We start from the raw sequence: 141,678 nt of genomic DNA, 5'->3' as shown, positions 1-141,678 counted from the left end.
GGAAACAAAATGGAGAAAATACAAGAAACATTCAACAAGAATCCAAAAGAATTAAAGAGCAAACAAACAGTGATGAACAGCACAATTACGGATATTAAAAATACTCTACAAAGGGCTTCCCTGGTGGTGCAGTGGTTGGGAGTCCGCCTGCCGATGCAGGGGACACGGGTTTGTGCCTCGGTCCAGGAGGATCCCACATGCCGCAGAGCGGCTAGGCCCGTGAGCCATGGCCGTTGAGCCTGCACGTCTGGAGGCTGTGCTCCACAACGGGAGAGGCCACAACAGTGAGAGGCCCGCGTACCGCAAAAAAAAAAAAAAAAAAAAAAAACTCTACAAGGAATCAATAAGAGAATAACTGAGGAAGAAGAATGGATAAGTGAGCTGGAAGATAAACTGGTGGAAATAACTGTCAGAGAGCAGAATAAAGAAAAAAAATGAAAAGAATTGAGGACAGTCTCAGAGACATCTGGGACAACATTAAATGCACCAACATTCGAATTATAGGGGTCCCAGAAGAAGAAGAGAAAAAGAAAGGGACTGAGAAAATATCTGAAGAGATTATAGTTGAAAACTTCGCTAACATGGGAAAGGAAAGAGTCATTCAAGTCCAGGAAGCACAGAGAGTCCATACAGGATAAACCCAAAGAGAAACACACCGAGACACATATTAATCAAACTATCAAAAATTAAATACAAAGAAAAAAATATTAAAAACAGCAAGGGAAAAGCAACAAATAACATACAACAGAATCCGCATAAGGTTAACAGCTGATCTTTCAGAAGAAACTCTGCAAGCCAGAAGGGAGTGGCAGCACATATTTGAAGTGATGAAAAAGAAAAAAAAACAACCAAGATCACTCTACCCAGCAAGGATCTCATTCGGACTCGATGAAGAAATTAAAACCTTTACAGATAAGCAAAAGTTAAAATAATTCAGCATCAATAAACAAGCTTTAAACCAAATGCTAAAGGAACTTCTCTAGGCAAGACACACAAGAGAAGGAAAAAAACTACAAAACCAAACACGAAACAATTAAGAAAATGGTAAAAGGAACATACATATCGATAATTATCTTAAAAGTAAATGGATTAAATGTTCCAACCAAAAGACATAGACTGGCAGAATGGATCCAAAAACAAGACCCGTATATATGCTGTCTACAAGAGACCCACTTCAGACCGAGGGACACATACAGACTGAAAGTGAGGGGATGGAAAAAGATATTCCATGCAAATGAAATCAAAAGAAAGCTAGAGTAGAAATTCTCATATCAGACAAAAGAGACTTTAAAATAAAGAATATTAAAAGAGACAAAGAAGCACACTACATAATGATCAAGGGATCAATCCAAGAAGAAGATATAACAATTGTAAATATTTATGCACCCAAAAGAGGAGTGCCTCAATACATAAGGCAAATGCTAACAGCCATAAAAGGGGAAATCAACAGTAACACAATCATAGTAGGGGACTTTAACACCCCACTTTCACCAATGGACAGATCAACCAAAATGAAAATAAATAAGGAAACACAAGCTATAAATGACACATTAAAACACATGGACCTAATTGATATTAATAGGAAATTCCATCCAAAAACAAAAGAATACACTTTCTTCTCAAGTGTTCATGGAACATTCTCCAGGATAGACCATATCTTGGGTCACAAATCAAGCCTTGGTAAATTTAAGAAAACTGAAATTGTATCAAGTATCTTTTCTGACCAGAAAACTATGAGACTAGATATCAATTACAGGGAAAAAAATGTAAAAAATACAAACACATGGAGGCTAAACAATACACTACTAAATAATCAAGAGATCACTGTAGAAATCAAAGAGGAAATCAAAAAATACCTAGAAACAAATGACAGTGACAACGACATGTCAACAACATGACAACCCAAAACCTATGGGATGCAGCAAAAACAGTTCTAAGGGGGAAATTTATAGCAATACATTCCTACCTTAAGAAACAAGAAACATCTCAAATAAACAACCTAACCTTAAACCTAAAGCAATTAGAGAAAGAGGAACAAAAAAAAAACCCAGAGAGCAGAAGAAATCATACAGATGAGATCAGAAATAAAAGGAAAAGAAATGAAGCAAACAATAGCAAAGATAAATAAAACTAAAAGCCAGTTCTTTGAGAAGATAAACAAAATTGATAAACCATTAGCCAGACTCATCAAGAAAAAAAGGGAGAAGACTCAAATCAACAGAATTAGAAATGAAAAAGCAGAAGTAACAACTGACACTGCAGAAATACAAAGGATCATGAGAGATTAGTACAAGCAACTATATGCCAATAAAATGGACAACCTGGAAGAAATGGACAAATTCTTACACAAGTACAACCTTCCAAGGCTGAACCAGGAAGAAACAGAAAATATGAACAGACAATCACAAACTTGAAATTGAGACTGTGATAAAAAATCTTCCACCAAACAAAAGCCCAGGACCAGTTGGCTTCACAGGCGAATTCTACCAAACATTTAGAGAAGAGCTAAAACCTATCCTTCTCGAACTCTTCCAAAATATAGCAGAGGCATGAACACTCTCAAACTCATTCTAAGAAGCCACCATCACCCTGATACCAAAACCAGAGAGAGATGTCACAAATAAAGAAAACTACAGGCCAACATCTCTGATGAACATAGATGCAAAACTCCTAAACAAAATACTAGCAAGCAGAATCCAACAGCATATTAAAAGGATCACACACCATGAATAAGTGGGGTTTATCCCAGGAATGCAAGGATTCTTCAATATACACAATTAGTGTGATACACCATATTAACAAACTGAAGGATAAAAACCATATGATAATCTCAATAGAGGCAGAAAAAGCTTTTGACAAAATTCAACACCAATTTATGATAAAACTCTCCAGAAGTAGGCATAGAGGGAACCCACCTCAACATAATAAAGGCCATATATGACAAACCACAGCCAACACTGTTCTCAGTGGTAAAAAACTGAAACCATTTCCTCTAAGATCAGGAACAATACAAGGGTGCCCACTCTCACCACTATTATTCAACACAGTTTTGGAAGTCCTAGCCATGGCATTCAGAGAGAAAAATAAATAAAAGGAATCCAAATCAGAAAAGAAGAAGTAAAGCTGTTTGCAGATGACATGATACTATACACAGAGAATCCTACCAGATTCTACCAGAAAACTACTAGAGCTAATCAATGAATTTGTTAAACTAGCAGGATACAAAATTAATGCACAGAAATTTCTTGCATTCCTATACACTAATGATGAAAAATCTGAAAGAGAAATTAAGAAAAGACTCCCATTTACCATTGCAACAAAAAGAATAAAATACCTAGGAATAAACCTACCTAGGGAGACAAAAGACCTGTATGTAGAAAACTATAATACACTGATGAAAGAAATTAAAGATAATACAAACAGATGGAGAGATATACCATGTTCTTGGATTGGAAGAATCAATATTGTGAAACTGATTATACTACCCAAAGCAATCTACAGATTCAATGCAATCCCTATCAAACTACCAGTGGCATTTTTCACAGAACTAGAACAAAAAATTTCACAATTTGTATGGAAACACAAGAGACCCCGAATAGCCAACGCAATCTTGAGAAAGAAAAACAGAGCTGGAGGAATCAGGCTCCCAGACTTCAGACTATACTACAAAGCTACAGTAATCAAGATAGTATGGTACTGGCACAAAAACAGAAATACAGATTAATGGAACAGGATAGAAATCCCAGAGATAAATCCACACACATATGGTCACCTTATCTCTGATAAAGGGGAATATACAATGGAGTAAAGACAGCCTCTTCAATAAGTGGTGCTGGGAAAACTGGACAGCTACATGTAAAAAAATGAAATTAGATCACTCCCTAACACCATACACAAAAATAAACTCAAAATGGATTAAAGACCTAAATGTAAGGCCAGACACTATAAAACTCTTGGAGGAAAACATTGGCAGAACACTATGACATAAATCACAGCAAGATCTTTTCTGACCCACCTCCTCAAGAAATGGAATTTAAAAAAAAAAAAAAAGGGACCTAATGAAAGTTAAAAGCTTTTGCACAGGAAAGGAAACCATAAACAAGACAAAAAGTCACCCCTCAGAATAGGAGAAAATATTTTCAAACGAAGCAACTGACAAAGGATTAATCTCCAAAATATACAGGCAGCTCATGCAGCTTAACATTAAAAAGCGAACACTCCAATCCAAAAATGGGCAGAAGACCTAAATGGACATTTCTCCAAAAAAGATATACAGACTGCCAAAAAACACATGAAAAGATGCTAAACATGGGACTTCCCTGGTGGCGCAGTGGTTAAGAATATGCCTGCCAATGCAGGGGACGTGGGTTGATGCCCTGGTCCGAGAAGATCCCACATGCCGCGGAGCAACTAAGCCCGTGTGCCACAACTACTGAGCCTGTGTTCTAGAGCCTGCGAGTCACAACTACTGAAGCCCGTGTGCCACAACTACTGAAATCCATGCACCTAGAACTCATGCTCCGCAACGAGAAGCCACCACAATGAGAAGCCCGCGCACTGCAAAGAGTAGCCCCTGCTCACCGCAACTACAGAAAGCCTGCGTGTAGCAACGAAGACCCAACGCAGCCAAAAATAAAAAATAATAAATAAATACCAAAAAAAAAGATGCTCAACATCACTAATCATTAGAGAAATGCAAATCAAAACTACAATGAGGTATCACCTCACACTGGTCACAATGGCCATCATCAAAAAATCTACAAACAATAAATGTTGGAGAGGGTGTGGCGAAAAGGGACCCCTCTTGCACTGTTGGTGGGAATGTAAATTGACACAGCCACTATGGAGAACACTATGGAGTTTCCTTAAAAAACTAAAAATAGTACTACCATATGACCCAGCAATCCCACTACTGGGCATATACCCTGAAAAAGCCATAATTCAAAAAGAGTCATGTACCTCAATGTTCACTTCAGCACTGTTTACAATAGCCAGGACATGGAAACAACCTAAGTGTCCATCAAGAGATGAATGGATAAAGAACATGTGGCACATATATACAATGGAATATTACTCAGCCATAAAAAGAAATGAAATTGAGTTGTTTGTAGTGAGGTGGATGGACCTAGAGACTGTCACACAGAGTGAAGTTAGAAAGAGAAAAACAAATACCATATGTTAACACATATATATGGAATCTAAAAAAAAAAGTTTCTGATGAACCTAGGGGCAGGACAGGAATAAAGATGCAGACGTAGAAAATGGACTTGAGGACATGAGAGGGGGAAGGGTAAGCTGGGATGAAGTGAGAGTAGCATTAACATTTATACACTTCCAAATGTAAAATAGATAGCTAGTGGGAAGCAGCTGCATAGCACAGGGAGATCAGCTCGGTGCTTTGCGATCACCTAGAGGGGTGGAATAAGGAGGGTGGGAGGGAGATGCAAGAGGGAGGGGATGTGGGGATATATGTATGCATATAGCTGATTCACTTTGTTATACAGGAGAAACTAACACAAAAATATAAAGCAACTATACTCCATTAAAGCTGTGGAAGGAAGGAAGGAAGGAATGGAGGGAGGGAGGGAGGGAGGAAGGAAGACACACTAAAAAAAACCTTACCTTACACCTAAAGCAACTAGAAAAAGAAGAACAAACAAAACCCAAAGTTAGTACAAGGAAAGAAATCATAAAGATCAGAGCAGAAACAAATAACATAGAGATGAATAAAAGAGAAAAAGAGAAAAGATTAATGAAACTAAAAGCTGGTTCTTTGAAAAGTTAAACAAAATTGATAAACCTTTAGTCAGAGTCATCAAGAAGAAGAGAGGGGGAGGGGAGCTTCCGGGCCGCGGAGGAGAGCGCAGCAACAGGGGTGCGGAGGGCAAAGTGGAGAGATTTCCGCACAGAGGATCAGTGCCGACTGGCACCCACCAGCCCAAGAGGTTTGTATGCTCACCCGCCGGGGCGGGCGGGTCTAGGAGCTGAGGCTCGGGCTTCAGTCCGAGCACAGGGAGAGGACTGGCAGCGTGAACACAGCCTGAAGGGATTAGTGCACCACAGCTAGCTGGGAGGGAGTCCGGGGAAAACTCTGGACCTGCCGAAGAGGCAAGGGACATTTTCTTCCCTCTGTTTCCTGGTGTGTGAGGAGAGGGGATTAAGAGCGCTGCTTAAAGGAGCTTCAGAGATGGGCGCGAGCCGCAGCTATCAGCGCGGACACCAGAGATGGGCATGAGACACTAAGGCTGCTGCTGCCGCCACCAAGAAGCCTGTGTGCGAGCACAGGTCACTATCCATACCTCCCTTCCGGGGAGCCTGTGTAGCCCACCACTGCCAGGATCCCGGGATCCAGGGACAACTTCCCCGGGAGAATGCACGGCGTGCCTCAGGCTGGTGCAACATCACGCTGGCCTCTGCCGCCGCAGGCTCGCCCCGCAGTCCGCACCCCTCCCTCCCCCCAGCCTGAGTGAGCCAGAGCCCCCGAAACAGCGGCTCCTTTAACCCCGTCCTGTCTGAGCGAAGAACAGGCACCCTGTGGTGACCTGCACGCAGAGGTGGGGCCAAATCCAAAACTGAACCCCGGGAGCTGTGCGAACAAAGAAGAGGAAGAGAAATCTCTCCCAGCAGCCTCAGGAGCAGCAGATTAAATCTCCACAATCAACTTGATGTACCCTGCATCTGTGGAATACCTGAATACACAACGAATCATCCCAAATTGAGGAGGAGGACTTTGAGAGCAAGATTTATTATTTTTTCCCCTTTTCCTTTTTTTGTGAGTGTGTATGTGTATGCTTCTGTGGGAGATTTTGTCTGTACAGCTTTGCTTTCACCATTTGTCCTAGGGTTCTATCCGTCCGTTTTCCTTTTTTTTTTGCTTAAAAAATTTTTTTTCTTAATAATTACTTTTTTATTTTAATAACTTTATTTTATTTTACCTTACTTTATTTTATTTTATCCTCTTTCTTTCTACTTTTCCTCTCTTTTATTTTGAGCCGTGTGGATGAAAGGCTCTTGGTGCTGCAGCCAGGAGTCACTGCTGTGCCTCTGAGGTGGGAGAGCCAACTTCGGGAGACTGGTCCACAAGAGACCTCCCAGCTCCACGTAATATCAAATGGCAAAAATCTCCCAGATACCTCCATCTTAACGCCAACACCCAGCTTCACTCAACGACCAGCAAGCTACAGTGCTGGACACCCTATGCCAAACAACTAGCAAGACAGGAACACAACCCCACCCATTAGCAGAGAGGCTGCCTAAAATCATAATAAGTCCACAGACACCCCAAAACACACCACCAGACGTGGACCTGCCCACCAGAAAGACAAGATCCAGCCTCATCCACCAGAACACAGGCACCAGTCCCCTCCTCCAGGAAGCCTACACAACCCACTGAACCAACTTTAGCCACTGGAGACAGACACCAAAACCTGCAGCCTGTAAAAAGGAGACCCCAAACACAGTAAGACAAGGAAAATAAGACAGAAAAACACACAGCAGATAAAAGAGCAAGATAAAAACCCACGAGACCTAACAAATGAAGAGGAAGCAGGCAGTCTACCTGAAAAAGAATTCAGAATAATGATAGTAAAGATGATCCAAAATCTTGGAAACAGAGTAGAGAAAATGCAAGAAACATTTAACGAGGACCTAGAAGAACTAAAGATGAAACAAGCAACGATGAACAACACAATAAATGAAATTAAAAATACTCTAGAAGGGATCAATAGCAGAATAACTGAGGCAGAAGAACGGATAAGTGACCTGGAAGATAAAATAGTGGAAATAACTATGGCAGAGCGGAATAAAGAAAAAGGAATGAAAAGAACTGAGGACAGTCTCAGAGATCTCAGGGACAACATTAAACGCACCAACATTTGAATTATAGGGTTTCCAGAATAAGAGAAAAAGAAAGGGACTGAGAAAATATTTGAAGAGATTATAGTTGAAAACTTCCCTAATATGGGAAAGGAAATAGTTAATCAAGTCCAGGAAGCACAGAGAGTTCCATACAGGATAAATCCAAGGAGAAATATGCCAAGATGCATATTAATCAAACTATCAAAAATTAAATGCAAAGAAAACATATTAAAAGCAGCAAGGAAAAACAACAAATAACACACAAGGGAATCCCCATAAGGTTAACAGCTGATCTTTCAGCAGAAACTCTGCAAGCCAGAAGGGACTGGCAGGACATATTTAAAGTGATGAAGGAGAAAAACCTACAACCAAGATTACTCTACCCAGCAAGGATCTCATTCAGATTTGACGGAGAAATTAAAACCTTTACAGACAAGCAAAAGCTGAGAGAGTTCAGCACCACCAAACCAGCTTTAAAACAAATGCAAAAGGATCTCCTCTAGGCAAGAAACACAAGAGAAGGAAAAGATCTATAATAACAAACCCAAAACAATTAAGAAAATGGGAATAGGAACATACATATCGATAATTACCTTAAATGTAAATGGATTAAATGCTCCCACCAAAAGACATAGACTGGCTGAATGGATACAAAAACAAGACCCATATATATGCTGTCTACAAGAGACCCACTTCAGACCTAGAGACACATACAGACTGAACGTAAGGGGATGGAAAAAGATATTTCATGCAAATGGAAACCAAAAGAAAGCTGGAGTAGCAATTCTCATATCAGACAAAATAGACTTTAAAATAAAGACTATTAGAAGAGACAAAGAAGGACACTACATAAAGATCAAGGGATCGATCCAAGAAGAAGATATAAGAATTGTAAATATTTATGCACCCAACATAAGAGCACCTCAATACATAAGGCAAATACTAACATCCATAAAAGGGGAAATTGACAGTGACACATTCATAGTAGGGGACTTTAACACCCCACTTTCACCAATGGACAGATCATCCAAAACGAAAATAAACAAGGAAACACAAGCTTTAAATGATACATTAAACAAGATGGACTTAATTGATATTCATAGGACATTCCAATTCAAAACAATAGAATACACATTTTTCTCAAGTGCTCATGGAACATTCTCCAGGATAGACCGTATCTTGGGTCACAAATCAAGCCTTGGTAAATTTATGAAAATTGAAATTGTATCAAGTATCTTTCCCACCACAATGCTATGGTGGGAAATGCTATGAGACTAGGTATCAATTACAGGAAAAGATCTGTAAAAAGTGCAAACACATGGAGGCTAAACAATACACTATTTAATAACGAAGTGATCACTGAAGAAATCAAAGAGGAAATCAAAAAATACCTTGAAACAAATGACAATGGAGACATGATGACCCAAAACCTATGGGATGCAGCAAAAGCAGTTCTAAGACGGAAGTTTATAGCAATACAATCCTACCTTAAGAAACAGGAAACATCTCGAATAAACAACCTAACCTTGCACCTAAAGCAATTAGAGAAAGAGGAACAAAAAAAAATCAGAGAGCAGAAGAAATCATACAGGTGAGATCAGAAATAAAAGGAAAAGAAATGAAGCAAACAATAGCAAAGATAAATAAAACTAAAAGCCAGTTCTTTGAGAAGATTAAACTAAATTGATAAACCATTAGCCAGACTCATCAAGAAAAAAAGGGAGAAGACTCAAATCAATAGAATTAGAAATGAAAAAGCAGAAGTAACAACTGACACTGCAGAAATACAAAAGATCATGAGAGATTACTACAAGCAACTCTAGGCCAATAAAATGGACAACCTGGAAAAAATGGAAAAATTCTTAGAAATGCACAACCTGCCAAGACTGAACCAGGAAGAAATAGAAAATATAAACAGACCAATCGCAAGCACTGAAATTGAAACTGTGATTAAAAATCTTCCAACAAACAAAAGCCCAGGACCACATGCTTCACAGACAAATTCTATCAAACATTTAGAGAATAGCTAACACCTATCCTTCTCAAACTCTTCGAAAATATAGCAGAGGGAGGAAACTCTCAAACTCATTCTATGAGGCCATCACCCTGATACAAAACTGGACAAAGATGTCACAAAAAAAGAAATCTGCAGGCCAGTATCACTGATGAACATAGATGCAAAAATCCTCAGCAAAATACTAGCAAACAGAATCCAGCAGCACATTAAAAGGATCATACACCATGATCACGTGGGGTTTATCCCAGGATTGCAAGGATTCTTCAATATACGCCAATCAATCAACGTGATACACCATATTGACAAACTGAAGGAGAAAAACCATATGAGCATCTCAATAGATGCAGAGAAAGCTTTCAACAAAATTCAATACCCATTTATGATAAAAACCCTACAGAAAGTAGACATAGAGGGAACTTTCCTCAACATAATAAAGGCCATATATGACAAACCCACAGCCAACATCGTCCTCAATGGTGAAAAACTGAAACCATTTCTACTAAGATCAGAAACAAGACAAGGTTGCCCACTCTCACCACTATCATTCAACATAGTTTTGGAAGTTTTAGCCACAGCAATCAGAGAAGAAAAAGAAATAAAAGGAATCCAAATCAGAAAAGGAGTAAAGCTGTCAAGGCTTGCAGATGACATGATACTATACATAGAGAATCCTAAAGATGCTACCAGAAAACTACTAGAGCTAATCAATGAATTTGGTAAAGTAGCAGGATACAAAATTAATGCACAGAAATCTCTTGCATTCCTATACACTAATGAAAAATCTGAAAGTGAAATCAAGAAAACCCTCCCATTTACCATTGCAACAAAAAGAATAAAATATCTAGGAATAAACCTACCTAAGGAGACAAAAGACCTGTATGCAGAAAATTATAAGACACTGATGAAAGAAATTAAAGATGATACAAATAGATGGAGAGATATACTATGTTCTTGGATTGGAAGAATCAACATTGTGAAAATGACTCTACTACCCAAAGCAATCTACAGATTCAATGCAATCCCTATCAAACTACCAGTGGCATATTTCACAGAACTAGAACAAAAAATTTCACAATTTGTATGGAAACACAAAAGACCCCGAATAGCCGAAGCCATCTTGAGAACGAAAAACGGAGCTGGAGGAATCAGGCTCCCTGACTTCAGACTATACTACAAAGCTACAGTAATCAAGACAGTATGGTACTGGCACAAAAACAGAAATATAGATCAATGGAACAGGATAGAAAGCCCAGAGATAAATCCACCCACATATGGTCACCTTATCTTTGATAAAGGAGGCAGGAATGTACAGTGGAGAAAGGACAGCCTCTTCAATAAGTGGTGCTGGGAAAACTGGACAGGTACATATGAAAGTATGAGCTTAGAACACTCCCTAACACCATACACAAAAATAAGCTCAAAATGGATTAAAGACCTAAATGTAAGGCCAGAAACTATCAAACTCTTAGAGGAAAACATAGGCAGAACACTGTATGACATAAATCACAGCAAGATCCTTTTTGACCCACCTCGTAGAAAAATGGAAATAAATACAAAAATAAACAAATAGGGCCTAATGAAACTTCAAACTTTTGCACAGCAAAGGAAACCATGAAAAAGACCAAAAGACAACCCCCAGAATGGGAGAAAACATTTTCAAATGAAGCAACTGACAAAGGATTAATCTCTAAAATTTACAAGCAGCTCGCGCAGCTCAATAACAAAAAAACAAGCAACCCAATCCAAAAATGGGCAGAAGACCTAAACAGACATTTCTCCAAAGAAGGTATACAGGCTGCCAACAAACACATGAAAGAATGCTCAACATCATTAATCATTAGAGAAATGTAAATCAAAACTACAATGAGATATCATCTCACACCAGTCAGAATGGCCATCATCAAAAAATCTAGAAACAATAAATGCTGGAGAGGGTGTGGAGAAAAGGGAACACTCTTGCACTGCTGGTGGGAATATGAATTGGTACAGCCACTATGGAGAACAGTATGGAGTTTCCTTAAAAAACTACAAATAGAACTACCATAGGACCCAGCAATCCCACTACTGGGCATATACCCTGAGAAAACCATAATTCAAAAAGAGTCATGTACCAAAATGTTCATTGCAGCTCTATTTACAATAGCCCAGAGATGCAAACAACCTAAGTGTCCATCATCGGATGAATGGATAAAGAAGATGTGGCACATATATACAATGGAATATTACTCAGCCATAAAAGAAACGAAATTGAGCTATTTGTAATGAGGTGGATGGACCTAGAGTCTGTCATATAGAGTGAAGTAAGTCAGAAAGAGAAAGACAAATACCATATGCTAACATATATATATATGGAATTTAAGAAAAATAAATGTCATGAAGAACCTAGGGGTAAGACAGGAATAAAGACACAGACCTACTAGAGAATGGACTTGAGGATATGGTGAGTGGGAAGGGTAAGCTGTGACAAAGTGAGAGAGTGACATGGACATATATACACTACCAAACATAAAATAGATAGCTAGTGGGAAACAGCCACATAGCACAGGGAGATCAGCTCGGTGCTTTGTGACCACCTAGAGTGGGGGGATAGGGAAGGTGGGAGGGAGGGAGACGCAAGAGGGAAGAGATATGGGAACATATGTATATGTATAACTGATTCACTTTATTATAAAGCAGAAACTAACACACCATTTTAAAGCAATTATACTCCAATAAAGATGTAAAAAAAAAAAGAAAAAGAGAGGGCTGAAATCAATAAAATTAGAAATGAAAAAGAAGAAGTTATAATGGACACCACAGAAATACAAAGGATCATTAGAGACTACTACAAGCAACTATATCCCAAATAAAATGGACAACCTGGAAGAAATGGACAAATTCTTAGAAAGGTACAATGTCCCAAGTCTGAACCAGAAAGAAACAGAAAATATGAACAGACCAATCACAAGCACTGAAATTGAATCTGTGATTTAAAAACTCCCAACAAACAAAAGTCCAGGACCAGATGGCTTCACAGGTGAATTCTACTAAATATTTGAGAAGAGAGTTAACAACTATCCTTCTGAAACTATTCCAAAAAACTGTAGAGGAAGGAACACTCCTGAACCCACTCTATTAAGCCACTATCACCTTGATACCAAAACTCGACAAATATACCACACAAAAAAAGAAAATTATAGGCTAATATCACTGATGATCATAGACGTAAAAATCCTCAACAAAAATTTGCACAAACCAAATCTAACAATACATTAAAAGGATCATACACCATGATCAAGTGGGATTTATCCCAGGGATGCAAGTATTTTTCAACATCCACAAATCATTCAGTGTGATACAGCATGTCAACAAATTGAAGAATAAAAACCATATTATCATCTCAATAGATGCATAAAAAACTTTTGACCAAATTCAATACATATTCATGATAAAATCTCTCTAGAAAGTGGGCATAGAGGGAACAAAACTCAACATAATAAAGGTCATAGATGACAAACCTACAGCTAGCATCATACTCAATAGGGAAAGCAGAAAGCATTTCCTCTAAGGTCAGGAGCAAGTCAAGATGTCCACTCTCACCACTTTTATTCAACATAGTTTTGGAAGTCCTAGCTATGGCAATCAGAGAAGAAAAATAAATAAAAGGAATCCAAATTGGAAATGAAGAAGTAAAATTGGCACTATTTGCAGATGACATAACACTATACATAAAAAATCGTAAAGATGCTACCAGAAAACTATTAGAGTTCATCAATGAATTCAGTAAAGTTGCAGGATGAAAATTAATACACAGAAACCTGTTGCATTTCTATACAATAACAACAAAAGATCAGAAGGAGAAATTAATGAAACAATCCCATTTACCATCACATCAAAACCAATAAAATACCTAGGAATAAACCTCCCTAAGGAGGCAAAAGAACTGTACTCTGAAAACTGTTAAGATGCTGATGATAGAAATTGAAGATGACACAAAGAGATATAAAGATATACCATGTTCGTGGACTGGAAGAATCAATAGTGTCAAAATGACTATGCTACCCAAGGCAATCCACAGATTCAGTGCAATCCCTATCAAATTACCAATGACATTTTTCACAGAACTAGAACAAAAAATTTTTAAATTTGTATGGAAACACAAAAGACTCCAAATTGCCAAAACAATCCCGAGAAAGAAAAACAGAGCTGGAGGAATCAAGTTCCCTGACTTCAGACTATACTACAAAGCTGCAGTCATCAAAACAGTATGGTACTGGCATAAAAACAGACATATAGATCAGTGGAACAGGACAGAAAGCCCAGAAATAAACCCACGTACCTATGGTGAATTATGCTATGACAAAGGAGGCAAGACTATACAATGGAGAAAACATAGTCTCTTCAATAAATGGTGCTGGGAAAACTGGAGAGCTACATGTAAAAAAATGAAATTAGAACATTCTTTAACATCATACACAAAAATAAACTCAAAATGGATTCAAGACCTAAATGTAAGACCAGATACTATAAAACTTTTAGAGGAAAACATAGGCAGAACACACTTTGACATTAATCGCAGCAATATCTTTTTCAATCCATCTCCTACAGTAATGAAAATAAAGCAAAAATAAACAAATGGGACCTAATTAAACTCAAAAGCTTTTGCACAGCAAGGAAAACCATAAAACAATGAAAAGACAACCCACAGAATGGGGGAAAATATTTGGAAACAAAGCCACTGACAAGGGATTAATCTCCAAAATTTACAAACAGCTCATGTGGCTCAATATAAAAAAACCCAACAACCCAATCAAAAAATGGGCAGAGGACCTAAATAGACTTTTCCCCAAAGAAGATATACAGATGGGCAAGAGGCCCATGAAAACATGCTCGACCTCACTAATTATTAGAGAAATGCAAATCAAAACTACAATGAGATATCACTTCACACCAGTCAGAAAGGCCATCATCAAAAAGTCTACAAACAATAAATGCTGGAGAGGGTATGGAGAAAAGGTAACCCTCCTACACTGTTGGTGGGAATGTAAATTGGTATAGCCCCTATGGAGAACAGTATGGAGGTTCCTTAAAAAACTAAAAATAGAACTACCATATGATTCAGCAATCCCACTCCTGGCATATATCTGGAGAAAACCATGGTTCCAAAGGATACATGCACCCCAATGTTCACTGCAGTGCTGTTTACAATAGCCAAGACATGGAAGCAACTTAAATGTCCATCAACAGATGAATAGATAAAGAAGGTGTGGTACATATATACAATGGAATATTACTCAGCCATTAAAAAGAATGAAATAATGCCATTTGCAGCACCATGGACGGACCTGGAGATTATCATACTAAGTAAAGTAAGTCAGACAGAGAAAGACAAATATCATGTGATATCACTTACATGCAGAATTTTAAAAAAATGATACAGATTAACTTGTTTACAAAACAGAAAAAGACTCACAGACTTAGGGAATGAACTTATGGTTTATGGTTACCGGGGCGAAAGGTGTGGGGGATAGATCGGGAGGTTGGGATTGACATGTACACACTGCTATATTTAAAACCGATAACCAACAAGGACCTACTCTATAGCACAAGGAACTCTGCTCAAGATTCTGTAATAATCTAAATAGGAAAAGAATTTGAAAAAGAATAGATACATGTATATGTATAACTGAATCACTTTGCTGTACACCTGAAACTAACAGAACATTGTTAACCAACTATACTCCAATATAAAATAAAAAAATTTTAAAAGTCACAGTTAAGAAAACATAAATTTTAATAAGTGTGTGTGTGTGTGTGTGTGTGTGTATAGCCCAACTAAGCCTATTTTTGCAATCTAGAACCTGCCTGCTTTGCATACCTCATGAAACTGCACCAAACACTGTGCTAACCACATAGAGGATAAAACCCACAGCTATAAAAGATTCCAAACGGTCTTGGTCTCTGCTGCCCTTCAGAGCTCTCTGACCCAGAGATCCCTGCCTTGCTGCTGAGTGACACGACCTAGCCCCTTCTCCAATTCCCCTCTCCCCGAGAGTTCCCTGGCCCTTTCCCCTTCTGGGTGGTAGCCCTGCACCAGTGTCTCTGGAAGATCTTCTACTGTTAGGGACGTCCTGTCTCATGTAGCCCTGTCCTAGAACTGCCCAACAAGCATATTTTCCAATACTACCATCTCCTGGTCTTGGCTTTTCCTTGATCAGCCCTGAAATTCTCAGACACACCATAGCACCTTACCTTATCTTATCCATTATTCAGAACTCCTCCAAGATCAGGACTAAATTTCAACTCTACCAAGGGTTAAATAGGCTTCTGTGTACTAATCTGGAATCATAACCACCAGTAATAAGTAGAGTAACCAGTTGTCTTGGTTTCCCAGGACTGAGGGTGTTCCTAGGATGTGGAACTATCAGTGCTAAAACTGGAAAAGCCCCCAGCTAACCTCAATTAGTGGATCACCCTAAGAATAGTTGTTTCTATGGGAAAATACATTCTGCACTCCAAACAAGTAATTTCAAATTACCTTAATGAATACAATCTCTGGCACCAGCCTGTTGGAAACTATTTGGTTCATCTATACAGTGTGATCTGGCTTGTAAATAGGGCAGACATGGATATCTTAGTATGATTTTCTGACAGCTTTCACTGGAAGTCTTAATGTTCAGGAATATTTTATAGAGGCCAAACCTAGGGTACCAAGGATGTAAAAGAATATCCATGACTTGGCTGAGTCAAAGGAATATTTTACAGTGGCTTAAGAAAAGAGCCAACAAATGGTTAGTGTCTTTCTTTAGAAATTTTTCATTAAAAGTTTGATTATTTCTGGGGACTTCCCTGGTGGCACAGTGGTTAAGAATCCACCTGCCAATGCAGGGGACATGGGTTTGATCCCTGGTCTGGGAAGATCCCACATGCCACGGAGCAACTAAGCCTGTGCGCCACAACTACTGAGCCTGCGTTCTAGAGCCTGAGAGCCACAGCTACTGAAGCCCGCGCACCTAGAGCCCGTGCTCTGCAACAAGAGAATCCACCACAATAAGAAGCCCCGCAACGAAGAGCAGCCCCCGCTCACCACAACTAGAGAAAGCCTGCATGCAGCAATGAAGACACAATGCAGCCAAAAATAAATTAATTAATTTTTTTTTTTTAAGTTTGATTATTTCTGGTTCCTGGTCAAAATTCATTGCAATCAGGCTGGTGAGACAATGCTGGCCAAGAGCCTGGTTGGCAGGGCAGCTGCCCTTAAAGTCTTGTGGGAAATTTTGTCACCAACAAAATTTCAAGGTCAGCTCTGCAGGTGGGAAAGACTCATGGCTGGAAACTGCTAACACCAATGAAACCAACTCAAAGACTTCTGAGTCATGCAAATCAATTTGGGGGAAGGTTCATATTTCCAGGAATTTCTGAATCTATTTTCTTTCTGACTAGAAAAAATAAAAACAAAACCCATAAAACCCCAGCTCTATGAGTGAAGAGTACTTCTTCCCTACATTCCTACATTTAAAGTCCTTGCTTAATATGTTTTTAATAGAACATCATTTGAATCTGTGGAGGTCAAGCTCATCATGATGTTTGTGTATGTTTGGGTTTTCCCTAAAAACAGAGCCTGAGAAAAGAACATGGGTATAAGAAGTTTATTGAAAGGTGACCCAGGAAGCAGGAGTGAAGGAACTAGGAGTGTGAGTGTGAGACAGGGAAGGGAGAAAAGCAAATGTAAGGGTGCATTATCAAGGTTACTATCATGAGCAGTGTGGGCTCAGTCCTGTTGGGAACACTGAAAAGCATACAGTTTCTGTGGATAGGGAAGCTGGGAGCAGCTTGGCTGGGCTGTTTTGGCTGGTAGTCTTTCGTAAGGTTGCCATTAGATGTCAGTTGAGGCTCTCCACAGGGCTGCTTGAGCATCCCCACAGCATGGCAGCACCATGGATGGTGCTGGCTTCTCCAAAGCAAGTGATCCAAGAGACCAAAATGTGCGGTACGTTTCATGATGTAGCCTTGAGAGTCACACGTGGTCTATTCCTCCATATGCTATTGGTCACACAGACCAGCTCTGATTCAATATGGAAGAGACTACATGAGGGCATGAATTCCAGGAAGAGGATTACTGGGGTCATCTTGGAGGTTGGCTTCTTCTTAGCCTCAGTTTCCTTATCACTGGGAATAATTATAGGACAATCTCATAGGGTTGTTAAGAAGATTAAATGAGATAATGCATATGAAGTCCTTAAAACATTGCTTGGTATAGTAAATGCTTAATAAATATTAGTTATTATTATTGTTATGAGCCTCTTCTCTTCCTTCTACTCAGTGGCAAACCATCCTCACAGAAGCCATACACTAATTTACAATCATTACTGACCACATTACCAAAAGAGCTTGAGATTGCTCTCTAACTGAATTAAATAACCTAGTGTAAAATTTACGTTTTTGAAGAGCAGCAGGTTACCTGAAGGCTTGAGAGCTCTCTCAGCTCAAGAGCTGTGGTATGATTATCACTGCATTCATAGCTCTGCATTCAGTTCAAACCATCCTTGCTTGGAGGGCTTAGCCATACTTTTCTCCTCTCCTGGCACCACCCTGGTCATGCTAAGTAATGATCACCTGAGAGCTGGGGGAGCTTGTACCAACTCACCTGTGTTCATCCCACAGGGTCAGGGGGTGGCAAAGAGAGTGCTTCCTTGTGGGCTTGAATCCCTCTCTCCATTCCCACTCCCATGGCTGTAATCTGGCTTCTTTGGAATCAGAATAGCATCCTGCTGACTTCTTTGATTTGATTCCTATTCTTTGGGGACAGCTCTGTGGATGGATTTTATTACTTTATGTCCCCGGAAGCTGCTCAAATCCTCACCAGGTCACATGTTAATGTATTATTCTTTGTCCCATTCTTGGCAAGAGAAAAAGCTTTTTGTCTGATTGCTAGAGGTGCAAAATATCCCCCTTGTCCTGTTGTACTTTTGGGGATAATGTGATAAGAGTGATTGCTTGTTGCTTTTCTCCCGCCACTCACTATTAAGAATTGTATTTGCTCTCCCATTACTTGGCCATGGCTGTGCTTGTTTTGATATCCAGCAAAAGTCTTTAGCCTAGAGCAGTGGTTCTCAACCCTGTCTGTTCATTAGAATTGCCTGAAAGCGTTTAGAAATCCCAATACCTTGGCTGTACTCCAGACCAATTACATAAGGATCTCTGGGCATGGAATCCAGGCATCAGTATTTTTTCCAGGTTCCTAGGTTGACTCCAATATGCAGCCAAGGTTGAGAGCACTGATTCTCAAACTCTTTAACCTCAGAACCTTATCATTCTTCACCATTATTGGGGCCCCTGACGTGTTCTTGTTTATGTGGATTTTTATCTGTAGATATCTGTTGTGTTAGAAATTAAAATATAAAAATTTTATGTATTAATTTACTTAACAATAACAGCAGTAATAAGCCCATTATATGTTAACATAAATAACATTTTTATGAAAAATAGCTGTATTTTCAAAAATAAAAAAAATTAGAAGAGTAGCACATGTTTGCAGATCTTTTTAACGTCCATCTTAATAGAAGACAGTAAGATTCTCAAATCTGCTTCTGTATTCAATCTGTTGAGACTTCAGTATGTTATGCAGCCCCTGGAAATTTCCTCTCTATGCTCATGCAAGAACGAGAGTAAAAAAGGCAAATTTTTATGAAAACAGTTTTGACTTCATGGAGCCCCTCAGGGTCGCCAAGCCACACTTGGAGAACTGCTGCTCTAGAAGGCTAGAGAGTATGTGACACCCCCTACCCCCGCCGCGGGTTAGTTAACAAGCCCTTTCTACCACTTCACCCTCTTTCCTCTTCACTTTCAATTACCAATCTGTTCTCTTTGCCTTTATTACTATTGGCCTCTAGAGGGTGCCCAAGGCCGTTTACTCCAACACAATCAGGTGTGCTCGTCAAGTTGAAGAACATGTATTGAGCTTATAAGATTAGGGCAGGGAGATCTTGGTGGGCTGTGAAAGAAAAGGAGTAAACATTCTGACTTCTATCACAGTCTCTTTCTCATGTTTCATTCATGGTGACTGTGACAGACCTCGGACGTAAGTTGAGCCAGAACCGTATACATGGTTGGATTTGCAGGCAGTGAGTATCCTCCATTGTGAGAGTTCAAGCGTTTGCTGGGCATGCTGCACACTATCTTCCATCTCTATGCTTGCAGAGTCTTTAGAGCATTGTGCTCAGAGTGTGGTCCCAGGACCAGCAGCAGCAACATCAGCTGGGAGCTTCCCGAAAATGCTGAATCTCAGGCTTCTTCTGTTAGGAGAAGAATAGGGATTTATTCATCTTTGCGGGCCTTGCACATAGCAAACCCTCAGTATGTGTTGACTTGAAGTAGTTTACAGAACTAGTTAAAGAAAGGACGAGCAGTGATTGTAGCAGGAGACAGTAAGCCGAGATGTCAGGATGGGGATCTTGGAGGAGCTATAAAGCAGTAGAAGACTCAAATAGTTTTGGAAATAAACTTGATCTACTTCTCTCTTTTGCCTTGAGCTCATCAGGGTCTCCATCCAATATTACTGCTTACGGCTGGCCCCATAGGCCCCACCAGGTAAGGTCAAATTACCAGTTTGTCAAGATGTGGACTGATGAATAGCCACCCTGTGGCAGGGTCAGGACCTGGTCCCTCTGCTCTCAGGTATCTCTCCTATACCCAGAACTGCTGCCCTTCCTTATCCTGGATTAGTTAGCTACTGCTGCATAACAAATTAGTTAAAAGTTTAATGGCCTAAAACAATAACAAACATTTATTATCTCACATACTTTCTATGGATCAGGAATCCAAGAGCAGCTTAGCTGGGTGATTTTGGTTCAGGTCTCTTCAAAAGCCTTTGGGCTTTCATCATCTTGACTGGTTAGAGAATCTGCTTCCAAGATTTTCACTCACATGGCTGTTGGCAGGAGGCCTCAGTTCCTCACCACATGGACAGCTTCATAAGCTGCTTGAGTATCTTCATGGTACAGCAGTGAGTTTCCCTCAGAGCCAGGGATCCAAGAGAGAGTAATGCAGAAGCTGCAATGTCTCCTATGACATAGTTTCAGAAGTCACACTCCATAATTTCTACAATATCCTATTGGTTACACAAATCAGCCCTATTCAATGTGTGAGAAGACTACACAAGGGCATGAATACAGAGAGGTGGGACCACTGAGGGCCATCTTGAGGGCTGGCGACCACATGCCCTTAGACTCCGATTTTTCACTTTCGTCATTAAGACAGACTTCTTCTCCAACACATGTCTACATATGTAAACAGTATGCTGAACAAGCCTGGGTCATGGCACAATCAAAACACAACGTTATTTAACTCACCTGCATTCCTGCAAGATTATTCCATGGGGGTGATCGTCCCTAGTTCCTGCCAGGACCATGCCTTCACAGCTCACTCTTAAGCAACAATTAGACCCACTGTCATTCAGAAGCCAAACCTACTCTTGATTCAGAAATTAGAATATCTAGTTCAAAGTATAAATTCGAATACTGAACTTGATTTAACTTTGAGGTATTATATGTAACCTGAGTTGATAAAATCTTCGTCAACTCTCAGCGAATTCTCAGGCCCATGCAAGTGGAAAACCACATGTAAAAGAATGAAGTTGAACCCCTTAACTTACACCACATACAACAATTAACTCAAATTGGATCCTAGACTGAAATGGAAGTGCTAAAACTATAAATTGTCCTTTTTCAATACTGTTTTGTCTATACTGGGTCCCCTGATTTCCATACGAATTTTAGGATCAGTTCATCAATTTCTGCAAAAAAAATGCAGCTAGGATTTTGACGGGGATTGCATTGAATCTGTAGATCAGTTTGGAAAGTATTGCCATCTTAACAGTAAGTCTTCCAATCTAAGAACACGGGATATGTTTGCATTTATTTCCATTTATTGGGACCTATTAACACTTTAATTCCTCTCAACAATATTTTGTAGTTTTCAGTGTACAAGTCTTGCAACTTTTTGGTTAAATTTATCCCTATATATTTTATTCTTTTTGGTGCTATTGTAAATGAAATTATTTTTTTCAGATTGTTCATTGCTAATATATAGGAATACAACTGCATTTTGCATATTGATCTCATATCCTGCAACCTTGATGAACTTGTTGATTAGGTCTAATAGTTTTGTGTGTGTGTCTATTACTCATGATTTTTAATATAAAAGATCATTTCTTTTGCAAATTGAGATAGTTTTATTTTTTCCTTTCCAAACTAGATGCCCTTTATTTCCTTCTCTTGGCTAGAACTGCAAGTACAATGTTAAAAATTTGGTGATACAGGACAGCATTGTCATGTTCCTGATCTTAGGAGGAAAACATCCACTCTTTCCCCATTGAGTGTGATGTTAACTGTAAGCTTTTCACAGATGCCTTTTATCAGGTTTAGGAGTTCCCCTGTATTTCTAGTCTGTGGAGTATTCTTATCATGAAATGGTGTTGAATTTTGTCAAATACTTTTTCTGCATCTATTGAAATGATTGTGTGATTTTTGTCCTTTATTATATCAATATGGTATATTACAAGATTGATTTTTAGATGTTACATCAATGTTGCATTCCTGGGGGGAAAAAAAATCACACTTAGTCATGGTGTATAATCCTTTTTATATGTTGCTGGTTTCAGTTTGTATTTTTCTGAGGATTGCACATAGTGCCTTTGATAAATATGTGTTGAATAAATGCATGCATGCATAAGTGAATGAATGTTTAGAGAGGGAAGGCATCCCTCATAGAGGCAGGCCCTAAAATACACGCACACAAATTTTGCACATGATTTTAGGAAATTAAAGGATACAAAATTAGTACCTCTGAAGAGTTTGGTAGGATATATTATTGCAGGATCACCGTGTGGAAAGGAGATGGTAATACTGGAATCAAAAGACAGGGATAACGGAGGCAAGAATATAAAATGGGAAAAAAGTCTCTTCAGCAAGTGGTGCTAGTAAAGTTGGACAGCTGCACATAAATCAATGAAGTTAGAACACACCCTCACACCACACACAAAAATAAACTCAAAATGGCTTAAAGACTTAAACATAAGACACGGCACCATAAAATTCCTATCAGAGATCACAGGCAAAACATTCTCTGACATAAATTGTACCAATGTTTTCATAGGTCTGTCTCCCAAGGCAATAGAAATAAAAAAAAAATAAACAAATGGGACCTAATCAAACTTATAAGCTTTTGCACAGCAAAGGAAACCATTAAAAAAAAAAGAAAGAAAGACAACCTATGGAATGGGGGAAAATATTTGCAAATGATGCAACAGACAAGGGCTTAATCTCCAAAATACATAAACAGCTCATACAACTCAACAACAAAAAAACCAAACAACCCAATCAAAAAATGGGCAGAAGACCTTAATCAACATTTCTCCAAAGAAGACATATATACAGATGGCCAGTAGGCACATGAAAAGATGCTCAACATCATTAATTATTAGAGAAATGTAAATCAAAACTACAATGAGGTATCACCTCACACTGGTCAGAATGGCCATCATTTAAAAAGTCTACAAATAACAAATGTTGGAGAGGGTGTAAAGAAAAGGGAACCCTCCTACACTGTTGGTGGGAATGTAAGTTGGTGCAGCTACTATGGAAAACAGTATGGATGTTCCTCAGAAAACTAAAAATAGAACTACCATATGATCCAGCAATCCCACTCCTGGGCATATACCCAGACAAAACTGTAATTCAAAAAGATACATGAACCGATATGTTCACAGCAGCACTATTCACAACAGCGAAGACATGGAAACAACCTAAATGTCCACTGACAGATGAATGGATAAAGAAGATGTGGTACATATATACAATGGAATACTACTCAGCCATAAAAAAGAAAAAAGCCATTTGCAGCAACATGGATGCAACTAGAGATTATCATGCTAAGTGAAGTCAGTCACAAAAAGAGAGACAGGACTTCCCTGGTGGCACAGTGGTTAAGAATCCGCCTGCCAGTGCAAGGGACACGAGTTCGAGCCCTGGTCCGAGAAGATCCCACATGCCGTGGAGCAAGTAAGCCCATGTGCCACAACTACTGAGCCAGCGCTCTAGAGCCTGCGAGCCACAACTACTGAGCCTACGTGCCACAACTACTGAAGCCCGTGTGCCTAGAGCCTGTGCTCCGCAAGAGAAGCCACCACAATGTAAAGCCCGTGCACTGCAACAAAGAGTAGCCCGCACTCGGCTCAACCAGAGAAAGCCTGTGCTCAGCAACAAAGACCCAACGCAGCCAAAAATAAATGAATAAATAAATTTAAAAAAAAAGAGAGAAAGACAAATACTGTACGATATCACTTATATGTGGAATCTAAAATACGGCACAAATGAACCTATCTGCAAGACAGAAACAGACTCACAAACAGAGAACAGACTTGTGGTTGCCAAGGGGGAGGGGGGAAGGGAGAGGGATGGACTGGGAGTTTGGGGTTAGCAGATGCAAACTATTACATTTAGAATGGATAAACAACAAGGTCCTACTGTACAGCACAGGGAACTGTATCCAGTCTCCTGGGATAAACCATAATGGAAAAGAATATAAAAAAAGAATGTATATATTCTGAGTATAACTGAGTCACTTAGCTGTATAACAGAAATTAGCATAACACTGTAAATCAACTATAGGTCAATAAAAAGAAATTTGAAAAAAAAGATAGAGATGATAGCTTTACTTTGATAATTCCTGGATGAGAGAACTTGTATCGTTATCTTATTTAGATAGGCTCTGTTTCTTCATCTATATAATGGAAGTTGGCGGTGGGGGGAGAAAGCTTGGGGAAGGGGTGCATTTGAACAAATAATCTCTCAGATACCCTTTAGTTCTAATAATCTATGATTCTCTAAAATACCATGTGAAATTCATTTTTAAGGAGAACATTTTGGGAACTCCCTGGCTGTCTGATGGTTAGTACTCGGCACTTTCACTGCCAGGGCCCAGGTTTAATCCCTGGTCAGGGAACTAAGATTCCACAAGCTGCCTGGTGCAGCCAAAAAAAAAAAAAAAAGGAGAACATTTTACATGTTTTTGTAGTTCTCATTTGATGTCTCTGCAGCTTTGGGGAGAAAAATATATCGATGATTTCAATATAGTATGATAAACGCAAAACTTATTTACAGTAGCACAGAAAAGAAAATAGCTAATCGTCTTTAAGGGAGTATGATTAAGCTTAAAGGAAAGAAGCCATTTGAGCTGGGTCCTGTGAACAGGAGTTTGTCAGCTACAGAAGGCAGGGTAAAAAGAGATGGTTTTCTCTATTTCTGCCACTGTGTTGGTCTCTGAGTTTTTATTTTAAAATTTTCAAGAGGTAATTTAAAAAATTTGCTTCTAAAGTGTTCTCATAAATAATTTATGAAAGAAAATCCCTTAGTCTAAGATAGAATTTTATATAGAGAGAGAACTCAGTAGTGTGGTCTTATCTTATTCCTGAACTCTGAATTTTCTGGACTGAGTATGTGATTGAAGTTAATCTGAACAGGCAGCAAGACCTGTAATTTTAGGGTCTTTAAAAGATAACTGAAGTCTTATGGGTGTCAGTCAGATTGGGCCTTCAACATAACTGCACAGTTCCTCCCAATTTTATTTCCAGTTGTTATGTCAACACTACTCCAGCAGGGGGCAAGCTTTTAAAATTAAGCGCCTTCACAAATAAGATTCCATAACCTTTTTACTTTTGGTTCACGGACTTTAATTTTTGTGCATTTATCTCTACCATAATTTGCTTAGGGTACAGGAAATAGAAGTTATTTAAAATGAGATTAATCCTTAAATCACAAAACAACAAGAAGTCATAGAACACTTTAAAACAATGAAAATAGGTAGTAATGAGCACTTAGCTTTATGGAACTAGCAACAAAGACTGTTCAAGCATGCAGGATAAAATGAAGACAAAGCAACTACCCAGAAAGCAGAGACAAAAAGAATGCCTTTTGAAAACATTTTGGGAACATTTATGTTCAACTGAAGGTGCTTTAACTTAGTCCAAACAATTGTTTACATTTTTTTGCCTTTAAACATCTTTGCATTGATGAACAACAAATGAGCAGTCTATTAATTATGACTGCATGCATACATCATGCTGGGTTAAGTAGGTCATTAGACAAGGACTCAAGGGACCCAACTTCTATTTTTATCTCCCACACCCCCCTTGCTAGGCTAATCACTTCCCTTCTTTAGGTCTCATTTTGCACAAAATAGAGACTATCATTTGCCTGCCTCAGTGTGTTGTTGAGCTAATCAAGGATAACACATATAAAAGAGCCTTTTAAAACAATTAAGCTGCATGCCAGTTAATTTTTAAAACAAGAAACACTTGGTTTTACAACTCTCCTCCTGACTGTAGAAGACCATACATTCAAAGGCAAAAAGTCTGTGTGAGTTCCAGAGCCTTACCTTTTAAGGGCAGAGGCCAGCTTCACTCACAATTTTCACGTAAAAACCTTAATCATTGAGGCACAGGGTCTGATGCTAACAAAATACTTTTTCTCATTGGAATGGTAAGCATGGGCCTCATTAGTGATTGTCCTAAAAGTAAATTATCTGTGGAAAGTAGCTCCCACATTGCAGCACTGACTTAGATATACATATTAATTCATTTTATTTAACAAATATATAATGAGCACTTGCTCTGTGCCAGGCACTGGGTTAGACACAGGGGATTCGTCAGTGTATAAAACAGACAAAAATCTCTGTTGTGTTGGAGCTTCCATTTCTGTGTGGGGCAATACTTACTAAGGTTTTTGTTTGCTCATTTAATAGGATATAGAAATATTTTAAGGGAAGCTGGATTTTCATTTATCTAGAAACGATGACCAAATTTCTGGGTCCTAAAAATAAAATCAATGTTTTTATTTAATTTCATCTTACTCTTGAGGGAAATTTCATGAAGAATTCAGTTTTATCCAGTAATCCCACTCCTGGGCATGTATTGGGAGAAAACCATAATCGAAAAGATACAGGCACCCCAGTGTTCACTGCAGCACTATTTACAATAGCCAAGACATGGAAGCAACCTAAATGTCCATTGACAGATGAATGGATAAAGAAGATGTGGTACATATATACCATGGAATATTACCCAGCCATAAAAAAGAATGAAATAATGCCATTTGCGGCAACATGGATGGATTATCATACCAAGTGCAGTAAATAAGACAAGGACAAAAACCATATGATATCATTTATATGTGGAATCTAAAATATGATACAAATGAACTTATTTACAAAACAGAAACAGACTCACAGACATAGAAAACAAGCTTATGGCTACCAAAGGGGAAAGGGGGTGGGGGAGGGATAAATTAGGCGTTTGGGATTAGCAGATACAAACTACTATATATAAAATAGATAAACAACAAGGTCCTACTGTATACCACAGGGAACTATATTCAATATCTTGTAATAAACCATAATGGAAAAAAATATGAAAAAGAATACATATATATATGAATCACTTTGCTGTACACCAGAAACTAACATAACATTGTAAATCAACTATACTTCAATAAAAAAATTAAAAATTCAGTTTTGTTTATGGTCAATACTATTTATTCAGCACCCACTGCAAACATAGTCTAACAGGTAGAAATTAAATACTTAAAGTGGTTTCTGGTTTAGTCTGTATCATTTTTCCCATTTATTTTTCTCTATTTTTTCTGAAACTTCTTCCCTATCCTCTCTTACAGAGATTTGAAAGCAAACAGCCTTGTAACGGGCATTTAATAATAACTAATATTTTTACAGGATTTTTAGTTTACAAAAAATTTTTATCATACATAGTCTCTTTTGAGACAACCAGCAATCCCACCCATAGATGCTACTTCTGCTTTGCAATTGAGGAAACTAAGATTCAGAGACAGTAAGTAACCTACTCAAAGTTGCGCAGCTAATGAGAGGCACTGCTGGGATTCAGATTCACATTTTCTGTATTCAGATCTCTAGACCTTTCCTCAAGGCCATTTCTTTCCTTTCTCTTTAGAAAAAGAGAAAATCAGACAATATCACCTGACTTTGGTGTTCAATACCTCCTTGTTAATAAGCATGCCCAAAGTCAGCCTGTCAAGAAAAGTTTTATAGTTATTAGGCAGATGAAGGCAGATGAAAAAGAGAAAATCAGACAATATCACCTGACTTTGGTGTTCAATACCTCCTTGTTAATAAGCATGCCCAAAGTCAGCCTGTCAAGAAAAGTTTTATAATTAGGCAGATGAAGGCAACTAGAATATTTTCTTCTTTGTTTGTGTAAATTCCTGAATCCTAGAGTCTAAAGGTTAATGAAATCAATAATTAACACCTCTGGTACAAACTACACTCGAAGTCTACTTTGAGTGATTTACCTTCATTTCTAACTTAAGCTACAAAAACGCATTAATATAAGGATAGGAATGGGAATTTCTTCCAGACACTCTACAATGAAAGCTATGTTAAGGTGAAGAACTCTTATTAACACTGATTCTGGCTTAATTTCTATTTAAAGGAGATATTAATATGGACTGAGGTAGCAGATATGATCTGAAAGCAAAGAAAAGCATTGATAATCCATTAAAATAAAACATTAAGCAAACTACTCCAAAAGGCTAGGAATGGCCAGCTTTAGGAAAAGAGAACTAGAACAATGCATGGGCTGGTTTAGAATGTGACACAGAGCTAGGCATTTATGCCCATGGGGGGATGTGTTGCTGGGTAAGTAATTCACGTTTTTCTAATTCTGAGTGACTGTGTTTCATCTTCATGTACCTGTTGGTGATCACCTATGTGGTGCCCAAGGTGGACACTGCCTGATCTTCCAGTCTGTGCAAGGGACACATTGGATCACGAGGAAGAAAGTAAAAAAAAAAAGAGAACAGAAAGACATGGAGTTGGTGGTACACACAGCACCTACAGGCCAAATTTATGCCACGGACTTCCTAGCCCTGGATTAAGAGGAGATGGGACTCAGAATTTCTATGTCCTTGTCTTGTTGTGCTTTCTGTCAGACTCTTGTGTCCTGGATCCACCACAAGCATTTGTGGGCCCACGGTAAGAACACAAAGGAGACCCACATACCTTATGTCTAAGTATTTAAAAGTTACACGTGGACAATCAGATAAATGGCATACCTTGGCAAATGTACCTTTATAGTGACCTAGAGGGCCAGTCTGGAATTTAGAATTTTCAGACTCCCCAAACCTCTTCGTTGGAATATAGTGGCATAGGGAGAGCTGGGCCCTGACACTTGCCCAATTCTCCCACCCACCCTGGCCCTGTCCTCAACTCTGAGGGACTTTATGCCAACAGTGTGGACAACCCAGACTGTCCAGCTGGTCCTTGGTTACCCTATGGCCAGGGGTTTTCCCACCAGTGGTGCCATTTACTCCCTCAAGGATAGACTTGGGGTGGAGGTCTGCAGAAGCCCTCAAAAGTGGCAGGAAGCCATTGGTCAAGGTGGGGAGGGGACTGCTGGATTCCAGATGGGCACAGTCCTTTGGCCCCATGGATCTCTCAACCCATAAGCAGGGATGCCTCATGTGGCAAGCCAGAGCAGAACCGTCTAAATTATGCGTCCCAGGTCAGGGCCCCTCTTGCCTGGGTCTAAGAGTGATACTTATGTGTCCTGGTGTCCACTCCAATTTACTAATCATGCAAAATGCACAGAATGTTCTGTTTGAACCAGGCTTGGAGGCAGGAACTGATGTGCCACCACCCAAAATGTGCAACCATGCGTGTGTTATCCTGCTGTTTCGGGTGGACTAAATAAATAAACCCAGTTCCCAGCATTCTGTGTGGTCAGACATCACCTAATAAAAATGTGCTTTTTAATTGTCATTTTTATTGTCTGACTTTTGCTGGTGGAGTGTTTAAACTCAGAAACCACTAGGTCTTAATTTGTTTTCATCCATCATGGCTGGCTTCCTTTCTCCTGTCTCATTTTGAAACTTTTGGACTAGCTTCACCATTGGGTTAATGTAAAATTAATTGCACATTTCTCTGTTTGCTTTGGTAATGTGTAGCTTATCGTTTTAGACACTATCAGGTGGTAATTATGTAAAAGCACACTAAGAAATACTGGTACATTTCTATTCTCCCCGACTATTTTTTAAGCTGTTTAGAACGGGGCCTAGAACCAAGATACCGATTCCCTTCAGCCCTCGGGCAGCTGGTGAGGCCTGGCGGCTAGAGGCTGGCCTAGCCTGTGACTGCTGATTCCATTTTCTAGAAGCCTCATTCATTTACCCCAATGTGTCATCAATATCTTACCATTTTCTAAATATGCCCTGAAGTTAAAGAGGTTTGGTAGCTTTACAAAAGTTGTTTCACTTTGAATGTATCTGGGGATACATGTATTCAGGGTCACTCTAAGTTACTAATCTAAACAATACTGGTATTTCCTCCAATTTAGCAGTTTACTCACTCACCTTAATCTTCTGAAATGCTTTTCCTTCCTCCTCCTCTTAATTTCTCCCAGTCCCACTTATTCCTCAATGTCTTCCTAAGTTATTCAATCATCAAACAGTTACCAAGCTCATAGTTCCAGCTTCTCCATGAAGCCTTCCTTGACCACACTGGTCGGCCACAAACTCTCCCACTCCCTCTTTGAGACTCATAATGTATATTCTCTCCACTATTTATTTACACACAGCACCTTGTTCTTTCAGTTCTGCTTCTACATACATAGATCCAGTCTTCCCAATGAGATTATAGATCCCTGAAAGAAAATACTAAAGTTTTGTATTTCTCACTCCACCTACTGAAGTGCATTTAGCATCTATATAAAATCTATTGACTAACTGATCATGACTACAGTAATAATAAATATCACTTACTGAGCACAGTGCTTAGAGCAGAGTCTGTGAAGAGTCCGAATGAACTGGACTGAATCCTTATTAACTGTGCCACCTCGGGCTACTGACAATTGTTTCCTCATCTGTAAAATCAAGATCAGAAGCGGACTTCCCTCATGGGATTGTTTGAGAATGAAATGTCATAATACCTGAATGCAGTACCTAGAAGAATTAGTATTCAGAGAACATTAGATGGCAATGATAAGAATCATAGTGTTCAAGGCACGGGGATGAATTCTTTACATGTCTTACCAATTTAATTCTTACTATAATCCTATGAAGTAAGAACTTTTACTATACCTATTTTACAGATAGGAAAACCGAGGCTTACGGAACATAAGTTTCCAGCCCAAGGTCACAGAAGAGGATTTGAAGTCCAGGCAATCTGACTGCAGAGCCCACCTTCTTAATCACTATAGGATGCCAATGGCAAAGACAGCAGAATCAGAAACTAATGGCATTGCCCCCTTTAAGCCACTTGCTGAATAAACATGTTGGGAAAGTGCAAGAGTACATGTAAAGCAGTCCTGTGCCCTAAACTGGAATTGGGATTCAGATTTGTCCGAGCCTGTGAACAACCCGGTAGGGAGGGTCGCCAGAAGTCAACGTCAATGAGGTTTTTGGCTGAACCCGGAGTGGGAGGGGTGGCGTGACTTGGTGCCTCATGTTGAGAGACTAGGGAAGGGAACAGAGCATGGCATTTGATTCCATACTGTCTGAAGCCTCCTGGGCAAGAGGCTGCAGACAGATGATGGAACAGATGTTTTCACAAGGGAAGCTGAGACACAGAGGTATAAGCAACCTGGCTGCAGGCCAGGTGACCGGCCGTGATGCAGAGCAGGGTGAGTGGTGTTCTCCCCACAGTTAGGGCCGGGCTGTGCTGCAGTGCAGGCTGCAAAGGGGGCTGTGCTGCCTGGGCATCCTCAGCACCAGGCAGGGCACCTTGGGGGCAGACATCTTGTCCTCACTGAGGGTTCAGGCAGGAGCGGTGGTGGAGAGGTTCCTCAAAGTGGCTTCCTGGGCAGAGCAAGAGTGGAAGAACTGGAAAGCCATGAACACCTATAAGGTACCTTCTGGGATTTATATTGAGCTACACTCCAGTATTACGTAGATGAATGCAACACAGTAAAATCCAAGTTACTATCTCTTATGGGCTGAATTGTATCCCCATAGATTTGTATGTTGAAGTCCAACTCCCAGGACCTCAAAATTTGGAGATAAGACCTTTAAAAGAGGTGATTAAGTTAAAATGAATCTGTTAGGGTGGAACTTAATCCAACATGACTGGTGACCTTACATGAAGAGGAAGAGACGCCAGGGGTGCACTTGCATAAAGAGGCAACCACGTGAAGAGGCAGCAAGAAGATGGCCATCCACAAGCCAAGGAGAGAGGCCCTGAGGAAATCAACCCTGCCCGCACCTTGATCTTGGATTTCCAGCTTCCAGAACTTTGAGAAAATAAATTTCCACTGTTTAAGCTACCCAGTCTGGGGTATTTTGTTATGGCAGCCCAAGCAAACTCATACACAATCACTAAGACGATCAGTTTCATGCCCTCAGGCTGGCAAGACCTGGGGCAACTTGAAGTAGACCCACATTTAACTCTCACCATATGTGAGGCAGGCAGTATCACTCATTTTTACAAAGTAGGAAACCAAGGTTCAGAAAAGGTAAATAGCCTGCCCAGGGTCACAGAGCTCCTAAGTGATGGAGGCTGGATTCAAATCCAGGTCTTTGTGACTCCCCAGTTCGTACTCTATGTGACACTGCTCTCAACCGTGATGTGTTTTACGCACATACTAATCACTAAGTGATGAGCAGGACAGGCACATCTCCTACTGCCCTGATGATGCAAAGAAAACTGGTTCTTCATTTATGAATTCACTGGAATTGACTGTGTGGTAACATAAAATCCAGAAAGATCTGCTAGCAAAGGAATATTTGATTTTTCAAAAACACTAAAAAGAAAAAAAATCCTAAGTAATTGCTGCTCCCTGCCATAAAATGATTCTACTAAAATGATGTCGAGTGGAGCCTGAGGGGGTAACTAGATCCACAGGCCTATTCCCAAGTACGTGTGTATTGGGCAACCAGGGGAAATAAAGGAAATGGGACGGGGAGGAGAGAAGATAGGGATTTCCCTCCATTTCTCAAAGACTACGTTCTCATCGTTGTACCCCTAGGGCCTTACGGGGCTTGGAATACAGGACTTTCAATGTATGCTTGTTGACTGACTGAACAAATGAGCAAACAAATGAATGAACTCGACTCCTTAATAAGAGAAAACTCCTTAGGCCTTTTCAATGACCTAAATTTGTCTAAAGTATTTTGGGCTTTTCCTAATTTACTTTCTGTTTCACTTAATCAAATAAGATGTCACTTAAAAGGGAAGTAAAGATTAGACAGAAGAATTCAGCCATAGACCAAAGCAGGGCAAAAAAGGGGCTCCTGCCTGCATATTTGAATAGTATAAATGAAAATGTGTCTCCTTGTCACCCTTTACAGTCATCTTAGGAATCAGCTTCACCCCACTGCCTCAGTGGGTAAGCTCGGATATATTTGTTTCAGGTGGATGTTGTTGGCCTGTGTATGGTGAACTATAATCAGAGATGCTGATAGCTCAGAAAATGGAATACAATGGTAAATATAGGCCACAGTCATCCAAATCTTGTGAGCCGCATAGAATTTCTTCAGGCTGATGATTTTTAAGAGCTGTCTTCAGAGCTTGCTGTTATTATAATTATGGTATTAAAAATAATTATCTAATAGGCAGAGCACAGAGGATTTTTAGGGCAGTGAAACTATTCTGTATGATACTATAGTGGTGGGTACATGTCATTATACATTTGTCCAAACCCATAGAATGTACAACACCAAGAGTGAACCCTAATATAAACTCTGAACTCTAGCATAATGACATGTCAATGTGGATTCATCAGATATTACAAATGTACCACTCTGGCGGGTGATGCTGATAATGAGGGTGGTCTGTGCATGTATGGGGGCAGAGGGTACATGGAAAATCTCTGTACCTTCCTCTCAGTTTTTCTGTGAACCTAAAACTGCTCAAAAACACTAAGTCTATTAAAAAAATTATCTGCTAAAATAATAAATAATATAAAAGATACCCCCTCTTCCACACGCTAATCAAAAAAAGTGGCTAGAAAGCTTATGAATGGGAAAACAAAGCAAGATGTCCTTAAAGTTTTTAGGTACTATTCTAAAACCAACACTTTACTTTAGTACCCTTTACTATAATAAAATGCAAAACTTCCTGTGTACTCTATTCAGATTTTGATAACATCTGAATGTTATCAACATTTGCAGGACAAAAGAAGTGTTTTTTCATCCTACCTTGGCATATTACAATTATTAGTGCAGTAGCTAAAATAATTTTGCTTTTATCTTAGATGTTATTTATCTATTAGTATGAAGAATGTAATACATTAGGGTGAGTTACTTTGTGTTGCTACCCGCCCAACGTTCATTGGGGACAGAGATGCTTCTAGCAACTCAAAAAGTTTAACAAATAGTTTTTCCTCTTTTTTCAGTAAAATCATCAAGTTATTATTAATTTTTAACTCTATCTGGGAAAATTTTAATGAGCTTTCAATTACAATGTTTCTATTTAACTTGCAAATGGATGATACCTCCATCCTACTGTCTGCTATTATTATAAACACAGCTTTGAGTCTGAACAATCCAATGCTGATTAGAGGTTTTCAGCATTAAGCCTTGGCCTCATTTCTAAAGTTTAACAAATAACACAATACATAATTCTCTGGCATGTCCAGTCCTTTTGTGTCAGGCAGTTGAAGCTCTCTCTACTCACATGACAAGCAAACAGAAAGCATACTATAATCAACTGAGCAGCCTATGATCAACTTTGCTCAGAGCTGTCCCTAAACTCCCTGTAAGTCCTTAGTGGTTCTCAGACAAAAATATGGCAAGGCATTTTTCTCTAATGAAGAGAAAATCTCTGATTAAGAGCATCTGATGTTTATTTGTTAAGTGATTATGAATTGAATTAGCACAGGGCCTAGCCACAACTGTCTCTCCTGTATTATTTTCACTCGCTTCTGCTACACAAAGCCAATCATTTGTGAGGTGCTGGCCTTTATAATGTGATCATTATAATACATAATGGGACCATTATGTTAATTAATTAATTGAGCAATAATGCAGACAGCCCATTCCCATTATCCTGAAATAGGACACATTCCAGCCACGTCCGTGAAATCAGTAGATGCAGCAGTTATTTCCATGTTTCTTGCGTGTCTGCAGATAGTCAACCAAACATTAATAATGCACTTGAAAATACGAAGTCACAGCTGGTAGCTAACAGCTCTGAACTCAGGGCATCTTCACAAGCTTGGTTACTTTCTCTCTTCATTGACAGCACATGTTTAAGTTGCAAATAGTAGCAACTGAGCAGCATCTCAGCTGCCTTCCCATGACAGACATTTTCAACCATTTGGTGCCCCCATACATGCAAATATCTAAGTAAGTTAACAGTATGCAAAGCTTTTAGACCACTCCAGTGACAGGACTATCACTCTGTCTGACTCCAGAATCAACTCCAAACCACTTTGCTCTAACGTCAGTAATTTCTTTCTTATCCCAAGCAAGGTTATCTTGTGGCTAACATGTTCCCCCCTCTGGGAAAATGTTCTTATTAGATGGATGAATAAGGTGGCTAAGAATGAAGAAGCTTACTGCTCAAGGAGAATCTGTCCAGGAGAGTCACTCTGACCCCCCAATAGCCCTGGGGGGGGTAATATGTCTAGAGCATAACTAGATTAATTGAATTTCAAAACCTTAACTAATTTCTGGTGGTATGGATGCTGTGTGCCATGCCACAGATCCCCCTTCTAGGATTGAAGGATCTATTCCTCTAGCTGTTTCTGGGAAGGATGTCAACTGACTGTCCTCAGGGCTGTTCCACCCAACGTCACATCCCTTCCTGGGGCAGCCAGCATCCAATGATTGGTCCATGCTTCCTCCTCTCAAATAAGAACAACTCTGAAAAGCCATCCTGGATTCAGTGCTCCCTGTGGGGTCCCCTAGACCTTGATTTAGACGACATGACAACCCTAATGATTTCCCTTCCTAATCCCGCTTCCTTCCCGTTCCCTTCCTTCCACAAGTTTTGATCCTTAAAGCACTCCCTAATAAACAATTTGCATACTAATTTCCACCTCAGAGTCCATTTCCTGGAGAACCAACATGCAATATCTGGCTTTCCCGTTTCCTTACCTTATACGACATACTATCACTTTCTTGCAGTTGTAATTAGCCAGTGGAGGATGTGTTAATCATATATATGTATGATTTCCACATGGAATTTCTGAGGGTGTAGATCCTGCCTACTTTACACCACTTACACTACTCTATACTCGCTGAAAATCAAATACAGTTACAATTTAATGAATGTTCACTGAACAGAAGAAGCTCCAGGGTAGGGTGGGGTGGTAAGTATTACTACTCACAATAAGTGGCAAATATCCTATTTGGGGCTAACTAGTAACTTCAGGGGACTGCGAGTGAGTTAAATTCATTTGGGGCTAGCATTATGCACAGGCAGCTACATTAAACACTGGGAAGTGCCTGCATATTGTTTCCCTTTGGGTATGCTTGGGGTTGGGGAAACTGACTTTTTGCAAAGCAGTAAAGTGAATAGTTTGTTGATTTTAAAATTCCTTATTTCGAGAAATTTTTGGAAAATGTCTTCCCATTATCTGTTTTTCACTCTGTACACAGAATTTTGTATGGTAGCCTTTTGGATTTGTTTAGTTGATCCAAAGTTAGAATTAGTTAAGAAAATTATTACTAGTAAGTAATGTTATTGTCAAACAAATAGACTTAGGAATAATGTAAGCCATAATTAGTTGGTGTCATCTTACCCCTTAAGATCCAGGGGGCATAGGCTCAACCCTTTATCCCATATGGAAAGTCCAAGGCATTCCTCAACAATTCTACGAATTTCTGGAGGGCTTATATTCACAGTGTCAGCTCTGACTCCAAGTTCCTATTCTGTTGAATTTGCTGAGTTTGGAATTGATCTTTTCATCATCTCGTTTTCCTTATTTCGTACCATGTCAATACAATGTAGAACCCAGTCTTTCTTCCTCCCTCCCTCTCTCTCACACACATACAGTCCACACAAGGCATTCTTGTATGTAGCCAACTTTACTAGAGTTTTGAAAAGATGAAAGTTACTTTACGAAGATTACAAAAACATATATATGATATTCGTCATCCTTGCTTTTTAAAAACGTCTTCCATCCTTTTCTACAACAATTGGCACTCCAGCCTCCCTCTCTTCATTCCTCCCTCCCTGTGTGCGCACTCTCTTTTAAAAGAAGGAAAAAAATCCCCTCATTCCGTTATAGAGAATAATTCAGCCCTAACAGACACCTATTAGGTCATTTTGACTGCAAGTGACAGAAAACCCAATTCAAACTGCTTTATGCAAGAGAATCTGTTGAGTCTTATAATAAAAGTTCAGGACTAGATCTCGTTTCAGGTATGGTTGGATATGGGAACTCTGCCCTGCTTGCAGATCAGCGTTCCTTCTTTCAGTCCGTCGGCTCCATTCTCCCTAGTACTGACTCTCTCTCAGATATCTTTTGCTCATTGTTGCAAGATTACTGTACTAACTTTTCACATCTTTCAGCATTCAACACCAACTTAAAACATGGGCCTGCCTCAATCCCAGAAGTCTCAGCAGTCTCAATGCATTGCACTGGCGCGAGTGAATCACGTGCCGATCCCTCAGCCTATCATTGTGGGTAGGGGCATGCAGTGCTCCAGGGGTAGGATTAGTCTGATTCAAACCACGTGGAAAGGGAATTCTCTGGCGGTCCAATGGTTAGGACTACTGTCACTGCTGAGGGTCTGGCTTCGATCCCTGACTGGGCGAACTAAGATCCCACAAGCCCCACAGCTCGGCCAAAAAAAACGAAAGAAATGTCCAAACCACATGGAAGGAGTGACTGGCTCCTCAGAAGGAAACCAGTTACGAGAGACATGGAAGGGTGAAACATCACAGAGCAACAGCCGGAAACATCAAGATCCAGTAAACGCCTGATGCACCCACACAGTCAGCTTAGGCATCCCTCTGAATACCTAAGGACTCCCTGCAGTTTTAAAATAATTACCTGCTCAGTTAAGTCTGTATACAAAGGCCATCTTTCTACTCACTGATAGTTTAGAGAAGGAGAGTTCATTTTTACAGGTACTCTAAAAAGGCCTGCAGGCGCCAGAAATGTTCCATGTCTTGATGGTAGTAATGTACATGGGTGTATACAGATGTAAAACTTCATCAAGAAGTACACTCAAGGTTTGTGCATTTTACCACATACGTGTTATTACACTTCAGTTAATTTTATTTTCAAATTTTCTGCAAGATGACCAACAAATGTCCAGTGTGATTTGGAGTGCAACCAAGCCTCTTATCTTCGGTCTGCCTTTATACTAAGCCTTATTCACCCAAGGTGAAGACACAGCTTAGCTGAGGTCACCAGGATAGGAAATCCAATATGGGTTTGGGCTTAAGTCTTAGCTGGTATTAATACAGTTGTGTTTGTCTGAAGTCTCTTTTGGGACATATATATCCCTCAGAAACTTAATATATTTACATAAACATTTAGAGGCTGAAGATAACCTGAAAGATAATGTCTATAATTAAGGCTTCTAAATATTTTCCTAAATTATTCAGGTTAACATATTCAAGGCAGAAAAACAGTTTGCCTTCTATCAGAAACAGAGTTAATCAAAGTCATTAGTCCTTAGTGAAACCACATCAGATTTTCCCTCAGAGCAGATTATAATGGACTTTGAATCCTGTACTACCTATATGACTTTGGGCAAGTCACTTGCTTGTGCCTGAGCTTCAGTTCCACATTTGTAAAATAATAAGTGAGGTTCCCCTCTTCCAAGGCTGCTCTGAGAAACAGAGATGGCATGCACAAAAGGTGTTTGTGAAATGGTTAAGTCTTATTACTATTCTGATCCCCCCCACCAACTGTTTTTGATAGGATTAATCACATTTTTTTCAGTGCCTCTTTTGAACTTATCTTCTTCGAATGGATTTTTCCTTCATAATTACTTCTAAGTTTAAGTGATTCAAGGGGTTGGTCCAGCAACCCCTTCCATTTTCCAATACCTTAGAACACCTTGCTTGAATTTCATCTTACATTTTTCAGATGCTCTATCTATATGGTTTCTTATCTTTCTAGATCTTTTGCAGTTCAATCTTCTAATTCAGTCTGCTTACAATATTATTCCTCTTTGAAATTTCATTGTCAACTGTGGCCAACCTGAGTAAGGACAGTTCTTGATTTCTCTTCATCTGTTTCAATCATTGTATACTTCTCTGACTGTACAAGTACGATGAATAAGGAATAATTGTTGGTACAGAGAAAGTGGCAATTTTCTTTTTGAAAGGTGGGATTATTCTTACATAAGGAAAAGCTTACTGTTTTTCATAAGCTTCTGCAGAGAATTATGAGAAAGGAGATTTAATGAGAGTTGTAAGAACATTTTACAGATTAGTTCACTACCTCAGGTCTATGTACAGAGTGTCTAGCAAGTAGAAAGCATAATTTTAGGTACTTAACTTATACTTTTATCTAATTTAATCCTTCTACAAGTTTGCTATTGTTTTCTTCCTTTTACACGTGTGTTAACTTGTCCAAGATCACATGGTAAGTTACATGGAAGAGACATATTTGGATAGAGATGCATCTAAATCTAATGCTTGTGCTTTTTCCAAAAGATATTCTTCAGAGGCCCTTATCTGGTAGAGTTCAGTGGATCTCCAACCAGGTAAAGATAAGACATAAGCTTTGGTAATAGAATACTGACTTGCTAGCCACATGGTTTCTGTACAGGATTCATATATTTCCTTTTAACTAGGGTGTAAGTCAGGAAGGAAGGAACAAAGAAAGAAAAACGGTCACTTTACTTCTACTGAGGACTGCTCAATAATAATAATTTATAAAATGCCAGTCTTAGATTGCTTCAATAGGAACTTCTATTACTTATAAAGAAGGTATCCTAGAAAGTGGGTTATTCAGTGTAAGGATGGATCACCAAGCAATTAATAGAATTAGCCTTAATGAAAATTACAGTGTCTAAGATCCAAGACCAGTAATTGCCACCTTCCAGGACAGTAAAACCTGGACTCAAAAGCCTTCTGGGAAACTGTAATTTTATAATGTAATTACTTCTTTTAATATTAAAGTGTGAAATTGAAAAATTTGAGAAGACCATCTCAGTATGTCCTCATGGGGGCACATCTGTATTATAAGTTTCCAAACCCAAATGGCTAGAATGATACAGTTATCAGCATTTAAACATGCTAACATGCACATGACTAATATTATTGACATGTTGAGCTATATTCAGGTATTTGTTTATTAAATTAGCATATTGCTAGGAAAAATATATAATTAAAAGTAGATACTAGTGCCTTCCCCTTCCATCCTTCGTCATTCTTTTGGAAAAGCAGACATTGTTAGTCACTATAAAGTCAAAGATGATCCTTATCCTAGACTCAGAGGCCCGGAAAGTATTACTGGGTCAGGGAGTTACTCAGATTTACAGTACAAACAAGTTCCTACTCTGAGTGGCTGTGTGCATCACAGCTTTCACATCCCTGCTGTTGAACTATAGCAGCTACTACTGCATTTCTGGGACCTTTTTTTGTTGTTGTTACTGCTTCTCATCTGTGGTTCTCCAGAACCATTGCTCAAGATTAACCAAACATAACACACAAAGATCAATGTTCAGCTTTGAAATATAAAAGCATTACGTCCAAATGTTAAAAACAAGGTCGGCAATAAATCATGTTGGAAAGAAGCAGAATGTCATAAACGCAAGAGATTATAAATCATAATTCACAACACAGGGCTCCACCATCCTAAGAAGTTCGGAAGAAAAAGGACAAAACGTTCAGAGGGTTCAGAGAGAAAGGCAAAGGCCAGACAGACTAACAGAGAGAAAGGTCACAAGCCCAGACAGACTAACTAGGTGTCATAGTAACGTTGGTTTGCACGTTTATTGTTTTTCATCCTGGTGAACGCGGTGCTGATAATACTAAACTTTTTGTTTGTTTGTTTGGCTGGTTTTCAAAGGTCACTCTAGGAAGTGTGATATCAGTTATTTAGAGGACCCTAAATTTCATGTGCTCAGTTAAAGATGTTCCTAACATCTTAAGGGCAAAACACTGAAAATCTTATAGTAGAAAGAGTAAACTTACATTGAGTTCTTCTGGTATCCCTTGGGAATGTGGCATCATCCTGACTTCTTTCAATACGTGGTAGCAAATCACTGACACGAAGAGAAGAACGATTCACTATAAGTTAGAGAGAAGCCACAACCACAAATCTAAATGTCAGCTTTCTAGGTCAACTACAAAGCTAATAATGGTATAAAACTACTAATGACTGTACATCATATTTTCCTTGTGATGAAACGTAATTACAATATGTTAATATTTACAAATCACATTGAGGCTCACAGATGAAGTGAAGTGATAAGTATATAAATATTACGTAAATAAGCGATTACACAAGCAAGTTATGCCTCTGAAATTGTGTACTGTAAATCTGAAAACACTAATTGCTTTACAGGACCCAGGCCCATAGACAACATGGGAAGCGATGCTGTTTAGAATGAAATCAACTCCTCCCTACCAAAGAAGAAAATAAGGTTCCAATCTACCTAATTTTTTATATACCACTGGAGAGATTCTGAACACACAGTATCAGTTCAGGATAGTTGATTTGAGAACATGTATAAGTAAATGGCCTGATCTTTTTCTATTATGTGTTCATGTGCAGGCAGTACCTAAAAATAACTTTTAAATATTTAAAAATATTTGATGGCCAGTATAGTGAGAGGGAAATATATGTGGGGGTAACTCATTCTTTGACTCATATTCAGGTGAGATGTAAATATAAAGTACTGCAAATATCCAAATGTGATTATGGAAAACTTGATTTTCATGAATTTTCTTTTTTTAAGTATAGTATTTTAATCTTTTATAAATAGGAAGGAAAATGGGGAGAAATGGGGAGCAGGAAATCACATTTCTAGTTAATTTTTTTTTTTTTATTTTTGCGATACATGGGCCCCTCACTGCTGTGGCCTCTCCCATAGCAGAGCACAGGCTCTGGATGCGCAGGCTCAGCGGCCATGGCTCATGGGCCCAGCTGCTCCGCGGCATGTGGGATCCTCCCAGACCGGGGCACGAACCCGTGTCCCCTGCATTGGCAAGCGGACTCCCAACCACTGCGCCACCAGGGAAGCCCCCTAGTTAAATATTTTTAACTCACAGCTTTGGAAACTCAAGATTCCAGATCAGTTTGGAAGTTTAAAGAAAGCAAGAATCCAGTCTGCCATATTATACACAGCATTAGGGGATGTGATAAGCTTACTTTTCCCCCCATTCAACAATTCTCTACAGACTCAACTGTAACAATGAGGAGCAGAGAAAATTGTCTTTTTTCTCACTTGATTGCTTTAAAATGACTTATGGCAAAATACCTTGAAATTGCCCTAGAATCAAAGGGCTTTTCTTTGTAGTTCTTCACAAAAATAACTGCACAGGTATTAACTAACCCAAAAGAGCTTTGGTTCTGGGCCCAGATCACACACTAGGAAATTTAGCCCTATTTTACTGGCTTCTTTATTTTTTTATAACATCTTTATTGGAGTATAATTGCTTTACAATGGTGTGTTAGTTTCTGCTTTATAACAAAGTGAATCAGTTATACATATACATATGTCCTCATATCTCCTCCCTCTTTACTGGCTTCTTCCATATTTTCTGAATTTCCTACAAGGGACATACAACACTTTTATAATCAGAAAAAAAATCACATAAAGAAATTTAGTTCATATCCAAAACTTGCTCAAGGTCAAAAAAAATGAGAGGATAAGCTGGATATCGTGTTGTAAGTTCTATAAGCTCCACCACCTGAGTCTGTGTATAGCCTTAACAACTATTTCTTATGTTTAGTAGCAAACATTTTGGATGATATAAACAAACACTATTACTTCTTCGCCCCTTACTGATGAGCACTGAAGCCTGTGTGCACTTACATAATTTTCTTCAGCATGGAGGTTAAAAAATAAATTATCCAGCAGCTTTACAAACAATGTGAAGGCTGTGTTAATAAATCTGAAGCTCTGGACAGCGTTAAGCCATCTGCGATTTTTGCTAGGGGGAGGCTGACAGGCCTATCAAAGAGAGCAAGGATGAACTTCTCAACAGAAAATTATTATTTTAGGGTGTGTAAGGCGAGGCAACACATTCTCATAAAAATTTGGAGAGACTGAAGCAGCAGGAGGCTGAAGATTTACCACCAGCTCTGATACTTACAAGCTCTGTGACCCTGGACCATTTACTTAACCTCTCTGACCCTCTGTCTCCATTTATAAAATGATAATAATAGGACCTATTTGGAGTGTTATGGCAAGGATTAAACTAGTTTAAGTGCTTAGGACATCTACTAGAACATGGAAAGTGCTCAAATGTTAACTCTTATAGAAACCAGAACGGTCTTCTCCACTTACATAACAATGGTGTAAAAATGAAAAGCAGAGTTTGAACGTTTTAAAATATATTCATTACACAGTAGACTAGGTTGGACCACTAAGTTCCCTTACCTTCACGCTAACAGTACTATTTGGTATTCGAATCTTCAGCAGCCCCTAAAACGATGCCACCTGAGTAATGGCAAATGGAAATTCCCTGTGCGAAATTAGAGAAAGCCTATGCTTGCGTTTAAGGCTCTAGAAGGTTGTTTCTAGAGAGAAAATCATGTTCCATTGGAGGATAAGAATCTGCTTATAACATTAATGGTAAACCATTCCCAAATATTCACTTAGAGTGAGAGAATTGCTAATAACTTGCCCCACGTTGATTTTTCATGACTGCCCCATACAACAGGTATTGTTTTAATCCCTGGAGAAAACTGAGGCTCAGGGAGGTTTTGCTCCCTGTTACACAACAAGTAAACGGCAGCCTGGGCACTCTGCTGTTTAATTGTAAGTGGGGACATCCATTTATTTGAGAAAAAACCACGTTAGTCTCACCCTTTAAAAAAAAAAATTGCTGGTGGTGCGGAGGACACCACTGAGAAAGAGAAGAACAAGGAGGAAAAATTCAGTCAGCAGTTTCTTTCCATGAAGGGCAGAGCCAACCACAATTGCCCCAGAAGCAAAGCCGGAGTTGGCAGACGCCAGGGTGAAAGGACAATCTTCCCGGGAATCTAAGGAGAAGGTGTGCCTTCAAAAGGTAGTCGCCGCGGTACTGCTCCCCTCCCCCACTACCCACTAACCTGTGTGTCGCTAGTTTGGGTTTGCCAGCCGTCGCCAGGGAGTGGAGCAAGACTCTGTGCTATAAACAGGAGCGAGTGCCAGAGCCCCCGGCCAGCCTCTCCAAGGCCGGACTACCAAGGAAACCTGGCGTTGTGACAGCAAGGGCAATGCCGCACGGCCAGTGGTCACCGAGGAGCCACTCTGGGGAGGACAACCACCCCGCCCCTCAAGGCTCACCTTGAGTGAGGTCTCTCCCATTAGTGAGTTGTGTAGGCTCTTAAAATTCCTCTAGCCTGAGTGTTTCAGGAACCGCCGAGAAGTCAAATTGTGTGTGCGCGCGCGCGTGCGCGCACCGGTGTGAGCGTGCCCGTGTGTGCGTCCACGTGGGCGCGCGCGCACAAATGCCCCAGGTTTTCTAGAGAAAAGGTCGAGCTCTTGACCCTCATGGGAAAAACCATATTCAGGAGAAGAACATACCCCTGTCTTCCAGAAAAGAACACCGAGCTCACCACTTTTATTTCTGGAGCAAATGAGCCCAGGCTCTCAGCCCAGTTACCTCTTACAAAACCCTAAGGCACTTAAGAGAGACCACAGGGGAAAAAAAAACTCAACCCCTTTTCTAATCTAAACCTAATCCTCCTTAAACCTCGCCTGACCCGGGCTACCAGGAATGCTGCCAGTGCCAAATGATATGATGTTATTCAGCTTAGGTTTTAGCCTGCTGCTCCTGAGCCACAAAATCAAAGGGGAATGTTCCAGCCACCACCTGCTGATGAATGGGTAAACAAGGGCCCGTCAAGAAAGAGGAGCCCCAGTGTTTGAAGACAATGCCTTTGTGTAGTTCTGGCTCTCATAAGGGCACAGCTCCTAAGGAACAGGCTTGAGACATGCATAAATGCCGTGCCAACTAGTTCAGGAACCGGGGTGCAGCTGTTCCTAATGCACCCTTTGCCCCCTGCTACCCCTCAAACCACAAGAGAGTACCCAGGACACCATGTCCCCTCTCCCAGAAGAAGCTGGCAAGGTACAGTTTGTGAACCAGTTAGGTTTATGTTGGAAGAGCATTTCCCACATCATTTTCTGAGAAGCCTCAGCTCTGTAAGAGCAACGTAGAGCTCAGAACGCATGACCTGACTCCCATTTTACCAGAGCAGTGGTTTTGATCTGTTTTAAATCTGGGGGACCTGCATGAGATTTGGGGGGTGGGGGGAGTTCTGTTGCTAAAAACAGAATGTTTGAAAAACATTCTTGTAGTATCAGATTTGGTACATCCTTACACAAGAGGGGTTTAAATGAAATAAGTCTTATAGATCCTGAGATCCAGCAAGCTGGTTTTGTTCTGTTTTCTCTGCTTCCTTCCTCTGAACAAATGTCTCATTACTCTTTAAATGTGTGATCGGATCAGCATCATCCTCTCAGGAATCATAACCCTGGGAAGAGTAGCTAACATTTATTCAGGGTCTGTTGTGTGTCATGTGATGTGCTGGGAGTTTTCCTGCATTATCTTACTGGAACCATTGCAGCGCTCTGGGTGGAGGATCGCTCTCCTTGGCTCTCAGGTGAGGGCAGTGAAGCAGAAACACAACTACAGCAATGACAACATTCACAACAGCAGCTTGCCTCTATGCACTCAGGGCTCTTAAATGATGGACCAGAACTGTAACCCAGGTAGTAACTCAAAACCTGAGTTCTGATTCTGTATAATGTCACCTCTAATGTTTAACAAGCAAGAGGTGTGTGTAAGCGTGTGTGTGCGTGTGAGCGTGCATGTACGTGTGTGTGTAAATCAGATGTAAATTATTTTTACATCTTAAAAATAAATCTCAATAGAGAAAGTCTGAAAGTAAAAATAGGAATAAAAAAATTACCCATCATTCCACCATTCCAAGACCACCAACTGTTAATATTTGGGCATATTTCCTCCCAGTGTATTTTTATGTATAATTTTTAGTTCTGCACATTTAAAACAGCTGTGATTGTCTATGCATATTTTATTTTGCATTTGTCACTTAATATGACAACAAAATATGATGATTTTTTCATAACATTTCAAATTCTCTGCCATTTTTACTGGCTAAATAATAGTCTTAGGTGGAGCAATTCAGTTTAACAAACATTTATTGAGCACATAGTATATAATACTGTTCTTTTCTTCAAGGAACTAGCAGTCTAGTATAGGGAAAATAAGGCACATAGATAACTATATGGTTATAATAACTAACACTACTGAACATAGACTGTGTTCCAGGCACTATTCACATGAATGAACTCACTGAATTCTCTTAGCAACCTTATGAGTAGGGACAATCTCTCTACTCTTTTAATAGTTGTCAAAGACTGAGGCACATCTCGCTAACAAGATGGTATTTCTAGGTAGGATAATAGCTCTTTGAAGATGTCCACCTCCTAATCCCCAGAACAAGTTTGGGATAACTTGTTATAGCAGCCATAGGAAATGAAAACACTAGGATTCAAACCCTGGCAGTTTGACTTCTAGAGCCATTATTCTTAACTATGGTCATATATGTTGGGCAAGGCAATTAACTGTGCTCAGGGCACTATAAGCGCCTAAAGAAAGGACACTTAACAGAGCACTAGGGAAGAAGAGGAAGACAAAAACCAGGCTCTTTAAAGCTGGACAGGAGTTCTGAAGGCAGTGAGCGAAGGAAGGATGAGGAATTGAATTACCATACGAAGCTCTCCATGCTTTCATAAGTGAAAAAATTCTAATATTATGCACAATAGTTTTCCCATTTCTGTTTAAATATATGTGTGAGTATATGTTTATAATCATAAGTAAAGGGAAGATAACTCCCATAGTTACCTCTAGACAGTGCGTTTGTGGGAAACGTAAGGGGAGATTTTTACTTACAAATTTTCGTATATTTTGAAAATTTCGCCAGACGTGTACTTTGGGTTAAAATTTTTTTTGTAAAATAAGTAAAGTAGTATATATATAGGCCATTTTTCTAAGTTGAAGAAAATAAAATGCATCGCTGGGATGCAAATCTTTGTGCATAAAGCACTGTGCTTCTGTAGAATGATTTCCTTAACACAGAAAATTCCTGGAGGTAGAATTGCTGAACCAATAAATAGAAACATTCGGAAAACCTACATATATTTTAAAAATAAAATATACCAGAGGTGGTACCTAGTTAGTAAACCAAACTGTGTGAGAGGAGAGGAGATATTTAACAGGTGAACAGAAGAGATGATAGTTGTCTACTCATATGTGAAGGTTGATACGTGGTATTCAATATATTAGTCTGCTAGTACCACAGACTAGGTGGCTTAAACAATAGAAATTTATTTTCTCACAATTTTAGAGGCTAGAAATCCAAGATCAAGGAGTTAGCAGGGCTCACTGAGGGTTCTCTCCTTGACTTATGGATGGTCTTCTTCTTGTATCTTCACATGGCCTTTCCTCTGTGTATTGGATTAGGGTCACTCTAAAAACCTCATTTTAATTTAATTACCTCTTTAAAGACCCTATTTTCAAGGAAGATACCATGTTCTGAGGTACTAAAGATTAGTACTTCAACATATGAATTTGCTGGGCGGTGGGGGCGGAGGACACACAATTCAGCCCACAACACAAAGAAGGCTGTAGAAGAACAAATCAATACCATTGAAGAGAATTTCTGTTCACTGCGAGAAGGAAACTTTGTAATATTTTAACATCTCCCGTAATGGAACAGAGCTAGAAAATGACATGGTGGTTATGCTGATTTTAGGCTCACTCTTTATTCCCAGCCCTGCCCCAGTGCCGGCCTAGGTCAGTTGGGCTGGGCCACATGAAAACTGCATACACCCTGCTTGGACCTTTCTCTTTGGAAACTTAAACCTAAATCTGCCCTCAGCAACTGCATGACTCTTTCCCAGTACCCATCATGGTCCCACTTTGTTTCTGCAATCTATCTCCAAAGACAGCAGGATACAGTACAGCATAAATCATGAATAGGAAAAGAGTCTGGTTCCTTTCTCCTCCCAACAAAAGCTCCACTGTAATCTCTGTGTGCCCTTCACCTGTCTTTGATTCAGATCACAATCCTCTCCTATTGGAGTGAGAAGAGAGGGTGAGGATAGTTTCTTGAGCTTTTTGTTAAGATGACAGTACATTGCCAGTAAAGAGAGTTGTAGAGTCTAAATCAGGAATCAGCAAACATTTCTGTAAAAAGCCAGATAGTAAACATTTTAATGTTGCCGGCCACAGGATTGCTATTCTGAGTACTCAACTCTGCCATTGTAGTACCAAAGCAGCCACAGACAAAACAGTAAGGAAAAGAGCACTGTCATGTTCCAATGAAAAAAGCAGTGGACCACCTTTAATCTATGGGCTGTGGTTTGCTATAATTCAAGAAAACTGAGAATATTTACTAGGTTGAATGAAAGTATGCAGCGAGCCCAGACTGATAAACTATGAATTGTATCAATTTCTTTTGTTGATTTACTTAATACACTATGTATATCTGGGTTTAAATTATAGTCTGGTTCCTTCTGAACACTCTCCGTTCATTTTTTATTATAAAGAGGGAAGCTCTGAAAATTAGTTTAATAATACATATTTCTGAACCTGAACTTTAACTTTTTAAAAAAAGGTTTTGCCACATAATGCTTAGGTTAAATCTGCCACAGAAACAACACAAATGCAGGCTATAATTACAAAATAAGGCACAGAGATAAAGGTCAAGATAAGTCCCAAAGAGCTGGTGTTTCATTCTGTTATTCATTCAACCAATATTTGCATATGTGCTATGTGCAAGGCACTAGAGCAAGTACTTCAGAGAATTCCAGGATGAAATAGACATGAACCCTATCTTCAAAGTCTGTTTAATAAAGTGACAATAGAACACCCTGGCCATCAGTTGTTAGCCTAGGGAGAGCACGTAACCAAGTTACAATAAACAGCTCTTCCTGTGCAATTTGAATCTAAAGTAGAATACCATGGCTGGGAGAGCATGCAACTATTTTATCAAGGAGAGTTCATTGCCTCATTCTGTGACGGGCTTATTTCATTTAGCATAATGTTCTTAAGGTTCATCTCTGCTGTCACAGATGGCAGCATTTCCCTTTTTAAGGCTGAATAATATTCCATTATATGTATGGAATATGTAATGGGCCTTCAAAGACCCATCCCTTCTCTGGGTCAAGTTATTTTTAAATTAGATTAGGAACCAATTTATATTTAAATAAATAAATTAGTTAAGCAGAATGAGAGAATAGGAAAATTTTTCAAAATGATGCCCCTTCCTATTTTATGCTTGCTATATGTAAGAACATACATGTAAGCATAACAACTTAGGGATTCGTGGGGAAAGTAAAGAACAAAATATAAAAATTTCTTTGCAGAGTGCAGTTTGGATCCTTCATTTTCCCACCTCTTTAAATCTTAACTGCATAGTCCTGAGTTCCATTGAAGACCCACAGATTCCAATTCAACAGGGAGCTGTTTTCTCCTTCATGGAAAAATCTCCATTTTAATGGTTGCTACCCAGGGCTGCCTTATTAACTAAAGTGGGCACAGAGACTCAACTCTCAATTGTTGGTGATTATTGTAAGGTAATTCTTGCCATTTTTCCCTCCCCCAAGGGGCAGTTTAGCAGAAAATGTCCCACTATTTTTTTTTTTTTTTCGGTACGCGGGCCTCTCACTGCTGTGGCCTCTCCCGTTGCGGAGCACAGGCTCCGGACCCGCAGGCTCAGCGGCCATGGCTCACGGGCCCAGCCCCTCCGCGGCATGTGGGATCTTCCCGGACCGGGGCACGAACCCGCGTCCCCTGCATCGGCAGGCGGACTCTCAACCACTGTGCCACCAGGGAAGCCCAGTCCCACTATTAATTTAACCAATTGAAAAGAAAATAAAACTAACAACCAAATAAATCTGGTTTTGGTTGGTAGAAGAATTGGCTGCCTATATGGTGCATCATGAAGGTTGAAGAAAGGCTCATATCTGCCAGTATCTGTGTCCCACCAGTATGCCAGGGGGCAATTCTGTGGCTTGGGTTCTCCTAAATTCCAAATACATTACCTACAAGGTATAATAAGTTATACATTAAACTGTTATTTATTTCAACCACAGCTTATTCGCCTTTAGGCTCCTTATGCTTCTGCTAAAGCAGGTGTCTACAAGCTTTTTCTGTAAAGAGTCCAATAGTAAATATTTAAACTCTTTAGCCATTATGGTCTCTGTCACAACTACTCATATCTGCCATTATAGTACAAAAGAAGCCATAGACAATATGTAAATGAATATGTAGCTGTATTTCAATAAAACTTTAGTTATGGACCCAGAAATATGAATTTTATATAATTTTTACATGCTGAAAATTCTTCTTCAATCTTTGGGTTTTTTTCCCGCAGCCATTTAAAAATATAAAAACCACCCTTAGATCGGGGGCCATACAAAAACAGATGGCAGGATGGTTGGGTCATAGTTTGCAGACTCTTATTCTAAGCAAAAACCATTTGCTATTGTAAATACGTTTCCTATGCTATTCCACTGCTCCTGCTGTTTCTTCTACTTAGAATGTTATTTTCCTGTCCCTACACTTCCATATTGTACTCATAACCTGGTTCAATTACTCTCTCCCTTCCAAAGTAACTGCTCATACTCCTAAGTGCCTTCGTCTGTACCTCTCTGATAGCCTCAATCACTTCTGATCTGCATTACTTTGTGGTACAAGATGCTTTATGTTTTTAGCCTCCATGGCGCTGAACTTAACATAGAGTTAACACTCATAAATGTTTCTCGAGTCAAGGCAGCACCATTAGGGAATTCCCTGGCAGTACAGTTGTTACGATTCTGCGCTTCTACTGCAGGAGGCACGGATTCGATCCCTGGTCAGGGAACTAAGATCTGGAAAGCCACATGGCATGGCCTAAAAAAAAAGGCAACACCATTAGCATTTAGGAAACAATATAAGAGTGGAATAAAAATAAAGTTGAAAGACAAGTGAAAGGTATGCTTAACACTTGTAGAGGGTTGAATGGTGGCCCCTAAAACAATATGTCCACCTTCTAATACCTGGATCCTGTGAATGTGACCTTATTTGGAAAAGGATCTTTGCAGATGCAATTAAATTAAGGATCTTGAGATAAGATTATCCTGGATTACCCAAATGGGTCTTAAGTCCAATGACAAATGTCCTTATAAGAGAGAGAAGAAGACATACAGAAGAGAGGGCCATTGAGGACGAGGCAGAGACTGGAGTGATGCAGACACAAAGATTGCCATTGCCACCAGAAGCTTGAAGAGGCAAGGAAGGAGTCTCCCTTTGAGCCCCCAGAGGGAGTACAGCCCTGCTGACACCTCAGTTTTGGTCTTTTGGCTCCAGAACTATGAGAAAATACATTTCTATTGTTTTAATCCACCCAGTTTGTTCTAATTGCTATGACAAAGCTCAGAAGCTATAACAACCTCCTTCTCCAAGTTAATATAGAAATAGCTATTATTTATTTAGCACTTATTATGTGCAGCTTTACACAGATTATTATATTAAATATTCACAGCTATCTGTTGAATTTGGCATTATCCTTATCCCTTGTACAGATGAGAAAACTGACATTCAGAGAAGTCAAGTAACCTACGTAAAGAGCCACTCAGCTAGTAAGTGATGGAACCAGAATTGAACCCAGCTGATCTGACTTCAGAGTTCCCTCCTCTTAATCACTGTATCATCTGTGAGAGTCTTCCTAATTATTCTTCTGATATTTCACATATGGTAAAAAAGATGGGGGAAATATTGGTTAATGGTTTCCTTCTTTGGGGGATGAAATTCCTCAAACTTGATTTCTACTATACCAGGAACCCATTCTTTTTTCTTTTTTTTCTTTTTTTTGCATTAAATAATTCTGTATTATCTCACCTGTAATTATCTCACCAGATAATTTCAATAAAATAAAACAGATATTTAAAAGTTTTTACATATATTTTCCTGTTTTGCATTAAATAATTTTCTATTATCTCACCTGTGATAAGAAACACCAGATAATTCCACTAAAATAAGATATATATTTTTAAATTTTTACATAGAATTTTTATCTTGCTAAAGATTATATAAAAATAAATGTACATTTATCCCCCAAATTTCAAGAAAAATTTTTAGTATTTGCAATAAGCCCAGCAGCTCATTCTTGATGAGCAAGGATAGGATAGTATGCTGCTCAGGTCAGGACAATAAATCTCTCTCTCTCTCTCTCTCTCTCTCTCTCTTTCTGTGTCTGTGTATGTTTCCTTCCTTCCCCCCTTCTCTCTCTGATTTTCAGGGGGAAAAAAATGGTTTCTGATCGCTTTTTAAAAGGTATGGCCTTCACAAAGTCTGTTTCCCTAAGCAGCCCTATTTGAATGCATTTAACAATCTTAGCTTCTAGTTTCCATTAAGGAAAATAAACACGAGGAAACACAACTCCAGGCAGCACTGGGAAGATGCCAGCAATGGAAACATTAGGCTGTTGCTGGGTGAGTCAGGGGGAGCAAAGTGCCCAGCTGCCACTGAGACTGGCCGTAGGAAAAGGCTCTGTGCATCAATGCCAGCAATACACAGTGACCCACAGTTAGGATCCACTAGGGAAGCCAGACAGCACAATGTTTAAAAGTATGAGTGCAGTTGAGTCTAGATTTGAGTGTCTTGGTATCATCACACACCAGCTGTGTGACCTGGGCCAACTGAGCTCAGTCTTAGTTTTTTCATCTGAGAAGTGGGACGATGATAGTACTTATTTCATAGGTAATGGTCATGTAAGAAGCTGGCACATGAAAGCACCCAGTACTATCAGAGTGTTGGTGATTAAATTGTTTCTATTGAAGCCTTGGAAGGAGTGAAGGGTATTTTAACTCACTGCCTTTCCTTTCACCATCCTCCACCACTGGTTCTCAATTTCTCATTTACTAGGTGTGACTCTGCTACTTCATTAGCTTTTGCATAACTATCTGAAGGTTAAAAATAAGTTGAGAAGAATAAAAATAAGAATGTCCAGAGCTGACACAAACTCTCTTTTAAAAGATAATTACAAAATAAAAGATGCTTTCAGAGAAGAGAGATTTTTACATGACCAAAATTAAAATCTTTACCCTGTATACTAACCCAAATAATACAGATTATTTCATAACTCCATTATAGGAAAATCTAGTTAAGGCCATTTTCATCACTTAATTCCTCTCATCCCCCACTCCTGCTGCCTCCTAGAAGCATTCATTATCTCAGGATAATTTCACTGATTATTGAGGCATTATTATTCTGCTGCGTCTACTGTGAACTTTTTATTCCTAAAATCACTCCTTTGCTTCAAAGATGACACACTGGTAAGAATACCAATTTTTCCCTAGACCTGTATAAACGAGGTCCCATAGCCCCAGCATTTGAAATTTGAAAAACCAGAATGTATGATATCATCAGTAGAGAGTAGCACATAGTAGCAGTCATTGTAACACTCATTTTGCTAATAACACTTAGCACTTCCTTACCACCATCTTCTACTACTCTTACTTTCAAAGCATTTTCTATCTTCTTGATATAGATTATATATGTATGCATTACTATACACATATTTTTATGGTAATGGTTATGGACTACAGTATTATACACTCTTTATGTTTGGTATTACTTGTTGATGGACTGAGACCCAGGGAAAGTGAATTAGTTGCCTAGGCTGGCATAGCAAATTCATTACAGAACCATAAACCCAGACTGCAGATTTTGATTCCTTGGAAGTCCCAAGTTTATGTATTCTTGAGATGACGGTAGAACTATATGCCTTAGCCCTTCCAACCAACTTTTAATAGCATTGTGTCTTTTTTTTTTTTGGCTGCGTTGGGTCTTCGTTGCTGTGCACGGGCTTTCTCTAGTTGCAGTGAGCGGGGGCTACTCTTCGTTGTGGTGCATGGGTTTCTCGTTGCGGTGGCTTCTCTTGTTGCGAAGCACAGGCTCTAAGCGCACGGGCTTCAGTAGTTGTGGCACAAGGGCTCAGTAGTTGTGGCACACGGGCTTAGTTGCTCCGTGGCATGTGGGATCTTTCCGGACCAGGGATCGAACCTGCGTCCCCTGCATTGGCAGGCGGATTCTTAACCACTACACCACCAGGGAAGTTCCCCGTTGTTTCTTTATATGGTTACCATACTAACTTTGTTTCCTTAGTCAGCTTAATTCTGCCCCATCCTAAAGAACTTTACCTTGATCTGTCCTGATTTCCCCTTCCTGGAAAATTTCCCTTCACGCCTTCATTCTTTCTCTTAGCCCACTGGAATCTGATTCCAACCTCAGTAACTCATTGTTATCTTCAAGGTTACTAATGAACTGCTTGCCAGATATAGAGACCCTTTCTCAATCCTCATCTTTTTTTTTTTTTTTTTTTTTTTTTTTTTTTGCGGTACGCGGGCCTCTCACTGTTGTGGCCTCTCCCGTTGCGGAGCACAGGCTCCGGACGCGCAGGCTCAGCGGCCATGGCTCACGGGCCCAGCCGCTCCGTGGCATGTGGGATCTTCCCGGACCGGGGCACGAACCCGTGTCCCCTGCATCGGCAGGCAGACTCTCAACCACTGCGCCACCAGGGAAGCCCTCAATCCTCATCTTAATTGATTCTGTATCACCTGAGATGACTGGGCATGGTCACCTCCTCAAAATTCTTTACTCCTTTTTTGGGGCCATCCTCGACTCTCCTGACACACCCTGGGATGGTGCCGTCCTAAGACTCCTTTTTGTTAATGAAGATTGCTTGAGCACTTACTATGGGACAGACATCATGTTAAATACTTTACATGAGTAACTCAAGGGTCAGCCTTTTTGTCTTTCCAGAATCATCTTCCTCTAATTTATTTTTGAGGAAATGGGTTTGTGTCATGTTCTGTTCCTTAGTCTGAGCTGCTGTCTGCTTCACTTTTGTCACTCGTACCTATAATGTTATTAAATATGACTACAGATAGTTCCCACTTTGGTGGGTTCCAAAATTTGTAAACTAGTTATTTGGAGTTTTTTTTTTAATTTTGTGTGTGTGGGGGGGGAATGTGGGAAATGGTAGCCAGGTCCTTATGATAGCACTCAAAAGACAATTTCACCCGTAACAAAATTGATCCATGATATTATAGATCCCAACCATTATTCCTAACAGTTTCTCTGTGAAAACTCATCATTTTCAAAGATTTGAAGGATGTGTGGATGAGTATGTAGAGTTTATTTTTATATGGTAAGATGTTGTCCTTCACTGCATTTCTGTCTAGAAGCAAAAAAAAAAAAAAAAAGTCCTTGTGTTCCAAGAGTGAGCTCCTTTCTTAACGGGCAACTATGTAATGAAACTTAGATGGGAGGTTGAGTGTCCCCAGTCTTCGGTCACTGCTCAGAGAAAGCAAGCTTTCAGGGATGTGGTGCTCAGTCTGTTATAGAAAACCCCATGCTGCAGGTTTTAAAGCGCCTTTCTTTCCCCCCAGTTCTTCCTTCTTATTCTTTGCTACCTCGACTGCCTGTCCTTTTTAATAATGATTCCAATATTCCCTGGGCCTGGGATAAGTATCTGTTCCTTTAGAGTAGAAGAAGCAATTATTTCGTCATGGGACTGGCTTGGGATTTAGAGGACCAGGTTTTAACACTGGTCTTCTCTCCTTCCAGCTTCTCCACCCCCTCATTCCTTAAAAAAGGGATGTGGACAAAAAAATGCTGCCTGCCATTTCAGTAAACAAGGGATGCAATGGCCATACAGCCACCAGCCCTTGTAGCCAAGCCTGACGGTGCACCCTGAGGGGAATTCAGGATGGAGAAAAACAGGATAACGGCCCTCGATAGTTAAGATGCATATCAACAGAATGATTTCAGTAAGTCCAGACTCTTGCATCTTTCCATACATAGGAAAGTACTGAAATCACTAACCTGAGATGTCTGTTTTTTTGTGACTAGCAGTAATCTTTTGATGTTTGACTACATTTTTTTTCAGCAAAAACACCTATATATCCTGGCTCCTCCCTTACCTCTTTGGAACAGACTGTCAGAGCTGAGAAGCTGATTCTCCAGGCTACAGTCCTTGTAAGGTTCCCGAATAAAACATAATTCTCAACTTTTAGGTTATGCAGTTTGTTTTAGTTGACAGGGTTCTTGCTCTTCACCTCTCTGGAGTCAGACTTTCGATGTAGGAGGGCAGTTTGGGAGAGACTGTGCAAAAATGGTTTGCCCCTGGTCTGGATTCTAATGGAATCTAGGTTTTCCTACATATACCATATATGTGTTTTCCAATCATTACCATTATGCAAAGCCACATGAAGGAGAACAGGCATCACTATTATTCAAAGCCATATAGAGGCCCATTCTCCTTTATGTGTTCTTGTGCCCTTTTACAACTTTTCCCCAAAGCCCGAATGTGCGGACTTTTACCTGAGCATGTTGTGACTTGGTCCAGCCGTCTGCCCAGGTTAAGATTGTCTTCCTTCAACATTCTCTTCAATCTAAACTAACCATCTGCTTCCTTTCATGTTTGGAACCATCTTAGCTCTCCTTTTTGTTGGGTAATCATGAAATACCCAGGATCTTGCCCAGTTGATAATTTGCCTTGGCTTCTTTGTCTTCTACTGATTAAGATCAGAAGCTACTGGTCTCGGTGATATTCTCTCTGCTTTGTTCTAACACCTAGTACAAGTATTGTTCACTCATTAAATCATAACCCCCTTCGGCTGAACTTGTTCAAAGAATAAAACAAATGCTTCATCTGCATATAAACCTGTTATTTCTTGGCCAGTATAAGATTTAAAAGACATTTTAAAAATCACATGTATCGTCTTTATCAACCTTAAAAATTTCAGAATTGTATTTCATTTAGTCTTCTGTCCTCTGTAAAAATATCAACAAATAACACTGGAAGACAGCTTTTCTTCAGTTTGTTTTGCATTATCTTTAATAGTCCCATTTTCTTATTTATTGTTAGGGCTCAAGCACAGTCAAATCATCATTAATTAAAATGCTCGGGCTTCCCTGATGGCACAGTGGTTGAGAGTCCACCTGCCGATGCAGGGGACACGGGTTCGTGCCCTGGTCTGGGAAGATCCCACATGCCGCGGAGCGGCTGGGCCCGTGAGCCATGGCCGCTGAGCCGGCGCATCCAGAGCCTGTGCTCCGCAACGGGAGAGGCCACAACAGCGAGAGGCCCGCGTACCGCAAAAAAAAAAAAAAAAAAAAAAATGCTCAAGGTACTCACAGAAAGCATAAATAAAACAGAGTGGAGAAGGCAGCCTCAACTTTGTATTTTTCGAGGTGGGTTAGCTTAAAAGGAAAGGCATGTTCTCTAGCTTGAAAATCAGAAAGGAGATACTTTTTCTACCCCATTAAAAGGAAATATGAAGCCACTGATTTTCCAAGAGAAAGGTCTTTTTCAAGCCCCTCTGAGGGTTAACTTTATGACAAAATGGAAGATTATCCTCTGCCATCTGTCACTGAAACCTAGTCTCCATTCTATATCTAAGCCTCAGAGCAGGGAGAAAGTAAAAAAAATTGAGAGACATCAATGTTCTAGGAGCTATTTCACAAGTTTATTTCTCATTTGTCTTCATCAGAAGGATTTCAAGACTGAAACATTTAATAGATCTCTCACTGACAGCTGATGGGAAGATCGGTGATCAAAGGCTGGAGATATTTGGAAAAGGAATGTGTTTTGCTGTGGGGATTGATGGGAAAATGAGGAGGAGAGAGAACTTGAGTTCTTGAAGTGGAGAGTGATTAAGCTAAAAGCCCAAGAAACCTCTCTGGGGGAAGGAGAACAATGGATTTCACCTCCTCTTAGAGGCAGCATGCTGTGTCCATCCAGGGAAAGGCAGGCTACCTGCCCTTCAGAGAAAAGTGTAGTAGCCAAGTGGTGCTCTTGAGAAAGTCAATTGCAGGAGGCTTCTCACACGTGACAGGTTCAGCTGTGTCTGAGAGTGAATGTCAGTGAAACAACCCATGTGAGGTAGTCATGGCTTTTGTGAAGAAACAGGGCATTCAAGACATGATTCCTTTGGTTCTGTCAGAATCATTTACCAGAAGTTCATTTCACTTGTCTATTTTTCTAGCCTCTATGAATCCAGGCCCTTCCACAGTATTTCAATCGAGAAATGGGACTGCAGAGATTTTTGTCTTTTCAGTTCATAGACTACTTATGAGGTCAATGAAGCTATTGATTCCACTCACATGCATTTATCACTTGCTCCCCTTCTCACCCTCCTCCCTCGAAGTTTACTGATTCGTTCCAGAAACAAAGGTGGAGGCATTGTCAGATTATATACTTGAATTTGAACTGACCCACAGTTAAGCTTGAAGCAAAAATGAAAGACTCTTTTTGCTGGTGGATAGTGCAGGAAAGTGCAAACAGAGATGTCTGTGGCCAGGAAGAATGCCTCATGGTGACCCTTAAGACCAGCAGATGTTCAAAGTGGGGAGAGTGTCACGGAAGAGAGTTAGTGGCTGAACCTCTAACTTCCTGCAACCTCTAAATCCATCCTTCTATTTAAGAGGAAATGAGGCCTGAATGAGAGTCCTTCTCCCCTTCTGGAATCCCCAAATGTTAAAGCTGGAAAGGTGAATACACACCTTTCATTTTACAGGTGCCCAGAGATAAAATGACCTGTCTATGGTCATGGAGCTGCTTCACAACAGACCCAGAAGCACCCTGTGATTTTCCCGAGACCCAGTTCACTACAGTCCAGTGATAGAGATTCTCTCCTTGACCAAACTCTATTCAGGCTTCTCCGAACTCACTTCTGAAATAAGCCTTGACTTTTGGGCTTCTGTGATTGTCTCTGCATTGTCCAGTTTTAGTAAGAAATCCTAAATCATTTTAACCAAATCTCACACTCTGTCTGATCTCCCTGGCCTACCTTTCAGCAAGAATCCTGTTAGGTTGGTTTAGCCAGAATCCTCCCTTGCCCTTAGTGATTTCTATTCACTGACCACTCCCCCGCCCCCAATTCTGCTGCTGGACTACAAATTCCCACTTTTCCTTGCTGTACTTTGAGTTGAGTCCATTGCAGTGGTCCCTACATCTATCATGATGGTCCTGAATAAAGTCTGCCTTGCCATTCTTTAACAAAGTGTCATGAAATTTTTTTTTCTCTAACACTGGTCTGGGGAACCATTTATTTTCTAATCATCATATGGGGGGGTGGAAATATGGATTCTCCATTCTCTGTTCTTACAATTACAAGGGGTGGGGGAAGAGGACTAAAATCCTTAACTGAAAATGAAGAATTTAAGATTTCTATCAAAAATATATCTTCATTGTTGACTAAAAGGTTTCTTTTTTTTTGCAGTATGCGGGCTTCTCACTGTTGTGGCCTCTTCCGTTGCGGAGCACAGGCTCCGGACGCGCAGGCTCAGCGGCCATGGCTCATGGGCACAGCCGCTCCGCGGCATGTGGGATCTTCCCAGACCGGGGCACGAACCCGTGCCCCCTGCATCAGCAGGCGGACTCTCAACCACTGCACCACCAGGGAAGCCCGGTTTCTTTCTTTTTAATGAAACCCTGTCTTATTTCTAGAGGATGGGTAGATGACACATAAACTCTCAGACGGTCTGCTCCTGATCCCATCCCCATGATTCACATTATTCTTATCCCCACCCTCAGTTACCCTATGAAATTTCCCAATTCTAGTAATATTACTTTTGAATGCTAAGGACATGCAAATTAATTTTTTAAATTCCTGTACACATTAGCAAAATATTACTAAAACTATAATTTAAAAACCTCACCAATCTGTTTAAAGAGAAAAAAGGCGACTGAATTATCAATTATTTTGAAAAAAATTAAGTTAACATACTAGCAACAAACGAGTTTATAGATTAAAAAAAATTATATGTGGGGCTAGATAAGAATGAACTGTAATCAGCATAGGAGGTTTTTTTTTTTTTTTTTTTTTTTTTTTTGCGGTTAGCAGGCCTCTCACTGTTGTGGCCTCTCCTGTTGCGGAGCACAGGCTCCAGACGCACAGGCTCCACGGCTTGTGGGATCTTCCCGGACCGGGTCACGAACCCGCGTCCCCTGCCTCGGCAGGCGGACTCTCAACCACTGCACCACCAGGGAAGCCCAGGAGTTATTTTTTATTTTTCCAAAGGAATTTGCAAAATTTGTTTGCAGATGGAGCACAGTCTTTGAAACCTTTGCTGCACTATTGAACCACTTAGCAGACACAAACCATTCTCACCTCCACCAACTCCAGACTCACACTTGGAATGATTTACCCAGCTCTAAAGAAGTGTCTTCCATTTCAAGAATATGAAAATGAGGTTTTATTTTTATCAGCAACTTATTGAAGCATTTGAAAGTTAAAATGTACATAAAACAATCATTTGCTAAATGCATCAACCCCTTGGGGGCTCTAATTAACAGTTGTGTTGATCTAGATGCATAAAGCTTTCCATTTGTTGTCACTTCCAAAATTCTTGTCAAAGTTGTCATCAGACTGAAGGTCTGACTCATTTTTAGCTTATCTGAGCAGGCTGCTCAGATCTGTCAGTTATAATTGTCCTTCTTACTTCTCTACTCATTTTGGTTAAAATTCTTGCCTGCACAGCCCACCAAACCTCTCCCCCGCCAGTTGTCCCAATTGTCACAACTGGATTTAGTATTTGCTAAGATTTCCAGTTGTAAATTCTACTTCATTCTGGATCTGGTTAGTCATAAAACAGCTTCTGCGCTGGATCAGCCTGAAGTGGGGCGAATTTTCATCCTTTTAAGAATATTTTATGAATTGGTAAGGTTTCCTCTAGATAATTTATTTTCTATATATTGATAACCTTCTCATTAATAAAATAACTAATAACTCCCTGGTGGATATTGCAGGATGTTTTGGGAACTTTATTAGCTAGTTTCCAAAACCTAGTGTGCACTGTCGCTATATTGTCCTCTAAAGTAAATATGTTCTACCTATTTAATGAGAGAGAGGTGACACGGGAGCTACTCACTGTTTTTTTGCATTTGTTGTTGCTGCTTATCTTTCTCTTCCTTTTAAGTAGTTAAAAATTAGAGGATGCCAAATAATGAGTTTTCATTAGAAGCATTATGAAGGGTGAAAAAAACACATACTGGCTCTTGAAGGAGATCGATTCCTGATGTAAAGAAAAACAAACATCACGATGAACCAGGCTCTGTGAAAAATGCTGGAAATCAAAGATGAATTCATCACAGTCAGTCTTTGTATGCCAAGGGCTTTAAAGGCACCAAACTCTGTTTTCTTTTAGTTAGATGATGTTATATACCTGCATGAAACAAAACAAAACAAAACAAAATCAAACAAAACGACACCAACTTGAGCCAGAGGTTGCATTAGCAAGCTGGGCCATGAGGCAGTAGCACAACTTCATTCATTACTCTTGTCCCACTGTGATACATCCAGGTAGCCCTCCTTCATCTGGTAACTATGCCACTGGAAAATGTGATCCCAAAGTCACCCTAACAGGGAAAGGGGAGGAAGGAGGCTTAAGCAGAATGCTTTCAAGGGCTAAATTGAGAAGTGGCTTACTTTGGTTCTGCCCAGTTTGTTGGTCAGATTGTGACACATGGCTAACTGCAAGGAACCTTGGGAATAACTGTCTTCCCATGTGCTGGGGAAGAGGAACTGGGGTGGTGAGCACTTAGAGCACTGTTTCTGCCATGTAGCCAGAGATCATTTTCTTTGGAATCCTTCAAAATAGGTATCAACATTGAAAATAAATGCCAATATTTCTCACAAGAAGAAGGAAATGAAGCTTTTTAGGATCATCATGATACTTCTCAAAGAGAGCTATCGGTTTCTTTATGAATCTGTCATGTCAAGGAAACAGTATACATTAATATAATTTTTATCTGTGGTAAGACTGTTGAAGTCAATAATATTCATGTAAAAACATATGTGGATCACAGTCAACATAATTGCCTTTTCTGCATATTATAATAGTTAAAGCAAGGCTCCTTGGAAACATATTCTAATCTAAACTTTTTATGGAGTGAGTTGAATTGTGTCTCCCAAAAAGACACGTTTAAGTCCTAATCCCTGGTACCTGTGAATTATTCGGAAATAGGGTCTTTGTGGCATAATCAAGTTAAGGCGAGGATATTCTGGATTAGGATGGGCTCTCCATCCAATGACTGTTGTTTTTATAAGAGAAAGGAGAGAGAAATTTGCACACAGAGACACAGACACAAAGGAAGAAGGCAGGCCATGTGAAGTCAGAGGCAGAGATTGGAGTGATGCAGCTACAAGCCAGGGAATGTCAAGGATTGCCAACAACTACCAGAAGCCAGGAGAGAGGCACGGAATGGATTCTCCATCAGAGCCTCCAGATGGAACCAGTCTTGCTGACACCTCAATTTCAGACTTCTAGCCTCAAGAACTGTGAGAGAATAAATTTCTATTGTTTGAAGGCACCAAGTTTGTGGTAATTTGTTATGGTAGCCCTAGGAAACTTGTACACTTGATTTACAAAGAGCCTGGTCTTTAGGAGAGAGGTACCATCTTTAGGCTCCTACTGTGTACAAGGTACTGTTAGACATTGGTGATACAAAGGTGGGTATGAGGAGCTTGCAAATTAGTGGAGGTGAAAAACATGCAAATAAACATATTTGAATTAGACTGTGGGAGAACATTTTTGTCTTTTAGAATCTTCAACTAAAAAAAGCTAACAATATCAAAAATTATGTTTTACATTGTCCTTATTCCTCCTCCAATAGTCAAAACATCCAGTTCATTTCAACAGATGTCTGGGCTTAATGGTGCTCTTCGAAGACATCAAGTGTATTACTGATATTGTACAATGCTATGGTATCCCATTTGTGAAGTTGTAAGGAAACGATTATTTGATGTTTTGGTATTTGTTAAGACTTATGCTTTAGAGTTTTGCTACAAGCTAAAAAGTATACAGCAGTCCATAATTCTTGGAAATCATTTCATATCAGAAAAACAAGGGCAAGTGAAAACCAGTTCTTCATGAAGCAGGTTGATTTTTTTTTTTTTTTTTTTTTTTTTTGCGGTACGCGGGCCTCTCACTGTTGTTGCCTCTCCCATTGCAGAGCACAGGCTCTGGACGTGCAGGCTCAGCGGCCATGGCTCACGGGCCCAGCCGCTCCGTGGCATGTGGGATCTTCCCGGACCAGGGCACGAACCTGTGTCCCCTGCATCGGCAGGTGGACTCTCAACCACTGCGCCACCAGGGAAGCCCAAGCAGGTTGATTTTTGATGCCAAACAAAACAGTTGTTTTGTGTTTGACATGGAACATCCAACTTGGAATACCACCAACTAGAAATCATTTTTTGAGGAACAGCAAGTGTCAGTAAACCCCTGAGTACATGCTGGGAAGTACACTCATATAAATGATGCTGATAATCGTCTGACTGCATTTGGAATTATCCTTTGTGTTAAATCTGCTAAATGTGAGACCAAATCATTGTCAGTTCATTACTGAAGAACCACTGTGATACTATAATGGGGTCCAGACTCCATGACTGTGTAACTCATGGCTTTTTAAGTTTTCATTATTGACCTAACTTTGCTATAGAAATGATTAACTGCTGTTTTCAAGACCTAGGATTCTCTAACGGACTAAATAAAATGACCTCAATGAATCTCATTGGCTCAGTTTTGGTAGTACAGGTAGAAAATGCCACATTAAATTTGTCATGTTCAAATAGTTATGTGCTGTCATACAGTTCCCTAAGCGAGAAAAAATAAAGAGGAATTTTTTAACAAGTTGGTTCTGGTTTGGCACATGAAGTCAAATCTAGTTCAACTCCATTCATGGGAGAATAGAGAGTCAGCTACAGACAATTTACAACAACAGGTAACACTGAAGTTCATTTGTAGTCACAGGTCACCAAGGAGGTGCTATAAACCTAAATTACAAGATGGCCCAGCACATAGCAGATACTCAGGTCAAAGGATACCAAGAAAACTGCCCAGTAGCTCATCCCTACCTTCTCTCAGAAGGTCCCCAAAGTCATTACATCTCAAAGAGAACTTTATTGCCTCGTATATGGTCATTCAGCCTACTCTGTCTACACTCGCCACTATGTGAACCACTTCTTGAAGTCTGCTGCTCTTTGCAAGAGGGACCTCACAGATGCTTCTAAATACCTTGCAGAGGTCTGTATCTTCCCTAGACTCCCATAACTCCGCCCATCTTGGGCTACAGCTGATGACCTGTTCTTGCAACATAGGTAATCTGGCTTAGACAAGTATTAATCTGAGGGGCTCCACTATCACAGTTCATCTCAATGGTTATAGTTCTCTCTCTTCCACAGGAGGGAGATAAACCATTCTGCTTTTGTAATAATCATTGAGAGCTTGGCATTGATATCTCCTCCACTACTTTCCAGCTCTGGTCTTTCTTAACTTGGCTGAGATAGTTTGGGTTGATGGTGGGGGGCAGAGTGAAGGTGAGATGGCAAAGAAACTGTGCAAATATTTTTAGGCATCAGCATCAGTTCTGTGCTAAATGCTGTGCTCACCTCTTTTGATTTTGTTTCATTTAATTGGGACAAGAATCCTGTAAAATTGTCTTGTTAGGCCCACTTTCCCATTGAAGAAATAGGGGTTAAATAACCTGCCCCAAACTACATTGCTATTAAGAACCGAAGCAAAGACTTGAGTCTACTTTCAAAGTCCTTGATTTTTTTCCTACTACGTTCCTTTTTGAGACACGATTTAAGCATCCCCAGCCTTTTCAGTTAAGGTCACCTCTACCTCACTCCAGCCCTGGGGCCCTTCCTCTGTTCCTGGGAAGATCACAAGGCACACTTCTCTAAATGACTCTGTCCCATCTCTCGGGACCAAAAACTCATTCTAGTAATCCTTCTGTATTCCCTTAGCATAGGCTCATGTGACCCTGGATTGCATTTAGAGAGATGAAGCCAAGACCTTGGTAATAACTTCATACTCATACCTATCTTATGATTACTGTACTTACATTAACATAAATGGGTGCCTACTGTTCTGAAAATGCTTTTGAACAAGATTCTGAAGTTGTGCCAGGGAGCACTGGCTAGGTATGCTGGGAGCTGTCTGATTTCCTTGTCTTGGATTCTTGCTAACCTTTTCTCGACAATTCACACAATGAAGAGGAAAAGTGATATTAATGAAATATTTATCTTCACTGCTGTTCCTTTACTCTTCTCCAGAGCCAGAGAAATGCAACTTTTTTTTTTTTTTTCCTACTACAGCTTTAAATAGCCTTCCTTCAAGGCTGGTTGGTAAATAAAAGGTTATCAACGAACAAGTAGGTAATATGGGTGGAGTACCCAGGCAGAGAAGTTGTAGAAAAACGAGCAAGTGCCACCAATGAATTTTAAAGTGAGATTGGTAGATGGGCTCCAAAGTCTTTAAAGCAACAGCATTTATTGAGTTTAATTGTTGAGTTTCACTGAACTCCAAAGAACAATGCGATTAAGTGGTTACTTTGGGGAAGGATTTTCCAGGTGAAATGTCTCAGCTATATGTTAAGGAACCATGTGATTACAACCAAAATGGATCTACTTCTACCTTAGCATTTTGCAAAATAATGTGGTATTAGAAATCATGGATAGAAAATACAAGAGTTCTAACAAGAGACAACACATACCAGTGCTTTAAAGTGAGGATAATACATAGAAACCGAAAGCTCCATTTGCAATAGTTCAAGTGAGTGAGACACTAAACTGTCCAAGCTCACCTCTCTTTATACTGCATGGGCCTACTTTGTGGAAGGAGACATACATTCTAAACAGTGTTTTCCAAATCTGATTAACAAAATAATGTAGGAGAGAGCTGTCAAAAATACAGGTTCTCCCAGATATTCTGATTTAGTGAAAATGAACTGAGACCCAAGTATGTGTTATTGCTGCTGCTGTTGTTTTTAGCTCACCAGTTGATTTTGGTGATCCACAGGTTTGGGAAAGACTCTGCTAAAAGATTTAGGCTACTTTGCTACTCTTAGGCATGATTTAGGCAACTCTCACCCATTTTCTGTGTCTGGATCAATGGATTGGGAAATATGCATTGGAAGAGTTTCAAAGATTGAGTCTAAGATATTCTTCCAGCAATAACAGGCTGGGATATGGGTTCAGGGAGATAATATGCACCAGAAGAGGGATCACTCAGTAATAAAGTGCTGTTGTCCTGAACTCAGAGTAACTTTCAACTTCTCTACTATTTTAGCCTGGAAAATAATAGTATACAGATGCTTTAGTTTCTCTCCAACACACATAACAATACCCTGACAATTCAGCCAATGCTGTGAGAGGACATTTGGACTTATAAGGTTAAGACCATCACTGTGTAAGATAACATGTTTGAAACTCACATTTCTTGGCTTGCAAGAGTGTGTATCATGCAAAGCATGTTGTCACAGACCCTGGTCTGGTTTTGAGAAGAGTAGGAGAGGGGTATCAGGAAAATCAAACTAAAATGGCAAGGCAAGATTATTTTTTAAAAGACTGGAGGACTATGTTTGTAACCGACAAATTCATTTCCTCCTTCAGCCCATGGAGCCGCCTTTGCTATTGCTTCTAACAAGAGAAAAGGTACTTTTTCTTTTAATATTGTCTGAGAGGCAGCAGAACAAGGTAGATTTGGTATTTCCAGCTTGTATAATAGCTAGCTCCCTCTTAAAATACTCAAGGATCTTCCCAGGAAGGCCATTTAGATTCTGAGTCGTCTTTGAGTCATGGATCAATTTGAAAATCCTACCAAGAAACACAGGGCTTCCCTGGTGGCGCAGTGATTGAGAGTCCGCCTGCCGACGCAGGGGACACGGGTTCGTGCACCGGTCCGGCAAGATTCCACATGCCGCGGAGCGGCTGGGCCCGTGAGCCATGGCCGCTGAGCCTGCGCGTCCGGAGCCTGTGCTCCGCAACGGGAGAGGCCACAGCAGTGAGAGGCCCGCGTACCGCCAAAAAAGAAAGAAAAAAAAAAAACACAGACAACAGACTGCACGCAATTTCAGGGACACGTGTATCACAGCTTAAGAACTGTCAGCCTTGCAGAGAGAAAACTAGCAGTTGGATTTTGTTTCCTTTCCACCAAATGAATTTTAGTTGATTGCAAAATGACTGTTACACTGCACAGATCATAATCTGGCCTCTTAAACATCTGTGAATAGACTTTTTCAGGGGTTATTAGCTGTGTAAGTAATGTTGAAACACTGAGTCTGTATCAAGCACTTACAATGTGCTTGACATTACTAAGTGTGTTACAGTCAACATCATTTTAATCTTTAAAGTTTGCACAGGTAAAGACACTCAGTTACTCAAGATTAAGTAACTTTTCCAGAGTCACAGTTTTTGAGTCACAAACCTGAACTGACTTTAAAGCTATTGTCTAACCACCATCTACTCAACTGTTTTCCCACCTTGGAATGAAAAATTTACTCTCCACTTCCAACAGTGACGAATTTTGAAAGGGGTATTGTTTCTGGGAGAAGAGGCTTCGAATAATGATGTATACCTGATGATATCCAACATTAATTCTGATCACCCATCCTCCTAAAACTCAAACAAACTTACTTTCTCAGCTGTAGAATCAACATGACCAATACAGTAATTCAGATCATTATCTATTGTACTAGATCATAAGCTCCTTGAAAACTGAAACCATGTATGCCTCACTTTTCCTGCTCACAGCATGCCTCAGGCATAGGCGGAAGTTCAGTGTCAAATATAAGAAGCTATTGGCTCCTCCCAGTTCTCAGTAGAAGATGACAGTCTTCCATGCAACCCTCTTGCAGTAACTTTAACGGGCCCGTTTCATTTGGTTTCTACTACATGTCATACATCCAGCTCATTGTAAAAAGCAGCCATTTGTCCTTAAGCCTTACAAATACATGACACTGAACAATTAACTTTACTACAAAGTTTGAAATGCTGTGATTCAGTACTAAGTATTATGTTCAATACAATCTGGGACCTTCTGTGTACGGGCCATACATCACTGGGCAGATTTTGATTATTGGTTAGCTGTGACAATTTGTCTAGGGTCCTTAAAGACACCTTTCTTAACAGTCTAGAGAATTCTTGGTCCCCCATTAACCAAGTAAAAAGTGCTACCCTTAATCTACTTTAAAAGCCCCACTTTTTAAATCAAAGACCCAAATTAACATAGCTAACACTTGAATGCTAAAGGGCCATGTCTGGATACGAATGCATGATATTTTGATGTCTGTAGGCTGCACTTTTTTTCTAACAGGTATTATTACTTTGTTAAATCTCTGAAGTCTCATATTTTTGTCACCTGATATACAATCTTGCCACTGAAAAAACTGGTTATGCTGTCATAGATATTCACTAATTTTCATGCCAACCAAATAAGCCACAGAATAACTAAAAATGAAAAATGTGCAAACATGGATAATTTTAGCAGGCATTTAAATATAACACAGATGCTAATGGGTAATGGGTGGGGTGGCATATTACCTATTCATATTTAAGTATTATAATTTTTACAGAATTACTTTTACAGTAGTAATTAGTGCAAGACAACATTAGAAGCCAAATATTTTTAGTATGTGGGTGATATTTCTAAGTACATGGGGTTATGTCTAGGGAGGGTTTCCTTAAGAAACATTACCCTAGTAAGAAGTACTTTTCTCATAGGGGTGGACATGGAACGAGAACACCAGGGTGCATACAAGTTTAAAAAGAAATGCTTTAAAAAAATCTAAACCATATTTATTTGCATGGTATTCTAATTTTCATGTTTGAATGCATTTTTAGTAATGGGGAGGCAAGAGAGAACAGAAACATATAGGAAGAATTTGCTACCATTTTTTAATTTGCCATGGATTATACACACAAAATCAATCTGAGAAATTACTCAGACACTAGTGTTTGAGCTCATCTAGGCTAGTTTGGTTATATTTTTTTCTGGTTGATTTGTAAGCTCTAAAAGAATAAGGGCTTAAGTAATTGCTGTTTTGTGAACAGTTCCTGCATTCAACTAAAATTTAAGAAATGTGTTAGAAAGATTTCTTATTAATTTTTGAGCAGACTAATAGATTACCCTAATTCCTGAATAGCCTTCGTGTTATCGATGATTTCACATACATACAATCTGAGGTTCTGTGGTGATAATTTCAGTCAAAACCATCAGGAAAGAATATATTCAAAACAGGTTGTTAACCAACTAGAAAATAACATATAACTTCTGTCATCTTGCTGTTCACTTAAGTGTCACATGTGAAATACAATAGCAAGTCAGTACATATACTAAAAAGGAAAGTAGCACTTAGTTGTAGACAAAATTGAGTCTTACATTTATGCCACAAAATGGTTTAACTTTTACTTCTAGGACTAGAACAGAAATGTACTCTAGGGGAAAACACAAAACAATGCTCTTTGCTTTTATATGAATTAAAAGCCAGAGTTTGTGTGTGAAAATAGTAATAACCATTAAATGACACTTTTGTATTCTGTCGTACATGTACGTTTGCTTTAAAGCAGACTGTACAAACATAAGAAACTGCTTTATCAAATTTCAAATTACTTTTCATTAACAACATGCTATTTCACCCATGGAAACCCATCTATGTAGTTAAAGGCTATATCATCTTACTGCTAATCAATCAGAAACCACACCCATCATTCTCTCCAAAATTATAAGCTAAATTTATGAACAAAAATCACTATGAGAACTTTGAATTCAAATAATTAAGCAAATGAGAGTCAAATTAAGGCTCTGCACACAAATGTTTACACGATGTGGAGGAGATAAACTTTCCAAGTTATGACAGTTACCTAAAATGTATCTTTGGAATGGGGCATATGCAACAGGATGAGAGAGGCTTTGCTTCTCAACGTATATCAATAAATTCACTTTTGAACCCTGTGAATGTATTACCAATTCAAATACAATCATAACAGTAGTATGCTTAATACGTTGCTATTACTTAGTAGACGTTTGCCCATTTTTAGTTACTTGCAAAGAACTTCATTTAAGGCAACTGAAAAGAATGATTCTAATCACTTTAAACTGAAAGTTTTAGTTACAGATCTTTACCTTTTCATTATACAACTTAATGTAACCAATCTTGTTATCAAACAATTCTCTTTCAAGTTCTAGAAATCATTACTCTAGGACATTAAAATTAATAATAGCCCAAGAGAACAAATTAGACTGCAAGAAAATATTTGCAAGACACATCTGATAAAAAACTGTTATCCAAAATACACAAAGAACTCTTAAAGCTCAGTAGGAAAACAAACCTGATTAAAAATGGGCCAAAGACCTTACCAGACACCTCACCAAAGAAGATATACAGATAGATGGCAAATTAAGAATACTAAAGATGCTCCACATCATGTTACTGTGACGAGATTTAACTGCACACCTATTAGAATAGACAAAATCCACAACACTGACACCACCAAATGCTGGTGAAGATGTGGAGCAACAGAAACTCATTCATTGCTGGTAGGAATGCAAAATGGTACACATTTTGGAAGGCAGTTTGGTGGTTTCTTACAAAACCAAATATATTCTTACCATACTATCTACCCAAAGGAGTTGAAAACTTTATTCCACACAAATCTTGCTCACCGATGTTTTTAACAACTTCATTCATAATTGCCCTAACTTGGAAGCAACCAAGATATCCTTCAGTACGTATATGGAAATAAACTGTGACACATCCAGAAAATGGATTATTCAATACTAAAAAGAAATGAGGTGTCAAGCCATGAAAAAGCATGGAAAAAACTTAAGTGAATATTATTAAGTTTAAGAAGCCAATCTGAAAAGATTACATACATACTCTATGATATTTTGGAAAAGGCAAAATTGTGGAAGCAGTAAAAAGATCAGTAGTTGTCAGGGGCTGGGGTGTTGGAATAGGCAGAGCAGACTTTTAGGGCAGTGAAAATATTCTGTATGATACTATGATGGATTTGTCAATATAGATTTGTCCAAACGCACAGAAAACACCAACGGTGAACTATAAACTATGGACTTTGGGTGATTATGGCGTCAATATAGGTTCATCAGTTTTAACAAATGTACCATTCTAGTGGTAAGTGTTGGTAATAGACGAGCTATGTATGTGTGGGGGAAGAGAGTGCATGGGAAATCTCTGTATTTACCTCTGTTTTGCTGTGAACCTAAAATTAAGTCCTTAAAAAATTTAATAGGGAACACTATGTGCCATGCATTTTTACCATCCTTATTTACAGATCAAACTTGGTCCTAGGGTCCACTATCTTCTTAACCAATATGCCATTCCACTCAAATTTTTTCCTTTTCAAATTCGTGCTGTGGGAAACACACTTCCCCTCAAACCAGAGGCCCTAGTTTTGCAGAGAAAGCCCACTGAAGAATAGACTTAATAAAAGGACTAGTCCTAGGCCACGTAGCTAATTCATGTCATCAGTGTCTGTCCTCTCAAAACATTTCTGGAGTGGGCATGTGCAAAATGAAACGTGATACATTCTTGACATGCTTTATATCTCAGTGTACATTCCAAAGATAATACCCACTTATAGTCTTGCCTGAGAAACATTCAGGTTTGAATACAGGAGTCTAGGTAGAACTGAATCTTCCTAGCTGCCTTAACACTTTGATCCCTTCTCCCTGGTCAATGTTCCAGACAAATCCAATCCTTAAGTCCAAATATGTTCTAAATTAGTGTTTCTCATAAGAAATGATTATGGAAACATTTATTACCACAATCTCATGCTGCTTATTTCAAAGACCACTACAGAATGAAGTCGAAAGGTCCATCATCTTCCCATGTAAGTCTTCTTTATCCCCAACGTACCACTCTTGGACTTCAAAACCTTAAGGTTTAAAAATTTATTAAGCAAATGTCTGACAGTGGTAGCACTGAGGGAAAATAAGTCTTATTTAAACTTTGAATAAAAATTAAGTTTGCCTTCTAAATACCATAATTTTCAACCCAATTTTGGTTCTTCAATATCCTTCATATTTCAGGAGACACTACCCTCATCATACTTCATATAGTATACATTTCCGCTCACCTGAAGCAAAAGTAGCAGCACTCAAAATACTGTGACAGGTGATAGTGAATCATCTGGGTATTTCCATTTCAAACTCCCATCACTGCGAGGTCATGGTTCTGCTTTTTGGGAGTCAGCATGTCGTTATCCCTTATTCTTTATTATCTCACGTGACACCTGCAAAGACCAAGCCCACGGGTCCATCTCAACATTAGAACCAAACCCCAAACAAGACTATGTCTGTTGTAAACACACTGTCATGCCTAAAGTGTCATTTATAAAGCAAAAAAAAAAGGAAAAGGGAGATAGGAGGATTGAAAAATTATGACCTAAGTTCTAAGACTGTTTTAACCCTAAAAGTGCCTATTCATTTCTTCAAAATTAAATTGCCTATTATGTACCACACTTACGATGTTTTACAACACTCATCTCATGGCTCTCACTTGAATATATCATGTTCAGGGATGGCAATGGAAAAAAATTTACAATATAGCCATGCAAAGTCTACAAATGCAACTAAAAAGTTCAATATGAAACATTTTCTAATTATCCCCCTTTAGGATTTCTAACTATGGCTTAAAAACCCAATGAACAAGTGGAAGTTTCCCTCTGTACATGGCTTTTATTATTTACATAATACAATACAGCATCAATGCTGAATAGCATGATTATGTGCAATACATAAATATGAACTATCTGTACACATCTGCAGATCTAACTCAGAACTAAGGTACATAAAATTGAAAGCAAAACTGAATGCTTTAAGAGTAAAAGTAAAAACTAAGACTGAACACTGCAATAAATCAGAAGTAGTGCCTCGTGTACATACTTAACTATTTACAGATGAAAACAGGCATTACCACGACACCAATCTAACTATACGCATTTATATATAAAAAACACAAGTTTCATACATCACAAAAAACCTTCCATTATAACACAGAAGTGATATTACCAGACAAGCATCAGTGAAGTATACTGCCTCTTCTAGTTGTTATTGTACAATGCTGTAGATAATGCAGCCCATGCAATACACCCAAGAACACTAGAGTCCTACACCCAAGTACAATTAATATGATAAAGCAGCCCTCTGCAAGTGGTGCTGGATACCACTAAGAAGTCTACCGCAGCCATGTTGGTTATGATTTTCCATGCAGAAGGGTACAGTTACATTAAGAACTGAAGTCTTTAAAAAAGCTTTAAACATTCTTTCTTGAACCAAAACAATTCAACAAAATATGCACATGAAAAATTAACTATTCAGATACCCTTGCAAATTAAAATTCAGATGCATGTTACTCAATAGAGCTGCTATATGTGAAAACCAAACGTAGAGTTTTAACTTCTTCTTGTAGACAAATTAATCTTAGTGCAGTTCTGTGCTACACAATATTGTTAGCAATGAGAGTAATGCAGACATCTTCTGGTGCAGGCCAGCACGATAAGCTTCAAAGATAGCTCAAGACCCTGTTGGCTTGATCTGTTTTACTCTTTATAACCAGTTATGATGTGTACCTTCCAAAGAATGTCTTATTTGACAGCTTTTAGAAGACCAATTAGCCAGGCTTACATATGGCACCAAAACACTGGTTTCACGGAAAGGTCTGATAGCTTTCTTTATAGCTTTCTTCCCGCTTCCAAGGAAAATGTGGAAATTAACAGGGTAAAGTTTATGGTAGAAGTAGACTGCCAGTCCTTTTCTGGTGTACCATTAAAAAAAAAAAAAAAATACAGGCACGTAACACTAGCCAGAGATTATACCTTGATTACATTCTCAAAGGCAGATATGCTGCAAACATGCAGATATTTCACGTACTTTGTTTGGCACAAGGGAACTAAATTTTGTCCCTATTATCTGTGTTTTCAACTTGCTGTGCAGATTTTCATCCAATTTAATTCAGGGGAGGGCATATACATTTTGTAGGGCTGTATCTATCCAATTCTGCCTGTAACAAACACCCACACATCCTAAAATATCAATTATAAGACAGACAAGTGTAAAGTAAAACTCTGGAGAACATCAAAGGAAAATGGCCATGCATCTGCTCTTTAATGTTTTCCTACGATATATTAAAATAAAAACAAAGTTATCAGTCTCTTCACAAGTAGTAATTTATATTCTCTGGATTTTTTCAGCCACAACAACTGGATTCTCTTTTCTGATTTTTGCTGCAGCTTCTGCTTTGTAATCATATGGACAGTTGTGCTTGTCAGAGTAACGGTGAAGTCCACAAAACAAATTTCCACACCGGCAGTCAAACCCTGTACATACAAGAGGAAGTAGAGTCACTTGGGAACTTGTAGCAATTAAAAGAAACAAAAGCATTAGTCAATACAGAAAAGGAAGCAGATTTTCATGACTCTTTGCAACATTAAAGAGTCTGTCACTTTACACTGAAAGTGCTCTTAACCTCCTCTGACATGGTGAGAAATTTAAGTAACTATCCTTCCATAAACTCCTGTAGGTACCAAACAGGGTAGAAATTACACAGGCTCTGGAGTCAGGCTGATTTGAATTTAAATTCTAGTCCTACCGTATGTTAACTGGGTAATGTTTCCTCAAGTGAAGGCTAGGAAAAGACAACCACATACAGTTCTGAGATTTAAAGGAGAACAATTAAAAAGTATCTAGAACATTTTGTGCCTGGTTCAAAGTAGGTGCTTACTATTTAATTCAGCTATCTTTTTCCCTGGAGAACAGAACAAAGGAAAGAATCAAAAGGGATTAATTTTTATCAATCCGATAAAGGAAAGTAATTCAGAAGGCCTGAAGTTAGGAAAGGGTTTCATATGATTAGACAAACCAATGGAAATCAAACTCGACTTCTCTTCACTGTCCTCTTTCCAGTCTACTCTGGAAACTTTCTATTCTTCAAAGTCGGGCATTTTGTTTTATGTGTAAGACTGACCAGTCCCTTAGGGAGTAACTAGGAGCTCCCTGAATACCTGTAAGGCCAACTTTCTTTCTGCACATGAAACATCTGTTCTTCTTTGGTTTGGGCAACTCAGGGGCTTTTTCTTCACTTTGAGAAGTACTGGGCTGAGAAACTGATGGACTGGGCTGAGTGACAACTGAAAAACAAGGGTAAAAATTAGAAGTCTGTCAATTGTTTGGCTGATAATTATCTAAGACCAGACCAAAACAAAACAAGAGAAACAGTAAGATTCTTCCTGAAAATGTTTAAGAAGTCTTTCTTGAAAACATGTACTTTAAAAACAATCTTCTACTTTAATATCAGAACTTCTTTCAAATCTGAGAATTTCTTGCCAATTAACATAATACCACTTGTTCCTGTAAATTTTATTAAATTATCACTCCACTCAAATTCCTTTAAACTCACTCTAGTCCTGGCAAACAAAATCCTAATTCTAAATTTTAAAGACCTGAGAGATGTGGTCATCTGCTCAGTTTTTCCATATTCCAATTGCCTAAATGCAAACTTCTAAATTAGGGCAGTTCAAATTCAGGAAATAAGGTTACCAACTTCTGAGGTAATTAGATATAAAGTCATTTTGCTTTTATACTGATAGAAAAAAGAAAAATTGTGTAGATAAACCCAATAAATTTTGACAAGTAAAACCCAAGTCATTAATCCCCTAATTAACTTTAGGTTCCAAAATTTCACAATTATTATTGTGCCATTTTAATAAGTGCTTTATATTGTCTTACATAGAAAACCTGCAGGATTAAAAAAAAAAAACTTGAAATATCAGCAACGTTGTCTTTAGGACAGTGTAAGTACTTGTGAAGCTTTGATTTTAGACTATTAAGGATTCCAGAGGCAAAACAAGAATTTTTAGAGCACAGCTGTAATTTACTTTGTGATACTTATCTAAAATGGGTATGGGGATTCCCTGGTGGCGCAGTGGTTGAGAGTCCGCCTACGAATGCAGGGGACACGGGTTCGTGCCCCAGTCCGGGAAGATCCCACATGACGTGGAGCGGCTAGGCCCGTGAGCCATGGCTGCTGAGCCTGCGTGTCCAGAGCCTGTGCTCCGCAACGGGAGAGGCCACAACAGTGAGAGGCCCGCGTACCGCAAAAAAATAAAAAATAAAAAATAAAAATAAAATGGGTATGAAATTTGGACAGTAAGAGATATGACCTACTTTTAAAAGTCCCTGTTTCTCCACCTAAAAGATCTAAGTTTACTCATGACATCAATGGAATTTGTCAATATAAAGATAAAATTGCAGATTACTCTTTTAAAGTTCACATTACCACCAGGTTATTGAAAACAAAACAGCAAAATTTAATTCTACTTTTATAAAACTCAGCGAAACCAGAAGCACTATAAGCTGAGTTTTAATATTAATCCAAACCCCAATAGCAAATTAACGTATACAATACTAAAATTATTGCCTAACAATAGGTCAACACTAATGCTATCAGCATAAATCCAAACCAATTGGTTTAATAGGTACTGTAAAATTACCTCCAAATTTATAACTCATTTGCATTAGTAATATATCCAGTGAGATTAACAGTCTAATATTAGACCAACAGTAATATTCTAGCTACTACTTATTCCTAATAATCTACTATGGCAACGTTAATGTAATTTTTCCTGATGGTATAACAGTAAAGAACAATCTGTGGAATAGTGCTGGGGAGGTGACAGCTATATTTCCTTGGCCACACCTGAAAATTGGACAGTGGTTCCTAAAACATACAGGGAAGAGGGGCGGGGGTCAGTCAAGAAGAGAAAAATGATACAGAAAAGACAGAGCAGTGAACTACAGAACGCCTACTAAGAAATAATAAATGCACAGAATAGCTACAGAACTAATCCAAAAGAGTATTGTTCCAAGGTCAGTGTCATTTTGTGTTTTAAAAAAACAAAAACAAATGAAACAGAACAAAAGCCTCACAAATACTAATTTGGTCAGTTTTTCATAAGGATGGAACTTAACTTAAAAATACCAAATATGGATTCACCTGCCCAACTTAAGAATTTTCATCTTAAATGTATCAATTAAGAGTGATATGGTTCACATAAGCTCGGCTACGTACAAAAGCAAGCCTCCAAAACAGATTACACATCCACTGACACTATTAGCTCACAATAAAGTTTTATATTGTGTTCAGTCAACACTATACCAGGAAATCATGAATTGATCAAATGCACTATGTGCACCATAGAGTATATAGATCATTGTTCCAGGGTCTAGCGCAGATAAATCAAACAAGTCAATCTTCTGGCAACATTAAAGCACTTCTGGTTGTGCTATGTAAGTTCAGCATAGACTCAGTCACTAACTAATGAAAACCAAAATGCCTTTCCACACTGAGTTTTTAAACTCCCATAGGGATCCCACACTTCTTCAATTCAAAAGTTTCTTTTAGTGTTTGATATGTTCTTTTGATTGAGTATTTTCTACAGTATTGACAATATCGAGACTGAATAGTTAATGCTTTTGATTATTGAATTTTTCTCCACAGCTTTGGAATTTAGTCCGTATAATTTCTTCCGTTTGTGAACAATACCTTCTTTAATGATTTAGATACTTTTAAAATATATTGGTGAACAGTTCATTAAATTCTTGACATTTTCAGTCTTCATATTATAAACTTTGCTGATTTGTGGATGCAGGGGCAAGGGGGGATGGGCAGAGAAGAGATTAAAGAGTGACTATTTTACACTTCAAGGTACTTTAAAGATAGTGGTTTGCTTGGCCTCTATTTTATAGCTCTCTCTCCTCTTTGGTCCTTCAATGGGAAGGAAAGAATCCCTCCACCAACCCTTTCTTGTACTACCAAATCCAGAACTGAACTAGTATTAAACAAAAAGCATACCTGGCTCTGACACCTCTGTTTTCGCGGTAGTTATTTTGTCCTCTCTTGAAATGCTCATTTCTGTCATTTGCTGAGTTACAGGCAAGGCAGCCACAGGCACATTTCTATTTAAGTTCAAGCAAACATTTTTAAAGATGTTAAGGGTACTTCTTGGAAAGATAAGAAGTTGTCAGTTCAACATATATTATTTCCAATGTGATCAAATGGAGCTAAATAATCTAAACAAGATGCCCAGCACAGATGGATGAGAATAAGGAAAGCAATTTGATGAATGGCTCATCAATTCAAGCCTGCATATTTATATAGGTTACGATGTTCTATTATAGCCAACTAGAAATTTTTAGCTGTGCCTGTGATTTGTTTAAGGGCAAAAGGGGTAGCTTTGCCAGAATGCCTTACGTGGCATTACAATATAGTCTGCAGAGCCTCATTCTCTACAATTATTACGCCTCAATTACAAGGAAATAAAAGCACAGCATCTCAACACAATATCCTTGAGGTTGTTCAGGAGTACATTGTTAATACATAGCTTTACTCAATGACCTACACGATCATATATTAAAGGACACTGGAATAATCACCAATTGTGCAACACATGTAAAGCCAAGGGCATCTAATGTATTAACATCCTTATTATAAGGCAATATGTATGATGTAATACATCATTATTTATTAACATTCATAATTATAATGTCATTTATCTTTATTTCCTCCCTGTATTATTATAAAAACCCAGAAATGTTTAATCTTACCTTGATTTTTCAGATGTGCTGCCAGCAGCACCTTCACAGTTGTTTAAACTAGCATCTGCTCTTTGTACAGATGCAGAGTCTGAGGTAGGACTGTTGGAACCACTAGCTGTCCCTATTTAGAAAAAAGGATTGGTAAGAAACAAAGCAACACTACAAACACTCATTACCAAAACTATTAATAAGTAACAAATACTTGCATTTAATTAGATTAGTGACTTAAGTACTTTCACTGTGCTGCAGAATCTTACACTTAAGTGATATCCAAACAACAAAAAAAATATATTAAAAAGTCATATCCAGTGAGTACATGTACTCAAAAACGAAAATGAAAAAGCTAGAAGATGCTTGTAGACAGTCACTCATTCCTCATGTAGTCATTCCAAGTATTTGGGCTACTATTGCTTTAAATTTCAAGCTTTTCTCGAGTCTTCTCTCCTTGGACTTTCAGGATTCATTCTCAGTCTTAGGGCCCAACTCTTGGTTCTATATTTTCTGTCCACCAGGTCTTCAAATGGGTTATTTCTTGGAACCAACTTACCCATTGGGCTCATTCTGCCACTATTCTGCTGCCTCTGAAGATGTTCTTTGTAGCAAACAGAACACATTCCATTTGTCCTAGGATTCCCATAAAAGCCACATCCTGTACTACACAGCATGGGCCCTGGGGTCTGGTTAGTCTCCTGAGCCATTTTTCTCCTGTAAACAAAACAAAACAAAAATTTTAGAAACTAGCATGTAGTAAAAAAAAAAAAAAAAAAAAAAATCACTAAAATTAGTATGATAGTCATTATTGTACCTTTGTCATTTCTAACCACTGAGTCTGTTTCTAACAAAGCCCCCAATTGTGTTAATCTTTAAGAGAATAGGCTAAATTATGAATATTTTGTTGCCTTTATAAAACAAGGGACATGAATGGAACTGTTTTAGCTTGATAAACAATGAACTATCATGACTTCACATTTTTAGGACAAAAAATTCTATCATTAAACATTAAAATGTATTATTTTACCTGTCACTGTTTCTGTAATTCGTGAAAAGGTCACCCTTCCCGATACCAGAATTATGTTTAAATCAATTTTGGCAATTGGTATCTTTAAATCACTTTCTACTCTCCTACACTACAGGCAGATTATTTCAAATAATCACAATTAACTACTGACTCTTCATATCTACTAGTTGTTCTTTAAACTAGCTGTATATTGGATGTAGCTCTAGAGCTTTCTTAAAACTAACATCTGAACATACGTGAGCCCTGTAGTAATTCAGTTCTGCTACGGGGCAGAGCATCTGTACTTTTTAAATGCTGCAACACCTTTACAGAAGACTGAAAAGAGAGCTGGTAGATCATCTAGCTTTTCCTGTTACCCTGGCACCAAAAAGTGAAGTTCTTTAAGAATTTAGGAAAAAGCTGCTTAAGAAATTCCTTTTGTTCTACATTTGACATGAGAAATCTGGGTCTGAGTATACTTTAAAGTCAGTGCCTAGAAACCTATAATGTACAAATTATTAGCCATAGATTTCTCAGCCAACGGCTCTATTAAAACTTTTAACAAGCACTTGTCTGCCTCATGACAGAAAATAATGAAACCTTTCCAAGCTCAATTTCAATATGGCAAAATAAAGCAATACACACAACCTTTAGTAATGGTTAATATTTAATGCTAGGTTATCAGAAAGAGCTTTATATAGCAATCATACCCTTGCTTTTCCAGAAGCCTTCTTAAAATTAGCACAAACAGTAATGTTTTGCTAAATTTAGTAAAATTTCCTGAGTTAACAGACATAAATATTTAAGAAAAAAAATTAAAAACCTGGAAGGTTTCCATGTCACCTTTAAATTATGTATGAATGTACCAAAAGCGTATTTCAGAGCATTTTATCAAGGGGAGATTATGTGCAATAATTCTGGTCATTCTCCTTTAACTGTACCTTAATGTTGACTATGAAGGTGACTTATAAGTTATGAACTTTTCAAATAAGTGCAGGAAAGTACTTTCAGCTACAGCTTGTTACTTCCTAGAATTTCATACTGCTTTTTTCAACCACCACATACTAGGATACACTCTTTAGTGAGTTATTAAAAGCAATGTTTTAACAAGTATTAACACTTTTTACCAAAAGTATAATAAGGGGGGGAAGAGGACTAACCAAACTTGACCTGGCCCGAATCCTGTCAATTATTCCAACAATCTAAATGATAGTAATCTTTCCTTTTGTTAGCAAAAAGCCATTATATTTCAAGCTTGAAAATACCTCAAGCCAATCAAACTTGTACAGAAAGTGACCAATACTTGCAACTTACTTCAGATAATAGTACTAATTTAGTTGACACTATCTCTTTAAATAGTAAGTGGAATTTAGCTGACTCATTTTGGATCAGGGTAGTGTAAACATTTCAACATCACTTAGGAAGTTTATTAATAAACACTTTCAGCTGGGTTTTTAAAATTTTGAGTATAACATGTACAAAAAATGCTTCAAATAACAGTGTATTTGCATGCCTACCATGCAAAGTATGTGAATCTTTGCCCTGCACAAAAAGCAGGGCCATTCCTTGAAGCCAGCTTAAGAATTACACTAGCTCACTTGCTATACTAACTTCTAGTGTCATCTAACAGTGGCTTTAAAAGTAAATTGGCCTAAAAGTCAACCCACATTAATATTAATCTGATTCTTAAAATCTTTTGTTTATATAAATGGGGGTGGGAATTTCACCCAATGATTTCACATGCAAAGTATTCCACCTTTCTTCAGAAAACACATCTACCTTCAAGTCACGATAAACAGCCTCCAAACTGAAACACAAGAGACACTGGGACATCAGTCTTCTACATGGCATCTCATCTTGTAGACTCCCCCCCCCCCCCCAGAAAGCCAGCTTTTAAATGCCACCACAAGAGCAAAGCTTGCCTTAATATTTCTCAGAAGCTTAGATCACATGGGCGGGCGCTTCAGCCTGTCACAAGGCTGCAATGTGACAGGGTGAGCGGGATGGAGGCTCTCACATAAAGCCTAGTCAACAGAGGCCTCTGAAATCAGCTTCTATTTTTATCTCAGAGCCTGCCAACTCCTACACAACCCCAAGAATTAAGGATGCAGCGCTCATATAAGAAAACAAAACAAAAAGATGCCATTAAGATTGCTAGATTTTTTCTAACACAGGGAATGATCTCACATTAAATCTAGAAAATGCAAGCATCATTAATCACTCATGAAGCCAAATGGTCAGGGTTGTTTATAAAAACCAAGCACAGCGAAGAGCATCAAGGCAGAAAGAATCCTCATGATCAGTGGCAATTTTTTTTGAGGTGGGTGTCGGGGATGAGTGCCATTAGGTACTGTGTTTCCCCACTTGTATTTTAGAAAAATATAATACCATTATTATTTACTACCTTTAAAGTTGCTAGAAACTTGAGCATTCATCATGTCAGCTCTATCAGGTATAGCTAGAATGTTTATTTTTATAGTTTTTATAGCTGAAATGTGTATTTTTTTTTAACAGTTTGTGGCTTCCTATAATTCATAGGAAAATCAAAACCAAAAAGACAGGAGCATGTAACTGAAAAATTCTCCAGCCTCAAATATGAATAAAAAAGGTTTTCATGCCTATGGAATTTACTTCTCTTAGGTGCACAAAATGTTAAAAGACGTTTAAGAATGCCTGCCCACCTGGAGTTGAGACCAGAGTTCTAGTTTCTAATCTACCTCTAAGCCAGTGACCTTGGGCAAGCCCTTACTCTCCAGATCTCAGTTCCCTTTTCCTAAATGGACATTAGTGTGATTTTAAAGGCTCCTTTTCAGGCTTAATACCGGCCCTGAGAGATAGAAAATAGGGAAGAATTAAACATCTTTTTGAGGGGGACATTTTTAGAAGAAAAACTTGAAAAATGAAATTGCAGTATTTTCACCAATTCAGTTCTAAAACCCTACTTTTAAAAATAAGGAGTAAAATAAAATCCATTTAGATTTTTTAAAAAGTCTGTAAATTACCTGAATGGCCAAGCTGAAGAACAGTGGTTCTATGACCTATATACTACTTTACCCTAATGTGCCCTTAGACTAGATTATTAGAAGGCAGTCATTCAATAAAGATAACCCGGACCTTTTCCCAAAACACAGCTCCACGGAGTGCGTGGAAAGCGAGCAAAGAATTTCATGTTCCTCAGCCTAAATGCACGAAACAAAGGAGAAGGTGCTCCATTTCCTTCATGAAAGGCATCTCGGGCGAGAAACGCAGCAACATCGGTAAAACTAAAACACGACAGAGAAGACCCCTCTCACCCAACGTTCCAGCGGATTATAAAACAAGTTCGGGTCCCACTGGTCCCCCATCCCTACTGCCATGCCCTTTCAAGCAAAGGCCTCGTTCAGGAAAGCACTGCAGGGCCTTTTCCAAAAACCACTGAGTCATGCAGAACAGCAGCTCCGCAGGCCAAGCCGGCCCCTAACCCTGCCGGTCCCGCGCCTACCCCCAACCCTGAACGGCCCCTCCGAGAAGGCGGAGATAGGGGGTGCGGCGGGCAAGGGGCTGGGGGCGCGGCCGCCGCGACCGCCTCTTTGTCTTTCCGGGTTTGGCCGCCCACGCCGGGCGCCACCGCGGAAGGCGGCCGCGACGGACTCGAGGGAGGCCCAGAGCGCGAACCCCCGGAGGCCGCACGCCGGGCATTGTTTCCCCGACCATGAGTGTGCGAGTGAGCCCGGGGCACAGGGAACTAGGCCTCCGGCCTCGACGGCAGAATGCCGCCTCCGTCTTTGTGCTTCCTGAGCTGGCTGGCGGGCTCTCCTCCCCCGGACGCCGCCATACACTGGCCACTCGGCCTTCGTCGGAGGCCTGCGGCGCCCGAATCCGTCACTCCCAAGCCCGGCCGACCACGAGTAGCCGGGTGCCCTCCCCAAGCCCCGTGCTACTCACCCTTCGGCGGCAGGAACCGGGCTGGCGCGCGACGCCGGCGCGGTGGGACCGGGCCGAGCCCTCACGGAGGGGCGAGCCGGAAGCCCTGAATTCGCCGCCGCCGCCGCCGCGGGCCGGGAGCGGGTCAGAGCCGCAGGCGGAGGTGGCGCCGCCGCCGCGGGGTCTTCCTTTGTTCCCGCAGCAGCACCGAGCGTGGCCGGGACACGCCGGAGCTCGGGAAGTGGGAGGAGGGAAGCGAGGGGGGGCGGAGAAGGAGGCGGAGGGAGGGCCGAAGGCCGCGGCGGCTAACGCTGCTCGCGCCGCCGGCCCGTCGTTGCCTCACGCCTCCACCAGCGGCGGGTTTGGCCAACTCCGAGGGCGAGCGGGGCGCGCGCAGCTAGGCCTGGGCGCCGCAAGGGCCCGCGGATGGCGCTCTCTGTCGCTTTGCTACTGCCGGGGAAGGTGTGCGGCTCCAGGGAACGACGAACCCCAAAAGGAGATGCACGTAGGCCTGCGCTCCAGTCAACTGACGCGTCTTCTCCACCCGGCGCTCAGGCAGTGAGGGAAAGGGGAGGGGGTGCGGGGTCTGTGCGTCAGCGAAAACCCCGACGGCGGCCGCGGCGGGGAGCGCGTTGACGTCACGTGCTCGACGCCGCGCCTCCGCCTCCAGTCACCCGGCCGGGGAGGCGGGGCCGAGCCTGAGCGCGCTACCTATGCGCGGAGCCGAATCACTGACTCGGCTGCTGGCCCCAGGGTGGAGTTGGAAAGAAGTAGTCCTGTGGAGGATGCGTTTCTATTTTTAACCTGATTGTCCGCCCTCCGCCTCTCTCCTTCCGATTTTCTCAGTAAAGCCGACTTTTCGCCATCTGAGTTCTCGCGCTTTGTCTAAAGCCTTTGGCAGACATTTCCCTTTCCTCCTTACTCCCCACCCCTTCCCCACCCAACAAGAACGTGTTAGAAGGATTCGGCTCAAGAAGAGAAAATGAACTGCTGTTTAGCTTCTGGGTCTTCTCGCCTGTTTATGAAGTTTCCCCCGTCCGGTTCCCTCACACTCGCCTTCGGTTCTAAAGTCCAGCCTGAGCATTGCCCCTGATGCTCCCAGGAAGGAGCGGGGCGGGTGGCGCTCGCTTCCTCGCTCGCTCGCCCAAGGTCACGGATGGTTGTGCCGAGTCAGGAAGTGCTCCGCCGACTTGCTGCCCTTCTTCGGCCCCGGCGACACCGTTCTGAGCAAACTGTTTTGGCCAGCCTGTAAAATACCTGGAAATGGACTATTCCAGCAGAGCCTCGTGAACTGGGAAAGCACCAAATGTTCTACCCGAGATGAAGTTAAGGAACAAACAAGCTAGACCCGAGGGAGAGATCAAAAAGGAGACGTTGCAGGAGGAAGTTCAGAAGGGGGCAATTCAAAAATGAGGCACAGGCCCCGACTAGTTTGAAAGGGTGAGTTAACTAAAAACACTGAGAAGCTTTTCAAAGCACCAACAAAAAAACCCACTTGCAACTGGCCTCGCCAGGTGACTTTAGTTCAACTCAAAAAACACAAGTAGTAAGACAGAAAGGACTTAGGAAATTTTCTAGTAAACAATGGCCTAATGAATAAATAGAAACGATGTTTAGGGCTTCTAATAGCCACCATTAGACTGGAGTGAGAGGTCCCTTCGTTGCTTCCCAAACTTGGTGATAAGAAAAATCACCTGGAATAATTGTTTACTTTTAAATAATCACCTAGGACTTTCCCCTGGAGATAGTTTTGGTAGTCTGGGGTGGAGCTCAGGAACTTGAATATTTAAGTAGTACTCCAGGTGATTCTTCTTTATAATTTTGTGTATTTGGGAGAATGCTGTCCTGGTGCCCTGTGCCAAAATTTCCAAATCAAACAGTTCTCTGCCACAGTAAGTGGAATCCCTAGAACATAACTGAACATTTTTCTTTGCAATTTAGAGTTATTGCTGTAGGCAATTAAAGTGTTAGAAATATAAGTGTTGATAGTTTCAGACACTGATAGTTTCAGACACTGGTCCCAGGACCATTGAAATTTACTTTCTTGAGTGAGTAGACAAATTAGTAAAAACATAGCAGCTACCATTTACAGACCATTTGGGGGGCTAAGTATTTTTCATTTAGGGTTTCATTTAATCCTCACAGCAATTCACTGAGATAGGTACTATATATCCATTTTTTACAGTTAAGTGATAAAGTGACTCCCTTGCGGCACTGAAGGACAGGGAATCAATGGAGGTGGTTCTTACTGAGGACAAAAATAACTTAGAGATTTCCCCCTCCTCCCATTTTAGTTATTAAAAGGTGAAACGATAATTCCTGAAGGAGTGAAATTGAAAGAAAAAAAAACCCAGCTAAGTAATAAGGCAAGCTGGTTATTTAATAATGTATTGCATAATATGTAGCCCCTTCTGATAACTTGTCTTCTCTACCAACCATTTATAATTTTCTCTATGAGACTATTTCAACCAGGAATATACCTGGTATTGAACCTAGTTTTAGCAGGTTACCCTTCCAGCACCTACACTAGTTGTTCTCAAAGTGTGGTCCCCAGACCAGCAGCATCAGCATCACCTGGGCACTTGTTAGAAATACAGATTCTCAGGCCCCCACACCAGACCTATGGAATCACAAACTCTGAGGGTTTGTCCAGTGATCTGTGTTTTAACAGGTTCTCCGTGTGATTCTGATGCACGCTCAAGTTTGAGAACCACTGACTTACCCACCATGCTGTAAGAGATCTCTCAATCAGATGTTCACACCATGTGAAGGGAAAAAGTTAAAAAAAATTTTTTTTCTCATATTTCTGGTGTAACAGATTAGGGGATATGCTTCTAAGGAGTATTTTTGTTTTTGTTTTGGTGTTCTAAATTATCAGTTGGTCTGTAAAGACAAACTATAGAACACAAAATATATAGCAGAATGCTCTTAATATAGTATGCAAAAGGGCTGTCACCATGGTCATCAAAGAAGGTTAAAACCAGCCTCTGAAAAATACCGGAGAAAGTGGTGTGTGCTCAAAATGTGGTGTTATTGATTGTTCAAAAAATACCTTTTGTAGAATTTCATTACATGGAACATACCAAGTGACTGGTACTGATCCATTCCTAAATACTCCTTGAAAATAATACTAACTCAATTATTTTTTTATTCATTTTTTCCATAAAAATGTTTTGCACACTTGCTACATTCTAGATACCCACTAAACTGGGTGCTGGAATATACATTGGTGGGAAAAAATTGATCTTACCCTTGTTCTCATGGATCTTACTGTCATATTAGGGAAAAGGACGTTAACAATATTATCATGCAAATATGTAATGAACTGGTAAATATTTTGAAAGAAAGGTGCAGAATGCTATGGGAGCATATAACCAATGACAATGGATGCTGAAAACTCACCCAAATCTGAGTTCCATTGCCAATCATCTCCATCACCAGTGGAACTAGGCTTATTTCCTTAAAGTAGTTAACTATAGCAAACTGGCATGTCATATGAGAAAGTTGGAACAGTTTGTATTCTGCTTAAGAATTCAGGTAAAGTCATTACAAGTTCACTTACATTTTTCTTTGTAATCTAGGGATGAGCCAAAAAGGGGATTGATAATTGGAGAAGAGCAAATTAATTCAATTTCTTAGAAAGTAGAAAACTGACATCTTTTAAAAATAGCAATAGAGGTTATTAGTCCACTGTAAAATATAAAAGACCTGGAGTTATTTTAGTTTGACATGGAGCTTTCCATTATGGAATAAGAATTGCTTCTATGTATGGCATGATTGTAACACCCTGTCATGGGTATTACATTTTTTCTCTGTGCTTGAGTAGAGCTTGGTGAAGCACAAAGTCTTTGCTGGGGTTTTAAAAACTGTTAGGTGTCATTTGATGTTCACATAGTACCCTTCTTCTCTCTCCTTCTTTATCCCCTTCCCAGATCTCAAAGGTCAAGGTAACAAGATTCAATTGTATTTTTATTATTTTCAGAATGATTGGCTGAAAGGATATAATATTGTATTTAGAGCAAATCAGCTAATTAAAAAATTAAGAGTAGAACATACCATTACTTAATTTAAAATTTTTCCTCTAATAATTAGTAATTAAATAATAATTAAAATATCAGTGAGTCCAATAATGGATTGGTTTTAGACCTAGCTCAACAAGTGACTGGCTGAGTATTTTTCCCCGGGGAAATGATAAAACAGTAGCAGTTTAATTACTGTGTAGACCTTTTGATAGTGTTAAAGCCATACTTAATTTCAGTGAAAACAACTTGATCAAAGAATCTTCAAATAAATGGCATGGATGGCTTACCTAATTAGATAAGACTTTTAGACACAATCCAGATATTTTCATCATAACCATAAACAATTTTTACGACTATTTAAATGAACAAAAGCCTTTATTACTTATGCACATTAAGAACTTAAGGTGAAGGAAATCGATGAATATCTATGTGTGTGTGTGTGTATATATATATATATATATGTATTGCTGTGGATATCACCTTTGTAAGACACAAGGTACTTTGGTCTCAAGAACTTTAGGAAATCTTTGTGACTGAACAAACAATCTAGGTATAGATGTTAAGTATGTGATTTGAATCTCAGTAGTTGTATGTGGGGTTGGCTCTGAAACAACACTTTGGAGCATGTCATAACTTGGGTTCATAGCTGGTGGGTGGGCCAGAAAGACAGTCAGGAATGGGGTCAGTGATTTGGCAAGTGCCCCATAGCAACTAGAATGGTACAGAGCTGGGGCAGTGGCAGTTGGCACTAAGGCCCTAGCTGTCAGGCAACAGAAAAAGATCACAGAAAGCAGGTAGATACCATCAGGGTGGTCAGGATTCAATCAGAAAACTGGTAAGAGAGAAATGGGTAGGGTGGGCCCTTGTCCTGGAAGAATGTAAGTTCTAGAAGGAGAGCTTGTGTAACATTTTTTCATTTACAGTGTATATTCGAATACATTAATTCAATGAACTCTTACAACAGCCCATTGAGATAGGTATTATCATCTCTCCTTTTGCAGAGGAGTTGACTGAGGCTCAGGGCAAACTCATGTGTCCTGTCCAATGTCATACATCTAGTAAGAGTCAGAGCTGGGAATTTAACTCTAGCCTTCTGTCCCGTGGTTCAATGTTCTGCTGCTCTCCAGGAGCATTTCCTCTTTTAATTTACATCATAATTATATTTCCTGTTAGAGTGTGAACCACACTTGTATATCTTGTATATCACTCATCTCACCCAAAACTGTGACCGTAATAGAAACTCTGATTAGATAGTTTCTGCCAACCTAACAGGCAATTCCTAAGTCTCATTTGCCGGTTCTAACCTCTCTATCCAACTTCTAAATGTGGCATTCCTTAAGTCTAGCACCCAAGCACTCTTTGTTTCTCTACTGCACATACTCTCAGAGTGATTTCACTCACTTCCATGGATGTAAATGCTATCACCTGGTGCAATGGTTCTGCTAGAAAGAAGTAGGTGCTGATACTCCAGGTACACTAGTGGCTTCTCTTCTAGTCCAGCTCTTCCTTTCAAAAAGACTTCTCTGCCCCCATTTTTTTCTGGCTTAGAGGTTAAGAAGCATGCTTCTTTTTGAGAAGCCTTCAGGAGTAGAGTATGAAATAAAGGATTCATGCAATAGGAGTTAGATTCAACCAGATGACTTCTTCAGCCCCTGGCAATTATAAGACCCCATGATTTCTTTGAGTGCATATTTGAATGAGTAAATTTCTGTTCATTAACTGTTTTTAAAAGCTTTATTCTTTTGTAATCATTTGACCTTATAGTTAAGGTAGAATTTTAAAAAAGGATAAAAAGCCAGAAATTCATAATAAATTATTTAAAAAAATGAAAACCAGTACAACAGTGTAACTGCATAAGGATTAAAGGAACTATATAAGTTACAGGCAAATATATTTAGTATTTATTTTGTGCTTTGTGCTTTTATATACCTTATTTCTAATTTTTACAATAATCCTTCGAAGTAGTGATGATTATGCTTTTTGTCAGAGGTAGGGCAGAAGTACAAGGAGATAAGTAATATATCTCAAATCATATAGTTGTTATTGAAGAGTGAAGTCAAACCCAGGTCAGTCTTTGAGGCTCAAGTCCTTTCCAATGCAGTAATACCTTTCCTAAACTAGTCATAGTTACAAACTTTTAGAGGGTCCTCTTCAGCTGTCCACCCAGCACAGAAGTCTTCTAGACAGCATCTTCAGCATTCAGGTTATGCGCTGATAACGCTAATGCTATGAAAGGATGTGCTCACACAGTAACCCATCCCAACCTCCCAAAAATCGTGATACAAGATTTAATCCAGATAATTACCATTATCTAGTTTGCAAAGACCTCAAAAAAACATAACTTTAGTCTTCCATTTAAATGTATTCTATGACTATTAGGATGCCATTGGTTAAAAACAGCCATCATTTTTTTTAGAACTTATTGCTAAACATATTCAACAGGGTGGCTGTTTCTTTCAATTTGTACTTGGGTATAATTTTGTGGTCTGTTTACTATTGTCAACTCTCATTATTGGTTAGTGGATTATATGCCATACATCTCATCCGCAGTAACTTGGATGCTTTGCCATTTACAGCAAATTTGTTTTCCTATGTTGGAGGTATGTTGAGGATGAAGGAAAAAGAAGAAGGAGAAAATAACAAAAGAATTTTGGGGTGGAAATCTATTCTACATCTGTTTTATTATGCTATTTAAAAAAATTACAAAGTATTAATAGTATATGAATATATTCTCTTTGGAGGATAAATTTCAAGCAGCACACGATTTTAACATAAGAATGAGTCTCCTGTTCAAGCAACCCCCAACCCATTCTCCTCTTCCCAAAGATAATCCTTAGGTACTTATGTGTCTATACTTTCAAACCTTATTTTATGCATTCATGTACTTATATTTATATATAGAGAGAGACAGATGTCTTTGTGATTTGTTCACATACATGGAATTGTGCTGTATATATTGTTCTGCAACAGTATGCTTTGGGGATCTTTTCCATATCAGTGCATAAATATTGACCTTATTTATTTTAACAAATTCAATTAACAAAATTTGAGTATGGATGTAACATAATTTATGTTAATCATTATCCTACTGGTGGATGGTCAGATTTGCATTTCTAAACTATGATAAACAATGTTGATAAGAGCAGTAACTTATTCTGAAAATGCCATATATTAATACCAATTGTTTGCATTTAAAAAAATATTTTTCATATGGCCTTTGACCTTGCTCAAATGTCAGTCCTTGTGGGTAGAATTACTTTTTAAGAAAGCAGATAAATCTTAACTGACTTTACTAACTGTAACCTCTCCTTCTTTCCTTCCTTCCCTCCTTCCTCCCTCCCTCCCTCCCTCCTTTCTTCCCTACCGCCTTCCCTTCCTTCTTTCCTTTCTTTCTTCCTTCCTTCTTTCCTTTCTTCCTTCCTTCCTCTCTCTTTCTTTTTTCACTTTTTCACTTTTGAAAAGATAATACGCATAAGATGGTTAAGATTCACTAGGAGAGAATCAACTACAGTGTGAAGTCCTGCATCATTTCTCTCCCATCCAGAAACTAATGACCATGATGACAGTAGGTAACATTTGTTAGGCACTGATTAAATGCCAAGCTTTGCTGTAAGCACTTTATACATATTAATGTTAACTTAATTATTTCTCATAGAAGAATTAGGAAGTAGGCACAATTATTATCCCCATTTTGCTAATGTGGAAATTGTCAGAGGTTACCCTGGTACTGGACAAATGAGAGGACTTCTACATGGTGTTCCTCAAAGGCCTGGACAGTGAGGCCTTACCCTGGGTGTGGTAAAAGGGAGCAGTGCAACTCCACCAAGGCCCACTGTCCACAGCTCCTAGTCAAGAGCTGCTTCATACTTTGTGGGCATCCAACTTAGGGGGAGCATCTCCTCTGCTTCACCTGGGACTTTCCCAATTTTAGCACTAGAAGTCCCAGGTCCCTGTCAATCCCTCAGTTGTGGGCAATCCTAGATGGTTGGTCACCCTAGTCCAAGTACTATTTATTTTGAGGAAAGGTGAGGGAGATCATACCTGGAGCAGGTGAGTGGATGACCTGCCTCATGGTCACCAAGGACTTTGGCAGGACCTTCATTGTGAACTACTGGCAGTGAATAAATATCTTTTCATAAATCCAGCTGTATAAATGGTAAGGTCAGAGCTGCTGACTTACCCTATCCACAGGGTCAGTACCTTTCCCTGTGAGACAGGAAAAGGTAAAAAGGATAAGAGGCCTACCACTTGGCTTGCATTCTAATATATCAGGGCACAAAGGATGCTGATGAGGAACCAAACCAAACAAACTCTCTGACAGCAAAAGTTCCTATCCTTTTTGACTTTTAATGTCATGCAGTTTAAATGTAATGTCCTGCTTCTAATCATAATAGGCCTACAAAATATTCTACTCTTCCTTGTTTCACCTGCAGTCAACAGTCTAAGTTACTTCATTATCTATGTTGCACAGATTTATGGCTTTTTTTGGTGTGTGGTCTGGAATTAGCTTCCTTACAACAAAGATGAAATGTCCCTTTAAGAAAAAATCTAAAAGCAAAGATTGCATTTTTTCCTTGAACAGTCTGGCAATCTTGATATATTTAGAGTTGCAAATAGAATGACTTTTTTGCTGTTATTAATTCAGTCACAAATTGCAAAGGGGATTAGAAAACCAGGAAATCAGTCATGTTTCTTGGCGGATGGTGGGTCCCAAGAGAGGGAATGATGAGACTATGGCTATACTTACAAAAAGAAACACAAGACAAAGCCTGCCATAAAACCTCATTTGAAAATTGCTCCTCTTAAGAAATTATGCTAAAAGTGGCCTGCTCCTAGAAATACAAGTAAAAGAGTCAACCAATTTTTACCTCATAATATCAGTTTAGCTCTGGAATTGTGCTTAATGCAGCTCTAAGTGGCTGAGGGAGTGACATCATTGACCAAAACTACACTTGACAGAATTCTGTGAAGCTCAGAGCTACAGTCCAAGGCCATTGATTTTGCAACAGTTTGTTTCTTTTCTGATCTAAAAGTGATTTCTATGTGCCAGGGGATCTTATCTATTAATGTTGTTCATTCTTCACTAGTCATCATTTTCCTTGGAACATGCCATCCTATGTAATCTGAGCAATAAGAACATCAGAAACTGACTGGTGGGAGATGTGGCCCTGAAAACACTGAAGGCACTTTGTCCCCAAGGCAGGGGTCACTAGGGAGGGAGAAGATGTTCTGGACTCTAATCAGACAAATACATTACAAAATTTCCACCTCAGACTTTCTCATGGAAGAACTAAGAAATTATATATACTCTTTGATTTGTTCTTATTATTAAAACAATGGACTTTCTGAGTCTCTCCAACACATGTTTATTGACCACCCACTCCATAACTTGCAGCTGGCGCCTGCAGAGCAACATTGAGGGTGATCTGGCCTCTTCCCCCGAGGAGCTGATATCCTCCTGACCTCATCGTCTACTGCTGTCACTCTTCATTGCTTTGCTTCTGTCACTCTGGCTTCCTCGCTCTTCCTCAAACATGCCAAGCACTGGGTTGCTTCAGCGCTTTTCTACTTACTGTTTCTTCCACCTGAATAGCTCTTGTTCCAGATATTTCACTTTATTGACTCCCCGATTAAAGGTCACCCTCACAAGGGAGGCCTTTCCCAACTCACCACGTAAAAGAGCGCACACACACACACACGCACACGCACACGCACACGCACACGTGTATACCCTTTTACTATCCCTTATCCTATTTTACTTTTCTTCATATCCATTTTCTATCACATCAAACATATATTACTTTTATTTATGTCTTTATTAAGTGTCTTCCCCCCACTATCTTTTAAGCTCCATGAGAGCACAAAATTAGTCTCTTTTGTTTCCTGCTATATCCCTTGTGCTAAGAACAGTGCCTGGCACCTCGTAAATATTCAGTGAATAATTGTGGGAAGAATGAATGAGTGAAGCGATCAAGTAGACTGCTCTATTATTCACACTCAGTCGGTTGGTCTAACTCTGTGTTTTTATGCTCCTAAATCTTGAAGATCATGCCTCAGATTCTAAGTTACCTCAGAAATCTTTAAGGTCAACTGTTTTATTCTGTGTCCAGTCTAAGGCTTTGGGCCCAAGGGAGGATAAATAATCAGGTCTCACCTCTTTTCCTGTCTCCTTCAACTACAACTCTGCTTTTAGCAGTTGTATATAGTGGACTTCAACAAAAGATTTCTTGTAAAGATAGGATTTCTCGAGCTAAAATACAATAAGCAAACAAAAAGCAGAAAAAGAAAACTACTATTTGAGGGAATTGGGATGAGGGATGTTAATCCTCTGCTTTAACACTTCTATCAGCATTACTCAGGGACCCTGAAGAAAGGTCTGAACTAGGTGAGTGAGTCGGTGCTGGAGTCTTGTGAAAGCTCAGCTTACGACAAGACAGAACCTGGAGGGGGCCTTGAAACAAAGCTGGAGTTTAATGTTTTAACTATTTTAGAATAACCTTTAAAGGTAATATGATGTTAGGAAATTTTCATCTGGATCACTTTATATTTCAGTGTTAGAGAAGTCGAATCAAACGCGTCTTTGTTAACATATGCAAGATGTTTTCCTGAAAAATCCTTATTTTGAGAGATCAAATTTGCATCGTTAGCAGGGAAGCTATTAGAAAAACAAGAGCACCTGACTTAAACAATAAAAAATTGTATGGATTCTTACCAGTTGTCCACTCTTGACTGTTGAAATGAACAGCTGTGAGCTTTGTGCTTCCAGTTTTCACATGGCCCACATGTCCTTGGCGGAATCCTACAGTTGTCATTTAAACAAACATATCTTTGTCATGTTGGAAGAGGCATCTGATTTCATTCTGCTGGAGTGATGTGATCTGGGTCTGTAGTAGGCAATTGGAAGCAGGTAGTACAGTTCAGAACACTGTAGGGACTAAGGTTCTCCCTGTCCTTGGCATGTAGTGTTAGTGCCCACGGAGAGGAATGAATGCCCCAGGCACCTATTTGGCAGCGCTCTGTGCCTAGGACAGTGCTCAGTACCATGGGGGAATTTTAAAGAAATTTGAGATCATCTCCGTAATCCTGTTCACGCTGCCTTCGTGGCAGAGTCAAACTTTCTAGAAGAGAAGAAGCCTGCTCATTGATTTTCGATTACTTGGCTAAACGCTGGCTTCTAAAGCCAACTCTGTTTCAGCAGTTCCTTTGTTCTTCAGGAGCTGCCCTACTGCCTTCAGTATCCTCTCGCTTTAGTGTATTTTGCACACAACTTCAAAACATCAGTCTTCCTACAATGGAAGTAGATTTGAAGCAGATTGAATTTGAAATCATATAAGACCTGGGCCTATGTCTTGTTTAAAGATTATTCTACTGACAAGTAGTAGTAACACCTCCACTATAGAATTGTGGTGGGGATCAAATGAGATCATGTATGTAAAAGCAACTTGTAAAGAATAAAGATCAAGGGACTTCCCTGGTGGTCCAGTGGTTAAGACTCTGTGCTTCCCCTGCAGGGGGTTTGGGTTTGACCCTTGGTCTGGGAAATAAGATCCTGCATGCTGTGTGGCATGGTCTTAAAAAAAAATAAAATAAAATAAAGATCAATACAAAAGTAAAATATTATTGGTATTAAGCTCTATTTTATTACGTATCCCCTTGATAATGAAAACCTTCCAAGGTTACTTATTGCCTATGGAATAAAGTCCACATGCATTAACCTGTTATAAGAGGCCCTCTCCTTTATGGCCTATTCTTCATATCTTCTATACAGAACCCATTCTTCAGGCAATCCAAGCTTTTCACAGTTCCCAGAACAAAGCATTACTTTCCTATATCTGTTACCTTTGTGAACTTAGTTCCCTTTTCTTGGAATGTTCCTCTACTTATTTTAGCCAATTGAAAGCCTACTTTTTTTTTTCTTAAAAAAATTTTTTTTTCTCTCTTTTCATGAAGCTTTTATCCTATGTTTTCTTCTAAGAGATATGTAGTTTTAGGTCTTATATTTATGTCTTTGAACCATTTCAATTTTTGTATATGGTATAATAAGGGTCAACTCTCTTCTTTGGGATGTACGTATACAGTTTTCCCAGCAGCATTTACTGAAAAGACTATTCTTTCTCCTACTCCATTTTAAAATAAGCAAATATATGTATTTATTTATACATTCCCCTTTCCCAAATGGTAGCATACTAATGCATATCTTCACCTAGCTTTTGTCATTTAACAACATATTCTGGAGATCATGTACTAGAGACCTTCACTCTCACCCCCTTTCTTTTAATTGGTGGTATGATATTCCATTTTTTTGGGTGGACCATGTTTTATTCAACAAGTTTCCTATTGATGGACATTTGGGTTTTTTCCAGTTTTTGATATTATGCATAGGGCTGCAATGAATAGACTTGTGCATATGTCTTTTCATTTTTTGATAGTGAATCTTTCCAGGAGGTGGGATTGCTGAGTCTAAGCAATACAAGATAAAGTTATGCCTAATTTTGTTAAATATTGCCAAGTTCTTTGCCATAAGGTTTGTACCATCTTACATTCTCAACACCAATGTTTGTGAGACCCTGTTTCTCGACATTGTTTCTAGTAGTGTATATTGTCACACTTTTGGAATTTTGTGACTCTCATAGGTGGGAAATGAAATATCACCCACTAATTTTTTAAGGCTGAAGTACCATTTCTTATTAGTTTGCAGCAGGCATATGTAACTTGTTATACCCAATACTGTACTATGGGTATAAGGGTACATATATGATCTCCCCTACAAACAGGAAGCTTTCTGAGTGAAAGTAGTGGGTCTAATTGATATTTTAAAAAAAATGTTTCAAGGACTTGGAATATTGTTGGCATTCATTGTATGTTTGCTGAAGGACAGGGTAAGTGAATAAACTCAGAATTAGGAACTTGTTTTTATATACCATTTTTAGAGTCTATAATTATGTTTACAATCATCTCCAGTGGGCGTGTTTATCTATGTGGTGGAACCCATGGAAAATTCAGGTGATTTTTGAGTGATTTTTTTTTTTTCCTTGTCTGAGAAAAGATGGTCACAGAGATGTAGACCTTTTTTTTCCCCTGAAAGATTCTGTTGAGTTCTGCACAAAACCTCCCTTGGAGAATATAGTCATTTGGAAAGTGTATTTTATTTTCTATTTACATTGCAATTTATAAAGTTCCTTCATGTCTATTGTTTGTTTTCAGCCTCACAACAGTGGTGAGACAGACACATGTCTGTTTATGGAAGAGAAATTTGTGACTCAGAAAAGTTCAGTAACTCGATCAAAGTTACTGAGACAACAGAAGCAGAGCCAGGCCTCAAACCCAGGTCTTCTGATGCCAAAGCCAGCATTCTTTCTTGTACACCACAGCTGCCATCTGGAACTTGGTAAGAGTTTTATAATTTTCTTCTGTTGTTTTTCTTTAGATAGGAACAGCTTTGAATTTTAAAAATAAAGTCACTGAGGTCATTTTTTCCTTTTAATATTTATAATGTGGTATCTTGTGTATGTAATATGATAAAGGAAGAAGTGTCATATAAGGCTCTATATGTATGCCTGTCCTAAGATGCTCTTGTCCTGGAATTGTGTAATCGAGGCTCAGAGGATGCATTCATTGCTGGGTGTCATGCCACTGATATAGTCATAGGAAACATACTGTGAAGATAAAAGCCACCTGTCTTTAAAATATTTTTTTAATTCATAAGGGCAGTTTCTAGTTCACGACGTCAAGGCGAGCACATTTATTTATTCCTCTCTCACAGAAATAATTTAAAATAATATTAGAAGAATAAAAAAGATTTGTAGTCCACAGAGATGGGGAGAATTATAAGTGGTCATGAGTAGATGAGAAGAAGGTAAACATGCTTTATTAAGTTTATAGTGGAGCAGAGAGGAAGAAGAGGAGAAAACAACACCCTAGAATATGAGAGAAGTGGACTGCAAGGATAGAAGTCACTAAGCTGCTCTGAAGAACCCTGGAGAAGCTTTGAACTCAGAACTGGAAATCAGTTCAAGATGTCTAATAGCCAACTAGTAGGTATTCTAGAAAGACAAAGCACTCATGGTAGAGGGAAGAAATTGTTAAAAAAAAATAACATCTCCAGAGCTAAAGGGAGATTTTTAAATTCAAACAGTCCATAAAAGCCAAGTCAGATAAATTTTTAAAAGGCCCGTATTTAGAGATATCATTGTGAAATCTCAGAACACTAAAGATTTAAAGTGGGAATTTACATCTATGAACCTTTACTTGAGGGTGTACTCCAGTAAAAAAAGGGTGAAAACCAAGAAAGGGGAAGATGTGGGATTGTTTAATAAATCATTTAACCTTACCCCACAAGAGGTCTGGCCTTTGCCACCAGCTTTCGGGAAGTAATCTCTAAACTTCTGGAATGTCATGCCTGATGGGGTGTTATTGTCTTCCTGGGGGCTTTGGGGCAGCCAAACTGTAATGGATGTGATTCAAGGTTGGGACTTTGAGTCACACCTTGAGGGTCTGGAGACTGGAGATTAAAATTGAGACTGGAGATTAAAATTGACCTTGAGGGCAGTCAATCATGCCTATGTAATGGCGCCTGAGTAAAAACTAAATACTGAGGCTCTAATGAACTTCCCTGGTTGGCAAGCATCTGTGCTTATTGTCAAAAATCAGTACTGGAGAAGTAATGTGTCTTGACTCTATGGGGAAAGGACAATGGAAGCTCTGCACTGGGTATTTCCCCAGACTCTACTCTATGTATTTCCTCCCTTGGCTGACTTTAATCTGTATTCTTTCTCTGCAATAACTCTCAACCATGAATATGATAGCTTTCAGTGAGTTCTGTGAGTCCTCCTAGTGAATTATCAAAACTGAGCATGATTTGGAGAACCCCTCAAACTTGCAACCGATGTCACATGTGAGGGTGGTCCTGTGTGGGTTGTGCTCCCTCTAACCTTGCAGTTGGTCTACCTCTTCTCAAGCATATATTATACAAAAAAACTTGTTTAGGAGAATAATGAAACAATATTCAAGGATGACAGTTATATAGTAGGCCAAGGAAGAAAACTGGTCTACTTTAGGACAGAGATTGGCAGGCCTACAGAAAAATGTTTTCAAGGAAAAGAAAAGAATCGCTTTCAAATAATAGCAGCTGCTAATGATAAGTTGCAAGATATTAGGATATGGTGGGAAAAGCCTATGAATCTTAAGAAGGTAAAAAAGAATAACCAGAAACTCTAACTAGATCAAAACACTTTACCAGAACATCATGTTCCAAATATAAAACAATTTAACACATGATTATTTTTTCAGCAATTGGTAAACTGTAAGAGAGGAGACTCTAATCTTGGCACTAGTGTATTTTCCTTTGAGTGGCACAAGGATTGTGACATCAGCAGCATAGACAAGAGAATGTAATTTTTAGCACTTTCTAGCTTTATGATGAATAATGTAATGAATAGTTATAATAATATAAAATTTGTTTATTGAGTCATGAAAATTATGTTTGTAAATACAGAAGTGAATTGTAGACATAAAATGGTCATGCCATTTGGTTAATGGCACTAGGCAGCATTTATGTAATAATTAATGACAAATTCATGACTAGTAAATATAAAATAAAATGTTCTTTGTAGTAAAAAAAAAATTTGTTTATTGGTTATCAGCTTTTAAAATAAACTTATGCACAAAGCATGGAGGAGTTAATCTTGATTAAGAACAGAATATAAACACTCGGCTTTGATGATGTTAAAGTAAAGCTCTAGCTGACAGATGTTGGCAGATGAAAGGTAGGCACGGGAAGGGGAAGCAACTGTAAGGGTACGCACATCCTCATTTTACACAGTAAGGAGTCGAGAGAATCTGTTGAAAATTAACGAAAAAATTAAACATTGATGACGTTGCTGAGCATTGGAAAAGAGGATGCTCTATCTGGGAAAAAAACCCAACTTAAGCCACTCACACTGTATACAAAAATATCGATTCTAGGTAAATTGTAGATCCTTTAGCTATGAAAGGCAAAACAATAAAGCTTTAGAAGATAATATAGAAGAATAGATTCATGATCTCAACATGAGAGAATGATTTTTAACCATATTGGATATTAAGAAGCACCAACCTTAAAGGTAAGGATTGATTAATTTGATTACAGTAAAATTAAGAATATTAAAAGTAATTAGTAAAAAGGCAAAATAGTAAAAAGGCAAGCTGCAGGTTAGGAGATATCTGGAACACATATAATTAACAAAGTGCCTATATCCAGAGTATATGAAGAACTCATACAACGCAGTAAGAAAATACAATTCAGTAGAAAAATGGGCAAATAGACTCAACAGCCACTTTAAAACAGGAAATATCTAATAGGTCAAGAAACATATGATAAGGTGCCCAATCTCATTAGTCATCAGAGAAATGCAAATTAAAAATGAAAAGAGATGCTCCTACATATGCATCAGAATGGCTGAAATTAAAAAGACAAAATAGTGAGGATTGCCAAGGAAGTAGAGCACCTGGAATTCTCATACAACTGCAGGTGGGAATGGAAACTAGTTTAACCAATTTAGAAAGTAGTTTGACTTTATTTAAACATACTGTACTTGTGACCTAGCAATTCCTCTCTTAGGTGTACATCCAACTGAAATCTATGCCCATGTGTACCAGAAGACATGTATAAGAAAGTTTATAACAGCTTTATTCATATGCTTCAACATAGGAACAAGCTAAATGTCCATTAACAGGAGAATGTATTAATAAATTGTGGTATAATTATACAATGGAATACTATGAGGCAATGAAAATGAACTACAACTGAATGCTACAATATAAATGAATCTTATAAACATTATATTGAGCTAGAAAAGGCTAATGTAAAAGAATATAATGCATAATTCCATTTATTTAAAACTCAAAAACAGGCCAGACTGTAATGTTGAGCGATGTATTCTTAGCAAAAATGTAAAGCACCAAAACAAGGAAGTGAACACCAAAAAATCAGGAGAGAGTTACATTTAAGGAAAAGGGAGCAAGCTGTGACATAGAAAGTATGGAGGGAGCTTCTTGGGGCTGGTATTGCTCTTCTTGATCTGAGTAGCCAGTGGATGTTTGCTTCAGAAGACATCTATGCTTTATGACTTTCTGAACGTGTGACATATTTTACACACCAAACCAAAAAAAAAACCAAAACGATTTAAATAAAAACAAATTCATGGTATAAGGAAATTATTTAAATTTTAAGATAATGAATAGTGAAACTAAAAATAGTGATATAATCCTGAAAATTGAGAGGTGTGGAGTCTTGTAATGAGCTCAGTTCTCCTCTGCAGTTATAGGAGGTTAATAAGAAAATCTCCAAATTGATAAACATACTATTTAGAAATAAGAACCAAAACAAACTGTAAAAGTATTGTTTTCCATTCTGTATTTTCCATTTAAAAATAATGGATTATTTTATGCTCATGTTTATTAATTTTTTAACCAAAATCCATCACATTATATTTACATTCTTATATTTTAAAAACATCTATATGACTGGACACCCAGATTATAAACAAATACATTTATTGACTGAGTTAACTTAATTTGAGGAATTTTAATTTTTGAGTGAGTTATTTTATATTACCCTATATATTGATTAAAATTATTTTATGTATTCAATAAAATATTGTCAAAAATCCTTTCTTTTCTCTGTGTTACTTTTCATATATCTTGTGAGAATGTTGAGGATAGAAATAATGAGACAAGGATTTTTTGTTTTCATAGCCAAATCTCACTTTTTGTACAGTTATTTAGGACTGTGATAGAAGAGTTTAGTATTTGTAAGATGACTTTTTATCTTTCCTGACTTCATTGCATTTTAAAGGCATCTGTATTAATAAATAACCATATCTGATGGCTTTCATAAACAGCTATCACCACCATCACCAACCAAAAACACAAACAAAGAAAATGTCTACACCTCTACAAAAACCCAGCATTATGGTTGCTTCTAAGAAGCAACCTAAGGAAACAATGTCCTCATTACCTATCATTTCAGGGGTGTTGCAGTGTATTTGGGTGGAAGCACAGCTTTTAATATCAAACATTCTCATTTTATCCTAGAACTTTTTAACAGTGAAGACAAGACAATTATAGATCATTTTAATCATCAGCTTAAGTGTATTTTGAGTTTACTGATAAACCATGCAAGAAAAAAGTTGCTTTTAATATAGGGAATGTATTTATTTTTTAATTCTTTGTTTGTATTTACTTTTTTTGGATTAGTTTTTATTAAAAAGAAGTAGAGTTAGTCTGAAAAAAGTATGTAAAATATTCTTTCCAAAAATGCCTTATTAATAAAAGCTTTTCAAAAAGTAGTATAAAATAGATAAGTATTCTTCCAATATTAAAAGAAATTTGCAAGTTGTGGTTTTACTCTATTAAATTAACATCTAAAAATATGCATTAAATTCCAAGGCCCTTGGACAGTAATACCATAACATTTATGATGAAATCAGAAATTTTAATAAAGGGGAAAAAAACCTTTGGTCCAACGCAGTAGCTCTTTTTGCTAGCTAATGTAGAACTGATTGTTGTGAGGAATCTGTTGTCTCACGGCAGTTAAAGAGCATATTTATTATTCTTGTAAGTTTTCTTTTTATATTTTATTGTGTGCTTTACACTTGCTTTTTAGGCACGCATGTTGAGATATCTGGCTTCCTTTGCCTTTGGATTTTGGAACTATTTTGGCCTCGTTTCAATTGTAAGCTATCCATCTGATCGTAATGTGTCAGTACTTTTGAATATTTACAATAAAAAGAATAAGGACACTCACTGCACTCATTTATGACATGGATGGGAGCCATCCAAATGCCCACTCTCGTTTCTGGTCACCTTGCCTCTGGTTTTCTGTTGTGTTTCAGCTTGGGGAGCTCACCTCTGTCCTTGTTCAAAATTTTAATCCACATTTCCAAAGAATGGTCATCTTAGTGCACCTATGCTAAAAGCATTGATTAGGTCTTCTTTCTCTTAGAAGGTTGCACTTCATGTAAGGGATTTGGAAGATAACTAGTTCTAGGCATAAAGGTCAACCAATCTGTTTTTAAAACAGGGTTGACAAATAACCAGCTGCAGGCACTAAGTTCAGCCTACAAGTGTGTACTCTAAAATCAGTTCTGAGTCATCTGCTCTGTGTGTTTGGCACCCCTGTTTACAGCACATCTTGAGCCTTCTTATGTAGCAATGCTATTGGTAAATAGCCTACCCTTTATGACAGCATGGATGAGAAAAGGACAACCTGATCTTGGTTGATAAAATGTGTATCTTATATGTGGTGAACGGATATTTTGTAAAGTCTCACGCAATTATTTAAAATGCCTCTGTGTGTGTATGTGTTTGTGTGTGTGTTCACACACTTGCTTTATGTGCTTTGTAATGATTCATGTTCTAAGAGGGTGTGTTTTTCTCTCTTGGAGAGCTGGAAGCTAGCCCGCCCTCTAAGAAATGGGAAATTTCTTGAGCTAATTTGGAAATGCAGTCTATGTGTTTATACCACAAAGCTATAACTCTTTGTCCAGACAGCACTGCCAATTATCTATGATATTTCTATTCAGTATAAACTTAAAAAAAAGGCCAGATCTTTTTATTAGCCTGTTTTGCATATAAATTTTTAGGATAATTGTCTATTAATATCACTTCTAAAGCAGAAAGGAGTTATTTAAAGGGATGATCTGATTGTCTTGATAAAGAAAATAATAGAGCTACAATCCATTTTCTGAAAATTTGGTCTTGAGTTTGAGTGTGGGCTGGAAGGTAAAAACTTTTGGATTAAATTCCAAACTCTAGGACAACAGGATTTAGGCCAAATAATTTACTCTTTCTATATCTTTGCTTTCCAATCTGTTAATCAGGAATCAAAACATTTACTTATCTCCTTACAGGAAAATAAAACATTGGTAAACAAAAATGCATTTGCTCTGTTTGAAGGGCTAAGCCATGTACCATTTTTCAGTGTGCTCCTTGCTTCTGGCACTAGTAGACTCCCTTGTGGTCATCACATTTCTCACTGGCAAGAAAAAGGCCTATCGCCGTGATGAGAAATCAGAGAGAAGTTCTGTGCCATGTATAGCTTAGTTAACCAGGAAACAGGCAAAATTAAGACAGATTTTGTGGAAATTCTATTTTGTGTTTTCTGAACTAGGAGAAGGCACAATTTTCTCAGAGGGCAGAAATATGCAGGAACAGGCTAGAATAACCTGTTAGGAGAATGACAAATAGAGAGGGTGGAGAGGTGGTGACATTTACTTTTCTGAGGGTCTTTTAAACAGACAATAAAAACATGCAAAAAAATATGGTTCACAGATAAAGGCAGGAGGATTGTTTTTGTCACTTTTTTAGAGGTTCTTTTAATTTACAGCAGGCTTGTGTGAGTTATTAGGTCTGCCACCTAATAACTTAGGGTGTCAGTCTATGTGCCAAGCTGTTTACTATGTGTTGGGAACTCAAAAATGAATAATGAACAATTGTTTGAACTCAAGGTCTTCTTAACCTCCCTGGGAGAGAAATACTTACAAATAATTACAATAATATGTGATAGGGCTTCCCTGGTGGCACAGTGGTTGAGAGTCCGCCTGCCGATGCAGGGGACACGGGTTCGTGCCCCGGTCCGGGAAGATCCCACATGCCGCGGAGCGGCTGGGCCTGTGAGCCATGGCCGCTGAGCCTGCGCATCTGGAGCCTGTGCTCCGCAACAGGAGAGGCCACAACAGTGAGAGGCCCGCGTACCGCAAAAAAAAAAAAAAATAATAATAATATGTGATAAGTGCTAGACTAGTAGCAAAAACACGTGCTATGATTACAAATTTTGCCTGGGGTGGTTGGGACTGAAAAGGGAATATCTGCATTGGACCTTGAAGAATGAGAGGGAGTTAGGCAGAGGAGACCATTTCAGGCAGAGGACAGAGCATGAAAAGAGGTTGGAGAAGTGGATGTCGGTGGAGTGTGGGGATATTTTAGAGAGGAGAGAGTAAGTGTTTGAGGGTCAGAGAGCCCCAGGTTGGTAACTCTGCTAGGTGGTCATTCACTGGCTGTGTGATTTAGGGCACATTGCTTAGCCTCTCTGAGCCTCGGTTGCTACATCTATACATTATTATGTATCGTGTAGGGTTGTTGTGAGAATGCAATGAAACAATAAATGTAAAGGACCTAAAACAGTACAAGTAAATGTTCAGTTAATGGTCACTATTGTTTCATCTTTTAAAATGAGCTGCAGCTGCTGCTCTGGAACTGCAAATTGTTCAGAATATCATGGGCTTATTCTGGGAGGGGCTTCTCAACATAAATCATCCATAAAATGGAAATAATACCTACTTTCAGGGTTGTTTAAAAGAGTTAATATTAAATACAGGCCCAATAATGGTACTCAATAAACAGTAGTTATTATCATTCAAATTTTAATAACACTTTTCTTTCAATGGCCCAAATATATGTACATTTCCACACTCATACTGAAGAAATTGTGAATTTTTGTATGCACAGAATTGTGAATTTTTGTGGTTTAGCACCTTCTGCTAAACCAGAGGCAGAAAATCACTTTTGAAAGTATGTTATTTCCCCCCATAGGTAGTGTGTCATATTAATGAACATGTTTGATATATGAGCTGGCATAACCATCACACCATGTTTGTTTTTCCATTTCTGTGTCCCAGTGCTCATCATGGTACCAGGCACTTGTATTTAAGTAAATACTTAAAGAAATACCTGCTACATGAATTAGGTGGTAACTCTCTAGCTGGTTCTTTCAAACATTTTTTTTTTATATGGAGGAAAACAATTTTAGGTCTTGAAATTGCCTTTTGAAAATGAAGTTCCCAAACCATTTGAACACTGAACACGTACAAATGCATATGATATCAGCTTGTGGAGAGGATCATGCTGCTCCAAAATCTTTGTTTGCCTGGAGGTTGCATTGGTCCAACCTGTAATTATAATTGTAAAGTTATTATATCCATGATTATTATTATGACATTCCTAATAAGTATTTTTGTAGAGGTCAACCTAATGTTATATCAATAAACCAGGCCTAGAGTATCTTATGTGTACATACTTCTTCTTCCTAGTACTATATTTATATATCAGAAATGGTAGAAAATCCAGCACTTTTTAGTTTCCTGAGGAACCCTCCTTACCTTTTACTCTACCCAATTGCATAATGCTTCTGAGATGTTACATTTCCACTGTTCTTTCCAGTTTTTTTAAATTCTGAGCCCAATTTATTTTTTTAAATTTATTTAAAAAAATTTTTACTGAAATGTTCTTTCCAGTTTCAATTATGAGCATTCATAATAATGGAAATGTAGGCTGTCTCAAGCTTGTGAAAATGACACTCTCTGACTTAAAATGCTGGTTTGTAGAGGGAAAAATCAGCATGGATGCATTAGATGCACTAGAACTTTCTTATCACATTAAGTAGCTATAGCCTCAGAGTACCAGTTACCTCTCCCACCAGCTTCTAAGCAGAACTGGACCCAAGTCATGTAGCCACACACAGTCACTTCTGTCTTACTTCTGAAGGGATGCAAGAATGAGAATTCACAACTTGCCTTGAAAATCTATCTGTTCTTTAAGAACTTAGTATTTGGCTCAAATTTTGAAAAAATTGTAATGTTACAAATTTAGCTTAGGTCCTCTTATTTGTTCCTCAGTAGAAAAGGAAAGAAAATATATTTAACCAACACTCTCTTTGTTGTAATCAGTTATTTGACCTAGATTTAGAATCCTTTAGCTTGTAGAGACTTTGAAAATATATTCATCTATAAATTTGAAAACTAGGGAGATAAATTGGGAATTTACACTCTGGAATTTTAAGAGGCTCTCTAGCTTGTTCCCAAATTTGTCCTTACTGTTAGTTGAGACATTTGATATTTTAGGCACTGCCTTTAGGATTCAGCCATCACAAATCTGGGGCCTACATTTTCGGTTGTTCTTTTCAACATTGTCATTTATTCACTGAGCAGCTACAATTAGGTTGAATATCTAAAATTGCTGTTTTTATAGGCAAAAACAACAACAACAACAAACCAGTGTTCAATCTCAAAAGTATTTATTGAGGACCCACCATGTGAGAAGCAAAGGTTTGATTATGAAGGGAAAGTAATCCAAGAGTAGAATACCAAACAACAGCTTTTTAAACATTCACTCTACTGAGTTGATATAATTTTTTATTTGTAAACAACATTTTATGTGGCACTTTATATGACACACAAAATGGTTAAGTAGTATGGAAGTCTATAAAATAAAAACTGAAAGTTCTTCCCTTACCACCTGGAGTAAGTTGTTTTAAAAACTTTTATTCTGTTCCAGTGCTCTCTTTGTTTTTAAAAAAAGTTCACATGTGAAATGAAATCTGCAGCGTTATTTTTCTACTTGGAATTATATCATAGACAATTCTCATACGTACAGAATACTTTTGAAATCAAGAAGAGTCAATATGTCCACTCAAATATCCTTTTAACAGTCACTTCCCACATTCAATTGTCTTTTATTTTTTTTTAAAAAATAAATTTATTTATTTATTTAAAAAATTAATTAATTATTTATTTATGGCTGTGTTGGGTCTCTGTTGCGGTGTGCGGGCTTCTCATTGAGGTGGCCTCTCCTGTTGTGGAGCACAGGCTCTAGGCGCGCAGGCTTCAGTAGTTGTGGCTTGCCGGCTCTAGTGTGCAGACTCCGTAGTTGTGGCACACGGGCATAGTTGCTCCGTGGCGTGTGGGATCTTCCTGGACCAGGGCTCTAACCCATGTCCCCTGCATTAGCAGGTGGATTCTTAACCACTGCACCACCAGGGAAGTCCCTCAATTGTCTTTTAATGGAGTACTTTTCAAAATTAGTTTTATTGTGGTAATTGCCCCAAAGCATTAAGACTTCTTATAGTCTCAAAACATTTTCATTTAAAACCATCTTTTAAAGAACATAAGGTACACGCAGTAACCACATGATTTTAGCACAGTGGATTGAAAACAAAACAAAAATAGTCATTCAAATGTTTTATCTCTACTTTACCAAATGAGAACCAACTTAGAATTTCAAAAAACTGAACTAGGCTTCAAGGGGGTGCAGATTCACCAAGGCTGGCATGAAGTAACATTGGTCTCATCTTTTTTTTTTTTTTTGTGGTACACAGGCCTCTCACTGCTATGGCCTCTCCCACTGCGGAGCACAGGCTCCGGACGCGCAGGCTCAGCAGCCATGGCTCACGGGCCCAGCTGCTCCGCGGCATGAGGGATCCTCCCGCACTGGGGCACGAACCCGTGTCCCCTGCATCGGCAGGCGGACTCTCAACCACTGCGCCACCAGGGGAGCCCCTCATCTGTTTTTTTTTTTAAACTTCAGTTATAATTGACACGTTATATTAGTTTCAGGTATACAATGTAGTGACTAGATATTTGTATGGTCTCATCTTAGTTTTAGAAAAGAAGATAGTAAACTTCGAATTTCTACATTTAAGTTCACACCCTAAATTTTTCTTAAATCTTTGCCATCTTATACTGCTTATTTGCTGATGAGCTCAGGAAACCAAATGAGTAGGTAGCATACAAATGTTAATACAAAACCTCTGAAATAACTCATTGTGTTTAGTTTAACAACATTTCCCCCCCTGGATATGTTGAGGTTAAATATAACATGTGAATATAATAGAATCATATTTTTTACAAGTAAAAGTTTTGGTTCCCAGGGCAGACATAAATATGTCAACATTTTAATCGGTTTCCAAAAAAACATTGACTTCTAGGGGGTTCCACCTCTTAGCAAACTAGAGAATACTATATGGTATAGCAAGAACTCTGCTCTGAAATTGAAAGGCTTACTGTCACCTCTTGAATGAAGAAAGACTTCATTGGACTAGGTAATCCTCCAGGTTTCTTTTCAAAAACACTTAATTCTTACGTTTATTTGCAAATCCTTCAGTTCCACAGCTCCCCTGCCACACAGCCCACTCCCCAACAGAAAGAGCAAAATCTGTATCTGTAAACACCAGTTTACTGAGAAATGGGATTGATTCCATTGCTAGTAAGGATTTTTTTCAGTATCTTTTTGGCATCTTCTAAACTACAGGTCTGTCCCTATTTTAGGAGAAATAAAATGCACATCTAGGGCTTCCCTGGTGGCACAGTGGTTAAGAATCTGCCTGCCAGTGCAGGAGACATGGGTTCAAGCCCTGGTCCGGGAAGACCCCACATGCCACAGAGCAACTAAGCCCGTGTGCCACAACTACTGAGCCTGCGCTCTTGAGCCCGTGAGCCACAACTACTGAGCCCGTGTGCCACAACTACTGAGCCAGTGTGCTGCAACTACTGAAGCCTGCGGGCCTAGAGCCTGTGCTCCGCAACAAGAGAAGCCACCACAATGAGATGCCTGAACACTGCAATGAAGAGTAGCCCCTACTCACCGGAACTAGAGAAAGCCTGCTTGCAGCAATGAAGATCCAATGCAGCCAAAAATAAATAATGATAAATTTTTAAAAATGTACATCTAAATACACAAAACTATAAAAACCTGTTTTTTTAAACTTGAATTGCAAAAACATTTACTCCTTTAATCCTTTATATTGTAAAGTCTACTAGTGAACCTAAAATATTATGGATTTAATTTAACTAAAACAGTAACATAGCTATTTTTTTCCCATTTTTAAAAACATTTTTATTGGAGTATAATTGCTTTATAAATGTATGTTAGTTTCTGCATTATAACAAAGTGAAACAGCTATACATATACATATATCCCCATATCACCTCCCTCTTGCGTCGCCCTCCCACCCTCCCTATCCCACCCCTCTAGGTGGTCACAGAGCACCGAGCTGATCTCCCTGTGCTATGTGGCTGCTTCCCACTAGCTATCTATTTTACGTTTGGTAGTGTATATATGTCCATGCCACTCTCTGACTTCGTCCCAGCTTACCCTTTCCCCTCCCTGTGTCCTCAAGTCCATTCTCTATGTCTGCGTCTTTATTCCTCTCCTGCCCTTAGGTTCTTCAGAACCATTTTTTTTTTATTTTACGTTCCATATATATGTTAGCATACGGTATTTGTTTTTTTCTTTCTGACTTACTTCACTCTGTATGACAGTCTCTAGGTCCATTCACCTCACTACAAATAACTCAATTTCGTTTCTTTCTATGGCTGAGTAACATTCCATTGTATATATGTGCCACATCTTCTTTATGTATTCATCTCTGGATGGACACTTAGGTTGCTACCATGTCCTGGCTATTGTAAATAGTGCTGCATTGAATATTTTGGTACATGACTCTTTTTGAATTATAGTTTTCTCAGGATACATGTCCAGTAGTGGGATTGCTGGGTCATATGGTAGTTCTATTTTAAGTTTCTTAAGGATCCTCCATACTGTTCTCCATAGTGGCTGTATCAGTTTACATTCACACCAACAGTGCAAGAGGGTTCCCTTTTCTCCACACCCTCTCCAGCATTTATTGTTTCTAGATTTTTTTGATGATGGCCATTCTGACCGGTGGGAAGTGATACCTCATTGTAGTTTTAACTTGCATTTCTCTAATGATCAGTGATGTTGAGCATCCTTTCATGTGTTTGTTGGCTATCTGTATATCTTCGTTGGAGAAATGTCTATTTAGTCTTCTGCCCACTTTTGGATTGTGTTGTTTGTTTCTTTGATATTGAGCTGCATGAGCTGCTTGTAAATTTTGGAGATTAATCCTTTGTCAGTTGCTTCATTTGAAAATATTTTCTCCCATTCTGAGGGTTGTCTTTTGGTCTTTTTTATGGTTTCCTTTGTTGTGCAAAAGCTTTGAAGTTTCATTAGGTCCCATTTGTTTATTTTTGTTTTTATTTCCATTTCTCTAGGAGGTGGGTGAAAAAGAAACTTGCTGTGATTTATGTCATAGAGTGTTCTGCCTATGTTTTCCTCTAAGAGTTTTATAGTGTCTGGCCTTACATTTAGGTCTTTAATCCATTTTGAGTTTATTTTTGTATATGGTGTTAAGGAGTGTTCTAATTTCATTCTTTTATTTTTTTTAATTTTTTAAAAAATATTTTCTATTTATTTTTATTTCATTCATGTAGCTGTCGACTTTTCCCAGCACCACTTACTGAAGAGGCTGTCTTATCTCCATTGTATATTCTTGCCTCCTTCATCAAAAATAAGGTGACCATATGTGTGTGGGTTTATCTCTGGGGTTTTATCCTGTTCCATTGATATATATTTCTGTTTTTGTGCCAGTACCATACTCTCTTAATTACTATAGCTTTGTAGTATAGTCTGAAGTCTGGGAGCCTGATTCCTCCAGCTCCATTTTTCTTTCTCAAGATTGCTTTGGCTATTCGGGGTCTTTTCATGTTTCCATACAAATTGTGAATTTTTTTGTTCTAGTTTTGTGAAAAATGCCATTGATAGTTTGATAGGGATTGCACTGAATCTGTAGATTGTTTTGCGTAGTATAGTCATTTTCACAGTGTTGATTTTTTCAATCCAAGAACATGATATATCTCTCCATCTGTTTGTATCATCTTTAATTTCCTTCATCAGTGTCTTATAGTTTTCTGCACACAGGTCTTTTGTCTCATTAGGTAGGTTTATTCCTACGTATTTTATTCTTTTGGTTGCAATGGTAAATGGGAGTGTTTCCTTAATTTCTCTTTCAGATTTTTCATCATTAGTGTATAGGAATGCAAGTGATTTCTGTGCATTAATTTTGTATCCTGCTACTTTACCAAATTCTTGATTAGCTCTAGTAGTATTCTGGTAGCCTCTTTAGGATTCCCTATGTATAGTATCTTGTCATCTGCAAGCAGTGACAATTTTACTTCTTCTTTTCCGATTTGGATTCCTTTTATTCTTTTTCTTCTCTGATTGCTGTGTCTAAAACTTCCAAAACTATGTTGAATAATAGTGGTGAGAGTGGACAACCTTGTGTTGTTCCTGATCTTAGAGGAAATGGTTTCAGTTTTTCACCATTGAGAACGATGTTGGCTGTGGGTTTGTCATATATGGCCTTTATTATGTTGAGGTAAGTTCCCTCTATGCCCACTTTCTAGAGAGTTTTGATCATATATGGATGTTGAATTTTGTTGAAAGCTTTTTCTGCATCCATTGCGGTGACCTTTATTATGTTGAGGTAAGTTCCCTCTATGCCCACTTTCTAGAGAGTTTTGATCATATATGGATGTTGAATTTTGTTGAAAGCTTTTTCTGCATCCATTGCGGTGATCAATTTGTTAATATGGTGTATCACCTTGATTGATTTGCATATATTGAAGAATCCTTGCATTCCTGGGATAAACCCCACTTGATCATGGTGTATGATCCTTTTAACGTGCCATTGGATTCTGTTTGCTAGTATTTTGTTGAGGATTTTTGCATCGATGTTCATCAGTGATATTGGCCTGTAGTTTCCTTTCTTTGTGACATCTTTATCTGGTTTTGGTATTAGGGTGATGGTGGCCTTGTAGAATGAGTTTGGGAGTGTTCCTCCCTCTGCTATATTTTGGAAGAGTTTGAGAAGGATTGGTGTTAGCTCTTCTCTAAATGTTTGATAAAATTTGCCCGTGAAACCATCTGGTCCTGGGCTTTTGTTTGCTGGAAGATTTTTAATCACAGTTCCAATTTCAGTGCTTGTGATTGGTCTGTTTATATTTTCTATTTCTTCCTGGTTAAGTCTTGGAAGGTTTTACTTTTCTAAGAATATGTCCATTTCTTCCATTTTATTGGCATATAGTTGTTTGTAGTAATCTCTTATGATCTTTTGTATTTCTGCAGTGTCAGTTGTTACTTCTGCTTTTTCATTTCTGATCCTGTTGATTTGAGTCTTCTCCCTTTTTTTCTTGATGAGTCTGGCTAATGGTTTATCAATTTTGTATATCTTCTCAAAGAACCAGTGTTAGTTATATTGATCTTTGCTATTGTTTCCTTCATTTTGTTTTCATTTATTTCCGATCTGATCTTTATGATTTCTTCTGTTAACTTCGGGGTTTTGTTTTTCTTCTTTCTCTAATTGCTTTAGGTATAAGATTAGGTTGTTTATTTGAGATGTTTGTTGTTTCTTGAGGTAGGATTGTATTGCTATAAACTTCCCTCTTAGAACTGCTTTTGCTGCATCCCATAGGTTTTGGGTTGTTGTGTTTTCATTGTCGTTTGTTTCTAGGTATTTTTTGATTTCCTGTTTGATTTCTTCAGTGATCTCTTGGACATTTAGTAGTGTATTGTTTAGCCTCCATGTGTTTGTATCTTTTACAGATATTTTCCTGTAATTGATATCTAGTCTTATAGCGTTGTGGTCGGAAAAGATACCTGATACAGTTTCAATTTTCTTAAATTTACGAAGGCTTGATTTGCGACCTAAGATATGATCTGTCCTGTAGAATGTTCCATGAGCACTTGAGAAGAATGTGTATTCTGTTGTTTTTGGATGGAATGTCCTATAAATATCAATTAAGTCCATCTTGTTTATTGTATCATTTAAAGCTTGTGTTTCCCTATTTATTTTCATTTTGGATGATCTGTTCATTGTTGAAAGTGGTGTGTTGAAGTCCCCTAATATGGTTGTGTTACTGTCAATATCCCCTATTATGGCTGTTAGCATTTGCCTTATGTATTGATGTGCTCCTATGTTGGGTGCATAAATATTTACAATTGTTATATTGTCTTCTTGGATTGATCCCTTGACCATTATGTAGTGTGCTTATTTGTCTCTTGTAATAGTCTTTATTTTAAAGTCTCTTTTTTGTGATATCAGAATTGCTACTCCAGCTTTCTTTTGATTTCCATTTGCATGGAATATGTTTTTCCATCCCCTCACTTTCAGTCTGTATATGTCCCTAAGTCTGAAGTGGGTCTCTTGTTGACAGCATATGTACAGTTCTTGTTTTTGTATCCAATCAGCCAGTCTGTGTCTTTTGGTTGGAGCATTTAATCCATTTACATTTAAGGTAATTATTGATTTGTATGTTCCTATTACCACTTTCTTAATCGTTTTGGGTTTGTTTTTACAGGTCTTTTCCTTCTCTTGGGTTTCCTGCCTAGAGAAGTTTCTTTAGCATTTGTCGTAAAGCTGGTTTGGTGGTGCTGAATTCTCTTACCTTTTGCTTGTCTGTATAGGTTTTAATGCCTCTGTCAAATCTGAATGAGATCCTTGCTGGGTAGAGTAATCTTGGTTGTTGGTTTTTCCCTTTCATCACTTTAAATATGTGCTGTCACTCCCTTCTGGCTTTCAGAGCTTCTGCTGAAAGATCAGCTGTTAACCTTATGAGGATTCCCATGTATGTAAGTTGTTGTTTTTCCCTTGCTGCTTTTAATATTTTTTCTTTGTATTTAATTTTGATAGTTTGATTAATATGTGTCTTGGTGTGTTTTGCCTTGGATTTATCCAGTATGGGACTCTCTGCACTTCTTGGACTTGATTGATTATTTCCTTTCCCATATTAGAGAAGTTTTCAACTATAATCTTTTCAAATATTTTCTCAGTCCCTTTCTTTATCTCTTCTTCTTCTGGGACCCCTATAATTCAAATGTTGCTGCATTTAATGTTGTCCCAGAGGTCTCTGAGACTGTCCTCAATTCTTTTCATTTTTTTTTCTTTATTCTGCTCTGTGGTAGTTATTTCCACTATTTTATCTTCCAGGTCACTTATCCGTTCTTCTGCCTCAGTTATTCTGCCATTGATTCCTTCTATAGAAGTTTAATTTCATTTATTGTGTTGTTGATCATAGTTTGTTTGCTCTTTAGTTCCTCTAGGTCCTTGTTAAACATTTCTTTTATTTTCTGCATTCTATTTCTATGATTTTGGATCATCTTTACTATCATTACTCTGAATTCTTTTTCTGGTAGATTGCCTATTTCCTCTTCATTTGTTTGGTCTGGTGGGTGTTTACCTTGTTCCTTCATCTGCTGTGTGTCTCTCTGTCTTCTCATTTTGCTTAACTTACTGTGTTTTGGGCCTCCTATACGCAGGCTGCAGGTTCATAGTTCCCGTTGTTTTTGATGTCTGCCCCCAGTGGCTAAGGCTGGTTCAGTGGGTTGTGTAGGCTTCCTGTTGCAGCAGACTGGTGCCTGTGTTCTGGTGGATGAGACTGGATCTTGTCTTTCTGTTGGGCAGGCGTGCGTCTGGTTGTGTGTTTTGGGGTGTCTGTGACCTTATTATGATTTTAGGCAGCCTCTCTGCTAATGGGTTTTGTTGTGTTCCTGTCTTGCTAGTTGTTTGGCATAGGGTGTCCAACACTGTAGTTTGCTGGTCCTTGAGTGGAGCTGGGTCTTAGCATTGAGATGGAGATCTCTGAGAGAGCTTTTGCTGTTTGATATTATGTGGAGCTGGGAGGTCTCTGGTGGACCAATGTCCTGAACTTGGCTCTCCCACCTCAGAGGCACAGGCCTGCCACCCGGTCGGAGCACCAAGACTGTGTCAGCCACATGACTCAGAAGAAAAGGGAGAGAAAATGAAGGAAAGAAGGAGAAAAATAAAATAAAATAAAGTTATTAAAATAAAAAATTAAGTTATTAAAAATAAAAAAATTGAAAAGTAATTTAAAAAAAAGAAAGAAGAGATCAACCAAACCAAAAACCAAATCCGCCAATGATAACAAATGCTAAATAACTACACTAAAAAAATAAAATAAATGGACAGACAGAACCCTGGGACAAATGGTAAAAAGCAAAGCTATGCAGACAAAATCACACAAAGTCCACTGTCTCAATTTTGGGATGATTCGTTGTCTATTCAGGTATTCCAGAGTTGCAGGGTACATCAGGTTGATTGTGGAGATATAATCTGCTTCTCCTGAGGCTGCTGGGAGAGATTTCCCTTTCTCTTCTTTGTTCGCACAGCTGCTGGCATTTAGCTTTGGATTTGGCCCTGCCTCTGCGTGTAGGTCACCTTAGGGTGTCTGTTCTTGGCTCAGACACGACAGGGTTAAAGGAGCAGCTGATTCGGGGGCTCTGGCTCACTGAGGCAGCGGGAGGGAAGGGTACGGAATGCGAGGTGAACCTGCGGCGGCAGGGGCTGCTGTGACGTTGCACCAGCCTGAGGCGCGCCGTGTGTTCTCTGGGGTAAGTCGTCCCTGGATCATGGGACCCTGGCAGTGGTGGGCTGCACAGGCTTCCGGGAGGGGAGGTGTGGAGAGTGACCTGTGCTCGCACACAGGCTTCTTGGTGGCTGCAGCAGCAGCCTTAGCATCCCATGCCCGTCTCTGGTGTCTACGCTGATATCTGCAGCTCGCGCCTGTCTGGAACTCGTTTAGGTGGTGCTCTGAATCCCCTCTCCTCGCGCACCCCATAACAGTGGTCTCTTGCCTCATCGGCAGGTCCAGAATTTTTCCCGGACTCCCTCCTGGCTAGCAGTGGCACACTAGCCCCCTTCAGGCTGTGTTCACGCAGCCAACCCCAGTCCTCTCCCTGGGATCTGACCCCCGAAGCCCAAGCCTCAACTCCCAGCCCCCGCCCGCCCCGGCGGGTGAGCAGACAAGACTCTCGGGCTGGTGAGTGCTGGTCAGCACGGATGCTCTGTGCGGGAATCTCTCCGCTTTGCCCTCTGCACCCCTGTTGCTGTGCTCTTCTCCATGGCTCCGAAGCTTCCCTCCCGCCACCTGCAGTCTCTGCCCGGGAAGGGGCTTCCTAGTGTGTGGAAACCTTTCCTCCTTCACAGCTCCCTCTCAGAGGTGCAAGTCCCATCCCTCTTGTTTTGTCTCTGTTTTTTCTTTTTTCTTTTGCCCTACCCAGGTACGCGGGGAGTTTCTTGCCTTTTGGGAGGTCTGCGGTCTTCTGCCAGTGTTCAGTAGGTGTTCTGTAGGAGTTGTTCCACATGTAGATGTATTTTTAGTATTTTTGTGGGGAGAAAGGTGATCTCCACGGCTTACTCCTCCGCCATCTTGAAGGTCTTCAACATTGCTGTTTTAATGTAGCTGTGCATTTTGTACCAGATTTGGACCAAATAATGCATCTTTACCAAAAAAATTATAAATTATAAGTACTATCTGCCTGTAGACATGCAGGGTTCATTTTCTTACAGCATGGAATGTGAACATGAAAATCTTAGGAAAATACAAGGTTTTCTCCTTTCCCTATCTTCACATTGTATGTTGAAAGCTAAAGTACGAACCATTCAAGATAGATTGATATGTGTGGGAATCTTACTTTTTTGTCTGTTGAAAATGATCAATAAAAGGCTTTATTTAAATTTACCTAAGACAAAAGAATATATATTTTTTAAATGCATAAAATGTACTCTTTCTCAGTTTTTTTGGCTGTATAATATTAGGAGCTGACTGTAGCCTATCTTGTCTTGTTTCTTTTTTTTTTGGTTGTTGAGAAAATGAGAGATCAGCAAGGTTTTCCCAGAGCACTGCTGAAGGGCTCAAGTGTTGTCATGTTCTGCGCTGATAGACATCTAAGTGGAATACTCTGGGTGCTCAACCTGAATTACTGTTAAGTCATTTTATGCTGATGAGTGATTTTTATACAGTGGAGCCTCAGAATGCATTCTGTCTCCATTTCTATGCCTGGAAAATATTTAGATGATTATCTGAAAAAAAAAGCTTCTGTTTGTAGATCTGGGGAAATTAAATCAGGACTGGATGATCAGACCTTTTCTTTATAAAAGGCAGTAGGGACATTTATTTGTTATTATTGTATATTATTTGTTTGCACAAAAATAATACATGTATTCATTGCAGAAAAATCCCAAACCACAAATAAACAACAATAACAAATTGCTAGTGGCATCCGGAGAGATTACTGTAATAACATTTTGGAATCTAATCTTCCAGTCTTCTGAGTATAAATGAATGCATGTAGCAGAATGCCTAGAACATCAGCTAGTGAATAACCACTCCTCCCTTCCTAGGTGGAGGGTTTATTAGCTTTATGTTTAAAGAATGAAAAAGAGAAGTTGCCAGGTCTCAGCTACCAGTGGACAATCTCTGAATCCATCTGTTGTGCTTGGAGGGTCAGTTTAGTTTTGGCCTCTAAATTTAATGTCTGAGAAGAAGGGTAAGTAAGATCAATTATTTTCTTGGTGAGTCTAAAAAGAAGAGTGACTGAGCTCTAAAGTGGAAATAAGGGGAAGGGAGAAGGTTGGATGCTTAAGGAAGTCAGAAGAGCTCTGGTCTGGTCATCAATAAGACTGAATTTAGATCCTACCCACTATTTGACCTCCGGTCAATTGCCAGCCTCCCTGGGCACCATTTCCCATGAAGGGTTTGTCGATAAGGGAGAGTGGAAGGTGGGAGAGAGATGGCAGAAATGTCTAAGACATAGCTCCTAATTAGTTGGGAAGATTGGCCTGAGAAAGAACTATATTTCTAAATTGGATGGTGGTGGTGGTGAGGAGATAAGGAGGGAGAGGACCTTAACAGAGGACTCAGCTAAAAGTCTGATCTCATTTAATATCTTCATTCAGGATCTAGACCCATGCTGACCAATGTGGCGGCTTCTAGCCACGTGTGGCTACTGAGCACACAAAATGTGACTAGTCTGAATTGAAATGTGCTGTAAGTGTAAAATACACACTGGATTTTGAAAACTTAGTACAAAGAAATGTAAAACATCCCCTTAACAATTTTAAACTATTGATTCAATGTTGAAGTGATAGTATTTTAGATACATTGGGTTAAATAGAAATATATTATGAAAGTTTATTTTACCTTTTCCCTTTTAATTTTTTTAATGTGGTAACTAGAAAAATTTAAATTACATATATGGTCTGCATTCTGTTTCTATTGGACGGTGCTGATCTAGGACACAATGTCAGTGAATCACACTTTTAGAAAAAGTGCAGTCATTAACTTATATACAGGTGTGGAAGATGTTACAATTTTTTTTTTTTTCGGTACGTGGGCCTCTCACTGTTGTGGCCTCTCCCACCACGGAGCACAGGCTCCGGACGCGCAGGCTCAGTGTCCATGGCTCACGGGCCCAGCCGCTCCGCCGCATGTGGGATCTTCCAGGACTGGGGCACGAACCTGTGTCCCCTGCATCGGCAGGCGGACTCTCAACCACTGCGCCACCAGGGAAGCCCAGATGTTACAATTTTCAGAATCATCTAATAGAATGAGTATCATCAGAAACTAAGATATTTTGTAGACAAGAGAAAAGCAGGAAAATGAGAGTGACTAAAACACTTGAAGGTAAATAATGATAATAGGTTTACAAGTACATGAATACAAACTTCCTCACGACAAAAAGCAGTTCAGAGCTAGTCTCACTTCAGGGAAACATGCTGGAATCACATCCCATTTGCAGTGGTTGATTATTTTGACTGCAGCTTTCTGCAGACTACCTGTAATAGCTTTAGGCAAGAAGGTAGGGATGGGAGAGGAGGAAGGAACGAGGAATGGCTTATGAAGCATATTTATAGACTTTATAGATTGGGCTCACTGCAGGAATGAGTTAATACATGTCAGTAAATGACTACCACTGCTCTGATAAGCTGAAGGCATTTGCTAAATAGCAGTTCATCTTACTGGAAAATTTCCTTTGCCTCATACAGATGAATCAATTTACTTCCAGAAAGTAGTACACTTACTGTAGACTCAGTTTAGTCCTAGTAATTAAATTCAGTCAGCCAAGTAGGGTCAGATTTCAAAGTAATAGGAGGGAGATAAAACTCTGAAAGGATTTTGAAAATGTCTTAAACACCATACCCAATGGCTTTTCACAGTCTTCATCCTTCTAAACTCCAGAGGACCACTTGACAGGAATAACCTTCCCTTTATTATTGTCTTCTCCATCACCTTCTGTGATGTGATGTCCAAAGCCCTCATCTTACTGCTCTAACCCGTCTTGTCATGGAGGCAGTGTAGCATCAATTGAAGAGCCAAGGTTTGTGGGTTGTAATGAAAATTTGGGGTGATAGTTTATGTAAAGTACACAGTAGGTTCTCAATAGATTATAGGTATTAGTGTTTCTTAAATTACTTTTTACTGAATATTTTCTTTCAACTAATCCATAAGTTTATGTTCTCTCCTCTTCATACATTGTGGAATTCTATTTACTCCTTTACTTTCAAACATCACCTCGTGGTGATAGGAGGCTGCAAATGCCATATCTGAATCCTTCTTTGACTGCACAGTGTAAGCATCGTCAAGGTTTTCTAGGCCTGGGTATCTGGATAACAGGTAAATGCTTCTTTCCCCTAAAACTCCCTGCTTCTAAGAGCCCTCATGTCTACACACCTCTCCACTTGTGCCAGATCAGCATCATAGATGCATGCTTGGGTCTTCCGACTGCCTGTCCTTCCAGCCTTGCACACCCCAGAGCTCTGTGAATAGGTGCAAGACACAAAACCCAGCTCAAGCTGAGTTTGGGTTCATGTGGGAGTTCCAGGAGACCACAGAAGTTTGATGATGGTGTCAAGATGACTATTTATTTTTTAACCACTTTATTGAGGTATAATTACACATTTTATAAAGCTGTACATATTTAATGTATACAACTTTCCGTGACTGACAAGATAGAGAGATTGTGTTGACAAGCTTTAGCTGTGGGGCATTGCGCAGGTCATGTCACCTCCCTGTCTCAGTTCCTTCATTTATTTGTAGGATGAGTGAGCTGGACTGCATCTCTAAACTTCCCAGTGCTGGGATACTGAGCTTCTAGAAAGCAATAGGCATGGAGAGGAAGGCGAGGCTCACAGTATTCTTCTAAGTTTTCAAATGAAAGAGTATTGCTGAAAGGATAGTGGGAATGGATTGGCATTCTCAGAAAGTGCATGTTATGGGTAAATTTCAATAGCTGTGATAAATCCACACTGTGTGAGTAAAAGCTTGCTATCCCTGACAAGTTCTGTGTACTTGTTACTAATTTTGCTACTGAGATGATCACTTATATATCATAAATCATATGATTTGTTAATCATAAAAATTTTGCTCATTTTTAACTTTATAGATTACCAAAATCTATATTTATTTATTAAGAATTAAACAAATACCCAATACATTCCCACTGTAAAAAAAATTCAAACAATAGAGAAAATGAAAAGAAGACAGTAAAAATCAAATGACCCAAACTGTGGTCATCCAGGAATAGTCATTTAAAAACTTTTGGTTAGTATCCTAATGTATGTGACGTTATGGAAATGAGATCAAACTATAAATGCTGTTTTATAAACTGCTTTTTAAAAATCTCTATTTTTTCAACAAGGACTATTGATTTAGAATAATCTTTTGTAATGGCCACATTCCACTGTATGGCTGTACCATAATATATATTCCTTTCCCAATGGACATTTAAGCTATTTCTAATTTATTACTATTATAGATGATAAATGTCAAGTCACATCTAAGCTTACAAACATATTCAAAACCATTCAGAGTGTTTTCTTAGATAATTAAGAGGCAGTCAGTGAATACACTTTGATAATCAGATTGTCACGGCAATGCCCAGTTCCTGATTTACAAAAGATTTGTGTGTTGTGACCATTATTTTCCTGAAGAGTGGAAACTTCTACTTCATCACTATATTTAAAAATTAATTTCATACTATTAGAGATGAGAAGGTAAAGTATCCTTTCCTCAGCTGAAACTATTATATTTATTTCTAATTAAACCATCCCTGATACACATGTACTGGCTTCTCATCTCATTTGAATATGAAGTTTCATTGTCATTCATGTTAGAAGCTCTTTGTAAATTTATTATTTATTTATTTATTTATTTTTGGCTGCATTGGGTCTTTGTTGCTACACGTGGGCTGCGCGTGGGCTTTCTGTAGTTGCAGTGAGTGGGGGCTGCTCTTCGTTGTGGTGCACGGGTTTCTCATTGTGTTGGCTTCTCTTTGTTGCGGAGCATGGGCTCTAGGTGCATGCGCTTCAGTATTTGTGGCACACGAGCTTAGTTGCTCTGCGGCATGTGGGATCTTCCTGGACCAGGGCTCGAACCCATGTCTCCTGCATTGGCAGGCGGATTCTTAACCACTGCGCCACCAGGGAAGTCCATTTACTGTTACTCTTGAACAAGATTAAATTCTGATTATGAGAAAGAGAGATGTTCTTATAGGCACATATCCTCTATCCCTGATTTTATCTCACTCATTGTTAATAATGATAATTTCAGGCTTCCTTCAACTTTAACATGGATACTTCTCCAGAGAAACAGGAACAGCAAACTACTCTTATCTGTCTAGCTGGCTTATGCGATTGTGGGGGCTAGCAAGAGTGAAATTTGTAGGGCTTGTCAGTAGACTAGAAACTCTAGCAGGAGTCAGTGTTGTAGTCTTGAATCTGAAGGCAGTGTGGTGGTAGAATTCACTCTTCCATGGGGCACCTCAGTCTTTGCTCTTAAGGCCTTCAACTAATTGGATGACGCTCCCCCACGTTATGGAGAGAAATCCACTTTACTCAAAGTCTACCGATTTAGATATTAATCACATCTAAAAAATACCTTTACAAGCAACATCTAGACTGGTATTAGATCAAACAACCATAGCTTAGCCAAGTTAACAGATAAAATTGGCCATCACATCTCTATAGATGTATAAATGCAAATATTTATAGACAGGTATTGATATAGATATGTATATAAATAAAAGTATGTATGATATGTAATGCCTTTCTCTTTGCTTAATTCTGCCAATTTCATTTTTAAATTTAAAGGCAGTATGACTTGGAAATCACAGGAATTTAAGGAACTATTGGGATACTGAATTTGACTCCTTATGCTTGCTTCCAATTTGAGTTTATCTGGCTTGTCCAGATTCTTTGAATTTATGATTGATATGATAGTGTGGTAGGTACAATAGTGGCCCCCAAAGATGTCCACATCCTAATCCTGAAACCTATGAATATGTTACCTTACATGAAAAGGGGGAATTAAGGTTGCAGATGGAATTAAGGTTGCCTATCAACTGACCTTAAAATAAGGAGATTATCTGGGATTATCCAAGTGTGTCTCCTATAATCATAGGGTCCTTAAATGTGGAAGAGAGAGACAGAAGAGGAGGTCAGAGTGATAAGATGTACTATGGATGGACTCACATACTTCACAAATTCATATGTTGAAGTCCTAACCCCCAACGTGATGGCATTTGGTGATAGCGCCTTTGGGAAGTAATTAGGTTTAGATGAGGTCATGAGGGTAGGCCCCTCCTGATGGAATTGGTGCCCTTATCTCTTATTAGAGACACCAGAGAGCTTGCTCTCTCTACCATGTGAGAACACAGTGAGAAGGTGGCCATCTGCAAGTCAAGAAAAGAGCTTTCATCCATCCATGCTGGCACCCTGATTTTGGAATTTCTATTCTCCAGAACTGTGGGAAAATAAACATGTGTTGTTTAAGCCACCTGGCCTATCGTATTTTGTTGTGGCAACCCGAGCTAGCTAGATGGGATGTGAGAAGGACTTGGCCCAACGTTGCTGGCTTTGAAGACAAAGGAAGGGGACTATGAGCCAAGGAAATCAGGTGGCCTCTAGAAAATGGAAAAGGCAAGGAAACAAATTCTCTCCATATCCTTCAGAAAGGAACTTAGCCCTGATGACACCTTGACTTTAGCCCTGTGAGGCCCATTTCAGACTTCTAATCTAGAGATTTGTAAACTACTACATTTGTGTTGTTTTAAGCCATGAAGTCTGTAGTTATTCAGGAGATTGGGCACATTCAGAGTGGTATGGCCATAAACTTTGTAGTAATTTGATACAGCATCAATAGAAAACTAATATAGATACTGAGAACCAGATGGGCAGGGCTGAGCACTTAATATTTCAACAAATTTAAATATGTCAAAGTTTAGGCTACAGTTATTAAAACTAGAGATAAAGATGCTTTAAAAATTTTGCTAGCACATGTACAAAGCATCAAAGGCTCTAGTGATTTTGTTCTGTTGTTTGTATCGATTCAGGGCATGTATTTCAAATATTATTAAGAGAATCTCATTGGTACTTGTATTTTAGTATTATTGAATAATTTGTAAGGATGAAATCAAGATTTTATTTGCAGCTAATTTCTACACTCAATCAGAACAGTAAATTGACTGCTGTGATCTTGATATAATTAACCTTTTAAAAGTCCTATCTTAGCCATAGCTCCTAAAAACAGAAAGAAAATAATTGTATAAATTCAGTATTTGATAAATTGTAATAGCCATGCTTATTTTACGCTAAGGACATATTTTTTAAGACATATTATTTTATTTAATTTTTCTAATTACTTTGTGAAATAGGGGTTCTGTCCATTTTACAGGTAAAGGAAGTGAGGCACAGTATCCAAATGGTGAAGATGGCTATCTGAACCTAGGCAGTCTGAATCCTGACACTGTGTTTTAAGCCATTTTACACACTGCTACATATACTATAATGAAATTATGTTCTTAATTGTAGACTTAACATCCAGTAAAGTAAAAAGATAAACAGAATTTTAAAAGAGGTAGTAGGCGATCCTCAGCAAGATTCTAAAATTATCTATCTACATGTCTATCTGTTGATCAATCTTTTTTGGTCTGAGCTGGAGAAGAAGATTCCTCAGTCCAACAGGCTGGGATTAGAAAGCATAAAGGAAGTGAACAACCCTTCTATAATCTCTCTTGCCTTTTCCCAGAGGAACCTTAAGAAAAAGGGATTTATTCACTGGTTTAACGTATGCTTTTATCACCTATCTCCCCTCTTCCTGCCATCCAGGATGAAGAAAGCAGTTTTTGGAGTTTGGTTACTGACCAATGGACCTTTGTATTACCCTGAAAGGAGCAGTGCCAGTGTAATGGCAAGTTCACTAAAACAGGAGCCAGAAGATTTGGGGCATAAGATTTAATCTCTTCACTCTCAGTTTTCTCCCCTAGAAAATGGGTATAGTTACACTACTTTTATGGATTTTTTTTTTTTGAGGATTAAATAACATACTATATTTAAAGCATTTGGCACAGAGTACATACTCAGTATTGTTAGGAAAATTGTTCCTTTTCCTTTTTCTCTCCCTCCTTCACAATCTTTTAACTATTCCCTTTCATTCTAGACCCAATGCTACCACTTCCTAATTTTGTGTCCTAGGACAAATTTCTTAATCTCTGTGACCTCTTAATTTCTTTTATCTTTAAAATGAGGAACAAAAATACTGGTTTTGGCTGTCTAGAGCAGTTTTTTTCCCCTTTCCTTTTTTGTTCTCCTTTCTCTCTTTCTTTCTTTCCCTTCCCTCCTTCCTTCCTTCCTTCCTTCCTTCCTTTCTCTTTTCCTTTCTTTCTCCCTTCCTTCCTTCCTTCCTTCCTCCCTCCCTCTCTCTCTCTCCCTCTCCCTCCCTCCTTTCTTTCTTCCTTTCTTTCTTTCTTCCTTTCTTTCTTTCTCTCCCTCCCTCCCTCTCTCTCTTTTTCTTTCTTTCTCTTTCTTTCTTTCTTTCTCTCCCTCCCTCTCTCTTTTTCTTTCTTTCTCTCTTTCTTTCTTTCGTTCTTTCTTTCTTCCCTCCCTCCCTCCCTCCCTCTCTCTCTCTCTCTCTCTCTCTCTCTCTTTCTTTCTCTCTCTTTCTTTCTCTCTTTCCTTTCTTTCTCCCTTTTCCTTCCTTCCAGATCAGAAGAAACTCCATCTATAGAGTTGGTGACTAAATCACTCTTCAGTTATAAATGACAATGCTAATAAAGAACTTGGAATTTGTTATGTAATTAATAGCAAAACACTTTATATAAATACTCACAGAGGCATATGAGATTCCTAAGTTTAAATTTCTTCTTGACTTGACCCTGATCAAAACCCACCAATGGCTTCTCATTGCCCTTAGATGAAGTCTAAAGTTCTTAACAAAGCCTTCACATAAGTCTTGCCTATGTCTTCAGTCTCCTCTGAAACCTCTCTTTCTCTATCATGTTGGTCTTCTTTCAGTATTTCATATATACTACTAAGGTCCTTTCCATGCCAAATCTTTACTTATGCTAACAACCTCTCTTTCTTTTCCTTCCTCTCCTGTTTGACAACTTCTCAGCCTTTAAATCTCACCTTAAAAATCACTTCTTCTAGGAAGAATTCTGTCTTCCCTACCATCCTCCATTCAACTAGATCAGTTGCCATGTCATCTATACTCAACTTCTGCTCATTACTTTGTCTTTCATGGCATTTGTTTCAATTTCAATTAAATTCTCATGTGTGTAATTATTTATTTGATGTTTATCCCTTGAAAGGTTATAAGTCTTGTTCACCACTGCATCCCTAGTCCCAGGTAAAAGCTTGAACATATGATTTGCTCAGTACATATGTATTGAATAAATAAAGATTTTTTTACAGAAGACCTGGAGAGGTTAGGTATTACATCTGAGCTCAAAACAGATGACCAGTGGCAAAGCCAGTCACTGAACCTAAGTCTACCTGATGCCAAGGCTCCTGCTTAAATATCTTCCTTTTTGTTTGTGAGGATAATTGATATATTTGAAAAGTTTAATAAAATCATAATTGAGACAAGTACCATTTTTAAGTATTATCAAAAAGTGAATCTTTTCTACCTCATCTGAAACTACTCCAACAAAGAGAATATTAAAAAAAAAAAATTGGAAGGGTAGCAATATGATGATGGTTCTTGAACCATTATCAGAAGAATATGGACAAAGGAATACAGGAGAAAAAGACGTCTCATAAAATTAGAATTGAGGGGCTCCATAATTGTTCTTCCTATTGTGAGAGGTATATGAACAGGAACTTCAAAGAATTCCTAGGTTATTAGATCAATTGTAGTCATCCATGGCTTCAAAGACTTGCTCTTTCTAAATACACTGTACAATCACTAACTTGTATTGGAGTATGCATAGTAATCATCCTGGGAAGTCAGTAGTGCCTCTCTCAACTTCTGATCCACCTTCTAAGTTTCAGTTCTTACCTCATCAATTGTGATTGTGATCAAAGGTGAGTATTTTAGTTTGCTAGGACTGCCATAACAAAGTACCACAGACTGGGATGGGGGGTGGGGTGGTGGTGGTGGGATGAATTGGGAGATTGGGATTGACATATATGCACTAATATGTATAAAATAGGTAACTAATAAGGACCTGCTGTATAAAAAAGAAATAAAATTCAAAAACAATAACAACAACAGCAAAGTACCACAGACTGGGTGGCTTACACAAGAGAAATTATTTTTTTCACAGTCCTAGAGACTAGAAGTTTGAGATCCAGCTGTCAGCAGGATTGCTTTCTTCTGAGACCTCTTTCCTTGGCTCGTAGTTGACCATCTTCTCCCTGTATCTTCACATGGTCTTCCCTCTTTGTGTGTGTGTATATGTGTATGTATGCGTGTGTGTGTCCTAATCTCGTCTTCTTACAAAGATACCAATCATTTTGGATTAGAGCCCACTTATATGATCTCGTTTTACCTTAATTACTTTTTGCACTATAATTAAGTAATTTAATATCTCCCCAAATAGTAACAGTCTGAGGTACTGGGGATTAGGACTTCAACATATAAATTTGGGGGCTACACAATTTAGCTCATAATAGTGATGTTCAAAATACTTAAGAACCTGTTGGGCAAAGTACTGCAGCAGCCCTCTGCTGTGCTTTAGTTTAGAGATAGGGAGACCAGGTCCACTGGAGCAGTGGAAGGACACCTGGAGGACTAGTAGTAGTGGCAATTTGCCAGGTGGTAGAAAAGTATTTCAACGTTTTGATAACAAATATGGCCATTCTGGGACACAGCAGCTGAATTTCTATCTTGGACATGTATGAGGAATTAAACCACCCATTCTGAGTGCGGAATTAAACCACCCATTCTGAGTGCGGAATTAAACCACCCATTCTGAGTGTGGAATTAAGCCACCCATTCTGAATGCATTAAGCCTGGTCTTCTTTCTTGGAATTATTGCCAAGGTTGAACTCAGTCAGTTAGGATGGGTAAGGGATTCCCAGCTGTGTGTTACACTCAGCGTAGGAGCAGGAAGAGTGTGGTGACTCTCTTTCCTCGATTTACTAAGGTCTTAATTGTTTTCTTAAGGACAGTGGGGTGGTAGGTGGGGTGAGGGCTGGGAGAAATGGTGATTGAGAAGTTGTAAGCAGAAGAGTGATCTCAAAATAGCTCTCAGAAGATTGGGGTATGTGGACAGGGTCAGAAAGGCAGGAAACTGGGACACCAGTTAGGATTCTCTTACAAGGACCCAGGCATGAGTGGATAAAGGTCTTAATTAAGTAGGGTGCAGTAAAAATGGAAAGAAAGAAATGGGTTGGAGAAAAGGAGGTTGTGGACTCTCTTTAAGAGGCTTATTCAAATGCCCACTGCCAGCTATCCTGGCAGAGGAAAGAGCTTCCCACTACTGGCTCCCAGGTAGTCCCAGCAGCCAGAACCTCAGATGCTGTAGTTTTCCTTATCTCAGTGAATGAGGAGAGCCTGAAGTCAGTGCTTGTTTAGCCTTTCCAACGACCCCCGCCGAAAGGGGAGGATGTAGAATAGAAGGTCTGGAAAGTGATAGAAGCATGAAAGAGAATTGTTTCTTATATTAGTTGCTTTTAAATCTGAAGTTTTTAAATGTGTTAAAGGAGGTGGTGTTTGTGGGGTAGGGGGAGGTGGTGGAAGTTCTGAGCTAGGCAGGGGCTTGTGTCAACATTTGTATGCTGATATAAGATATGCATGGATGAACATCAAAAAGTATAGTTGTCTAGTGGAATACACCTCAAAATGAAATAATTTAAAGACAAATATAAAGCAAACAATAGTGTAAATGGTATGTAGATTTGCCAAAATCTTGAAGGTGATATGCAAATTACTATAGGTTGAGAAATGCTAGTGTAGAGAAATGATCATCAAATAAATCTGGCTAGAACTTGGAATCAGGAAACCTGGATTCAAATCCTGACTGTGATACTTACCAGTTTTAAAACTTCTAATTCCTTGGTAGTAAGATGGGAAAACCATCACCAACCCAGCTTATCTCCTAGTCTTGTCATGAGGTTCATCGAGTCTCATTCGTTTATTCATTCAACAAACATTTATCAAATGTTGGTAAAGATAACACTGTATAATTAAAATACATTATTACTGTTGGGAGAAATAGGCTTTTGAAATTTTTGCATGATGACCTTGTGTTTAAATTTAAACTCAAGGGCAGCCCTCACTCATTTCAAAAGATCACTAGAGTAGATTTAAATTAAAATAAGATATTTCTTTTCTTCACCAAATATGAAAATAAAATGAGTGTTAGTAGGTGAGGGCATTAAAATCAGGAACAGAAGGTGCCATTATTCATTTAGCAACTTGAACACATAGAAAATTCATCTTTAACCTGATCTTATTATTTAGACGGTGCCAGGAATACCCATGGTACCTTGCAAAGTGAAAGTAGAAATGACAAGGTCCTTTCCCCAAGGAGCTCAGACCTAAACATTGTTGAACAAGTCGACACAGTATAGCAGTGGAGTGCATAATTGACTGATATGATGGGAGAGGTCAGGCTAGGGCTGTGGGCTGATGATGTAGGAAATGAACCGTTCAAAGCTGGGGTGAGTTGGGGCTGGGAAGACAGAAGGAAGAGTGTGCTCCAGATAGCTCAGTGGGATGAAATAGAAAATGTGGGGCAAAAGGGCTCACAGAGAGATGAGTCAAGTATGCCCACATTCCAAGAAGCAGCTCAAAAAGAATCTACTGGATATAATTTCCTTTATTCCTTGTTATTTGCAAATAGTCCTTAAACGTTTCTCTTTCCAACCTGCTCCAGTGAACACACTTTTCTCCATGTCTGTTTTAAAGACTAAGGGTGAGACTGGGCAGCTGGATATATATTTCCAGGGAGATTTGGTCAATCTGATAGAAGAGACCATAGTGAAGGGGGGAGAGTCACAGTATATGCTGGGGTTGGCAATGAGTCAGTGAGTGCTATGAAGAAGGCAGAAGTATCCAAATTCCATGATTGTTCATGATGTTGACCATGCAACCTTGCATGCTAGTGGGGCTACCAGAGTGGGCCCTTTGCCTTTTGTCTGTCTATACCAATCCCACCACTGTGTGTTTACCCTGCATAGCCAGAGTTGGTAGTTATATCATCATGGCGTCCTTTCCAATATGACTCTGTCTCCTCTAATTTTCTCCTACTTTGAGTCATAATAATCACTATAACAACTAATATTTGTTGAGCACTTAGTCTTTGCCAGGCACTGTTTGAAGCACTTCCCCTGTAATACCTCATTTATTCCTCATAACAAGTAGTAGTAGAAAACTCTATTTTACAGCTGAGGAAGCGGAGACTCAAAAATATTAAGTGATTCACTCAAGGTCACTCAGCTAATAAGTGGTAGGGGTGGTATTTGAACCCAAGTTTTCTTGCCCTGGCTCTCCTTCTTAACCACCTCACTATTATTGCCTTCCAGAGGCCTTATTGAAGCTAGGAGGGGATGAAAGGGTGGGAATCAGAATCACAGAGTCAAGATCATCTCATAGCATCATCGTCTCTTATCCCCGCCTCTCCAGAAAGAATCCCCTGAATGTCATCCCTGATAAGTTGTCACTTTGCTTCTCCTCAGACGCTCCTGGTGACCTGAAACTTGCTGCCACATGAGGCAGCCTAGTCCATTTTTAGATAGCTCTAATTGTTACCCAGTTATTCCACATTTTGAACATAAATAATTTCTCTCCCTAACTTCACCTACTTGTCCTAGTTCTGTTTTCTGGAGCTCTACCAAACACAACTTTTCTTTCTTCTGATTGACATACCTTTAAATATCTGAAGAACTGAAGGATTTTGGAACAGTCTCTTACTATACCCCAGCCTCCTTTTTCTACTTGCAGCAGAAATGCAAGATTTTATTTTCTAAATGTAACAGGCTTTGTGTTCGTTTATGTGAGAGCTCATTTGTCCCTGTTAACCCAGAAAGATATGATTATGCTTTGTTTTAGGGTTTATTTGTTTGGGACAGTCAGCACACCTCTGTGCAGTCTTAATATTTTATGATTCAGTTTCATTCATTCAGTACACTGGCTTTGTGCTTGACCCGGGCTAGGCCCTGGTGTTCAGTTGTATGCACAAATCATTTATCTCTCCAAAACTTAAAAATAACAAGAGGAACACGTGATAGTGAAAAAATACTTTTGTGAAGATTGAGGGTATGATGTAGAGAAAAAAAAGAACATGAGGTAGTTTTGGGTGTCATGAGAGAGAGGACCTTGGAAGAGGTGATGAGCCTCTTGGTGTGGATCTACTGAGTGAAGAGTGAAACATTAGAGACTTGTAAGGACAAATTGGGTAGAACCATCAAGGAGGATAACAAACCAGAATAATTTTAGTAATGATTTATGGTATTTCTGGTCCCATCTGAGGAAGGATAAAGATTATAGTTGTGAGCCTGACAGTTGTTTATATAATATTGCATTCTTGATAGAAATTTCCAGGAGGCCTGAGACTTCTGTGTTTTAGTGAAGCACTTCTATTTTATTAAAAATTTCATCTTTAGGAAAGCTTTGTTACTGGAACTGATTCCCTTTTACATGGGAAGAAGGCTCTTCCCCTTCCTCTGGTGTGTCCTGCTTTTGTGTATTGGAAGGTGAATTGGCCCAAACTGAGTAGGCCACTAAACAGTCACATGACTGTGGGGAAGACTCTTCCTCTTGAGATCTCAATTTCCTCAACTGTGAAGTGAGACTGTGAGACTAAGATTCTTTACAGCTCTGAGGATTATTAAGTTCTTCTTTTGGTGTACAGTTTTCCTGGTCTATAAAGGCCTAGTATGGACATAAATAGTTCATTTCTCCTTGTGACATCCATGGTGTTGTAGATTGAATTATTGGTTGCAGTTATTTATTCTCCAGATATGGTGGTATTATACATTCATACCCTTACCAGGGCCTTAGGGTGGACAAAGTGTGTTTCTCTGCCCCTTGGCTTTAGGTTTGGTCATGTGACTTGCTTTTACCAACAGGGTATTAGCAGATGTGTTATAAGCAAAGGCTTGAAACATACTTGTGCCTGTTTTGAGTACTGGTCCAAGAACGATGAGAGAAACTGAACCTGGACACAGACAAGACCTACATCAGTTGGTCTTAGAGCCCAGTCTACATCAGTTGAATCCCAGCAGGTGCATGAGTGAAAAATAGATGCTTTATATTTTTTGCTGCTGATATTTTGTAGTTGTTTATTTTGCAGGGTTAGTTAATCATGAAAGTAAGGCATACTCAATGTGCGACCTGACCTAAATATTTGTTTGTGGTGGAATTCATGCACTCATTAATTTTAAATCTTATTAAATGTTTATATTCTTTTACTTATATTTGATGTTTTATTTGTTTTTTGTTTGTTTGTTTGTTTTTGCGGTACGTGGGCCTCTCACTGCCGTGGCCTCTCCCTTTGCGGAGCACAGGCTCCAGACGCGCAGGCTAAGCGGCCATGGCTCACGGGCCCAGCCGCTCCGTGGCATGTGGGATCTTCCCGGACCGGGACACGAACCCGTGTTCCCTGCATCAGCAGGCGGACTCTCAACCACTGGGCCACCAGGGAAGCCCTATTTGTGTATGTTTTAATCAAGGCCTTTATGCCCTTTAATGGACAATTTTTTAGTTTAGTTTGGATTTTTGTTTCACAGAGATGCCAGTAATTAAAGACAGTTTGTCATTCAACCTACTTATGATACTTATGAGTGGAACCCCAAACCTCAAAGCTGAAATGACTCTTATTATTCTGGTTAGCTACCTGCATCAGAATTTGGATTTAAATGCACACTAGGAGTCAGAGCCATTGAAGAACTGTGGATCCCTTTGCTCCCAATACTGACTTCCTAGTTCTCAGCCGCAGTCTTCATCTGCAACATTTAAATGGCTGGCATTTGTATACTGCTGCCCAACAGTGGGGGAAGGATTGCAGCACCGGAAAAGTGGTGTCAGCAGTCTTTGGAGGCTTAAAAGTCTTGAGAATTAATGGATTTTTTCTACCATGGTTTGTTCCAAAATTAATCTGTTTTCTGCCTGCCATGAACTGACACAGATTGTTGTTTTATGGTTATTTAAGGCACAGCACTTACCCTCCACAATTAGGCTTTCCCCTGCTCTTCCATTTTAAAATCAAAGTGATCCCCTGTTTATAGCCTTGAAAGCTGTGAGCTGAGATGCCCATTAGATCCATCATACTCACTTTTCTGCCCAACTGCAACTAGGTCCTTTGGAATTTGATAGATTCACACTGTGTATCCAGTACATCCTTATGCTTGTTTAGGGAAGGTGAATAAAATTTAAAACAATCCCATATAACTGGAAGAAAGAAAACCCATGCTGTGGTCATGCATAGTTCTTTTAGAAGAACTCAGTTTCACTGCATGTATTATGTTATCTGATAACTTTCCCTTGTTAATATTCCACAAGATTTCCAAGCTCAGAGCATTTATTCTACAAGTTCTTTATGGTAGAGGTGACAATAATTGGGGATGAAAGGGACTTTATGATGAAATTAATCAAGGAAAAGGTATTTCAGTCAGGCAAAGATTTTGAGTTTGTGGTTTTTTAAAAAACTTTTATTGGAGTATAGTTAATTTACAGTGTTGTGTTAGTTCAGCAAAGTGAATCAGTTATACATATATATATATATATAATATTATATATATTCACTCCTTTTTTTTTAAGATTCTTTTCCCATATAGGCCATTACAGAGTATTGAGTAGAATTCCCTGTGCTATACAGCAGGTTCTTATTACTTATCTATTTTATATATAGTAGTGTGTATATGTCAATCCCAATCTCCCAATTTGAGTTTGTGTTTTCTTTGGTAATAAGGAAGAGATTTCTACTCTGAAGGTATTGGTGGTAAAAGTCTCCCAAGTATGATGCTACATTCTTGGATATTACAAGTAGAAGGCAGGAGTGAAGAAAGTCACTTAATTTTCCTCAGGGGGCACAGGAATACTTACCTGAATCATTTTGGGATTCATACATTTTGAGTGTGACTATTCCAACACTACCTGTTATTGGAATGACATAGCAAATGTTTTAGTCAAATGATGCAACAACAATAAAAATAAAACCTGGCCTAGTGGAAATGAGTTTATAGCATGGAATCTTCAAAACTTGTTTTACTATCTACTAAGTACTCTCACATACATTATTGCATTTATTTCTCAAAATAATCCTGTGAGTATAGTTACTATTATATCTGTATATCAGACATCATGCTCTTGTTTAGATGTATCTTGCAGTTAATCTTCCCTTCACATCTATAAGTCTCTTCTGTGCTTAGATTAGAAGCTACTTAGAGGACAAAGTTTTCAGTTTCAAATTTTTATATATCCCCATTATGTATCCCATAACATGATGATGAAGACATTCTAGCTCAAAGGTTAATGGATTTGCTAAGGATCCTACAACTGGTGAACTGCAGATTGAGATTCAAGCACTTGCCTAGGCTAATAGTCTTTCCACTCTATGATAACTGCTTCTCTGTAATACTTATAAACTCTTATAAACTTAATGCATCTGTGTAGTATTTTATATAATTTTTATATGTTATGTTATGCTACATGATTTATATTATTCGTGTATGTAGCTATTTTAGTAATTTGACCTGAAGATATTAGTAGTGTTCCATTTACTCCCTGAGTAGACACTAATTGAGGATGTAAAAGAAACAAAGCAAGGTTTTGAACCCTTAGGATCTTCCTATCAAGATTGGGAAATTGGACATACAGACAAGAAGTAGAGAAGATTTCCTGTTAATTCCTATGTGGGTGATCTTTTGACCTTATGCTTTTTTAAAAAAATTTATGTATTTATTTTATTTATTTAGTTTGGGCTGCGTTGGGTGTTCCCTGCTGCATGTGTTCTTTCTCTAGTTGCAGCAAGCGGGGGCTGCTCCTCGTCGCGGTGTGTGGGCTTCTCATTGCAGTGGCCTCTCCCATTGCAGAGCATGGGCTCTAGGCACGCGGGCTTCAGTAGTTGTGGCTCGCAGGCTCTAGAGCACAGGCTCAGTAGTTGTGGCACACGGGCTTCGCTGCTCCGCGGCATGTGGGAACCTCCCGGACCAGGGCTTGAACCCTTGTCCCCTGCATTGGCAGGTGGATTCCTAACCACTGCGCCACCAGGGAAGCCCTGACCTTATTCTTATGAGGAGTCTCAATATTATTATGCAACTATGACCAAAACAAGATTCCCTTGTCTTCTCTTTCCAGCTTCTCCAAAACCAGGGTTTTGCAAGCTCCCAGCCATTGTGTTGTGAGAGGTTGAGTGAAGAAATCCATCACATGTGAACAGTTTTGCCAATGAAGTTCTTTCCCTAAATTTTGCAAAGAAAAACAATGGGAAAGATTTTCTAATCTTTTGACTCTCATTCCTCTCCTAAGTGGGGAACTGAATCATTCTAAGTAATGTATAAAATTAATTATAGTTGGAAGAGAGTTGCCAGGTTTGTGGATTCCCAGGGATTGGAGGGGGGTGGGGTGGGAATTGCCCTCCAGACAGTCAATTTTTCCATAATAGTGTTTAGAAAATACCTATGTTTTTGTTTTCACTCTCAAGCATGACCTTGGTGTAGAACCCAAGGAAATTAACTTTACTGGATCTGAATTTCCTTTTTTTTTTTTTTTTTGGCGGTATGCGGGCCTCTCACTGTTGTGGCCTCTCCCATTGCGGAGCACAGGCTCCGGACGCGCAGGCTCAGCGTCCATGGCTCACGGGCCCAGCCGCTCCGCGGCATGTGGGATCTTCCCGGACCGGGGCACGAACCCGTGTCCCCTGCATCGGCAGGTGGACTCTCAACCACTGAGCCACCAGGGAAGCCCTGAATTTCTTTTTAAATTATGTCACTATAAATGCTGATAGCTCTCACTCTATGCCAGTGTTGCATATGAGAACCTGATACCAGATAATATCTAATTTAAAGTCCATTCACCCTTATTTCAAAAACATTCTCTTTGTGGTTCTTTTAAATAGCAGTCTCTCTTAATTGCCTTTGCTCAGGGAGGGAGAGAGAGAGAGAGAGAGGTGCTATGGAGGAATTATTCATAATTATTTATCCCTTATTTATTTGTCAATTATCTGTCAGCAAGTAAATTTAAGAATTAGGAGCCATCGTCAACAAAAGATTATGTGAAAACGAAGTGAAATAATCTCTGAAAATATACATGTCTAGCATGATATATGATTCAATTTATTGACATTTGATTTACACCTAACATCTCAAGAATATCATATATACATACTTGCTGATAAAGGTTTAGACTTTTGAAGTTGAAAGATACTATGGAAAATGACAACATTTAAAGAATATTTAATGTTACAAGAATAAGAATAGAGAACTTTAAGTATGTGCTTCCCACTTTGTCAATGTCTTTATCCATAAAGGATGTAGTATGGTACAGTAGTTATGAGCCTGTGCTCTGAGTCAACCTGCTTGGTTTGTTTCCTAGTTTTGCTCCTCTTACTAGCTGTGTGACTTCCTTAACTCCCCTTGCCTTGGTGAAATAGAGACCTCATTAATATCTATTTTATATATTATTCTGATGATTTAAAAAAGTAATACATGCAGAACATTTAGAACAGTGCCTGACATAGAATAATTGCCCAATAAATGCTAGCTATTTTATATATTTATAGATAATTGGACCATAATGGAAATATTTGGTCTCCAAAAGGTCAATGGTCTTTGCCTGTTCGTTTATGGATATAAATTAGGTACTTAGAACCATGACTGGCACAGGGTGGGCATTAATAAATATTCAATATATTCAGTGAAAGTTTGTTATATGTTATATATCTCCGGTGTTATATGAGTTGAATTGTGTCTCCCAAAAGGATATGTTGAAGTTCTAAGTTGTAGTACCTCAGAATGTGACTTTATTTGTAAATAGAGTTATTGCTGGTGTAATTAGTTAAGATGTTGCCATACTGAATTAGGATGGGTCCCAATGCAATATGGATTGTGTCCTTATTAGATGAGGGAAATTTGGACACAGACACACAGAAGAGAACACCATGTGAAGGCATAGGCAGAGATTGGAATGGTGGAGTTGTAAGCTAAGGAACATCAAGGATTGATAGCCAACACCAGAAGCTAAGAAGAGGCAAGAAAGGATTCTATCCAGACTCTCAGAGGGAATATGGCCCTGCTGACATGTTGATTTTGGACTTCTGGCCTCTAGAACTGTGAGAGAATAAATTTGTGTTGTTTTAAGCCACCCAATTTATCGTACAGTTACGGCAGCCTAGGAAACTAATACACTAGTTACTTGGTTATATAGAGGTGTCATAGCAGTTGCATTTAGTGGAATTGTTTGCCTTGACACATAAATGATAATAACTAACCATTATATTGAGCCCCTACTATGTGCCAGGCATTCTGCTAAGCAGTTAATATATATTATCACATTCAATCCTTACAACAGCCCCGTGATGTACACATTATTATATATGAGGAAACAGAAAGATTTCAAGCTATTTGTCCAATTTATAGCTGGTTGGCAACTGAGTTGGGATTTCACCAATTTTTTCAACTATTAACCTCTAAACTATCTAGCCTTCCATGACTCCAAAATGACAACAACACCATTGGGTTATTCCCAGAGCATGGTCCTCAAACTCTAGTCCTTGGAGAATTCCCAATGCAGTTAGAGGCTCTGAGAAGTTCTGCTGTAAAGTAGCCTGTTGAACTTTGTTTAACCCAGGGACAGGGTTCTTGTTCTCTTTGTGAGTGTTTTGTGTGATTTTTGTGTATGTGCATGACAGTGTTCTTTTGATCCTCTTAGTAGATGGGATAACCATTTAGATTTACATCTTTACTCCACCCCTTACCAGCTACATCATCAGTTCGACCAGTCATTCATCCGTTCAGGTTCATTTCCTACTCTAGAAAATGGGGATGCTAGCATTGATTGTTCATGGTTGTCATGGAGATTTATTGCAATTGTTCATGAGAAATCACCTTGGCACACTTCTTGGCCAATAGAAGGAGGGTGATCAACATTTGTTTTCTTCTTCTTTTCTCTTATTACCACTGACTGAATAACTGAGTCATTTTAAAGCAGTGGTTTTCAACGGGAGGTGGTTTTTCTCCCCAGGGGACACTTGTCAATGACTGAAGAAAATTTTGGTTGCCACAACTCGGGGGTGTGTGGAACGGTGATACTAACTTCAGCTGAACAGAGGCCAGTGATGATGCTAAGCATCCTAGGACACACAGGACAGCCCCCCACAACAAAGAATTATCCAGCCTAAAATATCAATAGTGCCAAAGTCAAGAAACCCTACTTTTAAGTAATCACACTATTAGTTTATTATGGAAACACTATTTGCATAGGTTATATTTCTCACTGACTCAACAATGGGATAGATTAAGTTTGGTTTGCTGTTTCTCACATGTTATGGGCTGAATAGTGTCCTATCCCCCTGCCCCTCAAATTCATATGTTGAAGCTCTAACCTCCAGTTCCTCAGAATGACTATTTGGAGATAGGGCCTTTAAAGAAGTAATTAAATTAAAATAGGTCTTTAGGGTTGGCCCTAATCCAATCTGACTGGTGTCCTTAAAAAAAGAGGAGATTAAAACACACAGAGAGACATTAGTGATGTGCACATAGAAAATAAAGACCATGAGAGGACACACAGGAAGACAGCCACCTACAAGCTAAGGAGGGAGGCCTAGGAAGAAACCAAACCTGCCAACACTAATCTTAGAATTCTAGCCTCTAGAACTGTGAGAAAGTAAATTTCTGTTGTTTAAGCCACCCAGTCTGTGCTATTTTGTTATGGCAGTCCTAGCAAACTAATGCATTAGATACTCATTTTTGATGGGGTGTGTGTGTGTGTGTGTGTGTGTGTGTGTGTGTGTGTCTTTTGGGGGTGGGTGAGTACCTATTTCTTACTGATAAGAAAGATTTCATCAGGTTAAGATTTGGCCTACTTTCCAGTCCCATAATTTCCAGTGTATTATTATTCACTTTAAGTGGGATTCACTCCCCAGAGAAATGTAGGACATAACAAATAAGAAAACTTGGAAAGTTAAATTTTTAATTTACATATTTTTCTCAAAAAGCAAAATATTTATTCAAGCAGATTTTAAAATTTAACTTGGTATTTGGAAACATCTAAAGCAAATAGTGTGCCACGGATTTTCATCTGAAATGGAATATAGGTACAAAGTTTGAAGAGGTGAATTTTTTAAAATATCAGATAATTAAGTGAAGAGAATTATTTGGAATGAAGCATAATGTAGAGCACCATAACTAGTCATACATTCTATCACTAAGGATAGGATTAAACCAAAATCACTTGATGATATTTACTTAAGTGCCATCTAGGACAGGCTCTTTGGGAAAAGTCCATATAAGGTGGCCTAATATAGAGACTCACCTTACTGTTTTCATTTGAAAGATAGTGAAATATCCACCCTCTCTGTTTTCTGATCTTACTTTCCAGTAGCATCTTCATCTCATTTTTTTCTTGGCAAAACTTCCACTGTGGCCCTAAGCATGGCCTACTTAGAAACTTATAACCAATTGGGCATTTATTTACTTTAAGAGCAATTTAAGCACCTATGAGCAACTCTCTTTAGGGCACCATGTTGATAAGTAAAAGAATTCCATTACATAACTGTGCTTTTTTTTTTTTCCATCTTAAAGTTACAACCAGATAATTTTTTAAAGTTTACAAATTTATTTTTTATTTTAAAAATAATTATGCTTATTATAAAAAAACCAGAAAATTCAGAAAAACATTAGAAAGTAGAGGGAGAAAATCGCCTATAATTTAACTATTCATGGTGAATTTTCTTCTCATTTTTTTTTTTTTTTAACCTCTTCTAGTTCTCCTTTATCTCAAGCAAGCTTTTTGGAGGTTACTACTAACTCTCTTGGCCTTTCTACAAAAACCCAGATGTAATATATGTTTATAATACCTGGTTTTGTTTCAGGTATGTTGTTGTTTCTATGCCCCATCTCCCCACTGTGGCATCTGCCCACTCCCACAGAGATTTCTGATGAAGGCTGAGAATATTAGATTCTGGAGTAAATACTAGTCTTTAGGGATGCCAGACGTTGGTTCTAAGTGAGAAGCATTTCCTTTGATTACACATTTACTTTATCAGATCTCTGAAGAAGCCCAATGCTAAAGCTTTTGCTTAGAAGATCACAGGCTGTAATCACTAGTCTTTTCTAATTACCAGCAATGAATTTCAGATTTTTTTTCTCCTTTATTCTGCCTTTAACCACTATGCACAGATCACTTAATGTGGCAATAGATTATAAGATTTTAATTTCTCAATGTAGTGATAGAATTGTCAAGTGGTTAATGTACTGACGCTTGGTGCCAGTTGGGACTGAGATTAAGCCCCAGTTTATCTCATTTACCAGTTGAGTGATCTTAAAGAGCACTTTACCTCTCTAAGACATAGTCTGTTTTTTTTTTAAATGGTAATAATAATGGGATTATAAAAATCATGGGGCATGTTGTGAGGATTATGTGAGACAGTGGTAGAGAGGTTATGAGCACAGGTTCTGTAGTCACCTGCCTGGATTCAAGTCCTACCCCGGCTACCTATTGGCAGTGTAGTCGTGGGGAAGTTTCTTAACCTCTCTGTGCTTCTGGTTCCTGAATAATTAAATGAGGATAATCACAGTTCCTACTTTGTAAAATTGTTGTGAGAGTTAAATAAGTTAATACATGTAAAGCATACATAATAGTGACTAGCACACAATAAGTACTTAGTAGATGCTAGTGGTTTTTATTATTATTATTGGCATTTATATAGCCTGGCCCATAGTAAATCCTCGGTAGGGGTTTGTTCTTATGATTCTTCTCTGGACTTGTCAGTGTTCTTTCTCCCCATTTGTTCTTTGCTTAACTTATTGGGATCAATAAATAGGACCTCTCCCTAAGTGAGCATTAGTAACCTTTGGAATTAGCGAACAGAGAAGAGTAACTGTCATTGGCAATACTCTTCACAAGATCAGATGGATTTTCTCTTTTGCCACCTACTCTCCCTTAACTAGAAAAAGAAGGGTACGCTCATCCCACTGTCCATATAGGCCATGATCCTATCCAGATAATTATTCAGAGATCCATTATCCTGGAGAAGTCTTTCAGAAATGGCTATTTTCATTTATGCCCAATTGACAAAAGAGGGGTACTGCCCTAGCAATCTTGCAGAAGTATGGTGTGCCTTTCAAAATAATAGAAGTTACCATTTGGAGGCAAAGAATTCTTTTTTTTTCCTGTATAGATTTGATAAGATATTGGCATTAACAAAAGGAATGAAGAATATAGTAGATCACCATTATTAATGTCATTGATTTGCACCTATACTGTGTATCATATACTGACACAAAAGAGATATAGTTATGGGTAGTTACAGTGTATCTGAATATTCTTAGTCCACTTAATACACGGTAGTTTTTTCCTCTGAAGTAATGTCAAGAAGGATTTCATTGTATTTAGTTTCAGAAATAGAATTTGTGATGGGTTGGACAAGTGCTGGACTGAAGTTTTTGTTTTCCATTTTAAATAAAGTTTACTCAACTTCTCCCATGTGTCACCTGCTTTCACAAATGACATTTTTTTCTGCAAAATGTATGAAGAAAGAATTAGCTATGCATATTAATAATATAAAAAGAAATGGAGGGACAATATTCACATCTCTACCAGGGGGCAGATTATTCTCATATTACTTAAAAAAAATCCATGTTTCTTTAAATATAATTAAAATTCAGAATTCAGCATTTCAGACTGGTCTTCTCTCAGTTGGTTGTAATTATTGGGATTAGACTTTAACAGATAATCATTGGGGAATGCTGTTTTATAGTAATATACACTGTTTTATAGTAATATACATGATAGATGTTGATGTGTTCCAAGCATAGGTTCAAGCCCAAGTTCTATCACTTACTAGCCAAGCCTCATTTTCCTATCTATATGACTGGAATAATATACCTACTTCCAGGGTTATTGTTAGGATTATGGTACATAATATGTACCAAAACCAATATGTAAGGTGATATACAAGTGTTAGTTATTATTAGCAATCAAAGATTTAAAAACCACTACCTTGAACTTGCTGTTTAAATCAAATATTTCTTATATACCTTTGATCTTACTTTTAGATTGAATGTACCAAATATACTTCACCGAGCATGGGGGTTCCTATCAACATAAGTGTCTCCCCCTGGGCAGGACCTTTTAGTAAGAAGGAAAGAACATTTTAGTAAGAAGGAAAGAACATTTGGCACTGCACTATATGTTTTCACAAATGTTATTGTGGTTACTCTTTGCAACAACTTTACATTAGGTACTATTATGTCTCCATTTCCCAAATAAGGAGACAAGTCTAGAAAAACTGATGATTGTCAACATTGTATTTGAACCCAGCTTTCTTGATTCTAAGTAGTCTCTTTTCTATGCTTGAAATTTTTCGTAATTTTAGGTTAGGAAAAAAAAAAAGCAATGGACCTAAAACCTCACTTTCCTGGTCTT

General features: G+C 38.9%; 1 protein-coding gene and 1 long non-coding RNA gene across 3 annotated transcripts; one reads left to right on the top strand and one right to left on the bottom strand.

Annotated features, from left to right (window-relative positions):
* The first annotated feature begins 43,884 nt into the window (after nucleotides 1-43,884).
* Nucleotides 43,885-56,083, top strand: LOC132523594 (uncharacterized). Its single transcript, XR_009541581.1, has 5 exons — nucleotides 43,885-44,023; nucleotides 51,595-51,651; nucleotides 52,311-52,345; nucleotides 55,643-55,845; nucleotides 55,965-56,083. It is a non-coding gene; the product is annotated as an uncharacterized LOC132523594 (long non-coding RNA).
* A 16,459-nt stretch (nucleotides 56,084-72,542) lies between these two features.
* ZFAND5 (zinc finger AN1-type containing 5) lies at nucleotides 72,543-84,115 on the bottom strand. 2 transcript variants are annotated; one of them, XM_060154974.1, is made up of 6 exons: nucleotides 83,400-84,115; nucleotides 79,026-79,183; nucleotides 78,488-78,599; nucleotides 77,736-77,839; nucleotides 74,887-75,012; nucleotides 72,543-74,202 (listed from the first exon to the last, which is right to left on the bottom strand). In XM_060154974.1, exons 2-6 carry the CDS (start codon nucleotides 79,174-79,176, stop codon nucleotides 74,054-74,056), a joined length of 642 nt encoding a protein of 213 aa, XP_060010957.1. In that variant the 5' UTR covers nucleotides 79,177-79,183; nucleotides 83,400-84,115; the 3' UTR covers nucleotides 72,543-74,053. The 2 variants fall into 2 exon arrangements, with proteins under 2 accessions (XP_060010957.1, XP_060010958.1); XM_060154975.1 differs by lacking the exon at nucleotides 83,400-84,115 and adding an exon at nucleotides 81,255-81,353.
* Nucleotides 84,116-141,678: the final 57,563 nt, after the last annotated feature.

This window comes from Lagenorhynchus albirostris, chromosome 7 (genome assembly GCF_949774975.1).
Source record: "Lagenorhynchus albirostris chromosome 7, mLagAlb1.1, whole genome shotgun sequence".
NCBI classification, from domain to species: Eukaryota; Metazoa; Chordata; class Mammalia; order Artiodactyla; family Delphinidae; genus Lagenorhynchus; species Lagenorhynchus albirostris.
This window is presented reverse-complemented; position numbering and strand designations above follow the sequence as displayed.

What these genes read in the sequence shown, in the direction of transcription:
- ZFAND5 (XM_060154974.1), bottom strand. Translation starts at nt 79,176, where the DNA reads ATGGCTCAGGAGACTAACCAGACCCCAGGGCCCATGCTGTGTAGTACA. An exon ending in TGGCAGAATGAGCCCAATGG is followed by an intron (nt 78,600 to 79,025) that starts GTAAGTTGGTTC and finishes TTTTCTAAATAG; the next exon opens with GGACAGCTAGTGGTTCCAAC. An exon ending in AGCACATCTGAAAAATCAAG is followed by an intron (nt 77,840 to 78,487) that starts GTAAGATTAAAC and finishes GAACTTAAATAG; the next exon opens with AAATGTGCCTGTGGCTGCCT.